Source organism: Moschus berezovskii, chromosome 16 (genome assembly GCF_049115385.1).
Source record: "Moschus berezovskii isolate FMDL1 chromosome 16, NW_MosBer_1.0, whole genome shotgun sequence".
NCBI lineage: Eukaryota > Metazoa > Chordata > Mammalia > Artiodactyla > Moschidae > Moschus > Moschus berezovskii.
The window spans coordinates 26,322,963-26,467,141 of NC_142475.1; the positions used below are offsets into that span (position 1 = coordinate 26,322,963).

Below are 144,179 nucleotides of genomic sequence, written 5' to 3' on the forward strand. Positions count from 1 at the left end.
TAGGGCTTCTCAGGGATCCGGGTTTGGCAATGTACCCTGGGTTTACCTTATGGAGGTTCTCACATTCCTCCCTTTGCTCGTATGCACTCTTCTTGCCACATTCCAGACAGCTTTATCATGTTTGGTTCTCTTAGTTAATGAAGTTTTCTTTATTATTGTACCAATAGGAGAACTATTTCTTCATTTTGTTTAAATTCCTCATATTCTGGAGGCCAAAATTCAAATCCCTTTACTCTGTCCTCCTTTAAACAACAAAAGCAATCAGTTACTACTGAGTTCTAATGACTCCCCTTCCATGGATTTTTATCACATCTTCCCCCTTCTTTTTTAAAAAAAAATTTTAATTAAAGTATAGGTGCTATACAATATTATATGTTACAGGTGTAAAATACAGTGTTTCACAATTGTTAAAGGTTATACTCCATTTATAGTCATAATAAAATATTGACTATATTCCTGGGTTGCACCGTATATCCTTGTAGCTTGTTTTATACCTAGTAGTTTGTACCTCTTACTCCCCTGCCTCTATCTGCCCCTCCCTCTTCCTCTCTCCCCACCAGACACCACTAGCTTGTACTTTATGTCTGTAAATCTGCTTCCTTTATGTTATATTCACTCTCTAGTTGGTTGTATTTTTTAGATTATATATATATGTATGTATGTATGTATATGAAATGCCACAATTCTAATAAGGCCAACAACAAAAACTATATTTTGTGAAAGCTCTACCATGGGTCAGGCACTTTGCCACATTATCTCTAAATCCTTGCTACTTCCCACCATGCAATGAAGGGCTTGTTACCTCCACTTGGTTTTTTTGTTTCACTTATTATGACGAAAAACATGCTTATTTAGTTAATTTATTTATATGTTTATTGGTTGCCTCAACAAACTTGAATGTAAGCTTCATGAGGACAGGTTTATTTGTCAGGCTCATTGCTGTATCACTAGTTCCCAGGACAGGTATCAAGTTGGCAAGGACCAAATATGTTGCCCATTGTTTTGATTTAGAACACTTCAGTTCAGTTCAGTTCAGTTCATCACTCAGTCGTATCCGACTCTCCTCGACCCCATGAATCACAGCACGCCAGGCCTCCCTGTCCATCACCAACTCCCGGAGTTCACTCAAACTCATGTCCACAGAGTCGGTGATGCCATCCAGCCATCTCATTCTCGGTCGTCCCCTTCTCCTCCCGCCCCCAACCTTTCCCAGCATCAGAGTCTTTTCCAGTGAGTCAACTCGTCACATGAGGTGGCCAAAGTATTGCAGTTTCAGTTTTAGCATCAGTCCTTCCAATGAACACCCAGGATTGATCTCCTTTAGAATGGACCGGTTGGATCTCCTTGCAGTCCAAGGGACTCTCAAGAGTCTTCTCCAACACCACAGTTCAAAAGCATCAATTCTTCGGCGATCAGCTTTCTTCACAGTCCAACTCTCACATCCATACATGACCATGGGAAAGACCATAGCCTTGACTAGACGGACCTTTGTTGGCAAAGTAATGTTTCTGCTTTTTAATATACTATCAAGGTTGGTCATAACTTTCCTTCCAAGGAGTAAGCGTCTTTTAATTTCATGGCTGCAATCAGCATCTGCAGTGATTTTGGAGCCCAAAAAAATACTTATGTGTCCTTGATAATATATTAAAAAGCAGAGACATTACTTTGCCAACAAAGGTCCGTCTAGTCAAGGCTATGGTCTTTCCCGTGGTCATGTATGGATGTGAGAGTTGGACTGTGAAGAAAGCTGATCGCCGAAGAATTGATGCTTTTGAACTGTGGTGCTGGAGAAGACTCTTGAGAGTCCCTTGGACTGCAAGGAGATCCAACCAGTCCATTCTAAGGGAGATCGATCCTGGGTGTTCATTGGAAGGACTGATGCTAAAACTGAAACTCCAATACTTTGGCCACCTCATGCGATGAGTTGACTCACTGGAAAAGACTCTGATGCTGGGAAAGGTTGGGGGCGGGAGGAGAAGGGGACGACCGAGAATGAGATGGCTGGATGGCATCACCGACTCTGTAGACATGAGTTTGAGTGAACTCAGGGAGTTGGTGATGGATAGGGAGGCCTGGCGTGCTGTGATTCATGGGGTCGCGGAGAGTCGGACATGACTGAGCAACTGAACTGAACTGAATAAATATTTGTTGAATTAATTAATGAAATCAAGAATGGCCTTCAGGACTCCTTTTCTACTTCTGTCTAGTTATATTCTATATTTCATATTTCATCCCTAATTAGTCCACCTTTCATGTATTTATTTATTCTTAAATTTCAGGCTATTTTGGAAATGTACTGATACTAATAATATTGATTTCACTGCATCAGCTGAGATTCAATCAGATAAACAGAACCACTAGAGGAACCCATAATATGAAGGGATTTGTCAGAGGGACTTGACCTTCTACATTTGTGAGAGCAAATTAAGTGGTCCCTGTAAGGTTTTTGTCTTTGCATCTGATATTAGAGCTTGAAGTCCACTCATTAGCCAATCAGGAAGGGAAGATGGAGATAAAGTGGGAGACCCCCCCAAAAAATTGGAATCTATAAATATAACCTGGAATCCACAAAGAAGAACTGAAACCTGTATCATTTCCTATTGCCTTTGACATTGATGGTGTGGGTATCTGCAAAAATCTAGGCCTTTCATCATGGAATCGAATACACAAGCCTGATCCAGGATTCAGAGACACTGAAAAAGGATCCAGAGGTAGGGGGAGTAGCTGTAGGCCCAGTGGCTGCCTCACAATAATGAAGCAAACTAGCAGGTATGTGACACATTGTATAAGTTACAGAAAAGCTATGGCTTCACTTCTGTCCTCCACATACCTACAAGTTCTTTCTTGAGGCCCACCCAGTCTACAAATGAACAGAATAGGGAATCTGAGAAATATAGCTTACCCTGGGCAAGCCGGCAAATTACAAATCTTCCTCTCATATCTTCCAATTAATTAGTCATGACAACTTTGAGTTGCATTCCTATTTTGTCAATTATTAACAATCCACCCTAATTCAGACTAGAAGCTTGAGGAACGATGTTTCCTTCTTTTATGAAGATAATGACAGTACTGCTGAATTCCTATTCTCGCTGTACCACACCACTTAAAATTTAATTAGATACTCACTTCTCTCTTGGTTAGAAATGCATTTGTCTGCAAATTTTAACCAAAGCAAGCAAACAAACAAAATCATGCCTTAAATAAAATAAAAATTTATTTCTTTCTCACAAAAAAAGCAAATGTCTAGAGCTGATCTGTCCATGGTCATCAGAAACCCAGGCTTTTTCTATCAATAAGTCTTAGCATCTTCCAAGTTACTTTATGACCCATGAAAGCTTCTAGATCTCCAAACATCACACTTACTTTTCAGGAAGAAATAAAACTCAAAGAGCTTGTCTCCCAGATCCCTTACAGCTTTCTTGAAACTTTCCTAGAAATTCTGAAAAGCCATTTCCACTTCTATCTCAGAGATTCAACAGAAATTGAGAATCATAGCCCAGAGCTAAGCATGATGTTCAAGGGAAAATGAATATTGGGAAGCGAATAGCATTGTCTGCCACAATTTCTAAGAAGAAATTCTCTTTATACAAAGCATACTAACCAAGATTAGATATAGCTTTCCTCCCTAGGGATGAGAATATTATCAAGTATAATGGTGGGCTTTACAACAACTAATTTTGTGGTAGGTGACTTCATTCAAAATTTTTGACAAAGACATTTGGAGCTCTACAGTTACAATATGGTTATTACAAAGAAAGTTCTCAAACTCTTATGCTGAAGCAGTGGAGATAATACAGAAATCCAAATATTTCCATCAAACTCATGGAATGTTAATTACTTGAAAGTTGTGCAAAGTGTTAGACTCAGTGGGAACACAGGTGCCTGGCACCATAGAAACTGGAGACTGATTCAAACAAGGCTGTGGATGGGTTGGCATATCGAGATCCACATGAAACCATCATATGAACAAGATTGTGGAGAGTTTTGTTGTTGTTGCTGTTTAGTCACTAAGTCATGTCTGATTCTTTGTGACCTCAAGGACTATAGCTTGCCAGGCTCCTCTGTCCATGGGATTTCCCAGGCAAGAATGCTGGAGTGGATTGCCATTTCCTTCTCCAGGGGATCTTCCCAACCCAGGGATCAAATCCACATTTCTTGCATCTCCTGCGTTAATAGATGGATTCTTTCCACAACTTTCCCACCATGGAAGTTTTGGAGAGTACAGGGGTTCATTAGTTTACCAGAGGGCATTTTTCTAGTTAATAGAAGGAAGGGGCTCTTAGAAGAAAAATTTGGTAAGAATTCTGAAGACCTGCAGAAATAGAGGAAGCTATGCAGCTTCACTTTGGTTACAGAATTAGTGTCTATTAATATCACAGCATGTGAGCTTGAACTACCCACCCACAAAAGGTAATTATTCATCCACCTGATCAAAAACACTTCATCAAACATTTTTTGTCTTCATTATTATGAAAGTTTTACCAGACAAAGCATAACCTTAATGAAACCAATATAATGTTCTATCTTTGCTTTTACTGCCATCCCCCTTAGGCATTTTAAAGAAAGAGAGAGAAAGTTGGTTTGTCAAAATTTGCTTGTCACTTAGTCCTGCTAATTGCCGTATATGAAGTGTGACTACAGTGTAGTAGACTAATGTCTCACAAATGTGGTGGCATTTATGCATCCCAGGGAATGCCATATCCCTTCAAAGTGCCTTGGGGTCAGAAGGCAGGCATAGTGACTGCTACAGTTCCAAACATTTACGGAGTTCATGTTTTAGAATTCAACAGAGACTGTACCACTTTTTTTTCAATCCCTGATTTTTGTGGCTTTTTTTCTTTTTCTTGCCACTTTCATGCATGCTTCTTTTTTTCCATCCTGCTTTGTTAAAGAAGGACCCAAAGAATGAGTCTGTTCTCTACATTAGGCCTTGGGAAGACCCAGATAAAATGGTTATGAGCCCAGGCTCAGAAGACAGAGCCCACAAGTTCAAATCCAAGCTCCGCTCCACATGCACTAGACAATCCTAGGTGAGTTTCTTACCATCCCCTTGTCTTAGTTTTCTCACCAGCAAAGGGAGGAACTAAATACAGCTCGACATCACAGGACCTAAGGCAGGACTGAAGCTTCAGTTGGGGTTTAAGTAATTTTAACTGTGGGAGTTAAATCCGTGGAAGCAACCAGAAGAGGAATATGGTAATGGTAAACAAATAAGCACAAACATTAAACTTCTGTTTTTACCGCACAAAATAGCCTTAAGCAATTCAGTTAAATCTGAACAACCAAGTACTTCCTGTTTTTATAAAAATGTAGCACCTTTGTAATTAGTGTCTTACATCTTTTAAAAATAAGTCTCAATAATGTAAAGAAAGAGCAAAACAAGACATTTTTAAATTAGCTTTCTTGTTTTAAAGACAAATCAAAAATTTGTTGCTATTGTTGTTTAGTTGCTAAATTGTGTCTGACTCTTTGAGACCCCACATACTGTAGCAACCGTGATTACTGAGAAATTTAAGGCAATCTCTAGTTTCTCATTAGCTTGCCTTCACGACTATGCAGTCTAAGCTCTATGCTCTGGAATGATTTTATTTCTTCCCTTCGATAATCCAATATGCATAAAGTTGAGTCAGCTTGACAGGTCAAATTTAGTTTGAGGGAACAAATTGAAAAAGTAGAATCAGTTATTGGATGGTTTTAAAGACTTTCAAATTATTTGATTACAGCCTTTACTGAATGTATTAAATCGTTTTATTCTCCATTAAGAACAGAATGGTTATCCCCAAACTACCATGTATAAACAAGACTGCCATCTGCTCTAGCCACAAAGCCCTAGTGTGGATGGGTCCCTTGGGCTCCAGGACTCACGAGAGCCCAGGACAGCAGACCAATCAAGCATGCTGGCCAGAAAACTGTCCATGTGCTCTCAAAATGTTCATTTGCATTTGGGGTTTTGCACGAGTATGTGAATTCAGACTTGTGGATAGCTATGGAAAAAATTAGTATTGATCAAAAATATTTTTCTTTATTTTCAGCTAGACCAAGATTTGAAGAGTTCAAGTGAGTTCTTGGTTGTCTGTTTAGGCACTTTGCAACACATGATCACAGGCTGGATGTGCTGGTGTGGCTGGCCTTGGCCATGGCTGTTCCCTTCACATTTCTTCAAAAGGATACATTTGCTTTCAGGAAGGACATTCCTGCATATGGCTCATGTATAACACTTCTTTCTGATTATGAACATTGTACAAGCAGGACCTGAAAGTCATTCACATCATGAGCTTGAATCAAACTGAAGGGAAATCTTTATTAATGCACAAAACAGAATTCTTTCAAATCCTAGATGAAAGACTAATTTTGGGTGTATTTTGCAATGGATTTCAACTGTTTCTTTTCCTGTATTCCTATTATTTGCTCTTTATCTCCTGTTTCAAAGTGTTGATCTGATGCACTGAGAAAATTTCCTTAAAATTTTTTTTGAGATGCTCAGTATGAACTCACTGTAGGGAGTTCAAGGGAAAATCTTTAGGAGTCCTGCAAGTTGCACAAGATGTGAAGAGTACTTTTGTGTCTGGCATGATATTATATTTTGACTTTCAGAACATGAATAGAAGCGTAAAATTACAAATATGATAATTCCTAATACTGTGAAACTTCAATAACTCAGTTGGTAAAGAATCCACCTGCAATGCAGGAGACCCCAGTTCAATTCCTAGGTGGGAAAGATCCACTGGAAAAGGAATAGGGTACTCACTCCAGCATTCTTGGGCTTCCCTTGTGGCTCAGCTGGTAAATAATCTGCCCGCAATGCGGGAGACCTGGTTTCGATCCCTGGGTTGGGAAGATCCCCTGGAGAAGGTAACGGCTACCCACTCTAGTATTCTGGCCTGGAGAATTCCATGGAAAGAGTCAGACACAACTGAGTGACTTTTCACTTAACGTCAACACTGTTAAACAGTTCCTTTGTGTCAGATCTTTATTTAGATGCTTCAGATATATTAACTCATTTCCTCTTCACACCAACAGTATAAGGTAATTACTTATTATCTCTGTGTTACAGATGAGATGTCTGAGACTCAGAGAAATACAGCAAATTGCCCAGGGTCACACAGATAGGTAAGTAAAGGGGGCTATAAAAAATTAATAAACAGAAACCTCTGTAAAATAGAGTTGAGAGGCCAGAAGAGGGAGCTCCCATACCCTGTGAGGATAGCAGAGCCCAAGAGGAAGAAAGACTCTTCTTCAATGGCAACAACTCAGTCAATGAACAGCCATGGATTCTATGTTTACTATAGCCCTCCCAACTTCTTTTTCCCCTCTATAAAAACATGCTCTTTCCCTTACCCTGTGGGTACTTGGCTTGTGTCTTGCCGTGCTTGCAGACCCTGAATTGCAATTCTCTGCTGATCTTGAATAAGCCCATCTTTGCTGGAAAAATATGTGACACTCTATTTCTTTCAGGTCAACAGGGCCAAGGTCTAAGCATAACAGGGACAAATGAACTCCCTAATGACTAATTAAAGAGTAAAAAGAGCTAACATTTCTTGAATTCTTATTTTGTGCTAGGCAACATTCTAAGAACTTGTTATGAATTATGACTTTCATTCTTTACAATTCTGTGAGATAGGCATGACTATTACCGCCCTCCCCCATTTTTTACAGAGAAGAAAGTTGAGCAAAGGGAGCATAAATAGCTCATTTACAGTCACAAAGTAGTAAATGATTAGAACCATTAGGGCCAGGATTAGAACTGACTCCAGAACCCAGGTTTTTATTATTTGAATGAATAATTTTTTTGAAACAGAACAAATTACAACACAACTCAGTAGACTCCTCTTAAGAAAATTTTCATATGAATTACACACATAAAAACATTAATCATAGAAAATGTCTGACACCATTTTTAAGAAACAATAAAATATGTTGTCAGTGGTCTCCATTATGAAATTCCCCAAACTGACACCTGGATTTTTCTAAGTTAGAATATTAAGGTACATCATTTCTTCTATGGCTTGTGTCTTTAAAATAAAGTTAATTCAGAAAGATTGAAGGCAAAAGGAGAAGAGGGTGGCAGAGGATGAGATGGTTGAATAGCATCACCAATTCAATAAATATGAACTTGGGCAAACTCCAGGAGATAGTGAAGGCCTGGTGTACTGCAGTCCATGAAGTTGCAAACAGGCAGACACGATTCAGTGACTGAAAAATTCACATTATGGTTTGGTCTCTGGGGAAAACTGACTTTCACAATTTGAAAACCATCATCAAAAAAAGAAAAATCATCAGAAGGATAACTTCTAGATATTAAAAAAAAAAATTCATCCCTCTCAAAACAAAATTTACTCAGCTCTGAGCTTGCCTAAAGGATCAGGAACCAGAAATAAACGGAAACAGTTAAATGAGGAGAGACATGGCAAACATCGTAAGAACAACTCTGTATTGTCATGGACAACTCTGGGAGGGCACTCTCTGCCGCCCAACAGCTGTGTGATGTTCAGCAAAACCTGCCTCTCTGGATTTATGAGGTGTAAAAAATGGCCATCATAATATCTGAAAATGATGAGACCAGTCCTGAAATGACCATGTCAACACTTAGAAAGCGCTGTGGAAGACAAATAAAAATGATTAAATTTTATGTGACAGAAGTGCCGGCATGCAAAGCACCAACAGCTGTTTCCACAGAGAAGCGTTTATCATAAATGGGCCATAGATGGTGGCCAGGCAGGTGAGTGAAAGGCAGTCTTCTTGCCTTGGTGACTGCAGAAGAGAAGAGGGATGATTGTACTCTCACTGGAAGTCATGCTGGCTCCTTCCATGGATATCAGATCTTACAACTGACTTCGTTCCTGTCCCACCAGGTTACAGCATCTCGCCCAGTTCCCCAGGGTCCCATGTGGATGCTAATTACTCCTATCAGTGAGCTCCTACTGTGTTAAGAAGAATTCTAATCATTTTCTGTCTATCCCCTATTTAAACCTTAAGAACTCCACGAGTAGGTACTATTACCAACTTCACTGTACACGTGAAGAAACAAAGACAGCGAGAAATTAATAACTTAAGGTAAAACAGGTAAAATGGAAGAGCCTAGAATGCAAAGACAATCTAACCCCAGATTCCACCCTCTTATTCCGTTCTAGGGGACGGCAAACAATAGCCTGCTGGCCAGATCAGCCCACAGCCTGTTATTTTAGTGGCCATAAGCTAAGAATAGTTTTTACATTTTTATATGTTTGGGAAAAAAATCAAAAGGAGTATAATGTTTTGTGACACATGAAATTCCAGTTTGATTGTTCATAAACAAAAGTTTGATTGGAACACAGCCACGCATATTCACTTATATATTGCCTATGACTCCTTTCATGCTATGACTGCACAAGTGAGCAATTACAACAGTGGTTGCATGGCCTACAAGCCAAAAACACCCATGTGATACAGAGCAAGGGGCTGGGGAGGAATTTCCAAATTCACCATACCCAAGTGACAACCTGCTGTCCAAGCAAACCTTCGTGCCACCTACTGCTGTCTGTTTCATTCTCCAGTCTTTGCTCCTGTGTGTGAAGTTGACACAGGACCACATTTCTGACCTCCTACCAATAGGTTCACTTATTCTGTCTTGAAATATATGGTTAGAAACAAGCATAGCACAATGAGCAAAGCTTGATGGGGGCATGTAACTAGAAACAAAATTGTTTCCAAAGCACAGTTACTGTGACTTTAAAACTGTTTGAACCAGTGTTTAAGTGGGCTATAGAGCTATAGAGCTCAGTTGGCAAAGAATTTGCCTACAGTGCAGGAGACCTGGGTTTTATTCCCTGGGTTGGGAAGATCCCCTGGAGAAGGAAATGGCAAATCGCTTCAGTATCCTTGCCAGGGAAATCCCATGGACAGAGGAGCCTCGTCAGCTGCAGTCCATGGGATTGCAAAGAGTCGGGCACAACTGAGAGACTAACTCAAGTGGGAAGGGAAAGAAGCATTTTTAAATATTCAAAATTAATTATATGGCCCCCATCACTAGTGCAAGAAGAAAAAAAGATGGTCCCTTCTGCCAATCCAGTCACTCAACTGACTTCACTGTGGCTCAGTGGTTCTCGCCTGAGAATATGAAAATGCAAGTGAGTCACTCGCTGCAAGCGCCTGTGTGCATGACCTAGCTAGCACAAGGAGGAAAAGGCAGAGGTAATTGGGAAAGTAGTGCTTCAGCCTCTGTGTTCACCGGATTCCAAATATTTTAATAAATAAATTAAAATCCATGTTTAATTTAAACATTAGTTTGATAAAAATTGCACCTGAATACTTCATGCCTGACTTTTATCTCTCATAGTCACTATAGCAACAGGACAGGAGCAGGATTTGGCATTTCCTTAACCACAGTCAAGGAGGTAACCTATAAAAGAGGTGAACTTTCAACAAAAGATCCCTAAAATATACATTAGATCAGCAGAGCTCTGGTTTCCTCTTGTATTAATATGCATGCCACAAGAAGAGAAAGCAAAGAAAGTAAATATAATGATTATCACCAAAGAGGGGATTTTACCCTATACCCCATAAGGGGATTCATCTGCATGTGTATAGTGGGTTTACAGGTCCCCAAGAGTTTGAATCTTTGACACCATGTGGGTTTTTCTGCTCTGTTCCCTTGTACAGCTCTTAGCCTCTACAGTCTCCGCAAGCAAATGGCCTTGTGTCTGATGCGCAAGATGCACTAGACATTTTCCACGCTGAGGTAGGCCAGATAGAGCAGCCTTGTAGGCTGCCAGTAAATGCAGTTTTACTGATGGGATAAAATACCAGGGCACAAGCAGAGGATCTCACTTCCCAGCCTGGGTCCGGAGGACAGCTTTATCCAACTGCAGAGAGAAAGGCCACTTTTCCCATTTTGGTTCCCTCCGGATATCAGAATAGGAGAGACACTGTAATAAGACTCTGGGCTACCTGAACCTTAAACATCATTTCTTTTGATTCTCAAGAAGAGTCTAAAATACCCTCAAAAGCAAACATTTAAAATCAGAACATGTCAACTATTCCCACACCTTCATTTTACAGATGAGGAAAACTGAGGCTCAGAGAATTGAAATAAATCGTCCAGGATCATCCAGCTGATTTATGGAACACTCCAGGCTTTCCTTTCCATTACGCACACGCCTTGCCTCTCTGCTCCTCTGAGCGTGAAACTAATTATTTTTTAAAATGACACTGGACCACTACATATTAAGCTGAAACTGGTTTGCCAGGAGCTAATGTTGCTTGTTGAAACAAGTTGTTAAAACCGTCTGTCTAGGATGAAGAGAAGATAACCCCAGGGCTTGTTCTGCCCTGGAGAGGAGGCGAACACTTGCCCTAATCTAGCTGAGACAAAACCAGGGAAAGTCGCTGCCTGTAGCATCTCCCACAGAAGGCAAAAGATCAATCAATTTGAGGTTTGATTTTGAGGTACATTAAGCCCTCAGGTAAGCCGATTCAGCCAGAATTTTTTAGGGATAGGCATAATATTGTAGAAATTTTCTTTTTCCAGATGCATTAGTATTCAATTACACATACACAGTACAGCCTAGGAGAATACAGCTATTTTGACAAGGTTCAGCATGTCTTCAATTGTTAGGATGTTGTAGGAAAGGAAAAATAGAATGCTGATTCCCAAAGACATTCTTATTACTAGGAAACGTCGTAGCGAGTAAGGTGGAACAGCCCATAGTTCTGTATGCATGCTCCACACTCCCACCCCTTCACTTTATTAAACACATTCTTGCCTCAGCTGAAATCCTCTCTCCGCTTCCTGCTCTCAAGTTTGGGGTCCAGGATTGACTCCTCCATGAACTTTCTTCATCTTCCAGGCCAAGCTGATGGCCACTCTTATGTACAACTGAGAAGCTCACTATGTTTCTTCACACTTCTGTTGAACTTACAAGGTCATATCGTAACTCATAATTTGTGTTTGCTTGTCTCACCCATTGGACTGTAAACCACTTGATAACATGGGATCCTGTTTTCTTTATCTTTGCTCCCCACAATGCTTAGAATAAGGAGCTGCACAGTAAAGATTTAATTTCTGTGTTTTGTGCATATGATACTGAATTTTTTGTAATCTGCACTTCTCATCTCATTTTCTCTCCCTAAAAGCTTGCCCTTGAAGACTGACATCTTACTCTTTTACATACACTGACCTTCCTCTTTCATTCTTAAATTGACTAAGTCATTTGGCCAAAACTCAGAAGTAACCTGAGCATTAACACTGGCTGTGATTGCCAAGAGGCTGGAAGGTCTACGAAGCTAGTGCCTTTGCCCAGGGATGCTAGGATGCTGGAGTTGCACATCTCCTCTTCATCAGAGTGGCTTTTAAACTCTTTGGCCCAGACTCACAATAAAATGTGAATTTTACATTATCACCATGTACCTTATACCTTCTAGAGTCAAGCACAGCATCTGTGTGTAATAGAATATTGTTCACCATGGGACAACCTCGGAGAGAAACGTGGCGCCTACTGCTGTCCACTGACAACTTTCCATGCTTGGTACCTTCACTGTATCCCAGCTTGCTGGTCAGGGGCTATTTATCCAACAGTCTATAGCTTTTCTTTTTCTCCTGGATCTGAATCCTGTTGAACTTCTCCTTGGTCTTATGAGTCTATGCCATACCAATTCACATAGAATTAGTCACTCCTAACACTGTCCACCTTTTAAAATGCATGCATAGCTCAATTATAGCAACTGACACACTGATGCTGGGAAAGATTGAAGGCAAAAAGAGAGCAGAGCAGCAGAGGATAAGATGGTTAGATGGCATCATCAACTCAATGGACATGAGTTTGAGCAAACTCCGGGAGATAGTGAAGGGCAGGGAAGCCTGGCATGCTACAGTCCATGGGGTCACAAAGAGTCACACACAACTTAGTGACTGAACAGCAACAACAAACGCACTGCATTATAATTTGCAGTTTGCATGAGTCACCCCTACCAGGCTGGGAGCTCCTCTGTGCTTTTCACATTCACATTTCAGTCTACAGTGTCTGGCAGAGAGCCTGTCAATTAACTGGCACTCAGTAAGGGAACATTTAACAAGTGTGAACAGATGAACAGGTGGATGGACAAATGCACCTCTTCAGTGAAGGCAAGAAATCCCTCTGTAATGTTGCCTTTTAATTTATTCACCACACTTCTTTCCTGCCATTCTTCTTTGAAAAGGATTTCCCAGAAGACTGGAAAGTTTAAGAAAAATTGTAATAAAATACTTCAGAAATGTCTCACCTTAGAGGAAATTGCTATGATGACTTCACAAACTGAAAATTTGTTCCACATCAATGCCTCTTTTTAAAAAAAAAAAAAATCAGTTCCAGTATTGAGGTGGCCTTTGATTCTCTAAGATTCTATACTTTTGATTTTTGGCAGATCTCACTTATCTCCTTCAAACAAACCCCTATTTCCTGTCTCCATCACTCCCAACAAGCCCCACCACTTCTCCAGAGGTTGGGGCCACCTGTGGAAATGTCAGGAAACATTTCCGCAGGGAGATGTGGTCCCTTCTGCACATCACTGCTCTCAGATGATTACATCAGCAACAACAAATAGCTAGCTGCCACTGCAACCTAGTAATTAAGCAACTAGACTATATTCTTAACTACTTACTGTCTTCCTTTCTTTAGAAAAAATTATTATATATACAGTTTCAGTATTCCATGCCCTCCTTTGCATCTTAGCATACCTATGTAAAGACAACAATTCCTGACAACTAAAACAAGTCATTTTTTGCAAGGTTCTTTATCACAGTAATTATAATTTCAAAAGCATCAGTAAGAATTTTGATTCTATAAATTCTCTCATTTGTTATAGACATAATTATGGTGATTGAGCAAACGCTTGCATTTTGTTAATTCATTAATAAAATTACAGAGGCATGAAAGCATTTAATATTGTATTTCACATTTACTCAGTTTTAGAAGAATAAAAGTTATATGGTACTAGGAGCCTCCGTGGAAATATATCTTAGTCACTAAAAAACCCCGTTGGATACAGTAATACATATTTTATAACTTAGAAATTTTAAAGGTGGTGTGTGGTTTTCTAGCAAATTTAATGATACCAGTTTTATTTTCTATGAGCACATTGCAATTTATAGAATAGCAAATATACTAGTATGTGCCAAGTGCTGGACTAAGTGCTTAATATATATTATGTCATTTATTCATCATATTTGTTCTAGGAATTATATTTTAAGTCAATCATTTGGGACAATTAATTCACTCATTTACATGCCAAATTTGTATTGTGCATGAACTTTCTTTTCTGTATAGTCTATGTATTTTCTCTGGTGCATACTGCGGGAAACAAATGCATAAAGCAGAGTTCACCCTAAATGTATACAGTTACTTTCTTGAAGCTTTGAATTTTTTACGGGTAGCCATTATGTAGGTTTGTATGAAAATAAAACATGCAAATTCACATGCAAACGATGCAATCATTTTGGAAGATATTTTGGTGATTTCTTAGAACTGTAAACATCTATTACATTTATATCCCAACAGTTTCACTCTTGGAATTTGGTAATTCTTATCCAAGAAAAATGACAAAATGTTTTCACAGACCTTGTATTGCATGCTATATATAAAAGTTTTGCTCATAATTATCAAGACTTGAAAACAGCTGAAATATCCACAGGTGATTGGACAAAATATGACATATTCATATAGCCATACAATGGAACACTATAGCAATAAAAGGGAACAAACTACTGATTCATGCAACAAAATTGGTAAGTATAAAGAACAGAACACTGATTTATGTGTATATAAGAGTACATACTGTATAATTCCATTTATATAAAACTCTTCGAAAGTTAAATATAGTCTAGAACTAGAAAACCGAGCAACATTTACCTGAACTCAGAATTATTCAGAGGATACAGAATTGAATGGGAAGGAACATAGGAAACATTTTGTGGTGATGATGTTTTCCGTATCTCAATTATGGCAGTTGCTACAAAGTTTTATGTATTTGCTATAATTCATAAAGATTTACAGCTGAAGTGAATTATTTTATGTAAATTGCATCTCAATAAAATTGATTTTTTTAATGGTATATACATAGCTGGGAAGCAGTGTTATATTTTTGTATCTGTTTGTCTGACATAATAAATAAAAGCAGAAGAGGAACTGAAAGTCAAATACAAAGTTGACAAACTTAGTTAGCAAAAAAAAAAGCATTTTATTGGTAAAGTCTTACACAACTATTTATGTAAGGATATAGACTTGGACTTGAAATTCCTAGCAGCCAGAGTAAGCCATATTCAGTTTACATAATGGAATTTTATAAAAAACTTAATTGCAATAACTTTTTTATATTATATGAACTTTTAAATTTATTTTTATTGAAGTATAGTTGATTTACAAGCTTAGAAGTGTTGATTAAAATTCTTACTCTTCAATCTTTTGTGTAGGCCATGATGCTTTGGGAAATTTTAGTAACCAATGTTAACTCTTCCTGAACACATTTCACTCAACCAGGTAACAAATTATAGACTTCAGAGGGTAAGAAGCTATGTGTATGTATGTGTTTCTACTTTTTGAAAAGAATATTTTTAGGTTGACTTCTACTGTACTTCATTTTTTAAATCTAAGATCTTATTTTCTCCATAAATGTGGACACTAGGGCATGGAAATGTAAGAGGATATATGGTTGGGAAATAGAAAGGCAGTGCACCTGTGCCTAAAACACACGTTGTTGTGATGGTGGTCTAGTCACTCAGTTGTGTCCAGTTCTTTTGTGACCCCATGGACTGTATCCCACCAGGCTTCTCTGTCCATGGGATTTCCCAGGCAAGAATACTGGAGCGGGTTGCTGTTTCCTTCTCCAGAGACTCTCCCCAACCCAGGGATCAAACCTACATCTCCTGCATTGCAGGAGGATTCTTCACCGCTGAGCCAACAAGGTTCAGCAAAAGAAAAAAATACACATTATTACTGTGCAATTTACTTTTACCTTTCAGGTTCTGTGCCTTTTTCAATGAGTACAAGCACAACTCATAATTCCATTTCATAAAGTATTTTTCTTTGTTGATCAAAAGTTAACAGTCTTCTCTAGGTACTATATAAATTTCAGCCAAAATAAATTTTGACATCTTCTCTATCAAGTTTGCCAAATGCCTTCTTCTACTCCAGGCTCTGTGATAAAACTTATTCCAAAATAGAGGAAATTTTGAAGGATACTTAGCTCAGTATCTAGGTGACTGAGCATCAAATCCTGAGTTGACCTTTTATGCTACTTCCTGAACCCAGATCTTCTACCCCAATCCCAGTGACCAGGTCTTTCTATGTCTGTCAGCTCGATAGCCTACACCTCACTCTGTTCTTCTAACCAAGAAACTTGCATGGTTATACAGTTTCTCTCAGGAACCAGAGTCTATGCCAGTGTTCTGTTGCCAGCATTTTCTGCTGGCGTCAACCTTTCCACGGCTTGGTGGGTTACCTGCATCTAGTTTATTTTACTTCCCTGGTGCTCCCAAGCTTGGACCCCCATGTACCTCTACCCCTGCCTCTCCAGAGATCGGTGGTTTTTTGGTGTAGCTCAGTGGTTCTTAATCATGACCATACATACCAAAGTTTAGGCTTCATTTCCTGCCTAATTAACTAATATCTGAGAAAGGGACCTGAGTATCTATACTTTTTAAAACTCTCCAGATGATTCTGAATTTCAACCAGGAATGAATAGACAGAAACAAGGGAGGGTACAAAGTTTCAGGGGGCTCCAAAAAAACAATAATCAGGATATAGATTTAATGCAATATTTTTTAAAACTCAAAATGAATGCAAAATAATCCAGAGTAAACAAAAGGTCAAAATTTAAGTAAAGAATCCATACTTGGAACATGATGTGAAAGGGTCAGTTCATAATAATAATGATGATTCTGTTTCTATTTAAAATGTTGATATTTTATTCATCATAGACTTTTTGTATAAACTTTAATTTTTAAAATATTACATTAAAATATTAATGGTATTAATTTGTGAGGTTGTTGGCAACCCCTTAAATTTTACCCTCCCCTCACCCTGGCCAGAGTCCTGCAAACCATGGGCCTAGCTGGATGCTCGGTAGTATCTCTGACCCCAGGGCCACTTGACCACAGTGAACACAGATATTCTCTTTCCCAACAATCCCCCATCTGCTGAACCGAGCTCCAGGTATGACGGTTGAGATGAGAGAGAATGAGAGATGCAGAGGAGTAGAACAAATCAGTTGCTTTTGTCCAGAACCCCAGTCTCTTTCTCAGACCCTCGTCCAATTTGAGGAAATATACCAAAACTCAAAACAATTAAGAGAGCTACGCTGACATGTGATTCAGAGTCATCATTGTTCCCACCTCCCACACGAGAATCACTGACCTAGATTGTGCTGTACAGTGTTACTCAAACTGTGGCACACAGACAAGCAGCATCACCATTACTTGGAGTTTATAGTCAATGCATGTGCTCAGACTCCACCCTCAAGCTACTGAAACAGCAACTTGGGGATGGTGTTACCCAGATTTTAACACACTGCCCTGGAGATCCAGATGCATGCTAACATTTAAGAAATGTTGATGGCATAACTAATCATCTTTCTACTAATGGGTTCATGACAACCAAAGAACAGCCACCTACTACCTAGACAGCTGAAATCACTGTCAGAGGCCAGCATAGGATTCTCCTAAATTCCTCTCGTGTAGAATTCTTGTAGAATTCCCCATGTGTAGAATGAAGCATGTGTGGAACCATGGCAGCCACTGTGTCCCAGGGACAGAGATTTGGCCAAGCAGGTGGTTTCCTGGGGAAGCCAGGAGAGGGAATGCCAGACCCTGAGAGCAAGCTGTCTGGTTGGGAATGCCAAGGGTGGGAAGCGGAAGTGCTAAATCTTTCCTCAAGCTCAAGGGTTAAGACTGTGTCCAAGTTAAAAAAAAAAAAAAGCCCAGCTTGGAGTCCAAGGACATTCTTACAAAGGAGCCTGTAATTGTGATGCTCATTTTTGCTGATGCTAGCCAAGTGAGTGAGAAGGCCTGCCTGGCTAAAGCTCAGAGGACACAGGGCAAGACTGAAAGTGGATGATGAGAAGTGTGTGCACCAATCTACATGCTGTAGCCACGACTTACCCTTGTTTCAAAACAGATGCCACTGGACAATTTTCAAAGCATGCATTTTCCTCTAGTCAGAATTACTCAAAAGATATGAAAGTCAGAGCTGGTTAGAATTTAAGCTAGTATAGGGAAAATCTCAACCCAACTGTGTAGTCTAGTTGTACACTATTTTGCACCATTCTTTACACATGGGAACACTTATTAGATATTATCTAACTGAGGTTTACAAATAAAAAACCTCCATTACAAAACCACGGATACTTTGAAAGTACAATTTTGCAAAGGGCATGAATTAGACTGAAAACAGACAGGACTGTAATGGACAGCAAGTCTGGGATGGGGAAACTGAAAGTGTGGCCTCTGCAGAGGAGAAAGAGCTAATTATGAGGGAGGGAAGGACGAGCTGAGAATGGTCCAAGTCAGAGGAGATGGGAGCCTCCTTAGTACAAAAGCTGCCTGTTGGTCATCAGTGGTTGTCTCATACCAGCTCATACACCTCACGGCCTAAGCAGAATTATGAACTTACTTTCCCACCCCCACCCCCACCCGCACACACAATCCTTGCCATCTTACACAGCTGGGCCTTATGTATTCTATCTCCTCCAGTCAGAATATCTTCACTCAGCCCACCTTTCGAAAAGAAGCTGTACTTCTCTTTCAGACTGTGCTCAGATGTTACTTGGCCTCAGAAGCCCACTCTGGCCCCTCAGCCCATTGTCCCCAGCACCTATGAATGCTTTTCCTTCACAACCTAAACCCTCTCGACAGATCTGTGCATATCTGTAACCATTCGTGAGTCAGCTTCTCCCAGTAGACCACAACATATCTGAAGGTAAAACAAAATGTTATATACTAGGTGCCTGGTGCATCAGTCAGTCAGTCAGTTCAGTCGTTCAGTCGTGTCCGACCCTATGACCCCATGGACTGCAGCACGCCAGGCCTCCCTGTTCATCACCAACTCCCGGAGCTCACTCAAACTCATGTCCAGTGAGTCGGTGATGCCATCCAGCCAACTCATCCTCTGTCATACCCCTGGTGGTAGTAAGTGCTTAACAATTAAGCTCTAAAAAAATGAACAGAGACAAAATGGAGACTCAGAATGGCGTCCTTGCCATTCTGAAGAATGTGATCAGATTTACCGGGAGATGGCGTTGCCAAGGCAGATAGCTTGTAGATGGACATCCTTGCCCTTTGTCTTTACTACCCACATGTAAGACTTGAAGTGAAGTTTCACACTTTTAAGGAGGCCTGAAAGCTGACTAAAATCTTGGGGACAGGGAGAGGGGAAGAAGTGCTTTACAAAGTGTGACTTTTCAAGAGGTCTTTCAGATTGGAGGTGGTGGGGTTGGGATGGGGTAGGGAGGCAGTGCTTTCACCTTAGAAAGCATTTTTTTATTCCAAAATGGAGAGGACTCCACCAGGAGCAAGGTGGTCAGAGTAATCTCTGTCCCCGAGGGCAGGGAGGGAAGTAAAGAGGGCACCCTTTTTCCAGTTTGCTAAATCAGCTGGTGGAACAAACTAGAATGTGGACAGAAATCCTATCCCGGGTAAAAGAAGACTACAGAGGCCAGGTGTATGTGATACTGAGTGAAGCTGGCATGTGGCAGGAAAGAGGGAGGAAATTAGGAAAGGATACATCCTGTGCCTCACAAACCACCACCCACAGCCACTACTCGTGGTTATCATTGCTAGCAGGAATATGGACTCTTGGTTGCCAGATAGTCCCATGTCTATGAGAGGTAGAAATCTAGATTTAGTATGCAATATCTCCATTTCTTTATAGTCCAACTCTCACATCCATACAGAAGAATTGATGCTTTTGAACTGTGGTATTGGAGAAGACTCGAGAGTCCCTTGGACTGCAAGGAGATCCAACCAGTCCATCCAGAAGGAGATCAGTCCCGGGTATTCATTGGAAGGACTGATGTTGAAGCTGAAACTCCAATACTTTGGCCACCTCATGCGAAGAGTTGACTCACTGGAAAAGACTCTGATGCTGGGAGGGATTGGGGGTGGGAGGAGAAGGGGACGACAGCGGATGAGATGGTTGGATGGCATCACTGACTCAATGGACATGGGTTTGGGTGGACTCTGGGAGTTGGTGATGGACAGGGAGGCCTGGCATGCTGCAGTTCATGGGGTCGCAAACAGTTGGACATGACTGAGTAACTGAACTGAACTGATCTCCACTTCAATACTGAGAAATTGTCTAAATAGTCTACCTTTGAGCCTATATTGTACAGGCCAAACCATACCTTTCTGAAACCTGAATCTGGGTCATGCGTCACTAATTTGTAACTCTGGATGATTTGGAAGGAGAAGTTAAATACTCAAGGAGCCCTCAGTGGTGGAATTCCCATTCAGAGTATGGAATTCATGCAGCATCATCCAAGCTTCACCTTCACCCCATTGTTACCTAGCCTTGAACATGGTTCTGGTACTTCCATGATCCTGTCTACTCCAAATCATTTCTTCCATTGACAGTTTCTAGAAAAAAGAATATCTACACTTCTCCAAATAGAGAATCAACCTGTTCACCATATGGGGAATTAAGTTAAGGGCTGCTTTTCGTTGTCAGTATGCAATAAAAGTGGACTGACATTAACATTTGGTGCTTTCAGTTGGTTCTGAGAGATGAAAGACATATTTTCTGAGATTCCATTAAAAAGTATAAAGATTTGCCCATGAGATACTTTCAGCTCAGTTCAGTTCAGCTGCTCAGTCGTGTCCGAGTCTTTGTGACCCCATGGACAACATCACACCAGGCCTCCCTGTCCATCACCAACTTCCAGAGTTTGCTCAAACTCATGCCCATTGAGTCGATGATATCATCCAACCATCTCATCCTCTGTTGTCCCCTTCTCTTCCCGCCTTCAATCTTTCCCAGCATCAGGGTCTTTTCAAATGAATAGAGTTCTTCTCATCAGGTGGCCAAAGTACTGGAGTTTCAACTTCAACATCAGTCCTTCCAATGAATATTCAGGGATGATTTCCTTTAGGATGGACGGGTTGGATCTCTTTGCACTCCAAGGGACTCTCAAGAGTCTTCTCCAACACCACAGTTCAAAAGCATCAATTCTTCAGTGCTCAGCTTTCTTTATGGTCCAACTCTCACATCTATACACGACTACTGGAAAAACCATATCTTTGACTAGACAGACTTTTGTTGGAAAATAATGTCTCTGCTTTTTAATATGCTGTCTAGGTTGATCATAACTTTTCTTCCAAGGAGCAAGCGTCTTTTAATTTCATGGCTGCAGTCACCATCTGCAGTGATTTTGGAGCCCCAAAAAATAGTCTGTCACTGTTTCCACTGTTTCCCAGGCTACTTTAGAGAAATAAAAATCAAGCTGAAGTGCACTTTTCTAAAAAAGATGGCTTATATAGTTCTGTTTCAGAGGTGTGTTATCAGAGTGGTCCCAGATCAGATTTCCACTGGGTATGCTTTCCACCTAGAAATAAATTGACACAGAACCTTGCTGGGTGGTACATGTGGTTGGTAGTCCAGAGGGTGGGTAGAGAGGGGAGATGTATCCAGAGCAGTTAGAGAGATTCCAGTAAGTGATGCAAAAACATAGTTGAAAAACAAAGTTCACAGATCATATGTAGGTTTAAATCAATGTTCTTATCTCAAATGGGTTAAAAAAAAATAACCTGTATAAGCCTCAGAAGATTGCAGCTGAAATGGTTTAAAATCAATTTTAACTCATTTTCCATTCATATACCATGAGAGAAGGGAGCCGACTTCAGAAATAGTCCTCAGGTTTCCATCATAGAGAAAAAAGTGTGCTCTCAGCCCAGACAGATATTTCAATCTTCAAGGGGTGTGTCTGGACTGAGATGGATTCACTCTCCCTAAGTCCTATCCCACAGGGGAGTGGGACTTTACCTAGTTGCCTGAGTTTCTCTAGAACTTAGACTATAAACAACCATAAGACCAGCTGCTTCAAACCCCCTGGCAGGCGCCGTCAGCCTGCCAGATTACAACTGTATCGTTAGCACATTTATAAGAAAATCCTCAGAGGGGAGATCATGAATCAGTGAGGACTGACTGGCATTTGTGAGTGTGAGTGTGGGGCGTGTGTGTTGGGGGGAGGGGGAAACAGAGAGCTGAGCATGTTCTCATTAGGGGACGATCTATGATTTGCCAGGCTCTCTGCTGCTGCTCCTGCTGCTGCTTCTGCTGCGGCTGTATGGTCTGTCATCAGTTGGAAAGGCTGTGAGGGTTTAGAGGAACCGCAGTTCTGAAGACGGAGCCCTGCTAAGTGGTCTCCCTGCCAAACAAAGTGGACGAGGCTTTCCCCAAGATTGGAAACTCGCACTTATTACCGTTCCATCTACCTGGAAGAAGGGGTAGCGCTACAGAGGAAAAGGTAAGAGAAGAAATTGTTCTCTGTTGGGTCTGCAGGGCAGGGGGCCTGGGGAGGCTTGCTATTTTGTAGCAGAGGGATCTCACCCTGTTGAGAGCCAAGGAGGCAGATGCTAATTTTTTGTCAAGCTTTTTGGCTCCCCGCCCCCTGCCCCCCAGCCTCCCACCCGGTATCTTTTTCTTCTTTATTTTACTTTCTCCAAGCATCTGAGAGATTTCTTTGTATTTATTTTTCAGGTAGCTGATATTGTTTCTTTTTTTCCCCCCTATTGAGGATTCTTTCAAAACAGGGAGCATTTTCTGTGTCTCTTTTCTTGAGCATTTTTGTCCATTAAGAAAAAAACAGTCCCTCTTATTGTAAGGTGGTGAAAACTGTTACTCCATCCTATACTAGATTGCAATAAACAGAGTTTTCAGGAGTACAAATGAGCCCTATTACTGGAGAAAAATGGGAGGTGAAATGAGAGAACATGAGAATTACCTGTAAGTGACTGTGACACTCTGAATGAATCTGGACTGTAACTCTTCACAGGAGGGGAGAACCAGTGTGGTAAAGACAGGGCACTGGAAGGAAGATGTGCTGAGAAGTGTTCCAGAGAAACCTCAAGCCACTAAGGATGGAAAACGAGACAGGAAGTGAACTGAACCAAACTCAGCTTCAGCCACGCGCAGTGGTGGCCCTCGAATACCAAGTGGTCACCATCTTACTTGTGCTCATTATTTGCGGTCTGGGCATCGTGGGCAACATCATGGTAGTTCTGGTGGTCATGAGGACCAAGCATATGCGGACCCCCACAAACTGCTACCTGGTGAGTCTAGCAGTCGCTGATCTGATGGTCCTGGTGGCCGCAGGCCTCCCCAACATAACGGACAGCATCTACGGCTCCTGGGTCTATGGCTACGTTGGGTGCCTCTGCATTACTTACCTCCAGTACTTGGGCATTAATGCATCCTCTTGCTCCATCACAGCCTTCACCATTGAGCGGTACATAGCGATCTGTCACCCCATCAAAGCCCAGTTTCTCTGCACATTTTCCAGAGCCAAAAAGATAATCATCTTTGTCTGGGCTTTCACATCCATTTACTGTATGCTCTGGTTCTTCCTGCTGGATCTCAATATTAGCACCTATAAAGATGCTACTGTGGTGTCCTGTGGCTACAAGATCTCCAGGAATTACTACTCACCTATTTACCTAATGGACTTTGGGGTCTTTTATGTTGTGCCAATGATCCTAGCCACTGTCCTCTACGGATTCATAGCTAGGATCCTCTTCTTAAATCCCATTCCTTCAGATCCTAAAGAAAACTCTAACACGTGGAAAAATGACTCGACCCATCAGAATAAGAATTTGAATTCAAAGACCTCTAATAGATATTTCAACAGCACAGTATCTTCAAGGAAGCAGGTAAGCAAATCTGAGCCTCCGAGTTCACAGAGGAAATGTGGGAGAGGGTTCCTTGTGAGATAGGATCAACTTTGCCCTACTTAGCTGACGGCCAAACTAAAACACAATCATACAAACATTTCACCGGTGTAAGCCTCTGCTTTACATATTAAACCCATCTCTAAAACAATTGAGAATCTAAAAATAGATGGGGAAATGTTGACAGCACACCAGCAGGTACCAGTTTGTGTGCTATTAAAATATAAGGAAATATAAACCGAAACCCTAGAATTCTACCTTTAAAATGGTGTGCCTCTCCGAGAAATGTTATCAATATATTTAGACCATTCCTGACTTCTACAGGTAGCAGCTAGATATTTTGAAGAACTCTATCGTCTGACAAATACTTGACAAGATAGTTTGAGAAAAGATGAGTCAAAACAATACTGAAACTGAGAGGGGTTCCTGGACTTTTTTTTTGCCTTCAGTCTTAGTGGAGAAAGAGTCTATCACTGTCCCCTTCAGCTCCCTACAAAATGTCCCAGCGTGTAGAGGCTCACAATGCACTCTGCTCAGAAAGTGTTCTGATAAAAAGGCTAATACCAAGCTTCATTTGTTACAAAGAATGATTGCATTTTTCACACTTCTTTTTCCTATTAAGCATAGCTATGTTTCAGATCACCTGAATGCTCAGGTGGTTACCATTGAATAGTGATTTTCTATGAGTGAAGTGTAACTGTGTCTCAGTAGATATAGTTTATGAGACAGTGCAGGAATACTTTTACATCATGTGCACCTTTACCTGTAGTTACACACCGAAGTTATCTAGGAACTGGGCTTTCAGATCCTTTTCATTCTTTGTTAAACAGAAAAAAAGAACAGGTGATCAGCAAGACTTGCTCATTCAAATAGGTTAATTTTCTTTTTTTTTTTTTTGATCCTGTAAAAATTTAGTTTTTCCTATGTACAAAAACAGAAACTGAGTGTACTTTTTAAAGTATGCAGGTGAATCATTCATACTATCACTTCCTAATCTCTGGATCTGCTGAAATATGAAGAATTGTATTGAATGTTGTACACATAGTGAAGTAAGTTACTAACAAATAGTGGTGTTTTAGGCATGTATGAAATGAATAATGAACTATCACTAAAAAAGAAATAGATACAACATTTTAAATGATATCATGACATTTGATTTATATAACATTTATTATGAAAGGTGCCTCGATGATAAAAGGGAAGACTTGAGAAACTATTCCCAGCTCTTAGATTTCTGTTGCTTTGGATCTAGCAGGGCTACCTAATGCAAGGCATATTTGGCCATCTATTACCCAAAACTTGATTAAGGGAAGCTAAGAGAGGTCTGTTGGCCATCTGCCAAGGCAAACATTAACAAATACAATAAGAGAGTAAAGAATATGTACATCTCAATTAGAGACTAAACATGGGTTAATGTCTGTAGCAAAGAAGGTCAGGAAGTAAATTCATTCATTAGACTCATTTATATTCTTGTTATAAATTCTAAAAAGTTGTTTGTCTGGTCTAATGTCTTCCCTTTCAATTACAGTCATTAGTACCTATCAGCATTAATAATGTGCTTTAAATTGCTAATTGTGTTACATGTTCACACTCATATTTCAAAGCTGTTACAGAGAGGCTGTCCTCATAGAGGCTGAGTGGTAAAACAAAAAGCCAAAGATTTGGCTCCAAAAAACCCTGGGCTTTAAAATTCTAGGGTTCTACTAAGCTTGGATGTATGACCCTGGGTAAGCAGAATTCCCTGAGCCTCAGTTTCCTCATCTTTAAGCATGAGGATAAATAGCAACCAGGATTGGTGTGAGGATTCAATGAAATACCTGATGAAGGACACCTAAAGTTGGTTCATCTGAGTGTTTAATTAGCTTCATTTTGAGTCTGTTAATATGTTGGCAACTATAAGGGAAATAGACTTATTCTTTAAACTATCCATGCACCATTGGTTGAACAGGTGTGTACAGGATTTTCAACTTCTTGAACTTTTAATAATTAGGGCATTTGGAATTGTGTTCAGAACATTTAGGGTTGTCATGAGGATATGGCTGGAAAGAGAATGGTATGGATTTGGAGAGGAGACCAGGATAGTGTACTATGGGGGAATTTTTATAGTATGTAGTGATTTGGTTCCCTGGTGGCTCAAATGGTAAAGAATCTGCCTACAATGCAGGAGGCCTGAGTTCAATCTCTGGGTGGGGAAGATCCCCTGGAGGAGGGCATGGCAATCTACTCTAGTATTCTTGCCTGGAGAATCCCCATGAACAAATGGGCCTGGCGGTTTACAGTCTGTAGGGTTGCAAAGAGTCAGACATGACTGAGCAACTAATCACACACAGCAGTGATTTGGCTGATTAAAATGAAGTCTTTGGAGGAACAGTAAAAAGTAAGACTGGATTGCTAGTGTGTATGTGTATGTGTGAGAGAGAGAAGAAGAATGGGAGAAAGGGTTGTAGAGGATCCCAACTACCAGGCAAAGGAAGACGTTTGGACTTGGTGCAGAAGCAACAAGAGTGTGTGAGTGGTGAGCAGGAGGTAGCAGTGAGGACAGTGGTGCTTGGGGACAACAAATCCGGCAGCTGTGGATGAGGCAGCTTTGGAGGCTGAGAGGCTGGTAGCAGAAGGACCACTTTTGAAGCTGTTGGTAGTAATTTAGGCATGAAGTATTGTAGCAAGATTCTCTATCAGGAGAAGTTAGAGTAAGGTGTGAACCAGAGGGGGTTTCAAAGAAAGAGGAAGTGAGATGTGGACATGTCGGATACAAAGGCTGAAGTCAGGACAGTTCGCTGGTTCTGGAAGAACAGAGGTGTCTCCTGATGAAAGGAACAAGAGCCATGAAGGGGAGTCAGTTTTGTCCAAAATCAGTGACCCTTTGGTCTGGCTTTTTCCTTTTCTGAAATGGTTCTTTTCTTTCTTTTTTTAAATTTTATTTTATTTTTAATTTATTTATTTTATTTGGAGGCTAATTACATTATTGTATTGGTTTTGCCATATACATTGACATGAATCTGCCCCGGGTATACATGTGTTCCCCATCTTGAACCCCCCTCCCAATCTTGAAAAGATTTAACCTCCACCTAACCTCCACCTCCTCTAGCCCCAGGATTTGATTCTACTATCTTCTCTGCATGTTTTTTCTTCGGGGCAAGTTTAATTTACATTTTAGTAAATATTCTGTCTGGACCAAGTCTTTCTAACCAAGTTATTAAAGTCAAATGTGCAGAGCTTAGAAGAACTACATGTTAGAGGAAATATAAAGAATGTAAGGGACATGTGTGAGGTTTGTGTTTGCTGATTTGTTTACTTTTAACTTATATTTCCAATGCAGAAAACTCGGGCTAGAATCTTCTTTCTTTCTGTTATTCAGATTCAACTAAATATTTGGTCAAGTCGATAAAACAAATTACTCTAAATAATAGCTTGGGATTGTGTAGACAAAAGAATTATCTGATTGACTAAATCTTTTGGTTTACAATTGGTTGTTTTGATGCTGGAGCCATAGTTTAAATGATCACGTTTGTCACATTTCAGCTTCATCTACACAATACCAAAAGATCTCTCTCTGTTCAGTCAATTCAAGTGTTCAACATTGTATAGATAAAATGTCTTTATCATTGCCTGAGGAATTGATTGGATCTTTTGGCATTTTGGAGGCACAGGAATATCTTGCTAAAGGACAGCACTGTGAATAAACACATTCAATTCAAATATTCACTTTCCATAGGACACAGGGATATGCAAACTATTTTATAGATCAGGCTACCAGTTTCATTTTCAGTTGAGTCACTCTAATGTACTTTTTTTTTTTTTTAACAGTATAGCTAGTGGGGAACTGTGTAACATAATCTGAATAGAAACTCCAAGAGTTTGTGGCAAATTTTTCATTATGGGTTTTGTTTGACTGAACAAGTTTTTAAAAGGCCAAACGGTCTTTGGTTCTATTAATTTCTTAAAAGCCTTCTACCTTCCCAAGTGGAATGTTGGTAACCCAAGAGACAAAAGCAGTTTTCCTTTTAAAGAAATACATGCCCTTTATTTGTGGCTGTTGTTGCTATTATTGCTGTTGATGATAGAAAAACAATTGTGTATTATGGAAAACACAGAACACAAGGCATAACAAAAAAACATCCTGTGTCCTACCTCTCAAAACCATAATATATTAGCATTTAGCAATATTTTTCTCATGTTTTTACTTGATTTTCTTTTATATCATTATAGTCTATATATATATATATATATATATTGCTGATGTATAGATAAATAGATGGAGTCTGATGATTCCCTGATACCTCAGTTGGTAAAGAATCTGCCTGCAATGCAGGAGGCCCGGGTTCAATTCCTGGGCAGGGAAGACCCCCTGGAGAAGGGATAGGCTACCCATTCCAGTATTCTTGGGCTACCCTTGTGGTTCAGCTGGTAAAGAATCCGCCTGCAATGCGGGAGACCCAGGTACAATCCCTGGATTGGGAAGAGCCCCTGGAGAAGAAAATGGCAACCCACGTCAGTATTCTTGCCTGGAAAATCCCACGGATAGAGGAGTCTGGCAGGCTACAGTCCATGAGGTCGCAAAAAGTTGGACACAACTGAGCAACTTCACTTCGCTTCCCTTTGTAGTTAAATAATCTTACATGCTGCTTTTACACAAAATGTTGAAATTAATATTCCCAAGAATAGCACAGAGTAAAAGAAAATGGATAAGATTGTGAGTCAGTTTTTCTCAGCCTCAGTTTTCTCATTAATAAAATGAAACTAACAATTCCTCATAGAGTGACGTTAATCAAATGAGAGGCATCGGACCAAATCCATGGTTTTGTCTCTCCTCACCTGTACCGTCAGCTACCCTTCCCTCAGCCCTGTCCTTCTCAGTGACCTCCGCCCCCTCTGCAGCCTCCTGACTCCAACTCTGACTGAGCAATCTGAGTGGGATGTGCTTGCGGGAAATGATGAACTTGGATAGAAAAGGGGCTTAAATGTGTCTCTTCTCCCCTGCCTCCCTCCAGCTCTTACCTTTTTAAAGAAGAAACCCTGAACAAGGAAACCAGAAAGCAAAGGAAAAGAGGCATAATAGTGGCAATAGGGCTGACATTTGCAAACATGAACTCCCTTAAGTTGTGTGGGCAGCCTAATCCATGATTAACCTCCAAAGGCAAATTAATAGTACCACACTCCAGCATTAGGCCTAAATCAGAGGTTTCTCAAGTTTACTGGGACTGTTTTCATATTATTCTCACAGGTCCATGTTTCATTTTTAATTGTCTTATTTGCTCTATTTGTCTGGGCCCAATTATATTCTTAATAATATAAAGATCTCTAAGATGGGAGGGGGAGTGCAATTTTTGCCACTTAGCACACAAATATCTAAGTGTGCCATCTTATTTTTTTATTATTAAGAAAAGTGTTCCATTTTCTAATTCACATCCTGTATAAGGAAAAACTCCATCTGCCATAAATTGCCTCAGTGAAAGTGCCCTGCAGTTTCATGTTTTGTGCCCTTTGGTTAGATGAACACACATTGTTTATTCCCTATTTTATACTTGCGGCTTTGAGTTATAGTTTCACTGGTAGAGAAAAATAAATTTTTCTATATGCCTACAAAAAAGAAAAACCTGTACTCCTACAGAATTCTCAATTTGACCACATACCAAAAAGCCCCTTAAAATCAGCTAACCTTGAAAATAAAAAATTATATTTCTTTATTCATTCTCTTGTGAATTCTTTAAATTGCAGATAGGCCAAGTTCCAGACAGATGAAGGCTGGGCTGTAACCATGTGCTTAGTCTCCTTTACTTTTGTTATGAGTTAGGGGACGGTAAAAGGTGTAAAGTTAAAGCTAGGGCAACATTAAGCAGAATTTTATGGTAGATCATTTTATATTCAAAGAAAAGTTAAAACAGTGAAAGCGTTAGTCACTCAATCATGTCCGACTCTGAAACCCCATGGACTATAGCCCACCAGGCTCCTCTGTCCATAGAATTTTCCAGGCAAGAATACTGGAATGGGTTGCCATTCCCTTCTCCAGGGGATCTTCCCCACCCAGGGATTGAACCTGCGTCTCCTGAATTTCAAGCAGATTCTTTACCATCTGAGCCACCAAGGAAGTCCAATAATGGGGAGGATTCAATATCCTCCCCAGTTTAATGAAACCTTCATTCATAACCCCAAAAGCATCTAACACTCCTAGATATAGAGGCCCCCAGGACATTTAAAAGCAAACTCTTCCCCTTCGAGGGGCTCACTATTGGCCGTGTGCACAAATAATCCTGAGTAGACTATTATGCTTTACAATAGAGGACACAGCATCCATGAGGAGAAAAGCTGGGAAAGAGTGGAGGAAGGCTCAGTGGAGTACTTGGCATTGATCTGGGCCTGTGAAGACGGGTGGAATGTCTAAAAGCAGCAATAAGGAGAACAGAGAGGAAAGGAAGAAAGTTCAATTGAGAGAGGAGTAAATAGGGGAAGACTGGGCATGTTCAGGGAGAGAATAGTCTAGTATCACTGAAGTGGGGCAATGGAAGTGCATTGTCTATGGAAGGAAACCTGAACCGGACTATGGTTGCTCTTTCCCAGCCCTGACCTTTGTCACTCCGCCTACTTATATCCACACCCAGGGTTACAACTCCCACTTATGAGAACCCAAGACACAGCTCTTGCAAAGACATCTGACCCATACACCTAACTGGTTTTTGGACATCATGTAAGTACATCAAATCCAATATGACTAAATCTAAATCCATTTATTTCCTTCATAAATCCATATCACTTTTCTTCTTTCCTATTTTAGATTCCCAAACCACAAATCTGGGAGGCCTTATAATACTTTTCTGTCCTATCTACCCAACCCAAGTGATGGCCAGATGCTAGTGATTTTAGCTCCTCAACTCTCATGTTTGACCTACTCCATCACACGACCATTGCCCTAGTTCACCATTTCTCATCTACTCCATTGAGGACGTACCTCACCAAGCCTCTCCCATTCCACCATCTCCTAGGTCATCCTGCATACTGCTCACCAGGAGGTTTCTCTAATACACAAATATGTTATCAAAATGCTTTTTGCAGTTCCCTGAAGCCTAGAGTATAAACCTCTTAGCATAACAAATATGATCCTGACTCTTCATATGTTTTAACTTCATCACTTATGGCTCTCTTAACGTATACTTTATGCTCCAGCAATACTGAATTATTTTTAGTTCTCTGAACTTGCTACATTCTCTCAGCTGGAAAACATTTCATCTGGCAAGCTCCTAATTATCTTCCAAGTCTCAGATCAAATGGTGCCCCCCATGCACCCTTTCCCTGCATTTCTCAGGCAGATCTATATAACCGAATGCCTAGCTATAATCCTTATGTTAGGTATTCTACCTGTTTCCACAGTACTTTGTATTTACTTCTGGTTTAGTAATTCTTATGTAGCATAATTGTTACCTGTTGGTCTTCCCATTGCCACTAACATATGTAAGGGTAGGGCCCTTATTCCCAGTGCCTTCAGCACTGAACTTGGTATGCAGCAGCTCCGCCAAGAATATATGGCAGGTCATGTGTTGCAGCCAGGGAATACAGGCTTTGCAAGAGTGGGTGGCTAGCATTTCTTTGCAAATCTACGTTCAGTGACTTCACACCGGTTGCTTAAAATTCGTCATGACTGGAGTGCTAATATTGTAGAAATCAGCAAATATGACATTTCAGGGCCCCTCCCTTTCTTGTGGAGAGCCAGTTGTTAAATATTGATCAGTACACTTCTGTGTATGTGTGTGCATGTGTATCAGACAGAATAAATAAATTGTAAGAGTGCACACATGCACAGTTGGGACTAAGGCAAGTCCAGCACTCTATTTTGCTCCTGAAAAAGTATTGCTTGCCATTCCATATCCTTCTCTGGTTTTAATTAAAATTTATATTCTTTTATTAACTGTCTTTTGAATTATAAAATAACAAAACTAGCAACCAGCTAGTATAATAGTGACTTTGTTGCTAGATAAGAATTTTGAGGAAGATTTCCCCACTTTCAGACAGAACAGGCTGACTTAGAAACATGGCGTACTCAAATCATAATTTACTTTTTATACAAAATCCTGTTGCCTTTCCAACGAGCCTTTCAAATATCCTTCCCAATAAGAGAACTACACTGGACAGAATATGCAGAGATGCAGAGGGATGGCAACTCAGGGAAGGAAACAATGTGAGCAGAAGTACTAAGATGAGAATAAATCTATCTGAGTGCTCCTCTGTGACTAATTTTCCAAAAACAATTTGCACACATCATCTTATTTCAAAGAGAAATATCCCCAGATTCCCCTGACTGGCTTTCAAAGCCCTCTAAAATCTGACCTTTTCATCTTTTTTCTTGCTTTATTCAGCCATTATTTCTTTAATTCAATGAACAATTACTGAGCACCAATCTCATGCCAGGCATAACTCTGGAGAACAAATGATAGTCGCTGTCTTGTGGAACTTTCTGTACCACAATTCAAAAGCAGTTTGAGTGGTATTTTTTATTTTTCAGGTATATAACCAGGAGTGGATCATATAATAACTCTGTTTTTAGTTTATTGAGAAACCTCTGTACTGTTTTCCACTGTGGCTGTGCCAACATACAGTCCCACCAATAGTGCCCGAGGGTTTCCTTTTCTTTCCATCCTTGCCAACATTTGTTGTTTGAGGTCTTTTTGATGATAGCCATTCTGACAGGTGTGAAAAAATAAAAACACTAATTTGAAAAGATGCATGTACCCTCATGTTCACAGAAGCATTATTTACAATTGCTAATATGTGGAAGCCACCTAAACATCTATCAACGGTTGAATAGATAAAGAGGATATGGTACATCTCTACAATGGACTACTGCTCGGCCATGAAAGAGAAAGAAATTTTGCAGTTTGCAACAACATGGATAGACTTAGAGAGTATTATATTAAGTAAAATAAGTCAGAGAAAGACAGATACTGGATGATACCACTTACATGTGGAATCTAAAAAATAAAACAAACTAGTGAATATAACAAAAAAAGAAACACACACAGATACAGAGAACAAACTAGCAGTTACCAGTGGTGGGAGGAAAGGAAGGGGGCTAGTTAGGCTTAGGGGATTAAGAGGCACAAACTACTGTGTATAAAATAATCTACAAAGATATTGTACAGCACAGAAATACAGATGATACTTGAGAGTAACCGTTGGTGTTGTTCAGTCGCTTAGTTGTGTCCAACTCTATGTGACCTCATGGACTGCAGTACACCAGGCCTCCCTGTCCTTCACCATCTCCCAGAGTTTGCTCAAACTCATGTCCACTGAGTTGATGATTCCAACCAACCATCTCATCCTCTGTCGCCCCCTTCTCTTCTTGCCTTCAATCTTTCCCAGTGTCAGGGTATTTTCCAGTGGGTCAGCTCTTCACGTCAGATGGCCAAAGTACTGGAGCTTCAGCATCAGTCCTTCCACTGAACATTCAGGGTTGATTTCCTTTAGGATGGACTGGTTTGATCTCTAAGCTGTCCAAGGGACTCAAGAGTCTTCTCCAGCACCACAGTTCAAAAGCATCAATTCTTCAGTGCTCAGCCTTCTTTATGGTCCAACTCTCACACCTATACAAGACTACTGGAAAAACCATAGCTTTGATTTGCAGACCTTTGTTGGCAAAGTGATGTCTCTGCTACCTTTAAAATTGTGAATTACTATATGGTATACCTGTAGCTTAAATTGTACATCAACTATAACTTTTTTAAAAGTTGAATGAAACAGTAGGAAAATACAAAGTTAGGCTGTACAATGTGCAGAAGAGACACAAGGAATGGTGAACACCGCATATGATGCTGGAGAGCAGCACCCCCCAGCAGAGAAAGTCACTGCACTTTTGAAAAACAAGTAGGCATTCATCAGGCTGACATGAAACCAGCAGGATTAGTCATTTATGTAGCCAAATGGAGCCCAGGGTAAGACTTTGGAAGGCCCTGTGTGTCACTGAAAATATCTAAATTTGGTTCTAAGGCACCAGGGAACCACTGAAGGACTCTAACATGGACCGTGGCAAATTGGATTTGACTTTTGGAAACTTTACTCATGAAATTTTACAATGAATCCAGCCCATACCTGGGAAACAGAAATGACACTTTTGTAATCCAAGCAAGAAAGCAAAGACTTGCATTAAGATGTAAATAGTAGAGAAGATGGATGGACAAGAGCAAAATCATTGGGATTTAACTACTAATTTGTCAAATGACAAGGAGAGAAGTTCCTAAATCAAGTCCCAGATTTTCAGCTGGAACGAGTGGACAGGCAGTGGTGTTAGGAGGCATGGCACAGAATACAAGAGGAAGAATGTCTTTACCTATATGTATTCCTTCATAGATGCAGGTGTGTCTACTAGATTCTCCCATGTATACCAAGCTTAATTAACTTTGCAACCTTGCTGGTGTAATTTTTCCCACCTATAAAGCCCTCCCCACTCTCGATACCTCCCACCTCTCTGAAGAGCTCAAGGTCCCAGTTCAGGCTGCAGTTAGAGCAAGGAATCCCATAGGTTGAACGTCTACCCAAAGGCAGAGTCCAGCATGACCTCTGGAGTCAGAGAAATGTAAGTTCAGTTCTACTTCCTGTGTCTCTAACTTTGGATAAGTTATTGTACTTCATAATACTTGTTATCCCATGTTACTAATGGGATACTAATGATACCTACTCATAGGGTTGCTGTGAGGAAATACCTAGTACATAATAAGCATTCCTTAATTCTTATTTACTATACTTAAATTATATGACTCATTGGAAAAGACCCTGGTGCTGGGAGGGATTGAGGGCAGGAGGAGAAGGGGACGACAGAAGATGAGATGGCTGGATGGCATCACCGACTCGATGGACATGAGTTTAGGTAAACTCCGGGAGTTGGTGATGGACAGGGAGGCCTGGCGTGCTGTGATTCCTCGCAAAGAGTCGGACACAACCGAGCAACTGAACTGATACTTAAATTACATGTCATAATTAGAATATTGTTTATCCCCACCTTATTCATGAAATAGCAAAAAGTTTAGACTAGTAATTCATTCCTGAAGAAGACAAAGTTTAGAGGTTATAGTAGATGGATTTTCCAGGCTCACCTAACAGCATATTCATAAGATCAAATTAATAAGTATTTCTCCATCTTTTGCTCTCTGTCCAGAGAGAAGTACAGTAAGCACATTAAGTTTATATGAACTAATTCAGTATATCGTCACCAGAATCCTGGGTAGAAACCACCTGTAAACGAGGATTTGGAGGCACAGGAATACGAAGTGATGTGCCAGTTGTGTCAAAGCCCAGATTTTAACCCAGCTCATCTGCTCCGTTTAACCATAGAGTAAAAGAAAAATCAAAGGAGAGATCAGTAAGGGTTTCCTGGAGCTGGAGGTTTGGGCCACATTAGAGAGACTGAGCGGAAAGAGTCATTCCAGATAAAGGAGGGAGATGGGAAGGATCTGATGGTACTATCAATGGGAGAGGAAGCCCAGAATTTTATTATGAAGCATGCTCTCTCTGAGGAGTAGTAATGCAATTAGCTAGATGTGAGCCAAAAGTTTATGGGAAATAAATGTGGAGGACCTGCAGGCTGGGGCTGGATCAGTGAGGCCAGAAAGCCAAGCACAGGGTCCCCACCGCCATCTGCCTTCCCAAGTCCCCCATCAGGCTGGTGAACCAAGGAAGTCACATTTCACAGGGTGCGGCTTCGGAGTTTCCCTTCCAATGGGCCCTCGTTAACCTCTACCTATCCATGTCCCTGATAGCTCAGTTGGTAAAGAATCTGCCTGCAATGCAGGAGACCTGGGTTCGATCCCTGGGTTGGGAAGATCCCCTGGAGAGGGGAAAGGCTACCCACTCTGGTATTCCTTGACTTCCCTGATAGCTCAGCTGGTAAAGAATCCGCCTGCAATGCAGGAGACCTGGGTTCGATCCCTGGGTTGGGAAGATCCCCTGGAGAAAGGAAAGGCTACCCACTCCAGTATTCTAGCCTGGAGAATTCCATGAACAGTATAGTCCATTGGGTCACAAAGAGTTGGACACGACTGAGCAACTTTCACTTTCATCCATGTACAGGGCCATCACCAGTTCCCTTCTTCTGGGACGTAAATGCCCTCCTCCTGCGTAAATTTCCGCAAGTCTGCTCTCCTCAAATCGTCACACCTGGAATTTTTTTCTTCTGAAATCCCCCCAGCACCCACCCTCTTCTCTCTAATGCTATTTCCCTAATTCCAGCCTCATCATGTCCTCTCTGCACTGGAGACCAGGAGGCCAGTCTCTCTGCCTGGCCAAACCATTGCATAAGCTTCCTTCCTAACCACTCCCCTGTCTCTTGGTTGCCCTCTTCCAATTCGGCCCCCAGGGTGCTGCTGCTGCTGCTGCTGCTAAGTCACTTCAGTCGTGTCCGACTCTGTGTGACCCCATAGACAGAAGCCCACCAAGCTCCCCCTTCCCTGGGATTCTCCAGGCAAGAACACTGGAGTGGGTTGCCATTTCCTTCTCCAGAGTGTGAAAGTGGAAAGTGAAAAGTGAAAGTGAAGTCGCTCAGTCGTGTCCGACCCTTAGCGACCCCACGGACTGCAGCCTACCAGGCTCCTCCGTCCATGGGATTTTCTAGGCAAGAGTACTGGAGTGGCTTGCCATTGCTTTCTCCGCAGGGTGCTGCTAGAATGAGCTAAAACACACACTAGATAGCATAGCCATGCTGCCCGAGCCTTCCAATGCCCTCATTTCCTATAGATTTGCATCCAAAGTGTTATCACAGCACCCTGGGACGGTTAAGTTCTGCCCCCTGCTTACTTCCTCCAGCTCATCTCCTTTCTGTCCCCAGCATACCCTTTCACAAGCAGTGTCCTTTATCTGGCCACACTCTCACCAGCCCTCAAGCCAGTGTGCATACTCTCCCTGGAGCAAGCATTCCAAACAGGTGCAAGAATAGAGTGCTACAGACAGAAGGGAGAAGCACCAATCCCTGTCCCTGGAGGGAAGGAAAGCTGATCTGAAAGCTGATCTGTGAGAGGGTGGATTGGCAGTAGCATGTCTGATGAGGACCTGCATGCACCACATTGCTGGAGTCATTTGTTCATATGTCTCTCCCACCAGACTGTGTGCTTTGTTGAAAGAAATCTTAAAGGACAGATGTTAAAAAACATTGTCAGAAATCTTTAGCTCACAAGAAGGATATGGAAATTTTAGACTGTAAGTATTTAGGATTTGGAAAAAGTTAGACTCTAAGTGAGTAGTCAGGAACAGATATGTGCATTTACAAACCAGTAGAATAATTGAAAGAAAGTATGACTAGGATTGAATTTATTTGTATATTTGCCTGGTGGCTCAGACAGTAAAGCGTCTGCCTACAATGCAGGAGACCCAGGTTCAATCCCTGGGCCAGGAAGATCTCCTGGAGAAGGAAATGGCAACCCACTCCAGTATTCTTGCCTCAGAAATCCCATGGATGGAGGAACCTGGTAGGCTACAGTCCATGGGGTCGCAAAGAGTCAGACACGACTGAGTGACTTCACTTTCTTTCTATTTTTTTTATTGAACTACAGTTAACATTATATTCATTTCAGGTGTACCACATAAGTGATTCAACATTTATATACATTATGAATTGATCACCACTACAAGTCTAGTAACCTTCTGTCACTGTACAAAGTTATTATTGTAATTATCTCCATGACATTTATTTTTATAACTAGAAATTTATACTTCTTAATCCTCTTTGCTTATTTCACCCAACACCCCATCACCCTATCCCTTGCTAACCACCAGTTTGTTTTCTGTTATCTATGAGTTTGTTTTTATTTTATTGTTTGGTTTTTTAGATTTCACAAACAAACACAGTTCATTTTATCGCCCTTCATAGGTACTGCAATTTTTGCAAATTGAAATTTTGTGGCAACCCTGTATTGTTGGATGATAGCATTTTTTAGCAATAAAGAATTAATTAAGGTATGTATATTGTTTGCTTTTAGACAAAATGCTTGTATGCACTTAATAGACCACAGTATAGTGTAAACATATGTTTTATATGCCCTGGGAAAAAAATACATGAAAGTCGCTTTATTGTGATATTCCCTTTATTGCATGGTCTAGAACCAAGCTCACAATTACTCTGAGGTGTGCCTGTGTAGGTGAAGTCATACGGTATCTATCTCTGTCCCACTTACTTCACTTAGCATATATTTACCGCCTGGTCCGTCCACATATTACAGATGGCAAGGTATCTGAGTAATAGGTGTCGGGGGGCAAGAGCCCCTTTGGAGGACCAGATGGGACAGGTGGGTCGAGTGAGATGGGTCCCAGGGAACACCAGGATAGGGTACGCGGTTTTAGCTTGGTTGATGGAGTGGGACAGACAAGACCCGTGACAGACCTGAGCCAGCTGGGTGAAAGAGAGTGAGAGAAAATGGGGCCCACCAGTGCTTTCGTCCCCAGAGAAAGTGCCACCAGAATCCCGTGCCTCTGGCACCTGTCTTTATGTCAGTGATCTCCTCCGTGTATGGCCCAGGGTCTTTTCAAGCTGCTACCTCTGTGCTGGGACTCAGAGGGAATAGGTTTTATGAGCAAGCCCTGCAAGAGTGAAATCTCAGTTTCCCCACAGCCCTCCAGCTTTCCTGGACATAAGCCCCTCTGGGTTTCAAAGCTAGATGTTATGAGGGGAATCATCTTCCCAGTGCAGGACCCCTGGGGCTGGGGAGCCCAGGGAAAAGCTCAGACCCCTCACTCCTCAGGGTTGATATCCCTCCCTTTGTGGATAGCTGTCCCAAGGGTGGGGGTTCTCACTAGACCACATCTCGGCCCCTCCTACCCATCTCAGCGTGGCCCTTTCTTTATGTCCTGAGTTGTAGAGAAGCTTTTCTGCTCGTCTTCAGGTTGTCTTCAGAGACGGTTGCTGTGTGTGTAGTTGTGGAGCGTCCCTGGGAAGGGGTGAGCTCAGAATCTTCCTACTCCACCCTCTTGATTCCGGCTCTGACTAGAGGTGCATTATTTAAAAGGGAAGGACAGGTGGACAAAATCCGAGTTCTGGAGCAATGACTGAATTTAAGAGGGTTGGGTTCTTTGCTAGAGAGTAAAAAAACACACAATTCCCCCGCTCTTGGAACAGCCGGAGGGCCAAAAGCATATTTGTCGTGGGTGATTCCAGTTACAAGGGAAAGTAAAGAAAGATGAATGAGCCAAGAAGAGTGAGAAGTTTCAGTTAAATAAATCAGTGGATTTATCTAAAACTGGAAAGTCATGGCCTTGACGCTAGAGTCAGACACAGCTCTCTAGAGCTGCATGGGAGGCACCTAAAAAAAACTTGAATAAACTAAAAATTAAATTAGCTCTGAAGATTAAACAAAGCTAAATACATGTGCTCATGGAATATAAAGCACCTGACATCCATATTTAGTTGCAATAAAAATAGATAATATTAATTTGGAAAAGAAAATAGTGCAACCTTTTATAAACAACACAGGTGACTTTTAGCCAAAATCTATACTCCTTGGATAGATTGCCTGAGCAGAATTATAAATGAGCTGCAAGTAAGTAAAGCATCCTATGCCTTTCCATTCTGTGCCTTTGTTGTTTGAGTTTTATGGGGATTTATGACTATGGGACTCCCAGGACTGATGCTAAAGCTGAAACTGCAAAACTTTGGCCACCTCATGCGACGAGTTGACTCACTGGAAAAGACTCTGATGCTAGGAAAGGTTGGGGGCAGGAGGAGAAGGGGACGACCGAGAATGAGATGGCTGGATGGCATCACCGACTCTGTGGACATGAGTTTGAGTGAACTCCGGGAGTTGGTGATGGACAGAGAGGCCTGGCGTGCTGTGGTTCATGGGGTCGCAGAGAGTCGGACACGACTGAGCGACTGAACTGAACTGATGACTAGGGGAGAATTCAGCATCCTTTCTGCAGGCAGAAGCTCTTAGCTGGGAAGATAAGGAGCGTGGTGGCGCCACTGGGAGAGTGAGAAAGGAACGAGGCAGAGTAAATGCAGAGCACCCCATGGACTTGTAAAGAGCATTTGCAGAGTCCAGTGACTGAAGCCCCAAGTGCAGGACTGACATCCTGCCACATTTCCTCTGATGAGAGTTCAGCTCTGTGACTGATTCTGCCTGACAAACATTTGAAATACTATGTATGTAGAAAAATCTGAGGGAAGAGTAAGGGAAGAACGCACTGAGACAGTTTTGTTCTACGGGGAAAGGATAGAAAGGGACTCGGACTCAGGGTGAATTTACAGGAGAAGTATTTAACTAGATATTATAAAGTGCTCGAAGGGACCACCAGGGCTTTCTTTACAAATCCAGTAGGCATGTGTCTGAAGAAGTTAAGAGCAATCAAGTCAATACTTTTGTATAAACCAACTGCAGTACACAGCGGAGGTATTATCCTGGAATAAAGGGTGGCTTTGTTCAATTTTTATAAGCCCTTCAGGTTCATTATTATATGGAATGGGAAGATAGTGGGATTAAGGTCCAGTCCCTGGGTCAGGAAGATCCCCTGGAGAAGGAAATGGCAATCCACTCCAGTATTCTTGCCTGGAAAATCCCACAGACAGAGGAGCCTGGTGGACTACAGTCCATGGGGTCACAAGGAGTCAGACATGACTAAGTGACTAACACAAGCACAGATTTGCATCTACTCATTTATGATTCAGTTGAAAACCTACTGTACGTCAGACACTGAGCTAGGCACTAGGCTGTAAAAATGAACAGGAGTTCCTACCCACAAAAATATCACGGTCTAATAGGAAAAACATGAAAGTAAACTGATCACTAACACCAGAAAGGAACAAGTGTTATCATGTCGGAAAGCACAGATTAGTGTTGCCTGATCCAGATAGTTTTGGGGGAAAGTGAGCATCAAAAAGGCTTTCTGGAAAAGAAAATTCCTAAACTGAATGGATGATGGAAATTAATGAAACCTGTCTAGGTGAAGAAGGGAAAGAAGGTGACTTATGCAAAGGTAACCACAGAGGTGAAGGCCAGGAGTCCAGAAAGAACAGGATCAGTCCAAAGAACTGAACTAGCTCATTAAGGCCAACAAAAGGGGAGACTACCAGGAATGAAGTCTTAGTCTAGGATACTGAGAAGACTTCCCTGGTGGCTCAGATTGTAAAGAATCTGCCTGCAATGCAGAAGACCCAGGTTCTATCTCTGGGTCAGGAAGATCCCCTGGAGAAGGGAATGGCAACCCACTCCATTATTCTTGCCTGGAGAATTTCATGGATAGAGGAGCCTGGCAGGCTGCAGTCAATGGGGTCGCAAAGAGCCAGACACAAGATTGAGCAGCTAACACTTTCACAGGATACGGAGAATTTGGACAATATTCTAAAGGCTATGAAAAGTCTTTGGAAGACTGCAAGGCAAGGTGTATTATAGTTAGATTTATGCTTGAGGATGATCACTTTTTTCAGTTGGCAAAAGATTAGACTAAAGTCAAAGACATTAGCTAGGAGAGTGCTGAACGATATGAGTGAGATAATCTGAGTAATTCTGCAAAGGCCTAATGCATTGAGGGAAATAGAAGTGAAAATAGAGATATATTTGAAATAGAATCCATAGATTTGATAGATCTAGGCATGTAGAAAGGGGGAGAGAAACGACTCCAACACTTGAATCACTGAGATAAAAGTGGTGTGAGAGTTGAGAGTCTGCATTCTGGATCTCATGCCCACGTGAGTGCCTGAACCGTGAAAATAATAAGTGTTATTATTAATTGAGTAGTGTAATCTGTCTAAATGAAGACAACTCGTGGAGGAACATATTTCAAGGACGGTGAGCATGTTAAATTCAGTTCTGCCTTCATTGTGTTTGAAGTGACAATAAATACACAGGCACAGTCAGAGACACAGAATTAGAGCTAGAATAAACACCTGACCTGAAGATACAGAGTTGAAAACAAATCAGGTTTTTGAAGACTCTGGAGTAAGTGTAATTATAGGAGGAAATTTTGTGGAATTGAAAGGAAACTCTGGAGTAGCTTGAATTATAGGGAGACTAGGATGAACAGCTTATGAAATTAACAGAAGAAATTTCCAAAGAGGAATAAGGACGAATAGGAGAAGTAGAGTCACAGAAGCCAAAGGAGAATAACTTTCAATAGTGAATCAATAAAAGGGGCAAAGATAAGAACTGAATAAACACAATCCTGGGTGTTCATTGGAAGAACTTATGCTAAAGCTGAAACTCCAATACTTTGGCCACCTCATGCGACGTGTTGACTCACTGGAAAAGAGTCTGATACTGGGAGGGATTGGGGGTGGGAGGAGACGGGGACAACAGAGAATGAGATGGCTGGATGGCATCACCGACTCGATGGACATGGGTTTGAGTGAACTCCGGGAGTTGGTGATGGACAGGGAGGCCTGGCGTGCTGTGGTTCATGGGGTCACAAAGAGTCGGACACGACTGAGTGACTGAACTGAACTGAACTGAACTGAACACCTAAAATGGGTATTGGTAATCTTTGTGAGTAGCATTTCCACAAAAGTGTAGGGAAGAAGAATAAATCAGATCTCATGCAGTTGGTGAATGAATTGATGAGATGAAGAAAGCTGGAAAGAGAAAATAAACAGCTATCTTAAGCTTGACTGTGACAGACCACGATAGTGACAGTGGGAGACAAGACAGGGTATTTTTATAATCGTTTTCCTTGTATTTTATTTCTTAAGATGAAGAACCCTGAGCCTGTTTAAATCATAATGGGAAAGAAGTAGTTGAATGGGAGGATTTATTTGTAGATACACAAGCCAGACCAAGTATTTGTAGAGCCCAGTTTCTTAGGATGCAAGAAAGGAAACTATAAAGAGTGTAGGCAAAGCTCTCAGACTTGGAGAGGAAAGGGGGCATCCTTGTTTTCCTTGTCAGCAGGGTTTGGGTCTAATTCACTGACCCATTTACAGCACCTAGCACTATGTGTGGCACATAAAAGTATTCAATAGGTGTTCATTAAATAAACAAATGGATAAATGAATGAGTGAAAGAAAGAATTAATAAGATACCAAAAAAAAGAGATGAGGATGACCATGTTGCATTCGTTTTAAGTACTGGGACAGGAGTTCTCACAAGCTGGTCTCTATTTTCTCAGTAGTGGGATGGACAGTATCAACTGAGAATGAAGAGGCAATGGCAGAGACAGGGAACATGGGAAAGTTCCCACAAAGTTCATTGTGGAAAATAGGGAAGGTCAGTGACAGGGAGGACGGGAACAGGATTCAGTCCCATTCTAGTTTAGAAAAGGTGAACCAGAGCACTAGTGAATTGTTCCTGCCGTTTAGTCACTAAGTTGTGTCTGACTCTTTTGAGACTCCATGGACTGTAGCCCACCAGGCTCCTCTGTCCATGGGATTTCCCAGCTAAGAATACTGGAGTGGGTTGCCATTTCCTTCTCTAAGGGATCTACCTGACCCAGGGACTGAACCCGTGTCTGCTGCATTGGCAGGAGGATTCTTTACCACTGAGCCACAGGGAAGCCCGATAGTAAATTACAGGCGGTCTGATTTCTTCATGACATCTGAACACTTGCAGTGGAGCTCTTCTAAGACTTATTCCCAATAAACATCTTCAGCAAATTAGGAAAACCCATCCCTTTGTTTGGACAATCAGAGGTCTTTACTCACAGTGCCCTGTTGAGAGAAGCCACCTCACTGTCCTCGAGGTTTGCTTCCTCTTCAGTTGCAGCAAGTGACACACCCACAACCGGTGCATTTTCACCTTTGGCACTTCAGTCCCTTTCACTGAGGCAAAGACTTTAAGACAAAGGTCAGATCAGACCAAATGTGATGCATTGCCACAGGGCAGGGACTTTCACATTTACCAAATCTGCCATGGGAAGCTCTGCCTCCAAATCGATAGGAGCCAGGTACCTCGATAAACCCCTTCATCAAAAACGTTGTGGACAGGATGGGTTCATGGGCAGTAACTCCTTTCTCACCTCTCCTTTATCAGCATCCTCAGCTGACATGCCTAGTGTTCAGTCTGTTCTTCTCTCCCCTTAAACATCTTGGCTCCTTCCACTTTATATACTTCTGAGTTTTTACTGAAGTACAGTTGATTTACAACATTGTGTTAGTGTCAGGTGTACAAAAAAGTGAATCAGTTATACACATACACATGCCCACCCGTTTCCTTAGATTCTTTTCTCATATAAATCATTAAAGAGTATCAAGTAGAGTTCCCTGTGCCACACAACATTCTTATTAGTTATCTATTTTATATATAGTAATGTGTATGGACTTCCCAGGTGGTGCTAGTGGTCAAGAATCTGCCTGCCAGAGCAGGAAACATAAGAGATGCAGGTTTGATCCCTGGGTCCGGAAGATCCCCTGGAGAAGGGAATGGCAACCCACTCCAGTCTTCTTTCCTGGGAAATCCCATGGACAGAGGAGCCTGGCAGGCTACAGTCCATGGGGTCACAGAGTATAATATGACTGAGTCCTTAATGTGTATATGTCAATCACAATCTCCCAAATTCTCACTGGCCCCTATACCCTGGTAACCATAAGTTTGTTTTCAACAAGTGTGACTTCTGTTTTGTAAATAAGTTCATTTGTACTTTTTTTTTTTTAGATCCCATATATAAGCAATATCACATGGCATTTGTCCACTTTATCTTTGGAGGATTTTGAAAACACACTTAAAGGTGATTAGCCTTGGGACAAAACCAACACACTCCATTTTGCACACAGTTCTTGACTTTAACTTTGCTATTGACTTTATCTCAAAGAAAGAGGGTATAATGAAGTACAGACACCCTTAATAAACAGGGATCCACATGATCAAGGGTGCTTGACCCTTCTGGTTCAAATGCAAGTATACCGGGTTCTTGTGCATCAGTGAGACCCTTGAGATGCTAAAGGCAAAACCAGAGAGGCTTCACATGATGACACGTTTTCTATCGGTGCTACACTTCACACTTTAGCATCGCGCAGGAAGTTTGTTTATTTCTCAGAGGAGCTCTCCCATCTCAAGAAGCCTGTGCCAGCCACTCAAAATCCAATGCAGACCCAAATTCAGACAGGTGGGAACTGCTGTTATTCACCATGGCTTTTAAGCTAATGAATAAAAGCTTCTGTTGCTGGCTCCTCCCCAACTCCACCCAAATCCTCAGAAAAATTAATTAAAAGAGGTTGTTAAATCACATCAGACTTATGGTCCCCTTCTAAACATGCTTTAAAATAGATAATTATCCATGCATAAACCACAAATAGAAAAAGCACTCTGGAAATGTTTTTTTAAAATCATGAAGACTAAGGCATACACAAAGGAAAAACCTCACAATCCTACTAAACTCATTCAAAAGAGAGACATTTCTATGCTGAGATGGTATGAATTATCTTATCAGATAATTCTTAATGGCCATTAAGAAACTCTTGGTCACCCTTTAAGTTTTGCAAACGTAGACCCACAGTCAGATTCTGCTGCGATCTTTTTATGAAGAGTTACAGAGTAAAGCTATTAGGATTCTATTCAATAAGGCCACCTTCCTGCCTCGGCTCAAATGACCCAATGCAATCCCATTATTAAGGGTAGTTGTTATCAGTTCAGTTCAGTTCAGTTCAGTTGCTCAGTCGTGTCCGACTCTTTGCAACCCCATGATCACAGCACGCCAGGCCTTCCTGTCCATCACCAACTCTGAGAGTCTACCCAAACTCATGTGCATCGAGTCGGTGATGCCATCCAGCCATCTCATCCTCTGTCATCCCCTTCTCCTCCTGCCCCCAATCCCTCCCAGCATCAGGGTCTTTTCCAATGAGTCAACTCTTCGCAAGAGGTGGCCAAAGTATAGGAGTTTCAGCCTCAGCATCAGTCCTTCCAATGAACACCCAGGACTAATCTCCCTTAGTACGGACTGGTTGGATCTCCTTGCAGTCCAAGGGACTCACAAGAGTCTTCTCCAACACCACAGTTCAAAAGCATAAATTCTCCTGCACTCAGCTTTCTTCACAGTCCAACTCTCACATCCATACATGACCACGGGAAAAACCATAGCCTTGACAAAACGGACCTTTGTTGGCAAAGTAATATCTCTGCTTTTTAATATGCTATCTAGGTTGGTCATAACTTTCCTTCCAAGGAGTGTCTTAATTTCATGGCTGCAATCACTATCTGCAGTGATTTTTGGAGCCCAGAAAAATAAAGTCTGACACTGTTTCCACTGTCTCCCCACCTATTTCCCATGAAGTGATGGGACCATATGCCATGATCTTAGATTTTTGAATATTGAGCTTTAAGCCAACTTTTTCACTCTCCTCTTTCACTTTCATCAAGAGGCTTTTTAGTTCCTCTTCACTTTCTGCCTTAAGGGTGGTGTCATCTGCATGTCAGAGGTTATTGATATTTCTCCTGGCAATCTTGATTCCATCTTGTGCTTCTTCCAGCCCAGCATTTCTCATGATGTACTCTGCATACCAGTTAAATATGCAAGGTGACAATATACAGCCTTGATGTACTCCTTTTCCTATTTGGAACCAGTCTGTTGTTCCATGTCCAGTTCTAATTGTTGCTTCCTGACCTGCACACAGGTTTCTCAAGAGGCAGGTCAGGTGTCTGGTATTCCCATCTCTTTCAGAATGTTCCACAGTTTATTGTGATCCACACAGTCAAAGGCTTTGGCATAGTCAATGAAGCAGAAATAGATGTTTTTCTGGAACTCTCTTGCTTTTTCCATGGTGCAACAGATGTTGGCAATTTGATCTCAGGTTCCTCTGCCTTTTCTAAAACCAGCTTGAACATCTGGAAATTCACGGTTCACGTATTGCTGAAGCCTGGCTTGGAGAATTTTGAGCATTACTTTACTAGCATGTGAGATGAGTGCAATTGTGTGGTAGTTTGAGCGTTCTTTGGCATTGTTTTTCTTTGGGATTGGAATGAAAACTGACCTTTTCCAGTCCTGTGGCCACTGCTGAATTTTCCAGATTTGCTGGCATATTGAGTGCAGCACTTTCACATCATCTTTCAGGATTTGAAATAGTTCAATTGGAATTCCATCACCTCCACTAGCTTTGTTCATAGTGATGCTTTCTAAGGCCCACTTGACTTCACATTTCAGGATGTCTGGCTCTAGGTGTGATCACACCATCATGATTATCTGAGTCATGAAGATCTTTTTGTACAGTTCTTCTGTGTATTCTTGCCACCTCTTCTAAATATCTTCTGCTTCTGTTAGGTCCATACCATTTCTCTCCTTTATCAAGCCCATCTTTTCATGAAATGCTCCCTAGGTATCTCTAATTTTCTTGAAGAGATTTCTAATCTTTCCCATTCTGTTGTTTTCCTCTTTTGTTTGCACTGATCGCTGAGGAAGGCTTTCTTATCTTTCCTTGCTATTCTTTGGAACTCTGCATTCAGATGCTTGTATCTTTCCTTTTCTCCTTTTGTTTTCGCTTCTTTTCTTTTCACAGCTATTTGTAAGGCCCCCTCAGACAGCCATTTTGCTTTTTTGAATTTCTTTTCCATGGGGATGGTCTTGATCCCTGTCTCCTGTACAATGTCACGAACCTCCGTCCATAGTTCATCAGGCACTCTGTCTATTAGATCTAGTCCCTTAAATCTATGTCTCACTTCCACTGTATAATCATAAGGGATTTGATTTAGGTCATACCTGAATGGTCTAGTGGTTTTCCCTACTTTCTTCAATTTAAGTCTTTGTTATTTAGTCTCTAAATCATATCTGACTGTTTTGCAACCCCCTGGATTGTGTACCCTGGCGGGCTTCTCTGTCCATAGGATTTCCCAGGCAAGAATACTGGAGTGGGTTGCCATTTCCTTCTCCAGGGGACCTTCCTGACCCAGGGATTGAGCCTGTGTCTCCTGCTTTGGCAGGTGGATTCTTTACAGCTGAGACACCAGGGAAACCCCAAATATTAGGGATAGAGTAAAGTTATTTAGTAACATGGAGGAATATAAAGTATTCTTTCAAAAACACCAGTAATTTTATCATGAAAATGAATCATAGTGATTAGCAAGGCTAAAATTCACAAAACCACTTTCCCTAAAGAGAAATAGAAGTTGCTGCTTTCAGAAGTAAAACGTCTTGGCAAAGAGTTGTGTAGTAGTGCCAGGGGAAGTAGTGTGCACATAAGCCTCTGTAATAAGGAGTGATTACCCTATGTACTAACTAGCCTATATTTTATATATGTTCCATGTTTAACTTCATCATAAAGATTTGAACATATTATATCTTAATGCGTGTGCTCATTCACTTCAGTTGTGTCCAACTCTTTGCAACCCAGTGGACTGTAGCCCGTCAGGCTCCTCTGTCCATGGGATTTTCCAGGTAAGAATACTGGAATGGGTTGCTATGCCCTCCTCCAGGGGATCTTCCCAACCCAGGGATCGAACCCACGTCTCCTATGTCTCCTGCAATGCCAGGCAGATTTTTTTACCATTGAGCCACCAGGGAAGCCAGGATGTCTTAATAATGTATTGTAAATTTAGCAACCTTTTTCCCACTCCAAGTCTGTAGCCAAAATTCAGCCTGTACCAATTTGAGTTTCAGAGACAGACTTTTGGGTGAGGTAGTGCTAATGGTAAAGAACCTGCCTGCTAATGCAGGATGTAAGGGAAGCAGGTTTACTCCCTGGGTTGGGAAGATCCCCTAGAGAAGGGAATGGCAACCCACTCCAGTATTCTTGCTTGGAGAATCCCATGGACAGAGGAGCCTGGTGGGCTGTGGTCTATAGAATTGCAAAGAGTCGGATACAACTGAAGCAACTTCACACACAGAAAAAAATAGCTTAATTTTTTTGGGGTTCCAACTAGTCTGGGGTCTGTGTGCTCATGGGCAGCACACAGTTAACTTCTTTCACCTGGTAGGAGTTTGAATATCTGCAAAACAGATCAAAGATATTGTTCTGTGTATCCCTTGAGGGGGAACCAAGACCTGCCCCAAGGCTGCACAGCTGTTTCTGTGCGCTCCTGTCTCTGTGTTTCCTTCCTTCCCTGATTAGCACCTGTTTGAACCTGCCTGTAGGAACTCAAGGAAGATCACGGAGGCTAGATGAAGCCCTTTTCCAGAAAACGAGAAATGGGGCCCCAGAAAGACTTTTGTGCCCAGGAGCCTCATAGCATCCTGCTGGGTTTCAAAACCCCTAAAAAGTAGGATATTTTCCCTTCAATAGCAGAAGCACATCCCAACACAAATTCTAAAGGGAAAGCAACTTTACCAGCTCTCCAGTAGCCTGGAGGGTTCTAAAAATTCCAAGAGATTCTTACAACGCTCCTCAAAGCCTCCCCACTTGAGGTCCAGAGTCGCTGTGTGCATAATGCTGCCTTCAGTTCAGTTCACTCAGTCGTGTCCGACACTTTGCAACCCCGTGAATCGCAGCGCGCCAGGCCTCCCTGTCCATCACCAACTGCCAGAGTTTATCCAAACTCACGTCCATCGAGTCGGTGATGCCATCCAGCCAGCTCATCCTCTGTCGTCTCCTCCCGCCTTCAGTGCTACCTTAGATTCTTCGATTAGTATCATGCCCCCAGGCCACTGTCGTATCTTCCTCCCACCAATGTAACCAGGCAAGTGGTCTGTCCCACTTGCCTAGGGAGTGGTTTATTAACCTTTCTGAGAAGTAATATTATTGATAGGTAAAATTTGTTGAATATCTGATTGAGTGTTCTAACACTGTTTCAGTTCAGTTCAGTTCAGTCGCTCAGTCGTGTCCGACTCTTTGCGACCCCATGAATCACAGCACGCCAGACCTCCCTGTCCATCACCAACCCCGGGAGTTCACTCAAACTCATCTCCATCGAGTCTGTGATGCCATCCAGCCATCTCATTCTCTGTCGTCTTTTAGACCTTCAGAATCAAGGTGGAAAACCTTGAGAAAGGTGATGAGTAAATAAGACAACTAATTTACTAAGGTCAAAGACTTCTCCTTTACAGCAGACCCATAGACCTTACATCTAAGGAATGGGGTTAGAATCAGGGAATAAGTACACATAGTATATAAATAGGGCTTCCCTAGTGGCTCAGATGGTAAAATGTCTGCCTGCAATTCGGGAGACCCAGGTTCAATCCCTGGGTTGGGAAGATCCCCTAGAGAAGGAAATGGCAACCCACTCCAGTACTCTTGTCTGGAAAATTCCATGGATGGAGGAGCTTGGTAGGTGATAGTCCATGGGATTGCAAAGAGTTGGACACGACTGAGTGACTTCACTTACTTACTTAGTATATGAATAAATGCACATAGTATATCAGATTGTGATATATCAGAATGTAAAGGAAAATTAAGCAGATAAGAAGAATATGAAATGCTGAAATAGGAGGGGTATGATTTTAAATAGGACAATCGGAGGAATCAAATAAACAGACCATTTTTAGAGTGCAGTGTTATTTTGATTCTATACGCAGGCATTAGTCAATGTCATTTGTAAATCAATGCCTGAAACAACAGGGTTTTTCCCCAGTGATGAAATGTTAAAACAGGCTGGCCTACATTAGTCATTTGGCTTTTATGCACAGGAAGTATAGCATTAGTGATACTATTTAATTGTATTTCATAAACTTGTATAACACTTATTCCAAAAGGAAATGTATTCTATGTTCTAATTCAGAATTGAAATATTTCTCAATGGTGGAAATAAAGACCTCTAGGTAGGTCACTGATTGAGGGAGGTTTGTGATAAACATTTCTGTATCCAAATAGTGTTAGGCATCTTCTTTTTTTAAAAGAAAGTATGACAGTCTCTACTTGTCCTTCTCAATTGAGGAACAAGAAACAGTTGCCTTTTTTTAGGGACAGAATAAGAGACTTCCATTTTTTTGGTGGCAGCCAGGGTGGTTAAAAGGAAGATTGGGACAAACTGCCTGGATCAAATCCCAGTTTTCCACTGGTAAGTGGTATATGAGAGAAAGAAAATGTTAGTCGCTCAGTCATGTCTGACTCTTTGTGATCCCATGGTCTGTAGCCACCAGGCTCCTCTGTCCATGGGAATCTCCAGGCAAGAATACTGAAGTGGGGTGCCATGTCCTTCCCATGGGATCGTCCTGATATAGGGACCAAACCCAGGTCTCACACATTGTAGGCAGATTCTTTATCTTCTCAGCCACAAGGGAGATGAGAGTACCTTCCTCATAATACTAATGTCAAAATCAAAAGAGCTAATATGTAAATGAAGCACTTAGAACAGGACTTGATGCATAGTAAGGAATGTTTTCTGTATTAGTTTTAAGAACAGCTTTTGCTTTTCTAGCATTGCTATGTCCCAATCACTAGCATTAGCTCTTGATATACATTGTCTCATGTATTCACACAAAAACCCTGGGAGTTAGGTAAAAATTTCTTTCATCATTTCACTGAAGAGAAAACTGAGACTCATAAATAGTGTCCACAGGGCTCAAAGTCTAACAGTTGGTAAGTGAAGGGACCCAGACACCAACACAGAGAAACTGCTGTAAAAGAGGAGTCTTTGGCGTTAGTAAATTAGGAGTTTTGTAGAAAAACCAAAGGACTGGCTTGCTCAGGGACAGGAGGGCCAACTACTAATCAATGTGTAAATGCACCTCCTCTGACTGGCTCCTGTGATGGTTTCTATGCCACTCCTGCCTTAATCACCCATGACAGTGCATATCTTCTGGAAAAGTAACTCCCAGGATTATTAAAAGTACACTGTTGTCTTTTGGAGAGGTGGGGGGAGTTAATGCTTATTTTTATTTATTTATTTGGCTGCACCAGGTCTTAGCTGCACAAGTAGGATCTTCTAACTTCCTTAAGGCATGTGGGATCTAGTTCCCTAACCAGGGAACAAACCCGGAACCCCTGTATTGGGAGCGTGGAGTCTTAGCCACTGGACTAACAGGGAAGTCCCAAAAATACAGTGTTAACATTACGTTTTCTAGGTGATATTTTTTAGAGAGGTAATGCTAACCATGATTCTGTTTTTGTTGTCCTTTTGCTAAGTCATGTATTACTCTTTAAGACTCCATCAATGGTAGCACACCATGCTTCCCTGTCCTTCACCATCTCCTCAAGTTAGCTCAGACTCATGTCCATTGAATCATTGATGCCATCCAAGCATCTCATCTTCTGTCACCCCCTTCTCCTCCTGCCCTCCGTGTTTCCCAGCATCAGCCTCTTTTCTAAGGAGTTAGCTCTTCACACAGGTGGCTAAAGTATTGGAGCTTTAGCTTCAGCATCTGTATTTCCAATGAATATTAAGGGTTGATTTCCTCCAGGATTGACTGGTTGGAGCTCCTTACAGTCCAAGGGACTCTCAAGAGTCTTGTCCAACACCACAATTCAAAAATATCAATTCTTTGGCACTCAACCTTCTTTATGGTCCAACTCTCACATCCATACATGACTATTGGAAAAATCATAGCTTTGACTATATGGACCTTTGTCATAAGAGACATCAAATTTTAAATTAAATCTTTGGTTCATGAACTGAGAGCCAGCACTATTTGGTTAATATTTCTCATAAGCTGATCAATAATTAGATGAAGAACTTTAAAATAATTAGTGATAAATTACAACAATAATTTGAAATAGGCCATATGCCATTTGTTGTTTTATTTCAAGTGTTCAACTCTTCAGTTGCTAGGCAAACTACAGTCAAGTGCCAAATCTAGTTCTGCTGCTTGCTTTTCTAAATAAAGTTTTAATGAAACACAGCAGGGCTAGTCATTTAAGTGCTGTTTATGGCTGCTTTTGTGTTATAGTAGTAAGGTTAAGCAGCTGAGACAGAGACTATATGGCCCCAAAAGGCTAAAACACTTACTCTCTTGCCCTTTACAGTAAAAGATTGCTGACCCCTAAGCTATTCCTATTTAAAAGTTTATCTTTAAAACTATAATATACTTACTAAGCATGCTAAGTCATGTCAGTCATGTCTCTTTGCAAACCTATGGACTGTAGCCCTCCAGGCTCTTCTGTCTATGGGATTCTCCAGGCAAGAATACTGGAGTGGGTTGCCATGCCCTACTCCAGGGGATCTTCCCAACCTAGGAATCAAACCTGTGTCTCACACATCTCCTGCATTGCAGGCGGATTCTTTTCCACTAAGCCACTGGGAAAGCCCCAATATACCTAGTATAGGCACTGGTAAATGGCAGATGTTGAAAAATAAGTGATAGATACTTAGTAAATAAGTATGTTTGAATTCCACAAAATTACTCAAAGTGGAAAAGTTCAAGCTTATCACAGACAGGCTAAGTTAGCAGTTAGCATATTTCCTCCTTCATCTTGACTCTGTAGCCCCTTAAAGAACATACTGAGCCTGTTCCCTGGGAGAATCCTTGATTTCAATAGGCTCTAAACATGCAAAGTTAAGATGCAGAATGACATCTAAAGAAACAGTTTTCTACAGTTTCATAAGTGACAGAGAAACCACAGATGACTAACTTTGACAGCAGGAGATAAGACAGAGCAAGAATGGCTGTCAAAATGAGATTTATATCTTTTGGAGGCAACCTTCACCTTACTTTGGTGAACATTAGCAGAGTATCAATCAACATCCAGTAATGGGAAATGAACTCAGCATGAATCATACTGAGTTGGCATCTCTTTAGCTCTTTACATTTCCTAAGTTCTTCATAACCACATATCCCACATTTCTTTAATTCTACAGACTATTCCCCAGAAATTTTTCTGCAGCATAATTCCAGTCTGATCTATCATCTATCTCTTGGATACTGAATCTTTACACACTGATTTTAGTTTTTAATTTCAAGTGTTTTGTTTTTTTTTTTATGCCAAACCTTGTCTGAGGAGCTAGAGATAAAAATATGTACTCACATTATTCCCACCTTCAAGACCTTGTGGACCAGGAAAGAAAAAAGATCCAAAATAAGAATGACATTTGCGATTAGGGCTAGAAGTGTCAAACAACCACGTGGAACTCCATGAATTCCATGTGGAATAGCATTAGTGAATTTTTTCTTTATTTATATAATCATTTCTTTCCTGAACATGTATTGTACCTACCAGGTGGAGACCTTCGTGTTGTTCCTTGCATGTAAGATAGAACAGCAATGTTCAAGGAGCCATCATTATTCTAAGGTTTGTTATTTGTTTAGTTTATAATAAGCAACCAAATGAAGAAACAGAATCCTTTCAGAATGTGATTATTAGTACAGAGGAAATAGACAAGGAGAAATGGAAGTGACTTAGGGAAGGGTTAGTACTAACCACTCTCTCTAAAAATATTAACTTTTCTGGATCTCTGTCTCTTCATCTATAAAGGGAATACCTACCTTATAAATACTATAAAATAACTCAATAAAGCCCCCTGCATTATGCTTGAGACATGGGAAATCTCACCACTCTAATTGTAAAATTAGCTGTTGTTTATTGAGGACTGCTGGTCCTTTATGTAAATTATTTCATTCATTCTTTATACTTACTTCCATTTCACAGTTGAGCAAACTGAGGCTTAGAAGCCTGGGATGTCTTGCTCAGTGCCCCACAGTTAGAAAGAGGCAGAACTAGAATCAGAACCAGCTACATCTGGCTTCATAACCTGTTCTCTTAACCACTATACCAGCACTTCCTGGGCAATATCATTGAAAAAGGACTCTAAAGAGGTAATAATCTGTGGCAAAAGCATGGGCCTCATGGCACAGGGCCAGTATGCCATGGTTTGCATCATACACTTTGTAGATTCATTTGGGTTTCTAGTCAAATAGACAAAAAGCAGATAAATGTAAAGTGGCTCCATTCAGTTAGGTTAACTGCTGTTATTGTTAAGTTGCTAAGTCATGTCCAACTCTTTGTGACCCCATGGACTATAGCCTGGCAGTCCAATCTCCTCTGTCCATGAGATTCTTTAAGCAAGAATACTGCAGTGGGTTGCCATTTCCTCCTCCAGAGGATCTTCCCGACCCAGGGATCAAACCTGTGTCTCCTCCTTGGCAGGCAAGTTCTTTACCACTTGGACACCTGGAAAGGTCAAGTTAAGTTAACACCTAGTGATAAAACTAGCAACCTTTACCTAGGATGCAGATTTCAAGTTAGGATAAGGAATACAACATCCCCTTATGTTAGGAAGGTATAGTATATGTTACAACATGTTTCCATGACTTCCTTGCAATTAATCTTCAAACATACATTTTCCTATATTACATGCAGACACCAAGGCTCAGAAAGCTTTGAATGGTAATGACTAGTGAAACTAAAATTTCAAACCATATCTTCTGATTCTCACTGTAAGTCCCATGTTTAACATATCAGAAAGTTAGAGTCTATGAAAATGCTGAATTTATGGCTATACCTCCCCCATTTTGGCTGTCACTGTGGGCTCTTCTGGGATGGCTAGGTAAGTAACTCTGTAACTCTGAAGGGGCCCAAGCCTGGTGCAGGCTGCCTCTCCAGGGAGAAAAACAGGTAGAGAAGGAGTCGGCTGCCTTTCAGGTGCTGTCCACCCCGGAATCAGGGACTTTGTCCAAGACCTTCAGAACAAGACAACGAAATGCCCACTCAAAGTTTGGCAGCCCTAAGAGCTTTATTGCTGTTTCGAGACCACCTCTCTTCCCCTCCATCATTCACACTTTACATTTTAAGACATTCTCATTGATTTCCCATCCCTGCCGGGTGAGCAGCTGAGGAATCACTTGTCTGTATTACAGTCTACAGTGTCACCTGTATAGGGCCAGAGAAGCATGAGGGAAATAAGATTGGGAATCTCTTCTTCAGAAAGGATCGATATCTTCATAGAAGTGAGATAACCCATAACTGGATTCCCAGCTCAGACCCAGCCAAGATGCCTCATGCAGAATTTCTAAGGTTTCATAAACACACCCTTGGCACAAAGGTAAGGAAACCAAAGATTATTAAGATAAGCTTTTACACATGCTTAGCCATTCACCGGAGAAGGCAATGGCAAGCCACTCCAGTACTATTGCCTAGAAAATCCCATGGATGGAGGAGCCTGGTAGGCTGCAGTCCATGGGGTCGCTAAGGGTCGGACACGACTGAGCGACTTCACTTTCACTTTTCACTTTCCACTTTAACACATTGGAGAAGGAAATGGCAACCCACTCCAGTGTTCTTGCCTGGAGAATCCCAGGGACGGGGGAGCCTGGTGGGCTTCCGTCTATGGGGTCACACAGAGTCGGACACGACTGAAGTGACTTAGCAGCAGTAGCAGCAGCAACCATTCACCAGTAATTTACCTGGAAGAGAAAACACTCAGAAAAGACCAAATAGGACACTCAACCCATGGCAGATGAACTGGTGCATTGTTCAAGCATGGCTCATAAAAGAATTCACTGACATTTTATTTTCTAAATTGAGATGTCATTATCATTTGAATCCCAATTGTGCCAGCTGAGTTTTTCGCTTCCCAGCATGTTTCCAAATACCCACCTCCTGTGAGCAAGAAAACATCCAAGCAATAGGAGGGAAGCCTGCTTTTCCTCATGTATGGTTATCAATACCCAAACCTCGCCCCACAACAGTTGCTAGTACTGAGGCAAGCTTTGCAGCTAATCCTCAGGTCTAGCTGCAGAGGTTACCTAGCACACAGCTGCTTTCTACTCTTAGCAGAAGAGCCTGAAATCAGAAACATTCAAAAAGTATGTTCCATCAGGACTTGGTATCACAGTGTGAATAGGAATATCTTTGTTAAGTGCTGATAAACCCTGGATAGCACTAAGAAATAGTTTTGGGGTTTTGGGGGTTTTTAACCATCCCATTCTAAAGGAGATCAGTCCTGGGTGTTCATTGGAAGGACTGATGCTAAAGCTGAAACTGCAATACTTTGGCCACCTCATGCGACGAGTTGACTCACTTGAAAAGACTCTGATGCTGGGAAAGGTTGGCGGCGGGAGGAGAAGGGGACGACAGAGAATGAGATGACTGGATGGCATCACCGACTCTGTGGACATGAGTTTGAGTGAACTCCGGGAGTTGGTGATGGACAGGGAGGCCTGGCGTGCTGTGATTCATGGGGTCGCGGAGAGTCAGACACGACTGAGCAACTTAACTGAACTGAACTGAACCTTATCTGGGATCTTTTTTTATTTTTTTTAAGCAGTTTTTTTTTAATTTTTAATTAATTTATTTTTTATTGGAGGCTAATTATTTTACAATATTATATTGGTTGGTTTTGCCATACATTGACATGAATCCGCCCCGGGTGTACATGAGTTCCCCCTCCTGAACCGCCCTCCCACCTCCCTCCTCCCTTTATCCTCTCTCTGGGTCATCCCCGCACACCAGCCCCGAGCATCCTGTAAAATGCATCGACCCTGAACTGGTGATTTGTTTCACATATGACAACATACATGTTTCAATGCCATTCTCCCGAATCATCCCACCCTCACCCTCTCCCACAGAGTCCCAAAGACTGATCTATACATTTTTGTCTCTTTTGCTGTCTCGTATACAGGGTTCTCATTTGCATCTTTCTCAATTCCATATATATGCCTTAGTATACTGTATTGGTGTTTTTCTTTCTGGCTTACTTCACTCTGTATAATAGGCTCCAGTTTCATCCACCTCATTAGAACTGATTCAAGCATATTCTTTTTAATGGCTGAATAATACTCCATTGTGTATATGTACCAAAGCTTTCTTATCCATTCGTCTGCAGATGGACATCTAGGTTGCTTCCATGTCCTGGCTATTATAAACAGTGCTGCAATGAACATTGGAGTACATGTGTCTCTTTCAATTCTGGTTTCCTCTGTGTGTATGCCCAGGAGTGCGATTGCTGGGTCATATGGCAGTTCTATTTCCAGTTTTTTGAGGAATCTCCACACTGATCTTCATAGTGGCTGTACTAGTTTGCATTCCTACCAACAGTGTAAGAGGGTTCCCTTCTCTCCACACCCTCTCCAGCATTTATTGCATGTAGACTTTTGGATAGCAGCCATTCTGACTGGTGTGAAATGGTATCTCATTGTGGTTTTGATTTGCATTTCTCTGATTATGAGGGATGTTGAGCATTTTTTCATGTGTTTGTTAGCCATCTATATGTCTTCTTTGGAGAAATGTCTGTTTAGTTCTTTGGCCCATTTTTTGATTGGGTCATTTATTTTTCTGGAATTGAGCTGCAGGAGCTGCTTGTATATTTTGGAGATTAATCCTTTATCAGTTGCTTCATTTGCTATTATTTTCTCCCATTCTGAAGGCTATCTTTTCACCTTGTTTATAGTTTCCTTTGCTGTGCAGAAGCTTTTGATTTTAATTAGGTCCCATTTGTTTATTTTTGCTTTTATTTCCAATATTCTGGGAGGTGGGTCTTGGAGGATCCTGCTCTAATTTATGTCGGAGAGTGTTTTGCCTACGTTCTCCTCTAGGAGTCTTATAGTATCTGGTCTTACATTTAGCTCTCTAATCCATTCTGAGTTTATTTTGGTGTGTGGTGTTAGGAAGTGTTCTAGTTTCATTCTTTTGCAAGTGGTTGACCAGTTTTCCAAGCACCACTTGTTAAAGAGACTGTCTTTTCTCCATTGTATATTCTTGCCTCCTTTGTCAAAGATAAGGTGTCCATAGGTGTGTGGATTTATCTCTGGGCTTTCTATTTTGTTCCATTGATCTATATTCTGTCTTTATGCCAGTACCATACTGTCTTGATGACTGTGGTTTTGTAGTAGAGCCTGAAGTCCATCAGGTTAATTCCCACAGTTCCATGTTTCTTGCTCAAGATTGCTTTGGCTATTCGAGGTTTTTTGTATTTCCATACAAATTGTGAGATTATTTGTTCTAGTTCTGTGAAAAATATCATTGGTAGCTTGATAGGGATTGCATTGAATGTATAAATTACTTTGGGCAGTATACTCATTTTTATAATATTTATTCTTCCAATCCATGAACGCGGTATATTTCTCCATCTATTAGTGTCCTCTTTGATTGCTTTCAGTAGTGTTTTATAGTTTTCTAGGTACAAGTCTTTTGTTTCCTTAGGTAGATATATTCCTTTTTTTTTTTTTTTTTTTATTTCTAAAAAAGAATTTTATTAAAAAGGCACAAATGCAAAGATATGAACAGAGGAAAATTTATGCGTCGAACCTGGACTGGTCACTTATGATAATATACATGCTACAATTATAATATACATTTATAATAATATACAATTATACATGTATAATTACATGTATAATATACATGTATAATATACATGTATAATAATACATGCTACAATTATAATATACATTTATAATGTACATTTATAATATACATTTATAATATATTTATATATTATGTATATTTATAATATACATTTATAATATATAATAATATATATATAATATATAATATAATATACATGCTACAATTATAATATACATTTATAATAATATACAATTATACATGTATAATTACATGTATAATATACATGTATAATATACATGTATAATAATACATGCTACAATTATAATATACATTTATAATGTACATTTATAATATACATTTATAATATACATTTATAATATACATGCTACAATTATAATATACATTTATAATAATATACAATTATACATGTATAATTACATGTATAATATACATGTATAATATACATGTATAATAATATACAATTATAATATACATGCTACAATAATATACATGCTACAATTCCATTCTCTCCAATCATTCCTAAGTATTTAATTCTTTTCGTTGCAACAGTGAATGGAGTAGTTTCCTTAATTTCTCTTTATATTTTCTCATTATTAGTGTATAGGAATGCAAGGGATTTCTGTGTGTTGATTTTATATCCTGCAACGTTACTTTAATCATTGATTAGCTCTAGTAGTTTTCTGGTAGAGTCTTTAGGGTTTTCTGTGTAGAGGATCATGTCATCAGCGAACAGTGAAAGTTTTACTTCTTCTTTTCCAATTTGTATTCCTTTTATGTCTTTTTCTGCTCTGATTGCTGTAGCCAAAACTTCCAGAACTATGTTGAATAGTAGTGGTGAGAGTGGGCACCCTTGTCTTGTTACTGACTTTAGGGAAAATGCTTTCAGTTTTTCACCGTTGAGGATAATGTTTGCTGTGGGTTTGTCATATATAGCTTTTATTATGTTGAGGTATGTCCCTTCTATTCCCACTTACTGGAGGGTTTTTATCATAAATGGATGTTGAATTTTGTCAAAGGCTTTCTCTGCATCTATTGAGATAATCATATAATTTTTATTTTTCATTTTGTTAATGTGGTGTATTACACTGATTGATTTGCAGATACTGAAGAATCCTTGCATTCCTGGGATAAAGCCCACTTGGTCATGATGTATGATCTTCTTAATGTGTTATTGGATTCTGATTGCTATAATTTTGTTAAGGATTTTTTCATCTATGTTCATCAGTGATATTGGCCTGTAGTTTTCTTTTTTTGTGGGGTCTTTACCAGGTTTTGGGATTAGGGTGATTGTGGCCTCATAGAATGAGTTTGGAAGTTTCCCTTCCTCAGCAATTTTCTGGAAGAGTTTGAGTAGAATAGGTGTTAGCTCTTCTCTAAATTTTTGGTAGAATTCAGCTGTGAAGCCGTCAGGACCTGGGCTTTTGTTTGCTGGAAGATTTCTGATTACAGCCTCTAGTTCCGTGCTTGTGATGGGTCTATTCAGATTTTCTATTTCTTCCTGGTTCAGTTTTGGAAAGTTGTACTTTTCTAGGAATTTGTCCATTTCTTCCAGGTATTCATTTTATTGCCATATAATTGTTGATAGTATTCTCTAATAATCCTTTGTATTTCTGTGTTGTTGGTTGTGATCTCTCCATTTTCATTTCTAATTTTATTGATTTGGTTCTTCTCCCTTTGTTTCTTGATAAGTCTGGCTAGTGGTTTGTCAATTTTATTTACCTTCTCAAAGAACCAGCTTTTGTCTTTGTTGATTTTTGCTATGGTCTCTTTTGTTTCTTTTGCATTTATCTCTGCCCTAATTTTTACGATTTCTTTCCTTCTACTAACCCTGGGGTTCTTCATTTCTTCCTTTTCTAGTTTCTTTAGATGTAGAGTTAGGTTATTTAGTTGACTTTTTTCTTGTTTCTTGAGGTGTGCCTGTATTGCTATGAACTTCCCCCTTAGCACTGCTTTTACAGTGTCCCAGAGGTTTTGGGTTGTTGTGTTTTCATTTTCATTCATTTCTATGCATATTTTGATTTCTCTTTTGATTTCTTCTATGATTTGTTCATTATTCAGCAGCTTGTTGTTCAGTCTCCATATGTTGGCATTTTTAATAGTTTTTCTCCTGTAATTGAGATCTAATCTTACTGCATTGTGGTCAGAAAAGATGCTTGGAATGATTTCAATTTTTTTGAATTTACCAAGGCTAGATTTATGGCCCAGGATGTGATCTATCCTGGAAAAGGTTCCGTGTGCGCTTGAGAAAAAGGTGAAATTCATTGTTTGGGGGTGAAATGTCCTATAGAGATCTATTAGGTCTAACTGGTCTATTGTGTCATTTAAAGTTTGTGTTTCCTTGTTAATTTTCTGTTTAGTTGATCTATCCATAGATGTAAGTAGAGTATTAAAATCTCCCACTATTATTGCATTGTTGTTAATTTCCCCTTTCATACTTCTTAGTAATTGTCTTACATATTGTGGTGCTTCTATGTTGGGTGCATAAATATTTATAATTGTTATATCTTCATCTTGGATTGATCCTTTGATCGTTATGTAGTTTCTTTCTTTGTCTCTTTTCACAGCCTTTGTTTTAAAGTCTCTTTTATCTGATATGAGTATTGCTACTCCTGCTTTCTTTTGGTCTCTATTTGCGTGGAATATCTTTTTCCAGCCTTCACTTTCGGTCTGTATGTGTCCCTCGTTTTGAGGTGGGTCTCTTGCAGACAACATATATGGGGGTCTTGTTTTTGTATCCATTCAGCCAGCCTTTGTTTTTTGGTTGGGGCATTCAACCCATTTACGTTTAAGGTAATTATTGGTAAGTACGAACCCGTAGCCATTTTCTTTATTGCTTTGGGTTCGAGTTTATACACCCTTTCTGTGTTTCCTATCTAGAGAAGATCCTTTAGCATTTGTTGGAGAGCTGGCTTGGTGATGCTGAATTCTCTCAGCTTTTGCTTGTCTGTAAAGCTTTTGATTTCTCCTTCATATTTGAATAAGATCCTTGCTGGGTACAGTAATCTGGGCTGTAGGTTATTTTCTTCCATCACTTTAAGTATGTCTTGCTATTCCCTCCTGGCCTGAAGAGTTTCTTTGAAAGATCAGATGTTATCCTTATGGGAATCCCCTTGTGTGTTGTTGCTTTTCCCTTGCTGCTTTTAATATTAGTTCTTTGTGTTTGATCTTTGTTAATTTGATTAATATGTGTCTTGGAGTATTTCGTCTTGGGTTTATCCTGTTTGGGATTCTCTGGGTTTCTTGGACTTGGGTGATTATTTCTTTCCACATTTTAGGGAAGTTTTCGACTATTATCTCCTCAAGTATTCTCTCATGGTCTTTCTTTTTGTCTTCTTCTTCTGGGACTCCTATGTTTCGAATATTGGAGCATTTAACATTGTCCCAGAGGTCTCTAATATTGTTCTCATTTCTTTTAATTCGTTTTTCTTTTTTCCTCTCTGTTTCATTTATTTCTACAATTCTATCTTCTAGCTCACTTATCCTGTCTTCTGCCTCTATTGTTCTACTGTTTGTTCCCTCCAGAGTGTTTCTGATCTCATCTATTGCATTATTCATTGTATATCGACTCTTTTTTATTTCCTCTAAGTCCTTATTAAACCTTTCTTCCATCTTCTCAATCCTTTTCTCCAGGTTATTTATCTGTAACTCCATTTTGCTTTCAAGATTTTGAATCATTTTCACCACCAAAATTCGAAATTCTTTATCAGGTAGATTCCCTATATCTTCCTCTCTCGTTTGTGTTGGTGGCCATTTATCTTGTTCCTTTACTTGCTGGGTATTTCTCTGCTTCTTCATCTTGCTTACATTGCTTTGCTTGGGGTGGCTTTTCCCTCTTCTGGCAGTTTGTGGAGTTCTCTTTATTATGTAGTTTCCTCGCTGTGTTTGGGGTTGGACAGGTGACTTGTCAAGGTTCCCCGGTTAGGGAAGGTTGTGTCGGTTTTCTGGTGGGTGGAGCTGGATTTCTTCTCTCTGGAGTGCAATGAAGTGTCCAGTAATGAGTTATGAGATGTCAGTGGGTTTGGAGTGACTTTGGGCAGCCTATATATTGAAGCTCAGGGCTATTTTCCTGTGTTGCTGGAGAATTTGCGTGGTATGTCTTGCCCTAGAACTTGTTGACCCTTGGGTGGTGCTTGGTTTTAGTGTAGGTATGGAGACGTTTGATGAGCTCCTATCGATTAATGTTCCCTGGAGTCAGGAGTTCTCAGGTGTTCTCAGGATTTGGGCTTAAGCCTCTTGCCTCTGGTTTTTGGTCTTATTCTTGGAGTAGTCTCTAGACTACTCTGTCATTTCCAAGGTGGTTCCCTCTGTTTTAGCTTCTGTTTGCTGGTCTTTTCAGTGTCTAATTTCCGCCATGATATTAGGGGGTGGGTGGACACTTTTTAAGGCTCAGTTTTTCAGTCCTGTTCTGGGAAGGGAGGAACACTGCAGACAAATATCTCTGGCGTCTGTGGAGAGTGCTCGCAGCGTCTTGGTCACACTGGGTTTTCCCCGACTCACGGCGCATGTGCTGTCCCAGTCTACACTGGACAGGCTCTAGGTTGCTCTGCTGGGAACTGTCCGAGGCCGGTGCCGGGTTGTATGCAGTTCCCAGGTCTGAGCGGCTCAAGTTCAGGTTCTCGGGTACTCCACAAAGGCACAGACTTAGTTGGGCCTGCGTTTTGTGCCTTCCCCAGTCCGAGCAGCTTAGGGGACCAGGTGTTTGGTGAGCGTGGTCTCTGCGACTTATCACCTCCCCAGTCCCTGCCACTCGGTTTTCTGGGTGTACAACTGGCGCACCTACTCAGGTGGATATCGACTGGCCCGTGGGCTCTTTTTTTAAATTGAAGTATAGATGATTTACATCTTGTATTAGTTTCTGATGTACAGCAAAGTGATTCTGATATATAAAGAATATATATTGAAGAACATATATATTCTTTTTCATATTCTATTTCACTATGGCTCATTATCAGATAAAGAATATAGTTCTCTGTGCTGTACAGTAGGATCTTGCTGTTTATCTGTTTTATATATAATAGTTTATATCTGCTAATCCCAAACTACTAATTTATTCCTCCCCAACGCTTTGGTAACTGTAAATTTGTTCTTTATGTCTGTGAATCTATTTCTGTTTCATAAATAAGTTCATTTGTATCATATTTTAGATTCTACATAATATAGAAGTGATATAATATGGTGTTTGTCTTTCTCTATTTGGCTTACTTCACTTAGTATGATAATCCCTAAGTCCATCCATGTTGCTGCAAATGGCATTATTTCATTCTTTTTCATGGCTGGGTCATATTCCATTGTGTATTATATACCACATTTTCTTTATCCATTCACCTGTTATTGGACATTTAGTTTGCTTCCATGTTTTGGCTATTGTAAATAGTGCAGCTATGAAGAGTGGACTGCATGTATCTTTTGGAAATAGAGTTTTCATCTTTTCTGGATATATACCCCCAAATTGCTGGGATTGCTGGATCTTATGGTAACTATTTTTAGTTTTTTGAGGAACTGCCATTCTGTTTTCCACAGTGGCTACACCAGTTTGCAATCCTACCAACACTGAAGGAGGGTTCCCTTAAGAATTAGGTTTTCATTCTCCCTACTCTTCTGCACATAAAGCCTTCATCAGTTCAAACCTTTAAGCACATGTTCTGGGTTTTTTGTTTGTTTTTTTAATTTGGCTTCCCTTATAGCTGAGTTGGTAAAGAATCCGCCTTCAATGCAAGAGATCCTGGCTCAATTCCTGGATTGGGCAGATCCGCTGGAGAAGGGATAGGCTACCCACTCCAGTATTTTTGGGCTTCCCTTGTGGCTCAGCTGGTAAAGAAGCCACCTGTAATGTGGGAGACCTAGGTTCAATCCCTGGGTTGGGAAGATCCCCTGGAGAAGGGAAAGCCTACCCACTCCCATTTTCTGGCCTGGAGAGCTCCATGGACTGTATAGTCCATGGGGTCTCAAAGAGTCGGACATGACTGAGCAACTTTCATTCATTCATTCATTTGGATTTTTTTTTTTTTTGCAAACTTTAGGGAAAAAAATATTTCTTCTCCAAATTCTAGGCATTATATTAAAGAGGATAAGGAGATTTTCAAGTCAAACATACATCTCCTTAAAGTGTGGCTTTATTCTTTAGTGTATGACTTTTCTCAGCATCAGTCTTATCCTTTGTAAAATGCAGGTAAAGTAAGGCAGTTGTGAAGAAAGTGCCAAGCACATTGCCTGCTACACAGTAGGCACTTCATACATCTTCATTTTCTTCCTCTCTTTCATCTGCCAATTCCTTTTTCTAGATTGGTATACCTCTCATTTTCATCTAGTTTTCTTCATTCCAGATTGAAACATGTGAAGAAATACTGCATAGTCCCCTCCTCACACAGCCTCTCAGAGATTCTCAGAAAGTGAGGCTTACAACCATTCAGGTCTCTCTCACCCTGAGAGGCATTGGTATCGTTTTGCCCTGAGCCCTGGCTCTACTAACTGGAACAGCTCAACCTTCCACCTCTTTTTCCTACTCTTCATGTGTCCGTGCCTCTCCCTATCTTTGTTCTTGAGAGAAAGTACAAGCTTTGAAGGTTCATCCCACATCAAAGCTGGGTACAGAGTGTTGAGCATTCTCCACAAGAGGTGACTCACACTTGGGATTTGGTGATGCTCAGTGATTATTCTGGAGAACTGGAGGAGTCACAGCAGAAAGGCCACATCGTGTTATACACAGAGGTGTGCCACCCTGTGACACCAACCGTCACCACTGCTCTTGAATCTCCCCCACAGAGGGCCAACTCGAGGCTCTGCTGGCACATGCAGCACCCTGGGATGTAGAGTCTGGTTTTCTGTCCCCATAATCATCTCACTCAGGAAACAGCTCTGCTTAAAAGAGCTGAGGAAGTCCTCAACCCCCATAGAACACTGAAGAAAAAATCTTTTCTTCAATTTCACTGGAATTACCTTTATGGCAGAAAGTGAAGAGGAACTCAAAAGCCTCTTGATAAAAGTGAAAGAGGAGAGTGAAAAGGTTGGCTTGAAGCTCAACATTCAGAAAACAAAGATCACGGCATCTGGTCCCATCACTCATGGGAAATAGATGGAAAAACAGCGGAAACAGTGTCAGACTTTATTTTTTGGGGCTCCAAAATCAATGCAGATGCTGATTGCAGCCATGAAATTAAAAGACACTTACTCCTTGAAAGGAAAGTTATGACCAACCTTGATAGTATATTAAAAAGCAGAGACATTACTTTGCCAACAAAGGTCTGTCTAGTCAAGGCTATGGTTTTTCCCATGGTCATGTATGGATGCGAGCATTGGACTGTGAAGAAAGCTGATCGCCAAAGAATTGATGCTTTTGAACTGTGGTGTTGGAGAAGACTCTTGAGAGTCCCTTGTACTGCAAGGAGATCCAACCAGTCCATTCTAAGGAAGATCGATCCTGGGTGTTCATTGGAAGGACTGATGCTAAAGCTGAAACTCCAATACTTTGGCCACCTCATGTGATGAGTTGACTCATTGGGAAAGACCCTGATGCTGGGAAAGGTTGGGGGCGGGAGGAGAAGGGGATGACAGAGAATGAGATGGCTGGATGGCATCACTGACTCTGTGGACATGAGTTTGAGTGAACTCTGGGAGTTGGTGATGGACAGGGAGGCCTGGCGTGCTGTGATTCATGGGGTCGCGGAGAGTCGGACACGACTGAGCGACTGAACTGAACTGAACTGAACTGACCACACTTACAGATTTACAACACTTGAAAAGTCTTGTATCACCATTTTTTTCACTTAACTTTTCCTTCTCCACCTTCAGCCATCACCAAAGACAACCACCATGTCTCTACTGGGAACCTCTGCTAATACTTTCATGGACCTTTAAAATCAGAATAGAGCCCCAAAACACTTCAAAATTCTTACCAGAATGGCTATTCTGAGTGGAACATTTAGATACAGTACTTGACAGGTGGAGTCAAGAAGCCTATGCCTTAGCATTCCTGTATGGCTTCTTGTCAAGAAATCTGCAAGTAATCCACAACACAGGTTATGGCCGTTCACAACCTTGAATCACCACTCAGACTTTATTCACTTTTATTATACTTTTGCTGACTTTGAGTTGATTCCAACCCCTTCTCCGGCCCCATCATTCAATTTTTAAATACCATCAATGATCTCACTCCAAGATATGAAACATCCACATTGAGAATAACTGTCTTTTTTAAACTGTCTGTGAAGACAGTAAGTCAAAGCAAAGCAGAACAGGCCTAAACTGGAAAATTCCAGGGGCCCCCTATCAGTGTTGAGGCTTGGCTAAATTCAGATTTGCATAGTTGTCAAGTTTTTCCTTCCATTGTGCCAATTAATGTCACAAAATGCAAAGGGTCATCAATCACATTGATCACAGGTCATCTGGGAGGAAAAATATTCCCAGTAACAGAACATTTTGTTAATATGCAGCGATACAAGAGAATGTGGATAAGTTCCAAACACAGAACGTATTGTTACCCTTCAAAGAATGGCATTAGAAGATTAAAGGCTAACTTTTATATCCATTAACCAACAAATGTGTCCAGAGGAAGTACACTTCTGAAAATAAGAGTATTTCAGCCAGAAGTGCAAGAACTAGAGCATTTTGCTAATTTAAAGAGCCCTACCCCTACATAGACCTCCACAATTATATTTTAACATTTGCAAAAAATATTTACTCAGTAATAATTCAGCTGTGCATGAACACATCACATCACAGGCATGTGTACGAAGGACTTCTCCCAACCTGTTGTACAATCCTATGGAAGTTAGTTGTTGATTTACTGTGTTCATGAAGCCTAAAACAGAACTTTAGCATTATAGAATGTGAAATCCAACCTGATAAAGAGCCTATTTAAAAGTCAAAGTTACCTGTTTTGACGCTCTTGAAAATCATTCATTATAAAAGAAAAGTGGTAAATATTCTTCAAATACATTTGCTGATGTGGTTGTCATCTGTTATATGACTTTGCCTTTTCAGTTCTAAGAAAGATTTTTCAAATTGCCCTGCAATTTAGATATTCTGCCACTAAATGACAGCTAAGTGTTTAAGTGGGCCTTTTATTAAGTAATTTTTGTCTAACCATTCTTTTTAAAACTTCTACAGATTCAGTTTTTAACTTGACAGTACTCCTGAAAAAGGATTCGATTATTTGCTTTCTTCTCCAAGTGACACCTGTATATCTTTCTATAGTGCCACGTCTTCAACAATATTTCAGTTATAATGAACTTTCGAAGAGAAACAACCGTAGGTCTAGAAGCCAGAGTCCTGAGTCTAGAGAAGCACTGTGTTCTTAGTTAGCTACAGGATGTTAAAATAAATTCTAGTCATTTCTTCAGCACTTCCAGAAACTGCATCACCTCTCTGAATGCAGCAATTAAAATGATTATCAACAATCACTGTGGTTAGGAACTGAACGGAGGGATACATATGCCCCAGGGGCTGTTTCCCTTTGCCTGGCCGCATAACCCCCAATAACAAAACCCAGTCATGTGAAAATGATCACAAACATGTCTGAATATTGTCTCATCGTTAGTAGCATATAAGTTAGATTTGTATGGAATGTTCAAATTGGAGAGATTTAGAGAGAAAGCCAGATTGCCTATTTACTGGCTCAGAATATGAGGTTCAAACATGTCACGTGACCTGTTCAGTCTCAGAGCTCAGAGGTGAACTGTGAAACCAAGATGCCAGATGCCCACTATACTTTGTCCCTCACTCACATGCAGAAGGACCATGTCACAGCCTTTATCTCTCAGGAAGGAATGTCTGGATAATAGCAAGACCCATGACCAAGCACAGGATTTTTTTCTGAACCATACACAGAATCAAAACCCAGAAAAAAAATTTTCTTTATCAGTACAAGAGTTTCAACTAAATCTCCCAGAGTACTCTGAGATATTGATAAATTCCCAATGACTTCCTAGATGGACAAATAAACTAATTTTTGATTAATCAAAATTTCCTCATATTTTACATAACCAGATCCTCATAAGTGATATAGTATTAATTGGGCTATAACCCCAAAAGACAGAATTTTCCATTTTTTTTTATGTAATTTTATTACTTTTGCATTTTAAATTTTCTTGTTTGTTTTTCCCTAGGATATACATTGGTATGAAGGATTCTTGTCTGCCTTGTTATGACAATTTTTCCCTAATCAATACTTCCTAAATGTAACACTCCCATTTGGGGCAAAAATCATATGTAATTCCAGGGCTGTCACTGATTCCTGCTGACATTCTTGTTCAGGAGATGAGTTGTATCCAACTCTTTGTGACCGCATGGACTGCAGCATGCCAGGCTTCCCTGTCCTTCACAATATTATCCTTTCAAATACTTCATAAACATTATTTACAGCAATTAGAAGGCTTCAGCTTACCATATATGTTGATTTTTGTAATTATCTGAAAGAAAGTGAGACTTAGAGTCAACAGACCTTAGTTTAATAACTAGCTTTGCCTTTATAGGTGAGCTGTATGACATTACTTTGCTTCTCTGAGCTTATTTACCATTCATCAATGAAATAGGAATAATAACACCTGTTCCACAGATCTCACTGGGACATGAACAGAAAATGGTTTAAGGGCAATGAAAGTATTTTGTTAATTTCAAGAAATTAAGCAATTAACTGCTATCAGGACTCCACTCAGGATTCAGGGTGTTGACAAGAAAGTGGCATTTTTTCCCCTGGATTATCTTGATCATTTAGATCAAGCACAGCTAAGAAGAACAACAACAACAAAAACAGGTATTGAAAAAGTAATTTTGTGTCTACACTTGAGAAGAGGCCAAACACACCACTTCTGCACTGGACTCTGTTGTCTATTCAAGAACATAGCTCTTCCAATTGTCTTCTTTCTCCATCTGGATCATAAAATTTCCCCTCTCCATGAGGATTGTTCCCAAAGCAAACAAAGATGCTGTAATGTCTCTCATCTTTAAAAAAAATATTGATTCTTCATCCCCCTCTGATAGCTCTTCTGCTTTTCTATTCCTTTTCCCAGAAAAACTCTCAAAAGGTATGCTTATAACCCCTATCCATTTTTTCCATCTTTTCTTGAACCTACTCCAAACAGGCTTGCCTAATAAATGAAAGGTTTTATTTGCATAAATAAATAATGCTTTCCTCCAAAAATACTTATTTCCTCTTACTCATGCTTTTCTGTCTTGTAGTTGGTCTCCAAGTTTACAAAAATAGTCTAAGAGGGTTGTTTTAACTGTTTATATTTTGTCTTTGCTCTTTTACTTTCTTGAGTCCTGATCTGTAAAATCAGGTAGGACTTTTTACTAGGCATTATAGTAATAGCTATCAGAAGTGGATAAATAAAATGTGGTATATACACAGGATGGAATATTATTCAGCAATAAAAGAAATGAAGTACTGATACATGCCACAACATGGATGAACCTTAAAAAACATTATGCTAAGTGGAAGACACCAGCCAGACACAAAAGACTACATGATCCCAATTACATGAGATGTTCAAATAGGCAAGTCTATGAAAATATAAGAGCTTCCCTGGTGGCTCAGATGGTAAAGCGTCTGCCTCCAATGCAGGAGACCTGGGTTCGATCCCTGGGTTGGGAAGATCTCCTGGAGAAGGAAATGGCAACCCACTCCAGTACTCTTGCCTGGAGAATCCCACGGACGGAGGAGCCTGGTAGGCTACAGTCCATGCCTGGGAAGGATGGGGGAAGGTAGAGAATGACTGTTAATAGGTATAGAGTTTCTTTTTGGGATGATAAAAATGTCCTAAAATTAGATTGTGATAATGGCTGCAAAACCTTTGAATTGTATACTTTAAGTGGGTGAACTTAATTATATGTAAATTATATCTCTATAAAGCAATGTACAATTTAATGTCATCAGTCACAAGTCCAGTTGGTAACCTGTTCCTCTGATATGTTGTGTCGGGAATGGCAGTTAACCTCTGTGGCCTTCCTCTAATAATTCCATAACTTCACTTTAACTATGAGGAAAACATCATCCAAACTCAAGCTGAAGGATATTCTATAAAATGCCTCACCAATAATACTCCTCAAAACTATCAAGAACATCAAACGAAGGAAAGTTAAAGAATTGGTCACAGCCCAGAGGAACCTGAGGAGACGTAATGACTATAATATTATATCCTGCATGGAATCCTGGAACAGAAAAAAGGGCATGAAATCTGTATAAGGTATGGAGTTAGCTAATTCTGTGTAAGAACTGTCAGTCATTGTGACAAAGAAGTAAATGCACCATACTAGTGTAAGGTCTTAGTGGAACTTTGATGTCAAGTATTTGGACACTCGGTGACTTTTCTATAAATCTAACACTGTTTTCTTAAAGGCAAGATACAAATGTTAGCTAATAGCTTTAGAATTTGTAGTAAGAGTCATAGTACTAGTACTAGAGATGGTAGTTAGGAAAACAAGTTTCTTCAGCAGCCTAGAATAGAGAACATAGTTAGCCTCTGGCTTTTCACAGGCAGCACACATATGCAAAGTTAAGCTTGAATCCATTCAAGGAGCTGTACTCTCAACCTTAACAATAAGATAGACACCTATCCAGTTCACATCTTTGTTTAAAATAATTTTAAAGTAAGAAAAGAAATACCTGAATAAAGTTTTTATCTAGAGATTTTATAAAGATAACAAAATGAGGTTTTGAGGATTGAGTTAAAACTTCCTTGTGAGAACTATATGCCACTTATTCAGTATAATTAAATGTTGAAAGAGTAAAATATCTATTGGGTTAATGGGGGAGGTTTCATGCATATGTGCTTAGTCGTTCAGTCATGTCTGACTCTTTGTGACCCCATGGACTGTAGCCCGCCAGGTTCCTCTATCCATAGGATTCTCCAGGCAAGAATACTAGACTGGGCAGTCTTTCCCTTCTCCAGGGGATGTTCCTGACCCAGGGATCAAACCCCTGTCTCTGGCATTGTCAGACAGATTCTTTACCATCTGAGCCACCAGAGAAGCCCAAAAGAGCCAGGGCTTGATTTTAAACTTTCAAGCTGGTCCACATGAAAAAGACAGCCCTTCACCATGGTGGCCAAGGACAGAGGCCTGCCCAGCTTAGACCCTCCTGATCCCACCCTCTTCTCCTTAACCATCTCTGTAGGCAGCTTCTCAAGCTGAACACTGTGTTTTACTTAACTGATTCTTATGACCTCTTCTCCTGGTCCTCAATATACTCTGCAAAAATGACTGCCTGTTTCTTCATTGACTTCTTAGCTCCATGAAGCTGATGCTTTTAGAACTCAACACTCTGCATCTCCTTTGGCAGCTATCCTAACAGAGGGAATACCAAGTACCCCACAGAAAACGATGGCTTTTGTAATGGTTTCCATGCTTCCTAGAGAAGGAGGTCACTGCACTTCCTTCCATGGTCTCCAGTTGAAATTGCACACTAAGTTACTTCTGGTCCTCACACCATGCCTCACTATCTCATGCTGCCAGCTTCTCACACACACCCAATCTCTGCAGTAACGCTTGTCCTGTCTCTCTTTACCTTCAGATTTGGCTTAACTATCACTGACACCAAACCCTCACTCACCAATCCTCAACCCCAAATCCTGATCAGGGGCTCTCGTAGAACCAAAACTTACCTCTCTCTTAGCATTGATCGCATTGTATCAGATTGTAAAATACATGAAGCCACTGGCAATGTGTCTCTGGGTCACTGTCAAATCTTTAAGAGCCAGAAGATTAACTGGTACCCAGTAGGAATGCAAAATGAATATCCTGAAATAAATGGATAAATAAATTCCTTCCCAATCAAAACTATATGATAAGATCATTTCCCCCTGAAAACTGTTTCGTGCTATTTCTCAAAGACCAGTAGGTCCTGGGGAAGAGGCTTCTGTAAAGAAGTAACCTTTCAACTCATTGTATATCCCATGCACTTCCTCAGCAAAATGTCAGTGCTTAAAAACAATGGTCCACTACAATATTGTAAAGTAATTAGCCTCCAATTAAAATAAATTAATTAAAAAATAAAATAACACACACAAGAAAAAAAACAATGGTACAAAGATATTTTCAAATTTGCATTTTTGTCACTTGCTTAGAATCACAATAGAAGTAAAACTTCAACAACTAACAGCAAAATTAATTGGGTTTGAAAGACAGTCTCCAGAACATTTCCTTTCTAGGTGTTTGCTCTTATATTAAGAAACTGTTAAAATCCAAGCTATGGCTACACTAAACACTTGTGAACATTTTAGAAAGTGATTAAATGCAACTAGAGCGACTTAGCAGCAGCAGCAGCAGAGATATTCAGAATTGACTAAAACAGTTCCGAGTGAAATTAAATGTATTCTCTATCAGCCCACTGGGGACATTTTTTCCTCTGGGTCAGTCATAGAAACATCGTTGTATTTGTTTCATTCCACAAGCCTTAAAATTTTTAGAAATATATTTCAAACAAAAAGCTGAAATGTATTAAGGATTCATTTTACTAATTAATCTCTATTTAAAAGGGATTTTTTAATGTTAAAAATAATTAAATGTTTACAAAAATTCTCTACCAATACTTTGGAGTGTTAAAACACAGAAAAGGATCATGTTTACATATTTTGAAATGATTATTTCTCTATCTGAATTTGTTCAGCATTTATTGAGAGCTATCTTATGTCATGTGTGTGTGTGTGTGTGTGTGTGTGTGTGCGCGCGCTCAGTTGTGTCTGACTATTTGCGATCTCACGGACTGTAGCCCACCAGGCTCTTCTGTCCTTGGGATTTCCCAGACAAGAATACTGGAGTGGGTTGTCATCTCCTTCTCCAGTGGATCTTCCTGACCCAGGGATTGAACCCAAATCTGCTGGCATCTTCTGCATTGCAGGCGGATTCTTTACCTACTGAGCCACCTAAGAAGCCCTCTCTTATGTCACATACTGAATTAAATCCCCAAGGAAAGAGAAATGAACAAACTTACTCATGTCCTGAAGAAAGTTCACCATCTATTGGACAGGTGGACAAATATAACTCATTGAAATAAGAAGTGTGGGGAGTGATGCCAAAGTATACATGGGGAGCAAGTGGCAGAGGTGCTAACCTAAAAACTGACTGCTTTCCTCTAAGACAATGAAAGTTGCTCCCTCACTCACATTAAGTAAAAACATGTAGGTAGATATTAAATGCAGATTTAGTGTTTTACCTGAAATTTTTGTCAGTCAGTTCAGTCGCTCAGTCATGTCCGACTCTTTGTGACCCCATGAATCACAGCACACCAGGCCTCCCTGTCCATCACCAACTCCCAGAGTTCACTCAAACTCATGTCCATCGAGTCGGTGATGCCATCCAGCCATCTCATTCTCCGTCGTCCCCGTCTCCTCCCACCCCCAATCCCTCCTAGCATCAGTCTTTTCCAGTGAGTCAACTCATCACATGAGTAGGGAAAAAATAGATAAAATTCAATCTTAAAGTTCAAAAATTTAGCAGCAATAAGTAAGTTGCAATTATACTTAGAAGAAGTTGAATGTTTTTGGCACCATATGGGGATAACATAGTAGAAATCTCATTAATGAAAACGAGTCTCACAGTGAGAGCAAACTATAAAGAAGAGAGAATGGGCTTTGGCTTAAGCAGACTTAGCTTGAATCATGGCTGTCCTTTACTAGCTACATGTCTTTAGACAATCACATAGACTCTCTAAACCTCAATTTATTCATATGCAAAATACTAGCTTACACATTAATAAGCATTAAATAAGATCATGTTTACATATCTTTATGACAGACCATTAAAAAGACTCAATAGCAAAAGAGACACAGATGTATAGAACAGTCTCTGGGACTCTGTGGGAGAGGGTGAGGGTGGGATGATTTGGGAGAATGGCATTGAAACATGTATGTTGTCATATGTGAAACGAATCGCCAGTTCAGGGTCGTTGCATGTTACAGGATGCTTGGGGCTGGTGTGCGGGGATGACCCAGAGGGAGGATAAAGGGAGGAGAGAGGTGGGAAGGGGGTTCAGGAAGGGGAACTCATGTACACCCAGGGCGGATTCATGTCAATGTATGGCAAAACCAAGCAATATAATATTGTAAAATAATTAGCCTCCAATAAAAATTTTTAAAAAAAAGAGTTCTAAAAAAAAAAAAGACCCAAATGTAATGCTGGCATTCTAGCTGTAAATTAATCCAGGGGCTCAAATATAGGATGCTCAGTCCTTGGCAAGGATTCGGAGGATGTTGGCAAGTGTGAAGCAGTGGATTGATGTCAGAGAACCTGAAGTACCAGGCAGTTGACAAAACAGAGATGTGAGTGATGACAATGATGACAAAGATGATAATTACTATGGCTCCTTCCAAAGCTCAGAATACTTATCACTGAATTAAGCTTTTAATTTCCTAGGATCAATTAAAGTATTTACTCCTAATCTTCAATGTCAGCTTAAGAAAAAGCAGGCTTCCATTAACCTCTTGTCTGAATAGATCCTCCTTATCTCTGAAAGAAGGCAGGATCTCTGGAATGTTTTACTTGGTATTATATTAGTCAATGGAAATATCACTTTCTACTGAACAACTTCTGTGCCCCAGTAAGCCAAATATAAAATGTAATTATCCTACCTGCACCGAGTCAGTAGAACAGTGAACAGTGATCACCCAGGACATAAGGTAGAGCAGGAGGGCTTGGGGGACATTCTACAAGGGCAGGGAGAGCTTCAAGAAAGTGATCAAATGGCCCCAGAAGCCATGGAAACACAGTAAGTTGAGACTGGGTGGATAGATAGTACTTAGGTACCATTGCGGAGAAGTTGTAGGAGCTATTAAAATTAAAGATATTAGTGGTTCAAAAAGCTATAACGGCTATGCGTGTCCATAAGTGGGCTTCCCTGGTGGTTCAGAATCTGCCTGCAATGCTGGAAACCCGGATTTGATCCCTGGGTTGGGAAGATCCCTTGGAGAAGGGAAGGGCTACCCACTCTAGTACACTGGCCTGGAGAAGTCCATGGACAGAGGAGCCTGACAGGCTGCAGTCAATGGGGTCACACAGAGTCAGATAAAAATTAGAAGTTTTACAGCAAATCATATTTGGGAAGCTCAGAAAGGAGACAACTGCTATAGAATAACAGCAAGAGGACAGCATTACCCCCACAATGCAGGATTTGTAGGAGTGCCTGGGATGGACAAGATATGGTTAAAGGGTAAGACAGAGTCCCAGAATCAGAAGGAGTACTAGTCAGGAAAGGAAAGTATTCTAACAAAGAAGAGTAAGATGGATTCTGTCATCAGGATTAAGTACAAGGAGCCAAATTTATAGTGGATACTAATGACAGAGTAGATGTCTAGCTGTGGAATCCTTATTTCTACACAGTGGGATCTCTCTTGATGCCAAAACAAGCTAGAGGCTGGCAGTGGGGATTTCAGAAAAGCAGCTGGGAGGTTAAAGGAGGAAGCATCAGTCCCTCCTATTTTAAGTACTTTCAAGTTCAGAACATCTAGAAAGTCTGGGCTGAGGAAGCTGAACTTTTTCAAACACTGCAAGGGACTAAAGATAACTGAAAACTGATTTTAAAATATGTAAAGTGCTCCTCTTGAAGAAAAGGTGAGTAAACATGGGATTGGATCCAAGGTCTCCTAATGCTTACCGCAGACACTTCTCACAACTTGGGTCACATTCTCAGACTGGGATTTCAGCTGTGACTTCATGGCTATCATGGGTGGTCCCTGCTCCAGAGAACATTGCACTGAATTCACTGTCCTCTTCTCCACCTCAAGGTTCTCTCTGAAGCCCCCAGAAGTTTCCAGGCTGGAAAATCCTGGAGGTACAGGGCAATTTAAACAAGGCACCTCTCAACAAAGGGCAGTTGGTGAATAAATGCCTCCCAAGCTGGACAAATGATCCAACTATAACACTTGACCCAAAGTTTTCCACGGTGGGAGCTGTCAAAAATACACCTTATTTTGGCTTTTCCTCCTCTGTCACTCTGTCCTCTGTGCCTTTAACCCTGCTCCCCGGGTTCATCTCCCAAATAAACTGCCCTCACCCAAGTCCTTGCCTTGGGACTAAAGTTTGGAAGAGGGCAGAGGGGGAGTCGTCTTATTTTCATACTTTTGTCCTGTTTTGTTTTAATTTGTGTTTGCACTGCATTTCTGTTTCTCCATAGGTCACCAAGATGCTGGCAGTGGTTGTCATCCTGTTTGCCCTTTTATGGATGCCCTACAGAACCCTTGTGGTTGTCAACTCATTTCTCTCCAGCCCTTTCCAAGAAAATTGGTTCTTGCTCTTTTGCAGAATTTGCATTTATCTCAACAGTGCCATCAACCCAGTGATTTACAATCTCATGTCCCAGAAATTTCGTGCAGCCTTCAGAAAGCTCTGCAACTGTAAGCAGAAGCCAGTAGAGAAACCGGCTAACTACAGCGTGACCCTAAATTACAGCGTCATCAAGGAGTCCGACCATTTCAGCACAGAGTTGGATGATATCACCGTCAGCGACACTTACTTGTCTGCCACAAAGGTGTCTTTTGATGACACCTGCTTGGCTTCTGAAATAACCTTCAGCCAAAGTTGATTGATGGAGTAGAGAAAATGGATGATAAAGAAAATGAGAATCTGTGCAGTTATCAACCCAAGAGAGGAAACAGCCAATACTCGTATGTGACAGCAGAGCAGACAAATTCTTTGCCGATGCTCTAATAAATCCTGGCCCAAGGTACTCTATCCCATGAGAATGATTCTGTTTCATTCTCATACCAAAAAATATACATCATAAAAAAAATTGAGCAGATCTGTGAAAGATCCAGATGGTGGAAACTTTCCATTTAATTTGAGACGTTTCACTATATATTCTGGGGCTGTGAATTTTAGATAAAATCAAGGCATCAATTTACCATATTCAACATAACTTTATCAAATGTATTTTTTCACCCCCTCCAGATTATTTATACATTTGAGAATTTGGCAACATGAAAAATTTTAGTGTTTTCATTTAACATTTCATTTTAATAATGTACAGTGCTGTCTTCATGAATATCTGAAACTACAGTGAAGTATAGAAAAAAAAATTTTATTTGTTGAGTAAAAATGAGATTTCAGACAAATATATTCACTGTTTGAAAAATGTTATAATGCCTATAAAATTCTAAGTTGACTTTTTTATATTTTACAAAGTAGATGATCATCATTCAGCTTTAGTGTAAATAACCAAAACCTCAACATAACCAAAATCACTAATTGAGAAGATGTGTAGATTTGATGTTTAAATAAGTCCAGTTCTATACTCTTCAAGCCTTCAAAATGATGGGTAAGACAGGAGAAACAACTAGATTAAATAACTGTGAAGACACAAACACATGATTAATATTGAAAAGCATAACCAAGACTAGAGAAAGGTTTTACTTTTTCCTCTGAAAATTTTAAGGAAGAAAATCCTATTTTTGAGCATTCCCATGTATAAACAACTGAGCCATGTCAAGCAAATCCTTCTAGTTGAATCTAGCTGAAAGGTCTGAAACATTCTCAAAAGCTTAGTTGATATTCTAAGTGACCAAAGACTGACTATCACACTTCCAGATGAAGACCCCAATGAGCATTGTAGTCACTGGATTTTAACTTGTCTGCAAATGTCTTTCCTGCCTGCCTGCTTGTCTTTTGTAGGTTCTTCTTTTCTTTTTTTCAAATGTTTGTGATTGTGATATTTTGTTTACAGATTCTAAATCAAAGCAATGAAAAATTTTGTCACCTTTATGTTCAATAGAGCTAAAATTGATTTCATCTCACTGTTAATATATCTTCACAGTTACAACAGGCCTGCTCTTCTATTCCAGTGATTATTAGAGAGATGTAAATGTGAATCTCTCAGGTCCTGCTTTAATCCCTTTCAGTTGATTCATCTACTAAGATCTGGCTAATTGGTATCTCCCAGTGTCAAAAGGGCCCTAGGTGTTGATTCAGTAATAGCTGAATTTTAATGATTGGGTTGAAAAGTACTGGGTACTTTTAAGTGCCCTCAAAGACTGGCATTTTCCCTCTCCAGGGTATATCCCTACCTTGTGACTTTTTTCTGAAACCTATTGCTAATGATCATTACCCACACAAACACCTTGTTTATGAGGAATATGTTACTCAGTTTTGGAAACTTCAGCTTTTAAATGCCTCTTCATGGAGACTCTGCCATCTAAAACCTCAATCTCAAATATGCTTTGGTGAAAATTGGCCTCATTTACTCCATGAAAACATTCTTATCCTGTTCCTGTGGCAGTAAAAAGATGCAAGCACACATTTATAGGAAATGCCCTAAAGGCTATGTGCATGACACGAAGAAATCTATTTTAACTGACTTTTCATCCTGGATTAAAGACTGAATTTGGAATCATATAGATAGAGCACTAGAATGACCCAACCCCAAATCACACATGCATGTGTGCGGGTGCATACGAACACATGCTTGTAGTTCCATAAGTTACTTAACAAGGGGGATTGTAATATGCTAGATTTTTTTTGATAACAGGAAGAACTGATGTCTCTGAACATCTACTATGTCTCAGGCATGCTAGTAGATATGCAATCAACATTGTTCATCACAGTCTCACTACAGCTGTAATTTTCTTATGATAAGACCAGGGATCAGGGATTAATTCCCTAAACTGTGTAGATGTTAGGGAGAGAAAATGAAGAAATGTCTTTCTTTTTTCTTTTCCTTTTTTTCAAGCTAGCATGCTGATTAACATTCTTGTGACCTGATGGCATAAGTAATAAAAATATATATATACTTTGCAGAATGATAATAATTAGATGTTGAAAAATATTATGATTAGTTTTATATGTTAGTCTTAGAATATAATATACTCTTCGTATCTTTGAAAGCTTAATTTATGGGCTCAATTTTTGTTTTAATGCTTAAAAAGTTATTTGCTGATAATCTGTTAGTTTTAGACCACATGGGAAATTCAAAAGAACACAGTTCATAGTGTTTCAACTCTAAAACAAATGACTTTATGAAGTTAAATGTTCCCATGCAATATCCACTAGATATTTGGGTTTCAGTTCAGTTCAGCCACTCAGTTGTGTCCGACTCTTTGCGACCCCATGAATCACAGCATGCCAAGCCTCCCTGTCCACAGCACCAATTTATTCAGTTCAGTTCAGTTCAGTTCAGTCGCTCAGTCATGCCCGACTCTCCGCGACCCCATGAATCACTATACTAAATCAAAAATATTGTCTTAAATAACCAAAAGTTAACAAACAATCAAATGAAAAATAAAAAACTAGATTAAAAATTGCTGAAGGAGTGAAGTAATGTTATTAAGGCCTCACCTAATAAAATTCTTTGAGTTGTTTTATTACTTCCAATTTCATTAATTGCTGAGTGTCTTTGGTTAGATCTTGCACCTAAGGTAATTAGGTAAAGGGCATAGATAATTAATAAAAAAGCAGACATAAATTTCCACTTCAGACTTCTCCATCAGTATTATGAGTACATTTCTAGAACTTCTCTCCAACATAAATTTTCTAAATGATGAAGAGAAATGAGAAAAGTGTAAACTCTACAATTATTCTTAAACAACCCAAATGCATAAAACAATGTAACTTGACAATAAACCAAAACAAATGGCTGCTTTGAGCTAAACAATTAGTTAAATCAAAGGAAACTACAGTCATAAAACTTAAGTGTAACTAAATACTAAATGGATACTTGAATTGTTTCATTTTTATAATGAAATAACAGTGAAGACATATCTTAGTAATGCTGAACCCACATGGTTTTGAACTACTCGAAGAATCAGAGTTACATCACTGTTGTTCAGTGTCTGTCATGTCTGGCTCTTTGTGACTCCATGGACTGTAGCAAAGCAGGCTCCTCTATCCACTATCTCCCGGAGTTTGCTCAAATGCATGTCCACTGAGTCAGTAATTCTATCTAATTGTCTCATCCTCTGCTGCCCCCTTCTCCTCCTGCCTTCAATCTTTCCCAGCATCAGGGGCTTTTCCAATGAGTCCATTCTTTGCATCAGGTGGCCAAAGTATTGGAGCTTCAGCTTTAGCATCAGTCCTTCCAATGAACACCCAGGATTGATCTCCCTTAGAATGGACTGGTTGGATCTCCTTGCAGTCCAAAGGACTCTCAAGAGTCTTCTCCAACACCACAGTTCAAAAGAATCAGTTCTTCAGCACTCAGCCTTCTTTATGGTCCAACTCTCACATCCATACATGACTACTGGAAAAACCATAGCTTTGACTATATGGACCTTCGTCAGCAAAGTAATGTCTCTGCTTTTTGATATGCTGTCTGGGTTTGTCATAGCTTTTTTTCCAAGGAGCAAGTGTCTTTTAATTTCATAGCTGCAGTCACTATTCATGGTAATTTTGGAGACCAAGAAAACAAAATCTGTCACTGCTTCCACTTTTTCTCCTTCTATTTGCCATGAGGTGATGGGACCAGATGCCATGATCTTAGGTTTTTTGATTTTGAGTTTCAAACCAACTTTTTCACTCTCCTCTTTCACTCTCATCAAGAAGCTCTTTAGTTTCTCTTCACTTTCGGCCATTAGAGTGGTATCATCTGCATATATGAGATTGTTGATATTTCTCCCAGCAATCTTGATTCCAGCCTGGGATTCATCCAGCCCGGCATTTCAAATGATGTACTCTGCATAGAATTTAAATAGAAGGGTGACAATATACAGCCTTGATGTACTCCTTTCACAATTTTGAACCAGTCCATTGCCCGGTTCTAACTGACATACATACAGGTTTCTCAAGAGGCAGATAAGGTGCTCTGATATTCCCATCTCTTGAAGAATTTTCCACAGTTTTTTGTGATCCACATAGAGGGTGGGAGGAGATGGGGATGACAGAGAATGAGATGGCTGGATGGTATCACCAACTCAATGGACATGAGTTTGAGTGAACTCTGGGAGTTGGTGATGGACAGGAAGGCCTGGCATGCTGTGATTCATGGGGTCGCAAAGAGTCGGACACGACTTAGCCACTGAACTGAAGTCAAAGGCTTTAGCATAGACAGTGAAGCAGAACTAATTGTTTCTGTAGAACGCCCTTGCTTTCTCCATGATCCAACAAGTGTTGAGAGTTTGATCTCTGGTTCCTATGCCTTTTCAAAACCCAGCTTGTATATCTGGAAGTTCTCAGTTCACACATTTCTGAAGCCTAGCGTGAAGGATTTTGAAGATAACCTTGCTAGCAGGTAAAATGAGCACAATTATGCGATATTTTAAACATTCATTGGCATTACCCTTCTTTAGGATTGGAATGAAAGCTGAGCTTTTCCAGTCCTGTGGCCACTGCTGAGTCTTCCAAATTTGCTGACATATCAACTGTAGCACTCCAACAGCATCAACTTTTAGGATTTTAACTAGATCTGCTGGAACTCTGTCACTTCCACTAGTTTTGCTCATAGTAATGCTTCCTAATGCCCACTTGACCTCACTCTCCAGGATGTCTGTCTCTAGGTGAATAACCACACCATCGTGGTTATCCAGGTGATTAAGACCTTTTTTGTGTACTTCTTTTATTCTTGTCACTTCTTCTTAATGTCTTCTACTTCTGTTAGGTTCTTACCATTTCTGTCCTTTATTGTGTCCATCCTTAAATGAAATGTTCCCATGATATCTCCAATATTCTTGAAGAGATCTCTAGTCTTTCTCATTCTATTTTTCCTCTATTTCTCTACATTGATCATTTAAGAAGACCTTCTTATCTCTCCTTGCTATTCTCTAGAACTCTGCACTCAGTTGGGTATATCTTTCCCTTTCTTCCTTGCCTTTCACTTTTCTTCTTTCCCCAGCCATTTATAAAGTCTCTTCAGACAGCCACATTTCCTTCTTGAATTTCTTTTTCTCTGGAATGGTTTTGGTTACTGCCTCCTGCACAGTGTTATTAAGCTCTTGTCCCTAGTTCTCCAGACACTCTGTCTACCAGATCTAATCCTTTGAATCTATGCTCACCTCCACTGTATAATCATAAGAAGTTTGATTTAGGTCATACCTGAATGGCCTAGTAGTTTTTCTTACTTTCTTCAACTTAAGCCTGAATTTTGCAGTATGGCCTCATGATTTGAGCCATAGTCAGCTCCTGGTCTTGTTTTTGCTGACTGTATAAAGCTTCTCCATCTGTGGCTACAAAGAACATAATCAGTCTGATTTCAGTATTGACCATCTGGTGATGTCCATATGTAGAGTCATCCCTTGGGTTGTTGGAAGAGAGTGTTTGCTATGACCAGTGTGTTCTCGACAAAACTCTGTTTGCCTTTGCTCTGCTTCATTTTGCACTCCAAATCCAAATTTGCCTGTTTTTAGGATTATATCTTGACTTCCTACTTTTGTATTCCAATCCCCTAAGATGAAAAGGACATCTTTTTTTGTTGTTCATCCTAGAAGGGGTTGTAGGTCTTCATGGAACCATTCAACTTCAGCTTCTTTGCATCAGTGGTTGGGGCATAGACTTGGATTACTGTGATGTTGAATGGTTTGCCTTGTAAATGAACTGAAATAACTCTGTCATTTTTGAGATTGCACCCAAGCACTGCATTTCAGACTCTTTTGTTGACTATGAGGGCTACTCCCTTTCTTCTAAGGGATTCTTACCCACAGTTGTAGCTATAATGGTCATCTGAAGCAAATTTGTCCACTCCTGTCCATTTTAGTTCACTGACTCCTAAGCTGTCAGGGTTCAGTCTTAGACCATTTCCTGCCTGACCACACCCAGTTGACCTTGATTCATGGACCTAACATTCCAGGTTCCTATGCAATACTGTTCTTTACAGCATTGGACTTTACTTTTACCACCAGACCCATCCACAACTGAGCATCATTTTCTCTTTGACCCAGCCATTTCATTCTTTCTGGAGCTATTTGTATTAGTAATTGGCCTCTGCTCATTCCAAGTAGCATATTGGACACCTTCTGATCTTGTGGCAGGAGGTGGGGACTCATTGTCAAGTATCATATCTTTTTGTCTTTTCATAGTGTCATGTGGTTCTCATGGCAAGAACACTGGAATGACTTGCCATTTCCTCCTCCAGTGGATCATGTTTTGTCAGAGTTCTTCACTATGATTCGTCCATCTTGGGTGGCCCTGCATGGCATGGCTCATAGTTTCATTGAGCTACACATGGCCCTTCACCACAACAAGGCTGTGGTCCATGAAGAGATGCATCACGTTCAGTTCAGTTCAGTTCAGTTCAGTCGCTCAGTCGTGTCCGACTCTCCGCGACCCCATGAATCACAGCACGCCAGGCCTCCCTGTCCATCACCAACTCCCGGAGTACACTCAAACTCATGTCCACAGAGTCGGAACCTATGTTAAATATATAGACATGAAAAAAGAGGGAAAATATTAATTTTTGAAGAAAATAAGAAATTTTAAATAGTTTGCCAATATCTCTATGAATTCTGTAAATAATATATTCAACATTATTTACATCTCTCAACTGCCACTCCAAAGGAGTTGGAATGTTTTTTCATGGACTAATCGCCGAAGAATCGATGCTTTTGAACTGTGGTGCTGGAGAAGACTCTTGAGAGTCCCTTATACTGCAAGGAGATCCAACCAGTCCATTCTAAAGGAGATCAATCCTGGGTGTTCATTGGAGGGACTGATGCTAAAGCTGAAACTGCAATACTTTGGCCACCTCATGCGATGGGTTGACTCACTGGAAAAGACTCTGATGCTGGGAAAGGTTGGGGGCGGGAGGAGAAGGGGACGACGGAGAATGAGATGGCTGGATGGCATCACCGACTCTGTGGACATGAGTTTGAGTGTACTCCGGGAGTTGGTGATGGACAGGGAGGCCTGACGTGCTGTGATTCATGGGGTCGCGGAGAGTCGGACACGACTGAGCAACTGAACTGAACTGAACTGAACTGAACTGAAGAGAACTGGGTGTAAGTTATGGAGTCACCACAGACAACCAGTCCACCCAGGTTCCAAGAACATTTATTTCTAGCATTTGAATCACTTGTTCTCCTTGGAAGAAGCAGAGGATGAACATTTTTAGCAATCTGTTTTCTGTTTATCTGAAGTTGTCCATAGTAAAAAACCATCAGAACCAAGATTTGGCCAAGTGAGTATGTTTTTAGAGTAATACACATGAAGAAGTCTTACTGTACTCTGTGATAATAAATATATTCTTCTCTCCTTCTCCACCTCCCATATCAAACTCCTCTCTTTCCACAAATATTGGTTTTCCTCAGAGCAGTCAGTTATATCTGACTTCATTGAAGCCTAAACCTGGATATGAACTGTCTTAAGTAAAAGTGTATCAAAGATATATATTCAAATCTTTCAAATATGTATATGTATATATATATATCTTATTGCTCTGAACACTTCTATGTTTCATAAAGTCATGTTCAAACTTTGGAAAAACTGATGCTTCTAAAGTTTCTGTTTAAGTTATCTCCTCATTTTCATGGTGGGGAATCATGTGCAGAGTTGAGCTGTTTGATATAGATTTTTCCCTCACAGATTAAAGGAGAGGTCAGGCATTTCAGAGCTTCATTGAGAAACCAATAAAAGAATACTCCATATGTGATGAACTGCCACAGAAATTTAAGAAAATAAAAGGCTTTTCCCATTTCTAAGAATTTCACAACCCAATGAGGAAACTATATTGACTTCCATAACAAATCAATATGATATCATCTCAAAATACAACAGTTTGGCAATATTTATAATGTGAATTAGAGACATCAGAAGTGTTTTAAAGAAGCAATTAGGATCATTTAGGTTGTGACTCTATTTTATGAATTATAACTGGAAGTATTGATTATTATAATTCTTAACTTCATTGATCACAAGGGAGGAAAGGTTAGATATGGCCCTGTAATATTTTTGTTTTTATGTTTGGTCTATAATCTCAAATTATTCAGCAGAAAAGTTCATTTACAAGAGTGCCCATTGGGGAATAGTTTTGTTATGGAGATGATTAGAACCAAATGGACTATTCTAATATAAACTAAATCATATGGTTCTGATTTTAATATTCAAGTAATCTCTTTGAAAAGAGTTGACAAGAATGTCTGTAGACAATGTTTTCAGACCGTTTACATTCTTCTACACCGAGCACATTTATGGCAAATCCAATACGAGCTGATTGATTTATATTTTAGAAATTATGTCTGGAAAAATTTAAAATCTGGATGAAAGGGTTCACCTGGGACAACACATTCTGAGAGCTGTCAAATCTGGATCCTGCAAGAAAACAAAAAACAGTTTTATGGCCAATAAACAGAAAATCCACAGTAAAATCACCTCTATATCCCTGTGGAGGAGCATCTGTGTCAAGTCCATACTACACGTTCTCAACTGATATAATGGAAATAGAAGCACTTCGAAAATTATACAAGTTAAATGAATGGGATAAACAATTCAATTGGCTAAAGCTCCTGCAACTTACTCGAGCCCCGAAGCAACACCCATAAGTGATTATTTCATTCCTCACAGAACAATGGCCTTAGTTTTTGTCCATGTGACTATTCTCTGACTTGCAAAAAAGAGGATGAACTTTCTCAAGAATGTTATGGACCGATACTGATAAAGATGGAGACTTTCCAGAAAAGAAAAACAAATACAGCACGGCAGTAGAATGAGGTTTCATTTAACCACAGTTCTTAATTCAGAAGCCAGTAAGAACATCTGTACTCCTGAGATGGCACAAAATGCCCTAATAAGCAGGCTAAATGTTTATCCCTTAGCCAAGAATAAGAAACCACTCTCACTTTAATATACATAAGAATTATCTGAAAGTTTATCTTAAAATGTGCTTTATTTGACCTTGCCCCCAAATTCTTATTTATTAGGTAATTTTGAAGGCTGTGGTCCTCTGACCTCACCTGAAAAAATTAAAAATAATAATAACAAAATACATTTTAGAAAAAGAAAGCCATTGAGTCATGTCCCCAGTGGAGATCTTTGAGGCGCTTATTTATCATAATTCTTAAAAAGCAAACTGTATGAAAAACTCCTTGAGAATACATCTATCATTGTTGTATTCCACGAATCATCTAAACTTGGATAATGTCCCTAAGTGTTAAATGTAGGAAAGAACCAATGAATGAACCAATGGACCAATGAATTCCAAGCTATGCAATACATTTTAAATTTTTCTGCTGATGTCCAATTTGCCTCTAGATTTGTTTACACAATAAGAGAACTATTTCTATCTGGTTTTTATTTTTTAAACAGCTCTTGGGGCTTCCCAGGTGGTGCCAGTGGTAAAGAATCTGCCTGCAATGCAGGAGATACAGGAGAGATGGTTTCGATCCCTGGGTCAGGAAGATTCCCTGGAGTAGGAAATGGCAAACCACTCCAGTATTCTGGCCTGGAAAATCCTATGGACAGAGAAGCCTGGTGGTCCATGGGGTCACAAAGAGTTGGACATGACTGAGCACCCAGGCCATCCATCCATCACCCAGCTCAGTGAAAGGTACTACATTAAGTGTGCTAGATGAAAGTCGAACAATTTCTTACATATGCATAGTGCTTGGCAATTTCTTTAGCACTTCCACATCCTAATTTAATAATTCAAGACTGACACATTGCCTCTGCCCTCAAGAAGATTACAGTCTAGTGATAACATACTAACATGGAAATGTAAGAAATACAGAATACATATTTGGAAGCCAAATTGTGTGATTTCAGATTACAAACAATTGAACTCTTCAGAGGAAAAGTGGCATCTTTGGCACTTGGGGTCATTAAGGAAGACTGTGCAGAGAACACAGGACTTCTTTCAAGGATATGTTTGATTTAGGCAGTTAAAGGAAAGACAGTTCATGGGAGAGAAATAAGATAAATGAGCCCAGGAAGATACAAATAACTCTTAGAGCAACATTCTGGATGTTAAGGATATGCATCCAAAGTCCATTTCATGGGAGATTAAAGCAGCATCCTGTCCTTTAATATTTGCCACACCAATAAAGCTCCAAAGAAAAGAAAAGTAAAGGTAGTCAAGGACCTACATGTGCTTATATTTGAGGAAATATTCACCTATACACTAGAATATAGAGTTAAAACACATATAGGTCAGCTTTGTTTATTATGTATAGAAGCTATATTACACTATTTGTCTTGTAAGCATTATAATTCTAAAAGTATTCTTATGTCTTAATTTTTGAAGTGAAAAATATGTGTATATATGTATATACATATATATCTTTGTTTCTAATCTATATCATATCATCACCATACATTTTAAAATATTTATACCAGTGTATATTATTCAGAGGTCCTTAACAACTCTGGATTTATCCAATTATGCGAACCATAGACATCAGAGCTAGCTCAGGGACCTAGACCCTTCATGAACTTAAGCTTCAAGATTAAATCTGTATTGACAAGCATGTAGTGATTAGCTTCAGATTACTTGTGACAACATCGTGGACTTGCATGTTGCTTTTGATATGCTCCTGAATGTGTTGGCCTCCTTTTATCAGTTTTAGAATGTTGTATGCTGACTCATTTCATCACCCAGGAATTAATTTCTGTGTCCTTGTGGAACAAAGACTCTTCTTTAAGAAAGTACAGCATTATGTGCTCTGCTGTGAGAAACTGTATGTCTGTTCCAATCTGTGTATCGTGAGCAATAAAGCATCAAACTGAAAGAACTGGCTCTTTAGTTTTCTTGGTCTTCCAAATATTTCATTTTGGTGCAATTTGACTCTTAATCACGTGCTCAGAAAAACATTAGTGGCACCCAACATGTACCAGTGTGGATTTATGAGATGATCGTAAGTAACACAGAGATAGATGTTTTCCACTTCAATAGTAAGCTTAATGTGTATTGGACAAAATGTGACTAGCTCATCAAATTCACAATGTCAATGATGTCAGTGTATTGACTTGATGTCAATACTGTGCTTAGTCATGCAGTTGTGTCCTACCATTTGTGACCTCATGGACTGTAGCCCACCAGGCTCCTCTGTCCATGAGGATTCTCCAGGTAAGAATACTGGAGTGGGTTGCCATGCCCTCCTCCAGGGGATCTTCCCAACCCAAGGTTGATATTCCTTTCAGTTCAGTTCAGTCGCTCAGTCGTGTCCGACTCTTTGCGACCCCATGAATCACAGCACGCCAGGCCTCCCTGTCCATCACCAACTCCCGGAGTTCACTCAAACTCATGTCCATCAAGTCGGTGATGCCATCCAGCCATCTCATTCTCTGACGTCCCCTTCTCCTCCCGCACCCAATCCTTCCCAGACAGACAAAAAACCCAGTGGTTTAAACAAGCGGCTAAGATGTGGACAACACTGAACTCATTGATTCAGGTGTCTGTCCCCTTTTGAACAATAGCAAAATAAACTCAGATACTTAATTGCATAAGCAAATTAAATTGTACATAATTGCAAAGCAAATTGCTCCATTACCTTTGTTGGTCCAAGTGATGGCCAACTTTACCTGGAAGAGGCAGAGCAAAAATACACAGACTGTAAAGTTCAACTCTTGTAGAAGTGGGTTTGGATCATTCCTGGGGACCACTGCTCTAGCAAACAGGCTCCATTTGATAAAGTTTATCTTGCCATGTACAAGAAAATGCTTGCTTAAGTAAATCTCAACCTTTGCTTTAATGACCTCAATCTTTCACACTTGGAGAATATGAGAAAAATGAAAAATACCACTTGAAGAACTGAACATTGAGTGAACAAGAGTAGGTTCTTTGAATCATCTTTATTCAAGAGTAAAACAACCTTGCCACCACTACCCCATCTACCTTCCAAAACATTTGTTCTTATATTATGAGCTGCAGCACCTTCAGCAATGTAAATTTTCCTCAATCCCCCCAGGTAAATAGTTTAGTGGGATTTTACCAAATAGCATAGTCCTCTTTCCCAAATCTCCTAAAAATGCTGTGAAAATCAATGAAGACACATTTTTGCTCACCATGATCGAGTAAAGTGCAGTGACTAGCACAGTAACTGGCACAAAATGGACCTTCCAAAAGTACCTGTTAATGGAGGTGAATAAATATATTTATTGAATAATTAAATTTAATGGACAGAAAGCATTTTATACAGCAGAGAATAACCTCTAAGAGTATAGATCTCATGTTGACTCTAAGTCTTAGACCTCTTCAGTCTATCACCCTTAGGGGGATACCACCTTCTAAAATCTCCTATTTTGACACAACATAAAACAAGTAGAAAAGTCCTTCTCATCAGATTTTAGAAAAAGACATTGAGTGCAAATATGCTGAAACAATGGAAATAAAGCAAAAAAGAATGATCTTCTCTGCCAGTAATATGACATTAACTCAAAGAGCCCTAAAACGAGAGTACAACATCTCAGTTTCCAAACAAATTGAATCTGGTGTCCCAAATAGGCATTTGTGTCTAAAATAGAAGCAAATGTATGCTGGATTTTCCTGGGCTTCACCAGTCAAAGGATACAAATGAAGTCACGGTAACATTAGTACATAATTTCCCTGGCCGGTCAACTGTCCTAACACCAACGCTTCAGTCTCCCCTTCAGTTATTTCTTACAGACCTGGGAGTGTGTCACTTTGCTCAGGACCTGTCTTATTTGTCTTCCACTTCAGACTCTTTAATGATGCAAAACAATGAGATAGCATCTCCTAGCTGATGTGGCTGCCAGTTCACATCATGACTATGTAGATGTCCCCAAGGAAACATCTCTTCTGACATCAAAAGACATAAAGATTTAGAAAGTTGCCAAAAAAACCAAACAAAAAACCTCCACTTTGTTCCTGATCTATATAAATTCACCATCTTTCTCCTAATTTACACCATGTTTTGAAATAATCCTGGTTCTGCATACTCCTGCTTATGTTCTGTGGTTAGCAATGATTCCAATAAAAATAAGCTCTCAGCTTCCACCTGTGAGCATCCTCTCACAGGAAGATCAAATTCAGCCTGGAAATAAGGCCAAAAAGAATCACCATAATCCTTTGCCTCTCCCCACCGCTCCCCTCAGACACTCATCACAAAGCTTTCCACCTCCAATGTCTTCTTGTCCTTTAATACGAATCCACTCATAAATGTAAATAATGAAAGGCATTGACCCACAAGAGTGGAGACTAAATCTGTTTGTTGTTTAGTTGTTCAGTCATGTCTGACTCTTTCGCAATTCCATGGACTGTAGCCCACCAGGCTCCTCTGTCCATGGGATTCTCCAGGCCAGAAGACTGGAGTGGGTTGCCATTCCCTTCTCCAGGGGAGGGATCGAACTCATGTCTCCTGAATTTCAGGCAGATTCTTTACCACTGAGTCCCCAGGGAAGCCAAATCCCAGTTTAGGGTCCATAATAATTACAGCCATATTAAAAACAGATTAGATTTGAGGAATAAAGTAGATATGCTACTTTACTTCTTCTTTCTAGAACTTTTATGAACAAATGCTGAAGAAGAAAAACTCAAGGATCCTTAGCTTACTTCAGATCTCAGTTCAATCCTACCCAAACAAGGAACACTAATAGCAGCTTCAGACATGATCAGTCTTGGCTTCATGATCATATCTCAACAGTAGCCTCAAGCATTCATGGGGCATGAGTGGGGGGCAGAGCCAAAATGAAATGTATTTGTCATTAGACCATACATGACTAGAAAGAAAAAAAATCTGCTTAGTTTGACTAACTGACATCCAATACAAGTGGAATTTTTTGAAGTCAAACAGGAGGATCTAGTTCTTAAGATGCTAAAAGCAAGTGTATTAGATGATATTTATTCTACTTCCCAGCTGTTGTTTTGAAAACCTACAGACTCTGCACGGACATCATAAAGCATTCTACTCAACAAATCTAGATTGGCTGGATTTGTTCAGTGCATTTGGAGAGAGGCCACAGGGTACACTCTATTTCCCCACAATCTGTAAACATTAACTGATAGATTCACAAAATTCAGTTTTATGGTGAAAGCCTACAGCCTTTCTCTTTCCATGTTTTCGAGACCATCCAATTATTCATCCCCTTCTTTTGCAGTGATCTCCAGAGAGGGTGAAGTCTAAATCTTCACCTGCAGGTAAATACAAAATGGAACTTTCATTAGCAGATGAAGAATGTAAACCAGAAGCTTAATTTTGGTTTGCACATTCAAATCACAAAGCAGCAGCTCAGCCAGGCCCCCTGAACCCAGTAAGACCAGAGTCAAAAAAGCACCCTTTAGATGCAATCCTGGAAGTCAATTTCCCTCTTTGCATATTGCTTCTCTCGGAGAAAGTTCCCCAGCGATTAAAGGTCTTGAATTCATGCAGAGTGTCTGTTACACAGATGAAACCACACACAGAAAATTGGGAGACACATCGCAGCATCAAGCACTGTAATTAAGCAAATTGCCTTCATGCTTTTCTATGAATATGAATGAATGACTAAATGACTGAGCAGCATGGGCCTCTTAATAACTGCAAGAGCAGAAGCAGAAGCAGAGGAAGCACCTGCATGTCCAGGAGCTCCACAGAGGGCTAGAAGGACTACAAGAATCAGAAGTCAATGCATCTCAAAACATAGGAGCCCAGATGCTTGCAAACAGAAGATAAAAATACAAGCAACTTGCAGTTCAGGTGCAGTCGCTGAAACATTAGCCTGCTCAGAAAGAACATAAAGTAGAAAATCCAGTGTCAGGGCTAAAATGTCCCTAGGGAAAGGGGGGGCTCTGTGTTCTGAAAGTGAGCATGTAGTCAGGCCACTCAAGATGGCTGCTCTCTTGCTCTCTGTCCATCCCCTGACTGACCAGTGCCTGCTTCAACTATACCCTAACCCCTCTCCCCAACTGACCTTCTGAATATTTGCCCCAGGCCCCAGCTGGTGATCGTTCTCATCAAAGGGGTGGGGAGGTGCTCGCCTTCTGTCGCACACACTGGTGTGTTGCTCCAGGACCTGGCTTCAGACAAGTAAGTGCACCCCCCAACACCCCCCCATTAAGCCACTGATGTCTCTAACTGACTCTGGACTCTTGTTTAAAGTGGGGCAAGTACAGCCCTTGCAGGCTTTCAGGGCACAGCCCAAGGGTGGGTTTCCCCTGGGTTTTCCACTCCCTGGCCTCAGCAGTGCTCTTCATTCTTCCCCTAGCTCCTGCCCTACTTGTAACGATTTAAAACCCTCCTGTGGGCACCTCCTCCTGCTTCACGGACAGCAGAGCTGGTATAAGCAGTCAGTTCTAAGAAAGGTGAGGAATAAAGCAGAGAAGCATGCGACTGGACTCCCTGGAGCACCCAGTGCCCAGCTGGCAGAAACAGAAGGAGGTCTCGGTCAAGGGTCTCCTGGGGAAAAGCAAAGGGGAGATATTAAAAGTGAAGAAGTCAATGTGGGAGGCAAATGGGGCCCAACACCAGGAGGCAAAGAAACAGTCAAGGAAGAGGGACTAGGGTCCATTCCATGGGTGGTGTTTACCCTGAAAAAGGAACACTTGAAATAAATTTGCCCTGCCAAAAAGGGTAGCTATTTCGGCTTTTGACCAAGCCTTAACACCAGAACCTAAGAGTTTGTGTGGAGGGGCTGATGTTGATACCATAGTTCAGAAGTTCCTCTGGAACGGGCTCCTTTGGGTATAGTGGTTGCGTTGGGTAAAACTGATTTCACTAAGAGAACAGTAATCTTGGGGAATCCAAGTGTGGAATTTGGGTGAAGCAGAGTAGGGAAGACGTGTGCTCAATCTGCCCTTTCATTTCATTATAGGCTGCATTCAGCAAGAGCACTGAGGGGACCAGTTAGTGACTCCATGTCTACTGAGCTCAATGACTGCAGGGCTCCAACTGTATACAGAGCATCTGGGACACTGCTTGGCCTCCAGTAAGTACTCAATAAGCAACAGCCCCTTTCCAGCTGGGAGCTGATTATTGATCACAAATGTATATGTAGCTCCTTTTCTTAGAAGTGAGCAGGATAGAAGATTTCCATCCACAGTTCCGAACAAGGTAAGTTTTCTATGCTCCATGTCCCATTCTCTGGCCATCTCCCTGGCAAAATAGGCATTTGTGCACATTGTTTATAATTTACATTTAATTATGGAGTGTGACAATTATGTAAATCATTAAATGAGTCAGGTTAACTTTGTTTTGTTTGAGTACACCACAAAATTATGAACTCACAATTTTGTAATTAGCTGTTTGTGTAATATATCTGTTGGTATGGATTCAACTGCCGTAAGAGAAGCCATGACTCATCTGGACTTAAACAATAAGGAACTGTATTATTTCTCAAAGCACAGAGTACAGCAGTCGACTGCATGGTGATTTGATTCATGGACTCAAGCTACAATGCCAGAGACCAGATTGTTCTATCTTTGTGCTGTGCTCTAGAGTATTTGCTCTATCCTAAAGGTTCTTCCTGTTTTGGTCCTAAGATGACTGGCAGCAGCAACTGTAGCCATGTAGTCTCTTGTTCGCATCTAGAAGGAGGGAGAGAGAGAAACCACTGCCCAAGGAAGGAGTCTAAGTCTTTCACTTTAGGCTGGTGGAGCCAACTGAAGTCAGAAGTCCACTCCTGCATTAGTAACTGTTGCCAAGAGAATTCCGTGTGATGGTTCTTTGAGACTAATTATTATCCACCTTGGTACCAGGGGTTGTGTCAGTCTCCTGTTAATTGTGTACACTGTGTGATTCAGGGATAAATACCCCAGCAAAATCAGGATTTGAGCTGGAAGGAGGAAGGGGTGATGGATGGCAGGCAGCCAGCAGTCCTGGGCTTAGGAGGAATGTGGGAGATTATTTTTCTGAAGAAGTGATTGTAGGAAAGAGAGGAGCTAGGGACCAAGAACTGCTTGGGTGTAGCTTACACATTTAGGAAATTATACGGAAATCTCTATATTTTGAGCAACTTGGAAAAGCATCTCTCTAAAAGTCTATGGTAATTTCTGTCATCAGATGTTAGTAGCCCAAAAAAGGAAAATGGTTGTGGTCTGAGTTCTCAGATAACTTAATTGATATCACGAGGGTTGGGCCAGAAGTCACACTACTCCCCAATTCAAAATGCCCCATTGTTCTCACACCAAGATTTCATTCCTTAACTTTTCCTTCTTTGTGGGTGAGCTCTTCACAATGAGGCTTTTCTAGATCACCTCCAGAAAGAGCAATTGACAGCTCTTCCCTGTCAGCCAGTCAGATGCAGCTGGACTTACCCTGTCCTGAAACCTTGCAGGTGCGCGGTGTAGCTTTCTAGCTGGGACTTCACCGTGTGAGCAGCCTCCAGCATCAAAAACAGATTGAAACGTGAATGACCAAATAGCCTGCATACATCTAAGTCTAAGCTGTCCTCTTTGGATGATTGAAGAAATGATTGTTCAGGCTAAAATCCATTTCACTGAATGAAAGAAAGAATGTGATCTGATTAAAGCAGAGCCTGTTGAACTCCAAACGCCAGTTTTTTTAAAATCAAACTTTGTGATCTAAGGCAATGATTGGTGTTTATAAATCCTTCAGGTGTCAGCTGTCTGTGTGCAAGCATGATCTCCCGAGAGATGGCACATTCTCCAAGTAATCGACCCATGTCAATTGCAGTCGGTGAATTATACACATGATGAAAGCTCATATAGTAAGTAATAACTTGTTACTGAGTATTGACAGTGAGCTTCCAGATGTTCAAGCTGGTTTTAGAAAAGGCAGAGGAACCAGAGATCAAATTGCCAACATCCGCTGGATCATGGAAAAAGCAAGAGAGTTCCAGAAAAACATCTATTTCTGCTTCATTGACTATGCCAAAGCCTTTGACTGTGTGGATCACAACAAACTGTGGAAAATTCTGAAAGAGATGGGAATACCAGACCACCTGACCTGCCTCTTGAGAAACCTGTATGCAGGTCAGGAAGCAACAGTTAGAACTGGACATGGAACAACAGACTGGTGCCAAATAGGAAAAGGTGTACTTCAAGGTTGTGTATTGTCACCTTGCTTATTTAACTTATATGCAGAGCACATCATGAGGAATGCTGGGCTGGATGAAGCGCAAGCTGGAATCAAGATTGCAGGAGAAATATCAATAACCTCAGATACGCAGATGACACCACCGGCAGAAAGTGAAGAGGAACTGAAGAGCCTCTTGATGAAAGTGAAAGAGGAGAGTGAAAAGGTTGGTTTGAAGCTCAACATTCAGAAAACTAAGATCATGGCATCTGGTCCCATCACTTCATGGGAAATAGATGGGGAAACAGTGGAAACAGAGTCAGACTTTATTTTTCTGGGCTCCAAAATCACTGCGGATGCTGATTGCAGCCATGAAATTAAAAAACGCTTACTCCTTGGAAGGAAAGTTATGACCAACCTAGATAGTATATTAAAAAGCAGAGACATTACTTTGCAAACAAAGGTCCATCTAGTCAAGGCTATGGTTTTTCCAGTGGTCATGTATGGATGTGAGAGTTGGACTGTGAAGAAAGCTGATTGCCGAAGAATTGATGCTTTTGAACTGTGGTGCTGGAGAAGACTCTTGAGAGTCCCTTGGACTGCAAGAAGATCCAACCAGTCCATTCTAAAGGAGATCAGTCCTGAGTGTTCATTGGAAGGACTGATGCTAAAGCTGAAACTCCAATACATTTGCCACCTCATGCGAAGAGTTGACTCACTGGAAAAGACTCTGATGCTGGGAGGGATTGGGGGCAGGAGGAGAAGGGGACAACAGAGAATGAGATGGCTGGATGGCATCACCGACTCGATGGACATGAGTTTGAGTGAACTCTGGGGGTTGGTGATGGACAGGGAGGCCTGGTGTGCTGTGATTCATGGGGTCGCAAAGCGTCAGACACGACTGAGCAACTGAACTGAACTGAACTGACAGTGTGCCCTGTGAAAGGTCAAGGTAACCCCCATTCTCAACTGAGTTGACATATGCACAGCTACAACGAGAAACTTTTTAACCTAGAGATCTGCAAACTATTCTGGAATCACACAGAATAAGTGGTAAATTCTTTCTTTCTTAAAAATATAAATTTATTTATTTTAATTAGAGGCTTATAACTTTACAATATTGTATTGGTTATGCCATACATTGACATGAATCTGCCCTGGGTGGACATGTGCTCCCCATCTTGAACCCCCCTCCTACCTCCCTCCCCATCCCATCCCTCTGGGTCATCCCAGTCCACCAGCCCCAAGCACCCTGTCTCATGCGTCGAACCTGGACTGGTGATGCGTTTCACATATGATAATATACATGTTTCAATGCTATTCTCCAAAATCATCCCACCCTCACCCTCTCCCACAGAGTCCAAAAGACCGTTCTATACATCTGTGTCTCTTCTGCTGTCTCACATACAGGGTTATCGTTACCATCTTTCTAAATTCCATATATATGCACTAATACACTTTATTGGTGTCTTTCTTTCTGGCTTACTTCACTCTGTATAATAGGTTCCAGTTTCATCCACCTCATTAGAACTGATTCAAATGTATTCTTTTTAATAGATGAGTAATATTCCATTGTGTATATGTACCACAGCTTTCTTATCCATTCGTCTGCTGATGGACATCTAGTTTGCTTCCACGTCCTCGCTATTATTAACAGTGCTGCGATGAACATTGGGGTACACGTGTCTCTTTCAATTCTGGTTTCCTCAGTGTGTATGCCCAGGAGTGTGATTGCTGGATCATATGGCAGTTCTATTTCCAGTTTTTTGAGGAATCTCCACACTGATCTCCATAGTGGCTGTACTAGTTTTCATTCCCACCAACAGTGTAAGAGGGTTCCCTTCTCTCCACACCCTCTCCAGCATTTGTTGCTTGCAGACTTTTGGATAGCAGCCATTCTGACTGGTGTGAAATTGTACCTCACTGTGGTTTTGATTTGCATTTCTCTGATAATGAGTGATGTTGAGCATCTTTTCATGTGTTTGTTAGCCATCTGTATGTCTTCTTTGGAGAAACGTCTGTTTAGTTCTTTGGCCCATTTTTTTATTAGGTCATTTATTTTTCTGGAATTGAGCTACAGGAGTTGCTTGTACATTTTTGAGATTAATTCTTTGTCAGTTGCTTCATTTGCTATTATTTTCTCCCACTCTGAAGGCTGTCTTTTCACCTTGCTTATAGTTTCCTTTTTTGTGCAAAAGCTTTTAAGTTCAGTTAGGTCCCATTTTTTTTATTTTTGCCTTTATTTCCAATATTCTTGGAGGTGAGTCATAGAGGATCCTGCTGTGATTTATGTAAGAGTGTTTTGCCTATGTTCTCCTCTAGGAGTTTTATAGTTTCTGGCCTTACATTTAGATATTTAATCCATTTTGAGTTTATTTTTCTGTATGGTGTTAGAAAGTGTTCTAGTTTCATTCTTTTGCAAGTGGTTGACCAGTTTTCCTAGCACTACTTGTTAAAGAGATTGTCTTTTCTCCATCATATATTCTTGCCTCCTTTGTCGAAGATAAGGTTCCAAAGGTGCATGGATTTGTCTCTGGACTCTCTATTTTGTTCCATTGATCTATATTTCTGTCTTTATGCCAGTACCATACTGTCTTGATGACTGTGGCTTTGTAGTACAGCCTGAAGTCAGGCAGTTGATTCCTCCAGTTCCATTCTTCTTTCTCAAGATTGCTTTGGCTATTCAAGGTTTTTTGTATTTCTATAAATTGTGAAATTATTTGTTCCAGTTGTCTGAAAAATACCATTGGTAGCTTGATAGGGATTTCATTGAATCTGTAGATTTATTTGATTAGAATACTCATTTTCACTATATTGATTCTTCTGATCTATGAACATGGTATATTTCTCCATCTATTTGTGTCCTCTTTGATTTCTCTCACTAGTGTTTTATAGTTTTCTATATATAGGTCTTTTGTGTCTTTAGGTAGATATATCCCTAAGTGTTTTATTCTTTTCATTGCAATGGTGAATGGAATTGTTTCCTTAATTTCTCTTTCTGTTTTCTCATTGTTAGTGTATAGGAAATTTTTTCTAAAGATATCAGGATGGCTGTTACAAAGGAGGAAGCATTTAAGAAAGGTCCTTAAAATAGGTAAAATCTTGAGATAGAGAAAATAACTGAAAAATGCTTTTATTTTTTAGGAAAAGGGAATTTTATGAGCAAAGCACAAAATATGAACAAACATGAAAATATCAAAGAATAGTAATGGACCAAAAAATTACCAAGATGATTTCAGCTGAGAATGGATAAGTGATGTAGGAATCCATACAGGACAGGACTGAGATTGTAAGACACAGGTTTGAACCTGCTATTTTGCCACTTAACCTTTAATCATCTGTAGATTATGATTATTTATCTACCTTAACTGCTTCACCAGATGATCCCTGATCATGCTGTAGCAGGGAGACCCTCTGCTCTAGATCCACCAGACAGACCTCAAATCAAAATAAACTGTTACTTTGCAAAGGAGTTTAAAGTATCACACTATCCAATGAACCATTATTTCATTTGCGAAATCCACTTGGAGACAATGACAATATAAGTTACTCCAAGAGAATTCTTCAGAAAGGATGGGAGAAGAAGTCTCTTTGGGCAGGAAGATCTTTGGTTTCCCACTCGTCATAGCATGTTGATAGCTGCCCACCCCAGCACTACCAATGTTAACCATGCCTCCCATGAAAAATTGACTGACTTCTTGATACAACCTGATTCTTACTAGGTGAATTGTTATTCCATTAATTTGAACTGAATGTTTTTCAGACAAGCGAAAGCACTCTTTTTCAACCCATTGCACTCCTTCCCTTGATTCCTGCTTTTTGGCACCAGTAAGAAACCATAAACTAATATGTTACTTGATGGGATAAGCAACTCAGTTCATTAATGCACTAAAGTCCTCTAAATTTTAGTTTCAGCCATAAAATGAGATATTAATTCCTGCCCTCCAAGTTTAGAATTTATATATATATTGTGTTAAATTGAAGAAAGTAGGGAAAAACCACTAGACCATTCAGGTATGACTTAAATCAAATCCCTTACGATTATACAGCAGAAGTGATAAATACTTTCAATGGATTAGATCTGATAGAGTGCATGAAGAACTATGGATGGAGGTTCATGACATTGTACAGGAGGCAGGGTTCAGGACCATCCCCAAGGAAAAGAAATACAAAGAGGCCAAATAGTTGTCCGAGGAGGCCTTACAAATAGCTGTGAAAAGAAGAGAAATGAAAGGCAAAGGAGAAAAGGAAAGATATACCCATTTGCTTTGGCTCCATCCCTTTATTCCTTCTGGAGTTATTTCTCCACTGATCACCAGTAGCATACTGTGCACCTACCTACCTAGAGAATTCCTCATTCAGTATCCTATTATTTTGTCTTTTGATACTGTTCATGCATGGCTGGATGGCATCACCGACTTGATGGACATGAGTTTGAGTGAACTCCGGGATTTGGTGATGGACAGGGAGGCCTGGCGTGCTGTGATTCATGGGGTCACAAAGAGTCGGACACGACTGAGCGACTGAACTGAACTGAATACCCATTTGAATGCAGAGTTCCAAAGAATAGCAAGGAAAGGAAAGAAAGCCTTCTTCAGTGATCAGTGCAAAGAAATAGAGGAAAACAATAGAATGGGAAAGACTGGAGATCTCTTCAAGAAAATTAGAGATTCCAAGGGAACATTTCATGCAAAGATGGGCACAATAAAGGACAGAAATGGTATGGACCTAACAGAAGCAGAACATATTAAGAAGAGGTGGCAAGAATACATAGAAGAACTATAAAAAAAGATCTTTACAACCCAGAAAATCATGATGGTGTGATCACTCACCTAGAGTCAGACATCCTGGAATGTGAAGTTAAGTGGACCTTATAAAGCATCACTATAAACAAAGCTAGTGGAGATGATGGAATTCCAGTAGAGCTATTTCAAACCCTGAAATATGATGCTGTGAAAGTGCTGCACTCAATATGCCAGCAAATCTGGAAAACTCAGCAGTGGCCATAGGACTGGAAAAGGTGTTTTTATTCCAATCCCAAAGAAAGGCAATGCCAAAGAATGTTTAGACTACCGCACAATTGCACTCATCTCACATGCTAGCAAAGTAATGCTTAAAACTCTCCAAGCCAGGCTTTAGCAACATGTAAACTGTGAAATTCCAAATGTTCAAGCTGGATTTAGAAAAGGCAGAGGAACCAGAGATCAAATTGCCAACATCCATTGGATTATTGAAAAAGCCAGAGTTCCAGAAAAACATCTACTTCTGCTTTATTGACTATGCCAAAGCCTTTGATTGTGTGGATCACAACAAATTATGAAAAATTCTTAAAGAGATGATAATACCAGACCTCCTGACCTGCCTCTTGAGAAATCTGTATGCAGGTCAGGAAGCAACAGTTAGAATTGGACATGGAACAACAGACTGGTTCCAAATAGGAAAAGGAGTACGTCAAGGTTGTATATTGTCACCCTGCTTATTTAACTTATATGCAGAGTATATTATGAGAAATGTTGGACTTGGTGAAGCACAAGATGGAATCAAGATTCCTGGGATAAATATCAATAACCTCAGATATGCAGATGATGCCACCCTTATGGCAGAAAGTGAAGAGGAACTAAAGAGCCTCTTGATGAAAGTGAAAGAGGAGAATGAAAAAGTTGGCTTAAAATTCAGCATTCAGAAAACTAAGATCATGGCATCCAGTCCCATCACTTCATGACAAATAGATGGAAAAATAATGGAAACAGTGAGAGACTTTACTTTCTTTTTTACTTTATTTTTTTGGTCTCCAAAATCACTGCAGATCGTGACTGCAGCCATGAAGTTAAAAAACACTTGTTCCTTGGAAGAAAAGTTATGATCAACCTAGACAGCACATTGAAAAGCAGAGACAGACAAAAGTCCGTCTAGTCAAAGCTATGGTTTTTCCAGTAGTCATGTATGGATGTGAGAGTTAGACCATAAGGAAAGCTGAGCGCCGAAGAATTGATGCTTTTGAACTGTGGTGTTGGAGAAGACTCTTGAGAGTCCCTTGGACTGCAAGGAGATCCAATCGGTCCATCCTAAAGGAAATCAGTCCTGAATATTCGTTGGAAGGACTGATGCTGAAGCTGAAACTCCAATACTTTGGCCACCTGATGAGAAGAGCTGACTCATTCAAAAAGACCCTGATGCTGGGAAAGATTGAAGGCAGGAGGAGAAGGGGACGACAGAGGATGAGATGGTTGGATGGCATCACTGACTCAATGGACATGAGTTTGAGTAAACTCCGGGAGTTGGTGATGGACAGGGAGGCCTGGTGTGCTGCAGTCCATGGGGTTGCAAAGAGTCAGACACGACTGAGAAACTGAACTGAACCTAATTCGCTACCTCTGTCTTGCCCTTCCCTCTTTCTTTCTTCCCACTGTTAACTACTAGTTTGTTCTCAACATATATGAATCAGTTTCTGTTTTTTTATATTTACTAGTTTGTTGGTTTTTTTTAAATTCTACCTTTAAGCGATATCTTACAGTATTTGTCTTCCTCTGACTTATTTAACTTAGCATCAGTTCAGTTCAGTCACTCAGTCGTGTCCGACTCTTTGCAACCCCATGAATCACAGCACGCCAGGCCTCCCTGTCCATCACCAACTCCTGGAGTTCACTTAAGCTCATATCCATCGAGTTGGTGATTCCATCCAGCCATCTTATTCTCTGTCATCCCCTTCTCCTCCCAACCCCAATCCCTCCCAGTATCAGAGTCTTTTCCAGTGAGTCAACTCATCGCATGAGGTGGCCAAAGTATTGGAGTTTCAGCTTTAGCATCAGTCCTTCCAATGAACACCCAGGATTGATCTCCTTTAGAATGGACTGGTTGGATCTCCTTGCAGTCCAAGGGACTCTCAAGAGTCTTCTCCAGCACCACAGTACCCTCCAACTCCATCCTTGTTGTCACAAATGGGAAATTTGCAATCTTTTTTTATGACTAAGTAGTATTCCATTATATGAATATGTGTGTATGTGTGTGTATATATATATATATATAATATCTTCTTTATTCTCTCATCTGTCGATGGACACTTAGGTTGCTTCTGTGTCTTGGCAATTGTAAATAATGCTTCTGTGAACATTAGCATGCATGATTCTTTTCCAAATAGTGTTTTCTCTTTTTTCAAATATATACCCAGGTGTGAAATGTTTATATTAGAACACAAGGTAGACTTATATGGAGTAACCCTTCTTGTCTTCTCTTTTGATTTGTTCCTGGTCCTTCAACTGTAGTGGATTTTGAGGTGCCTTGACTCATACTATTAAACTTTCTCATGGAGCACTTTTCTTATGTGACAAAATGAATGCTAAACGTTTTCTGTCCACAGCAGGACAGGGGATAAGGCAGATTAGTGCCTGAATATTTTATGTAGAGTGACAAATAACACTTCAAAAAGCTAGCAAGTAGTGTTTGACTTTTCTCATAAATGTAATGCTTTGACTACTTGGTTTCAGAGATCACTAATGAAAAATTCATTTTACATTGATATATTTGGATTAAGTATGGCTTGGTCTGCTTCTTAAATCTCATAACTCCCTTCCCAGGGTAAACTTTTAGAGATTAAAGCAAATCCTAGAATAATAGGGTTTTCTTCATTTTCTGTACTTTAAAAAAAAAACACACACAATCTGATTGAAATATAAGCAAAATACAGCAGAATCATGTAGAGTTTTTCAAAATATTACTGAATGTTTCTTCATCTTGATTCAAATCCTAAAAATAACCAATATTAACAGTTTGGCATGCATTTTTCATCTTTTTATGCATTCAGAGAGAGAGCAAATATAATATATTTAAAGTCTTACTTGTAAAGTATTCCTCATGCTACCTTGGGAATTAATTTTTAAAAATCCCTTTAGGAAAAATCCATATATGATTCAAGTTGGAGAACACTGATGAGCTGCATATGATTCCTCTATATATCTGTACCATGATTTAATTACATCAGTCTATCAGTAACATCTCAGTTGTTCCTAACATTTTTCTGTCACAAACAACACTTCAAAGAGCACCATCATGAAGATGTTTTTACACATAGCTTCCAGAAGTATTCTAGGACACATGCCTTAAAAAGTAATCATTGACTCAAAGAGCGTATAAATCATTGAAATATATTCCTAAACTGACCTTCAAAAAGACTTAACCTAGTTACACTCCAATCAACAATACAGGAGAGTAATCAGTCCTCTACACTTTCACCCACATTAAATGCATAAAAAAATTTTAAAACTTTGGCTACATGACATGTCAGGGACTAGAGATTGAACTCACACACCCCCACCCCCTCATTAGAATCTGAGAGTTCTAACCACTGGACATCCAGGGAAGTCCCCCAAAACTCACACTATTTTAAATTCCAATTTTCTTATTACTAATAAAGTTGAACATTCTCTTTCTGTGTCTATTTCTATTATTCTATAACTTGCTTTCCCATAATCTCTGTCATTTTTTAAAATTTATTGACTTATTACTGCTTTATAAGAGTTCTTTGTATATTTTGAATAGTCTTTGTAACAAATATTTTCTCCCTTTTGGTCATTTGTGTTTTATGGTATCTTCTATTGTACAATATATTTTATCTCACCTGTTGGAAATCTTGTTAATCTTTTCCCTTATAATTTCTGTGTTTTCTGCTTTGCTTAGGAAGGTCTTGTACATGTGAAGGCAGTAAAAATACCTCTCTGTGTGTTTCTCTAGTGCTACTTTCAGAAAATCAGACAACGCCTCTCCCAGAACATTTTGAGGGAGAATTCATTTGAATTGACACTCTAATATCGAAAACATTCCTTAATATACAGGATGGGCTCTGGATTTGCCATCCTCATTCCTCTCTTTCTTGCCCTAACACCACTTGACCTTAATTACCTTACTTAGGTTTATGGCTTATTTTGAAATTTGTAACTACTTTTTCCTCTTGTTTTTATTTTACCAAATTTTCTAAACATATTCTCCTATAGGAATACTTTAGGATCTGGATCTCAAATTCCATGAAATTTTTTATTGTGACTTGAATTGAAAAGGAATAAAATCATGAATTTGTGAATTTTTCCAGTGCTAAATCTCCCGTAGTACTCCCCATGGTATTCTTTTACATTCATACAAGTCTCCCTTTTTTGCCTTTCATTGGGCTCCAGAATCACTGTGGATGCTGATTACAGCCATGAAATTAAAAGACGCTTACTCCTTGGAAGGAAAGTTATGACCAACCTAGATAGTATATTCGGAAAGCAGAGACATTACTTTGCCAACAAAGGTCCGTCTAGTCAAGGCTATGGTTTTTCCCGTGGTCATGTATGGATGTGAGAGTTGGACTGTGAAGAAAGCTGAGTGCAGGAGAATTTATGCTTTTGAACTGTGGTGTTGGAGAAGATTCTTGAGAGTCCCTTGGACTGCAAGGAGATCCAACCAGTCCATTCTAAAGGAGATCAATCCTGGGTGTTCATTGGAAGGTCTGATGCTAAAGCTGAAACTCCAATACTTTGGCCACCTCATGTGATGAGTTGACTCACTGGAAAAGACTCTGATGCTGGGAGGGATTGGGGGCAGGAGGAGAAGGGGACGACAGAGAATGAGATGGCTGGATGGCATCACCGACTCGATGGGCATGAGTTTGAGTGAACTCCGGGAGTTGGTGATGGACAGGGAGGCCTGGTGTGCTGTGATTCATGGGGTCGCAAACTGAACTGAACTGAAAGTAGTGTAGCTTAGTTCAGATAGGGTTTGAATCAGTTCAGTTGAGTCACTCTCGTGTTTGACTCTTTGCGACCCCAAGGACTGCAGGCCTCCCTGTCCATCACCAACTCCCGGAGTTCACTCAAACTCATGCCCATTGAGTCGGTGATGCCATCCAGCCATCTCATCCTTTGTTGTCCCCTTCTCCTCCCACCTTCAATTTTTCCCAGCATCAAGGTCTTTTCCAATGTCAGTTCTTCACATCAGGTAGCCAAAGTATTGGAGCTTCAGCTTTAGCATCAGTCTTTCCAATGAACACCCAGGACTGATCTACTTTAGAATGGACTGGTTGGATCTCCAAGGGACTCTCAAGAGTCTTCTCCAACACCACAGTTCAAAAGCATCAATTCTAGCACTCAATTTTCCTTATGGTCCAACTTTCACATCCATACATGACTACTGGAAAAACCATGGCCTTGAGCTTTGTTGTCAAAGTAATGTCTCTGCTTGTTAATATGCAGTCCAGGTTGGTCTTAACTTTCCTTCCAAGGAGTAAGCATCTTTTAATTTCATGGCTGTAGTTACCATCTGCAGTGATTTTGAATCCCGAAAAAATAAAGTCTGACACTGTTTCCACTATTTCCCCATCTATTTGCCATGAAGTGATGGCACCAGATGCTATGATCTTAGTGTTCTGAATGTTGAGCTTTAAGCCAGATTTTACATAATGTTAATTTTTTTGAGTGAACTCCGGGAGTTGGTGGCGTGGAGTTGTAGGCCTGGCATGCTGTGATTCATGGGGTCGCAAAGAGTCAGACACGACTGAGCGACTGAACTGAACTGAACTGAATTTTTTTTCTAAGAACTTTAAGATTTTTGTTACTCTGAATGAGATTCTTTTCTATTGACTTCTTAAATTGCCTATTCTGGATGTATAGAAAATGATACCAATTTTTTATGTTGACATTGAATCTAGACAACTAACAGTTTTGTTGTTTTTTGACTTTTCCAATACTATCATCTTTAAATACAGAGATGCATTTTCTCTGTTAGGGTCTAGCACTCTGTGGTATGTATATGTATATGCCTATGTGCTGTATGGCCTTGATACGACAGTTATATATAAATTATGTTTTCATTTGTCTTTGCTTTTAATATAAATTTTAATTTCACTTTTAATTTCCTTTTCAAGCCAAAATTTATTCAGAAAAGATTGTTTCTAAGTGATTAGCTTTCCTATAAATTTCTGTTATTTAATTTGATTATATTATGATTAAATACTCCTTATTTCACTAATTTTAATATTTTTTATATTTAGTTAGTGGACTAGTATAATGGGCTGGTATTTCCTTAGACTCATTAGTGGACTAGTTAGTGAATTAGTAGCCTGGCAGGCTGCAGTCCATAGGGTCAAACAGAGTCAGACACAACTGAAGCAACTTAGCACACAAGCATGCATACTAATACTAAAATAGTGGGCTAGCAATTCCTTAGCGAGACTTTCCACATCTGCCGGGAGCCAGCGAGGGAAATCCTACCCGTGGCAAAGGTCAACTGGGGAAGAGGCCTGATGGGCAAAGGCTAATCAGGACTCGAGGAACCCCCTGGACTTACCTGAGCATCTACCCCAAAGAAAACCGGAGTCTTACTGCCTTACTATCTTATGCCTCTTACCAAGTCCTCTAATACTTATGGGGGCTTCCCCGCAACCACCTTTCTCTGAAAACATTAATTCAGAGCTGTAGTTAAAAAGTTCTCCTCTCCTCGGCTTAATAGGAGTGTTTCAATCCAAGCCCCTCTGATAGCTTTCTAACTTGCATGACAAGTTTGTCCGGGCTCTTACAACTACGAGTGTGACTATTTACAGCCTCCCAGCCATGCAAGGACAGAAAGCCTAATATTCTAAAATACAGGAATCTGTTGAAGTTAAAATCATTAGAATAGTACTAAAAAAGATTTCATTGTTGAATCAATGCTTGCTGCAAAGTTTCCTCTATCTATTGTATCCTTGGAAATATATTAATCACATATAGAGAATATAAGTAGTAGCCTTTGATTTAACCACATCAGATCTTAAGTTAATAAATTCCTTTCTTGTACCTCACTACACCTGTGCCTTATAGGAATGTAACCTGTCATGTGTATAGCACCTGACTTTAGGAAAATCATCTTAAAAGAATATAAGACTTTTTCTAGCTAACTAACCTTTGTTAGGAGAGAGGGCCATAAACTGTTAGCAGGCCACCTGGCCAGAAGATGATGTAAACCACCCAAAACTTTTGTATATCACGAGACATACAAAAATGAGCTCTGATCCTGATAAGGGTCAAGACTGCTGACCCCGTGCGATTTTGGCATGACTCTATACCTCTCTTTCTCTATTTTTTATGTGCACAACTTAGGGTATAAAAACAGCACTGGAAAATAAAGTTTTGGGCCTTGCTCACTGAAGCTTGGTCTTCCCGTGTCGTTCTTTCTCTTTTTCCGTCCTTTTCTCTATTCTCCTTTTTCTGGTTGAGATCCTTAGAGTGCTGGGCCCTCTGAGTTTACTTATCTGCCTGGGCTTCTAAGACCCACTCGAGGGGGTGCCCTGGTGGGGTGCCTCCAGTGATTCGAGAGGGCGCCTGCGGCCTACGTAAACAGAGCAAACCCCGTGCTGGGGTTTTATTGGTTTCCAGCGTAAACCAAGGAATCATCAGCCCCTGTCTCTCTCTCTCTCTTTCTCTCTCTCTCTCTGACGCCGACGCCGTTCATCCCAAGGATACCCTGGGCCATATCGAGGCTGGACCCCGATACACATCCATATATTATTTTTTTAAATGACTATATATTTTCAGTTCCTGGCTATAAAAGTTCTCTGTATGCTTATTAGATATGTTTGTAATTATATTATTTAATCTGGTTTATCCTTTGTTTACCACTTAATTTCTGAGAAATATGTGTTAATTTTTCACAATTGTAGATATGCATCATTCTTCTTGTGTTTCTAATATTTTGCCTTATATATTTTATAGCTATGCACTTGGATGTATATAAGCCATATCTACTTGTCTACTATAAAATCTCTTTTACCTTTAAAATATGCAGTATCTCTTTGTCTCATCTAATACTCTTATCCCAGAAAGACGCAGTATAGTAATTCATAGAAATATAGTTTTTCTGCATTAGTCCTGCCATACTTTCTTTTACTTTGTTATTATTTTCCTAGTATTTTTTGTCATCTTGTTATTTTCAGTTTTTCTGTGTCCTGCTTTTCTTTCCTTCGGGTGAGTCCCTTGTAAACAAGAAATGGCTGGATTGTGTTGTGGTGTTTGTTTTAGCTCTTGTTTTATCCACATGTGCTTTAGTATTATTTGCTAATCCAAACCTTGAGGTATGACTTATAACATGTATGTGGTATCTGATATGGTAGCAGAAGAGAAGAGATTGAGGAGTGTTTCTGAAATATGGGGCATTATTGTATATGTGTCATGGCATTTGAGGATTTTACTCTTAATAACATATATGACTGCCATCATTTTTAGGATAAGTTGATGCTATGAATTAAAGCATTATCTTCATGAGGACCCATCCTTTAGAATATTCTTTAATATTCACTTTGAGGTAAATACTTTTATAGCACACGTATTCTTTAGGGTATCATTTTAGGAGATCTCTAACCAAATGCAAATGAAGAAGCTTTGGAAACAGTAAGCCAACTAAATCACCTTAAGCAAAAATTCTCATGAAAAAGGGCAAGAGAAAATTCCTTTAACTAGTAATTTAATTTCTTCGAGTTTTTATTTTAAAGTTGCCTTAATTATGTATCATTATAAAAGGTTGTTAGTTTTCTTTGTTCTAATATGTATATATATATATATATATATATATATATATATGCATCCATGGGAATCCATTTTTCATTTGGATTTCAGATATAAGAAAATTAATTAATAATCTGCTTGCACAGAAAGAAAGGCAGTAAAGAGCTGCCCATCAATTTACTGGACAGCATTTCTTTCATTTAGAGTGTATATAACTAAAATTGAAGGAGTTTTTACTCCTGACCTAGACCAGACATACTTTAACCATGGGTAAGATGTGGAAGAAATATGGTCCAAAATCAGAGATGCATGTCCATGGTTTATAAGTGACCGTGGAATACCCAGTACTAGTAACAGGTAAAACTGGGAAGGAAGCCATATTGGTCGTAGCATCATTTTCTGACTAGACGTCTGCAGTTCTTCGATATATTTCTATATGTGTATACTTGTACATGCATGTGTAATATTTAAATGAGTGACATGACCAAAGGAAGGAGAGGAAAAGGTGGGGAAGGGGTGAAGGAGAAAGGAAGGAATGCAGGGAGAAATATAATTTAGATGTGTAAGTTTGGGTTACTTAGGCTATCAGGGTGAAATCAAATTTTTAAAGTAATAAAAAGTATAATTATTAGAAATGAACATAGAAAGGAGCAAAGGAAAGCAAATTCTTAAACTGTAATATGAATATACTGAGCATAGTGTATAAAGTAATACTGTACCTTCAACCACTAACACATTTCAAAAATGCTATTTTTTGGGGAAGGGGACAGAGTGATGAAGTGAAAATGCCCAGTTTTTAGACTCAAACACTGAATTTGCCACTTTCAGTGAGTACAACTCTGCATCTCAGGGCTTCCTCTGTTAATTAGGGGTGATCAAAATGCAAACTAAGTCCAGTTGTTTTAAGGTTTAAATGAAATATTGTATAAGAAGTGCGAGTCATAGAAGTCAGTCAATAAGCAACTGGCATATTAGTGCTTGATTATCATTTGGTTTTCTATGAACCATTAAATGTCAAAGTGAAAGTGAAAGTCACTCAGTCATGTCCAACTCTTTGCAACCCCATGGACTCCATGAAATTCTCCTGGCCAGAATACAGGAGTGGGTAGCCTTTGCCTTCTCCAGAGGATCTTCCCAACCCAGGGATGGAACCCACGTCTCCCGCGTTGCAGGCAGATTCTTTACCAGCTGAGCCACAGGGGAAGCCCATCAAATGTCAAACAAAGGGTTAATTAGTCATCAAGTACACTTGATCTCTTCTGATACACCTTTCATCAGAAAACAGAATTCGACAGTGCCTCCCTTGGAGTCCAAGGACTAATTAAAGTTCCCTTTCCATCAATAATATGGTTTGTCCCTGTACAGCATTTTAGAATATTTATAAGGAGGCTGTATAAGAGTTGACCCACAGTTTGGGAAGCTAGAAGGGAAAACATTTCCCATTACTCTGTAATGAGCACATCAAATACTTATATATTCTTTACAACAAATATACAGGGAAGATATTATGTTCTGCATGTAACATATGAGGCAATTCCTTTCAGTTGAAGGGAACTAACTCGATTCCCACACCTCATCAGTGGCTGAACTAGGATTCAAATTAGACCTGACTACAAAGCCTACTATATTTTCATCACATAATAATGCCCCTGAGAATCAATCTCGGACAGGTTGGTCTTCTAATTTTCAATGTAACTACAGTTTAGAAGAACAAATACATGAGTACACCAAGTTTAGAGAACAGTTATGGATGACACATAATCAAATGAGAATGACATTCAGAATTGCACTCTGTCTCAGATTTTTAAAGATCAGCACTCATAATAGAACAAAAACAATAAAATTGGCATGATGCAACAGAATATTGGATTGGTAGCCATGAGAGTCGAATCTAATTCTCTTTTTTATTTTTAGTCTTGGAAACTATTTGTTAAATTGCTTACAACATAGGTTCCAATTCTGTTTTCTAGTGAATGGGTTTGGTCCCAATTGTCCATTTCTAGATGCAACAGATGTCTTTTTTCTAAATGACTTATTACTGGAAACTTAGAGAAAACATTTTGGTAGGTCTGCTTCTTTGCTCTCTCCTGTTAAGATTCAGAAAATTTCACACCTATTTTATGCGGAGAATTTTGGTGTGTTTTTTTTCCCCTAGTTTTCTCAACAGGCTAAAAGTTCAGGATGGCATGTTGCGTCCTGTCACTCACACACATGCATCCCCTGGTCAGTCCTGAATACTTGTCTTTTGAGGGAGTGTTCATAAAATATCTACCTGATCCTCTTGCCCCCAAACAAGTCTACATCTATGGCTTTTGTTAAAATAGCTGAAACTCCCACCATAATGTCCCCAGTATTAAAATTTTAAATACTATTTCCATTAGAGATATCTCCATAGTAGTAGTGAGGAGGGTAGATTGCACTGCAGAGTGAAAACCACTCTCTGTGCTCCGTTGGGTAATGTGGACAGCTAGTGTGGCTGCCTATCAGGGAGGCTCAGGTCTAACTGAGGTGTGCCAGGGGAACTCCAGATGCCTGAATTAAGTGTTGCTGCTAAGTCACTTCAGTCATGTCCGACTCTGTGTGACCCCATAGACGGAAGCCCACCAGGCTCCCCCATCCCTGGGATTCTCCAGGCAAGAACACTGGAGTGGGTTACCATTTCCTTCTCCAATGTGTGAAAGTGGAAAGTGAAGTCGCTCAGTCGTGTCTGACCCCTAGCAACCCCATGGACTGCAGCCTACCAGGCTCCTCCATCCATGGGATTCTCCAGGCAATAGTACTGGAGTGGCTTGCCATTGCCTTCTCCGGAATTAAGTGTAGAAAACCTAAAAGTGAGAGACAACTAAAGAAAAAAAAGCCACACTGTGTTTTGCACTGATTTTATTCTGCTGCCATGATGCCCTCAGGGCCAGAGAAGTAGCAGCACTAAAGTTGCTTTTAGCATGAAAAAGTCCTTATTCCTACTTTGGTGAAGGTATGTTTGCGTGTGCTTTTCTTTTTAAATGAAACATCAACATTATTGTTTACTTATAGGTACAGTCCAACCAGAATCAAATAGGGTGGTGGTGTTTTGTTTCGTTTTTTTAACTGCTTTTGTACCTTCTCAACCTTAAAGCCCTTGAGGGTTCTATAAGGATCCCTCACATTTCTACTGGGGCTCCATGTTCTTAACTCTGCTACGTAGTAGAATCACCAGAGGAGATTTTTTAAAATTGATGCTCCATCAAGAGAAGGAGAAGACAAACCACAGACTGGGAGACAATATTTGCAAATGACATATCTGATAAAGGACTATTATACAAAATATATAAAGAACTCTTAGAACTCAGCAGTAAGAAAATGAACAACCTGCCTATTTAAAAATAGGCAAAATACCCAAACAGGCTACTGACCCAGTGGTAAAGAATCTGCCTGCAATGCAGGAAACCTGGGTTCTATCTCTGGGTCAGAAAGATTCCCCTGGAGAAGAGAATGGCAACCCTCTCCAGCATTCTTGCCTGGAGAATCCCATGAACAGAGGAGCCTGGTGGGCAGCAGTCCATAGGATCACAAACAGTTGGACAAAAAGATATACAGATAGCAAATAAGCATCTAAAAAGATGCTTCACACTGGATTTCATCAGGAAATACAAATTAAAACAATAATAAGATATCCGGGAGTTGGTGATGGACAGGGAGGCCTGGCGTGCTGTGATTCATGGGGTCGCAGAGAGTCGGACACGACTGAGCGACTGAACTGAACTGAACTGACTGAAGATAACGTGACACACCTGTTAGAATGGCTAAAATCCAGAACACTGACAACACCAAGTGGTGGTAAGAATGTGGAGCAACAGGAACTTTCATTTATTGCTGGTGGGAATGCAAAATGGTACAACCACTTTTCAAGACAGTCAGACAGTTTCAAAACTCAACACACTCATCACACAATCTGGCAATCTGCACCTTGATATTTGCCCAAATGAGTTGAAACTTTACATCCATACGAAAACCCATACACAGATGTCCACAGTTGCTTTCTTTATAATTGCCAAAACTTGGAACAGTTAAGATGCCCTTCAGTAGGTGAAAAGATAAGTACCCTGTAGTACATCTGGACAATGAATATAGTATACAGTGCTAAAAAGAGTTATCCAGCTCTGAAAATACATAGAGGAAGCTTAAATGCATATTGCTTAGTGAAAGAAACCAATCTGAAAAGGCAACTTATAATATGCTTCCAACTATATGACATTTGGAAAAGGCAAAACTATGGAGAAAGTAAGCAGATCAGTGATTGCCAGGGGTTAGAGGGTGAGAAGGAGAAGGCAATAGCAACCCACTCCTGTACTCTTGCCTGGAAAATCCCATGGATGGAGGAGCCTGGTAGGCTGCCGTGTATGGGATCGCATAGAGTTGGACACGACTGACGTGACTTAGCAACAGAGGGTGAGAAAGGGGTTACTAATCAGAGCAGTGACTACACTTAAGACAATGATACATGATTCTGCAGTGTTGGCTGCATGGCATTAGACATCTGTCCACACCATAGAATGTTCAACACTGAGAGTGAGCTGTCAGGTAAACTGTGGACCTCGAGTGAAGATAATGTGTCAGTATAGGCTCATCAATTAAAACAAATGTCTGTACTACAGTGGTACTGGATGTTGGTAGTAGGGTGGCTATAGCAGGGCAGGGGGTGGCTGGGAACTCCATACTTTCTATTCAGTTTTGCTGTGAACTTGAAACTGCTTTGGTGGCTCAGATGGTGAAGAATCTGCCTGCAATGTGGGAGACCCAAGTTCAGTCCCTGGGTTGAGAAGATCCCCTGGAGGAGGGAATGGCAACCCATTCCAGTATTCTTCCCTGGAGAACCCTATGGACAGAGGATCCTGGTGAGCCACAGTCCATGGGGTTGCAAAGAGTTGGACATGGCTAAGCGACTAACACATGCACCTAAAAAAAAAACAAACATTGTCTACTTAAAAGGCAAAAAAAATGATGCCCAGACCCCATCCCCAATGATTCAAATTTAACTGGTCAAAAAACGGGGCCAGAGTTTTGGGGTGATTTCACTGAGGCTCACCAAGCGATCCTGAAGTACTGCCAGGTTGAGAACCACAAGGCCAGGTAAGCATGTCAGCCAGGTGTCAGGCAGATAAATAATTTCTGGCTTTTGGCTTTCATGCTGAATTCTAATTAAATTAGTATTTACACAGTTCTTTGCAATTCTCTACCAAAAGGCAATCATAATTTTTCCCTCTGTGATACTAGCAACATGCCAAGTAATCCCTCACAAGGAGGAAAATAGGAAATTAAAATTGCAAACTGCAAAATTAAGGCTGGAAGCACATGGTTTGTTTATGCCTTCAAACATCATCTCTATTTCATTTTGTCCTCATTCCCCTCTAAGGCTTAAAACCTATCCATCTGCATCATAGTATACTTGGGGCTCTAAATATGTATTGCAGCAACATTCTCTCATCTTAGTACCAAAAATGAAGGCTATCAGAATAAACAGAAAATAATGATCAGTAATCAACAAACAAATATAAGTTCATTGATGATGGAAAGATTTTTGTTGGCTGGGGTGGTGACTAAGAGCATACGAGTGACAGATAGCATGATTTGTTGTGCTCAGGCCATGTGGGCTGTGGATGTTTTTTTCTCTTCCAATTAGGCATGCCTTCTTTAAGGTGCAGAGGTCTGAGATATTAGGTCAGATGGTGCTTTGGAAAACTCTTCAGTAATTTGACAGCTTGGCAAGACGAGTAAATTATTCACAACTTGCCTTTATATGCTATGATGTGGCTTGCCTCAAGCCTCTGTACTTCCTCAGACTAAATGCTTTGTACACTCTAAAGAATAACTAACCATAGACTTGGAAACAAGTACCTTAGGGATGTTCTCATGACAGGAGTCTTTCAGGTCATCAAAGTTTCCTGTTAATGATCAAGCCAAAACAACCTGTAGGCATTTTAACATGAAGAATAGCTCACATATATTGAATGCCTATTTTGTGTCAGGCTTTCTGGTAGGAACTTAATATGAACTATCTCATTTAATTCTCATAGCAATTGTGTGATGTAGGTGTTATTTTTTTTAACTTTATTTATTTGGCTGTACCGGGTCTTCATTTGTGGCATAAGAGATCTTTAGTTGCACCTGAAGAATAGGAATTCTTAGATGCAGCATGTGAGATCTAGTTCCCTGAAGAAAGTGAAAGTGTTAGTCTCTCAGTTGTGTCTAGTTCTGTGTGATCCCAACTGCTCCTCTGTCCATGTTATTCTCCAGACAAGAATACTGGAGTGGGTAGCCATTCCCTTCTCCAGGGGATCTTTCTGACTCAGGGATCAAACCCAGGTCCAGGGATCAAACCTGGGAGCAGGTTTGCATTGGGAGCATAGAGTCTTAGCCACTGGACCACCAGAGAAGTCCTGATATAAATGTTATTTTAGGCCCACTTAACAGATTAAAGAGAATACGTTTCCTGTGGTCTGACTTCAGGGCCAGTCATCACTCAGCGATATGAATGGGTGTGTACAGTGTGATATAGATATGATTCAAAGATAAGGAATATATGTGAATTCTCTTGAATTAGAAATTTATACCTAAAACAAGTTTCCCCGGTATGGTGACATATGCCATGGAGACAAAAACTGCCTTGGACTGCCAGCAATCAGCTAGAAAATCAAGGCACTATTTCCTCAACTTTGCTATGTAGAAGACTCCTCTGTGAAACTTAAAAAGATGAGAAGAATCTTCTGATTCCAGCTTCTGAGATTCTGATTTAATTGATGTAGGGTGGAGCTCAGGCACTGAGATTTTTAAACACTGCCCAGTGAGGACCAGCTATGTAATTTGCAGGGCCTGTTTTCAAATTAAAATACAGGACTCATTTAAATTTGAGAGTGTTAAGATAACAACAACGGAGCATTACTCCAAGTTGGGGAGCCTCCTCTTTGGACACAGCCTTATACAGGGACACATCCATGAAGCCTGCCCTACATGATGCTAATATGCTAAAAACTTTGACACCCATTGGACCAAGGGGTTCCCCTGGTCAGACCCCACTCCTGTAACATGGGTGGGTTTTCATTATCATTACTGTCATCACATGCATTAAGCCATTAGCAAGTATCACGTCATCCTCACAATAATACTATGAAGAGGGAAAAAAAATTGCATTTACGTCCCAATTGTTCAGATGAGCAAACTAAGGCTTTCCTGAGTTAAATATTGTACCTGGCATCCCTGAAGTAGTCAGTGGCCCTGCCTGGGTTGAGACCAGGCCCTATAGATTCTGGGCCCCACGCTCTTAATCATCACCCTGTACTGCCGCTCTTTGAGAGAGTAGTTATTTCTTTTACTATTGCCCACATGCCCCCAGTCCTAAAGAGAAAGGAAAATCCTGAGACTAAAAACAGATTTGTGCCCCAGAAGTCATATCACCTAATTATTTCCTTGATACACCTGAATGTGTCTTTGTTTATTTTGTTTTGCCCTCTTACATTTTCATTTTGCCTTTGTGTTATGTATACACTGTCCAGAACATACAGAGACGTGAATATACACAAACAGGAGTATAACTTGTATAAAATTTCACTGATAACGCTCAAAAAGGGAGTCAGAAGCCCTCAAGCCTTCACTGACTTGATGCGCCCAACTCTGAAAATGAAAGGAAGATCTCAGCCATATGCTCATCCCAGGGATCAATACGTTCAACTTAGTCCTCAGGGAGACTCCTCAGCATGGCTCTTTTTCATCATTCTATAGCACACACTTAAATGGATTTGTTGAGAGGGAGCTCGGTTCATACCACTCTCTCAGATGAAAACATATGTTCCCCCTCACTCTTCAGCACAGGCTGTGTGTGTCACCACTATATCTTATTTATACCCTTTATTTCACAGCCCTGCAATCGTTTGTTACATGAAGGCCACACCGTAGACTGTGAATTACGGAAGAGCAGCACTGGGTTCTATTTATTTTTGTATCTCCAGCTTTGACAGGGTATCTGGCACATACTTCCTTGGTGGCTCAGTTGGTAAAGAATCCGCCTGCAATGCAGGCGACCTGGGTTTGATCCCTGGGTTGGGAAGATCCCCTGGAGAAGGGAACAGCTCCCACTCCAGTATTCTTGCCTGAAGAATCCCATGGACAGAGAAGACTCGCAAAGAGTAGGACATGACTGAAGCGACTTAGCATGCAATGGGATAACAACAGAAGAGGAGTAAATGCATAAACGATGAAGACTAAAATAAATTATAAGTGCTATCTGGATAGAGAGTAGAAGTAGTTTGAATGGAGAAATGTGCTAGAGCAAAAGGATGAGAACCGGTGAACTGTTCCACAACACAAGAAAGAATACACAGGCCAAATTCAAAAGAACTTCTTAACAGTCAGTACAGTAGTCCCTTCACAAGTGCTGCCTTAGCTTTAGGAAAATATCAGTTTTATCATAAACTGAATTACACTAGAGAGAGGTATTTGAATTCAGGTAAATGCATGAATATATCCCTTTTCATTGAGTTGCTTTGACATAGCTTAGAAGCAGCCAGAACCCATAATCTTTTCAGTCTTAGCATAACCTTACCAGTCAACCAGAGGTCATCCTTTGTGAAACACAGTTAGATCAAAACCACTAACCCTACAAAGGAGACACTTATATTTCCATCTTAAATTCAAATACAAGGGAAACTTAATTTTTTAAATTCTCTGAGGTGACAAAAGTTAAGGAAAGGGGATGGATTTTCAAGAAAGACAAAAAGGAAATATGAATTACAAACAGATTAGGATGGAAATAGAAAAATGGAGAAGAAATTTCAAATTGACAAAAAGAAGACAATAAAACAGAAATTCAGCAGAAATGTATCTGGAAATAAATAATACATCTCTGGAAAGGTCAGAGCTGTATTATGCCTTATATTCAATGAAAATATGAAATCTAATTATTATGACAAGTTTTGTACAAGAAACCCATGAATCTTTCTTCCTGCTATGTCAGAATCATTCATCAGAGTTAACTATATATAAACTTTATTCAAACAAGCTTAAAAACCAAGTGTCAAATTGAGTAAACAAAAACTTTATTTTAAAAGAGCAGATACATTTAAACAATTTAACAATCTGTAAACGTTGGTGAGACCCTACTATATCCGAGCAATGGTGCCAGGTATCAGACATACAACAGTAAATAAAATATGTATAATTCCCATTTTAATGGAGTTCACGGTATTGAGGGGGTTGCAGGCATTGCATCAGAAATCACTTAGATGGGAGAAACACAAGAAACTATGAAAGCATTGATACACTTATCTAGATGGAGAGGGTCGGAAATGTTTACATGAGGAAGTTGGAAAGGAGAGGACTAGCCCCAAGTCTGAAATCTATGTTCCTTCTCAAGATGCTTAGCAACAGTTAACACTATCAAATCCCTTTGTAAACAGGCGACCTCGTGGTATTTTCCAAGGGGGAGTAAAGGAGTCATTTCTAAGAGATGGTCTATCTAGTCTCCTTATTGTCACTAATCTTGGAATTTGTAAGTCACTAGAAAATGTCATGTAAGCTGGATATTAATGGGGTGTATAAAGGAGCTGTTTCAGAACTGAAATGGCTCTTTTGTGCATATCCAGCAAGCACCATTGAGAATTTTGCTCTAATATACATCAGAATTGGGAAGAACAGTCTTGGGTAGTTTTGTTGATGGGCTCAGACTCTCCCATATTTCATTTGAGTATTTTGTGCTCTGAATGTGACAATTCAACCTTCAGTGTTGTCTTAGAAATGGTAGGTTGGGACTTCAGAAATAAGTGAGAGTTGGCCAGGTGAAATCACGATGAGGGGTGGAAAGGGAGATGGACAAGGGAATGCTTGAAACAGAGGAAACAGCTCATGAAAGAGCTCAGTTAGGAAAGGTGAACAGGTTTGGCAAGAGCAGAGCTAAAGATGCAGGAAGCAGAATCACATGATAGGAGATCCTACAGGCCATGTGAAGAGCCTGTAATCTATCCCCAGAGCAATAGCTCACGAGTGAAGTGGTTTAAAAATCTGAATGACAGGAGCTAGTGGATTTTTAGACAGAATACAGAATAGGGAAGGCATTAGAGGAAGACAAGATAAGAAGCTGCTAAAATAATCATGTGGCTAGACTAAACACTCCAATTAAAAGGTAGACTGCTACTTCAAAGGATTTATGCAACAGACGTGCAGACCGCGTGCCACCTGAAATTTACAAGCGTGATTTGAGAAGTGTTTTCAATAGCCGAAAAACTGGAACAACCTGAATCTCCAACAGTCATAGAATGGTTAAACATAACATGGGATATGTTAGCAATGAAAGGAAGCAAAGGGCTGCTCTTCAGAGCAGTAGAAATGATTCTCACAAATGTAAATCTGAACTGAACAAGTCAGACACAAGTTACACATCCTCCATGATTTCATTTCTATAAAATTTGAAAACACACAAAATTAGTCTACAGTATTAGAAGTTGGATCAATTGTGACCTTTGAAGGTTATGAATAGAATAGTCTCCCAGAGAGGGTGAGTTCCCAGGGTGCTGGCAGTTCTTGGTATCTGGATGTAGGTGGTGGTATCAACAGTTAATCACTTTGTAGTAAACCAATAAGCTGTAGCTATTTTGGTTTTTTGTTTTTTTTTTCTTTTTGCACTCTTCTCTGTTTGTTTCAAAATTACTTGAAACAGAAAACACAGACCATAAAGCTGAGGTTTATTGTCCTAGAAGAAAGAAGATAAAGGAATCAAATGAAAAATAAAGTGTCAATTATGGAGCAAAAATTTCCAAATTAGTTTTGAAAGTGATGATTTCCATCACAAGAGCCAGAAAATTGAAAGAGAAAATAGTTGTGGCTTTGTTTTCCTATGGGAAGTTGCTGGTAGATTTGGGGGAATTTTAAAAGCATGTTTTTGTTGATTAGAAGCAAAACCTAGGAAAGTCAAAATATGGAACAGGAAAGAATATGCAACAAAAAAGAGCAGATTTCCTAACACCCAGACAGGAGCCTAGAACCTGTTATGGGCTATGGTGGAAGGGGAATTTGTTAAGAACTCAAAAAGGAGAGCAAGCCCTAGCCTCTGCCACACCCCACCTCATTCCAGTCTCAGATGGCAGACAGGTTAGACGAACTCTGGAGTAGAGGGGGGTACAGCCTTTCTGCCCAGGGCTTAGCCCTAAGAGACTGCCCACTTCTGAGAGAAGCCCTGGATCCAAACGATACCAGGCAGTAGAGGAGAAATGGATGTAGGATGAGTTGAGAGAGAAAGGGGGCCTGATACATCCCCCCGAGGGTCTTCCAGATCTAAAGCCACAAGGCAAAGCATCGAACAAGCCCTAGGTCCCAGGAAGAATAAAAATTAATAGTAAACTGAAGAAAGCTCATGACTGACATAGGCTAACCAGATGGTGGTACCCAGATAACTGAGGCCTGTGGAGGAAATGGTGCCTCAGCCGATGCAGCAGGAACGGGTGTTGACCCCATGGGTTCTGCTGGGTCCAGAAACCCATCAGGACGGACAAGAAAGGTCAGAAGATGACCATGAAATCCCCACATCACCCTGCTCCGTGGCATTACATAGGCCCTAATCTAAGATAGGAAAGGAGGAGACAGCAGAGGCTGAGCATTAAGTGGGAATGACTGAATCTCTTTAGCCTGGAAAAGGATGCTTTTCACCACCAAGCAGAAGTGAGGAATGCAGTTTCATTTCCTGCACCCCTTACTCTGTGACTATAAACTACTTAACTACTGCACATAAAAAGATGCCCAGTTTCAGGGCCCAGTTATTATTTCCTTTGCGTGCAAAAAGATGGTCCTTCCAAGGTGTGGGAAAGAAAGGAGGGGAAGGAAGCATCTGTTTCTCTAAAGCAGAAGTAATTATCCCAATTCATCGCATTATTGGAAGAATTAAGGGACATCATGAAAGCGGCTGTCACCAAGCAAGAATCAATAAATATTAATCCCTTCTCTGGTGGAATGAAAGGGTTGGAAGAGACCTCCAGGGACCTTCTGGTCCAACCACGTGTCTTTATGAAGGAAAATTCACAATACTTATGGCAAATCATTGTCTGACCTAGTTTTATAGATTTCAGTCATGGAAAGTCTATAATTCATACTAGTACATCTCATAGATAAATCAACAGCACCTCCTAGCCCCTTCCTAGCAATTTAAGTCACTTCTTCTCATTAAAATCCTTACAAAAGGAGAGAATAATTAGCTATGTCTTTTTCTGTAACTTTTCTTTCACTGGAAAATTGTCATCAAATCATCACTGAATCTTTTTTGTGTAAGCTAAATGATTTCAGTTCATTTAACCTTTCCTCACTGGTCCTGTCTAAGGTCTCATTGTTTTTTATTCTCAGCACTAAAAACTTCTCTTAAAACGTGAAGATCAAAACAGAACATGAAGCTTTAGTAAGTAGGAAGATTACTTCTCAGTTTTTATGGCATAACCAATGATGTTATTTTCTGAAACAACAAACACTGCTAATTTACAGAAATTTAATATTTTTGGGAGATACCTATGAATTGGATCCTGCTGTGAATATCACATCTTTAACAAGAGAGGAAGCAAGAGAGGAAGTTAAGAGGCAGGAAATGTCGTGACTTATTAACGTCCAGACTGCCCTGTCATGCCTGTTAGTGTCAGAGCTGGAATTCCAACTCCATCTTCTCTTTCACCTGTTCCCACATTTAGGCTAAAACAGGTCATCCCTCACCTGGACATCTTCACTGTTCTACCCCACATACACTCTTTTAAAAAAAAAAAAACTGAAGGATACTTGATTTTCAACATCATACCAATCTTTGTAGTCCAGGAAAGTGACTCAGTTATACACATAGAGACATTCTTTTATATATGTATTCCATTCCATTATGGTTTATTATAAGGTATTGGATCTAGTTTCTTGTGCTATACAGTGGGACCTTCTTGTTTATCCAGTCTAAAATAGTTTACATCCTCACTATATGTCTTCTTGCCCTCCTTTAATTCACACTCCATACTTCAGCCCGTGGCCACTGCTGAGTTTCCCAAATTTGCTGGCATATTGAGTGCAGCATTTTTACAGCATCATCTTTAGGATTTGAAATAGCTCAACTGGAATTCCATCACCTTCACTAGCTTTGTTCGTAGTGATGCTTCCTAAGGCCCACTTGATTTAGCATTTCAGGATGTCTGGCTCTAGGTGAGTGATCACACCATTGTGATTATGTGTGTCTTGAAGATCTTTATTGTACAGTTCTTCTGTGTATTCTTGCCACCTCTTAAATTCTTAAAGAGATGGGAATATCAGACCACCTGACCTGCCTCTTGAGAAATCAGTATGCAGGTCAGGAAGCAACAGTTAGAACTGGACATGGAACAACAGACTGGTTCCAAACAGGGAAAGGAGTACATCAAGGCTGTATATTGTCACCCTGCTTATTTAACTTATATGCTGAGTACATCATGAGAAACGCTGGGCTGGATGAAGCACAAGTTGGAATCAAGACTGCGGGGAGAAATATCAACAACCTCAGATATGCACCACCCTTATGGCAGAAAGTGAAGAAGAACTAAAGAGCCCCTTGATGAAAGTGAAAGAGGACAGTGAAAAAGTTGGCTTAAAACTCAACATTGAATAAACTAAGATCAAGGCATCTGGCCCCATCACTTCATGGCAAATAGATGGGGAAACAATGGAAACAGTGAGAGAATTTATTTTGTGGGGCCTCCAAAATCACTGAAGATGGTGACTGCAACCATGAAATTGAAAGACGCTTACTCTTTGGAAGAAAAGTTATGACCAATCTAGATCGCATATTAAAAAGCAGAGACATTACTTTGCCAACAAAGTTCCATCTAGTCAAGGCTATGGTTTTTCCAGTAGTAGTGTCTGGGCGTGAGAGTTGAGTGCCAAAAGAATTGATGCTTTTGAACTGTGGTGTTGGAGAAGACTCTTGAGAGTCCCTTGGACTGCAAGGAGATCAGTCCATCTAATCCACCAGTCCATCCTAAAGGAAATCAGTCCTGAATATTCACTGGAAGGAGTGATGCTGAAGCTGAAACTCCAATACTCTGGCCACCTGATGTGAAGAACTGACTCATTGGGAAAGACCCTGATGCTGGGAAAGATTGAAGGCAGGAGAAGGGGTTGACAGATAATGAGATGGCTGGATGGCATTACTGACGCAAGGGGCATGAGTTTGAGTAAACTCTGGGGGTCGGCAATGGACAGGGAAACCTGGCATGCTGCAACCTATGGGGTCACAAAGAGTCAGACACGACTGAGAGACTGAACTGAACTGATACTTCAGCCAGGGATATTTTCAAAAAGTGGATGTCATTGTCTTGGTTACAAACTTTCAGTGATTTTCCAATGTGTATTTGGGGGAAAGACAGGAGTTCTTCGAATTTCCTTATTTCTGACACTACAAGAAATTTCAGGCTTATTATGTATATTTCCTGCCCTGGTTCAAGAGCCAGCCATTTCTTAAGGCGTCCTTTCCTTTTTATTGGAAATTTGTATTAGAAACCCAAGACTTGGATGCTAGTTGTTCTTATGATATTGGGTTATCATTGCTTCTAGGCCCCCTCAGTTGAAAGAATAAAAGAATACAAGTCAGTATACTTGCATATCTACTAGCCTATGACACATACATGCACACACACATATACATATATGCAACTAAACATGAGTTCACAGTGATGTTTCGAATCCATTACCACATGGATCATTCTAGTCTGTTCTGCTTGCTTATCTATAAACTCCACTCCAACAGTGAGGAACCTGGATCCCACCATCTGACATCCATTTACCTAAGTGTTCAATTCCAATAGGCATGTATAGTGGTATCAAAATTATTAATTCATGCCCCTGTGGGAAGCAACTTTATCAGCTAGAGTACAGTGCTTATGTTCAGTTGTTTTTGCCTTCAGTCTTTCAGATTGCACTCATTTTCCATGCTATTTAGAGCAGCGTTTTCCCCCATCCTTTCAGTGAACTTGTTTCATATATTACAAATTAGAGTTTGCATTCCATGCTGGGATCCTAAATGATTTCTTTAGATTTTCATGCATTTTAATGTATTGTCAAATTCACCATTATAAACATTCACACCAGTTAACTTCTGCTTCAGCAAGTAAATTTCAGCAATGACTCTCCAAATTCACCTCTCTCTCCATATTTCAGCATGACACCTAGCCCTGTGGCTTCACTTCTCTAATGGATTCAAGAAACGTTATTCATGTTCAGTTTGTTCCGCTTTTTATTGTTGTAGTGATTGGAATGAAGACTGTCCAGTTCTTTTGTGTCAGAGCTAAAGATATATTTACTTTTTAAAAATGGTTTATTTATTTGACTGTGCCAGGTCTTAGCTGTGACTTGCAGGATCTTCTATCTTTGTTACATCATGCAGATCTTTAGTTGTGGTATGTGGGATCTAGTTCCCTAACCAGGGATCAAACCCAGGCCCCCTGCATTGGGAGCAAGGAGTCGTAGCCTCGGGGTCACCAGGGAAGTCCTTATATTTGCTTTTTAATGTCCGCTTTCTGCATGCCTGAGAAAAAAAGATTCTGTCAGTGTTGTTCACCATTGTATTTAAGCACCACTTTCAACTTCTGGTCCAAATGTGTGTTGTGTGTTAGTCACTCAGTCATGTTCAACTCTTTGCAACCCCATGGACTGCAGCCAACCAGGTTGCTCTGTCTGTGAAATTCTCCAGGCAAGAGTACTGGAGTGGGTTGCTGTTCTTTTCTTCCAAGGGATCTCAACCCAGGGATCAAACCTGGATCTCCTGCATTGCAAGCAGATTCTTTACCATTTGAGCCACCAGGGATGCCCAAATACTCAACAAATATTTGTTAAACGGATGGAAAACAATGAATAAAATATCTCAAGTTCAAATAGAAGTCCAATTATCTTCTTCTACACCATGTATACCTCCCAGATCTTGCTCTGTCATTAGTCTTTTTACCAGTTCATACTGATTGTTTCACAGTGCCCTTTTCACATACTTATAATATTGGAAGAAATAAACTGTATTAATAGCAGTTCAAATCATCATTCAGTGCCTTTTTAGGAAAAGGAATTTTCACAATCTCTCTCAGTAGTCTATATATTATCAACTTTGATAGGAATTGTTTTCAGGCAATAATAACTTATTGGATTCACTGGGAACCTTGGTGCTTTGACCTCATAATGATTTTAAACAAAGAATACAAACCAAGTTTTCCTCTGAAATGTGTAAAGAGTTTGTCTTTATAAATCTGCTTTGCTACTTTCTGACATTCAATTTAGTTGGTAGACTTTTTTCAAATAAGAAAATAAGCCAGACTTCAGGACTCAGCAGCTTGAGTAGCTAATCAAAGCCTCACACAATCTAGATGCTGAGAACAAAACATGCCTTCATATCTGGTGGAATAATTATCTTGCCTGGTTTGCCATAAATCAGTAGATATCTAAAGCTCTGTTTATAAAGCCTGTGAATACAGGAACCATGAAAAAACTACTAAGCAAGGCAGAAAAACCATAGGTCTCTATAATTTTCCATCTAGAGGAAGATTATTTACATGTACATGAATCAATATGTAATTTACACACTCTCTTAACTCTAACACAGACTCTTTACCAAACTTTGGTGTGTTAGCATTCCTACATGCTTCAAGTGAAGCATGCAGTCTTGTAAGGAGACTCATATGTTGCTTGTAGGAGTGTATATTGATATAACCTTTCTGGAGGTTATGTATAAAAGACTTAAATATTGACCCAGAACTGTCTCTTCTAGGAGTAATTTCCAAGAAAGTAACTAACAAAGTAGGAGAATACTAAGCTACAAAGATGTTCATCACATACTGTTTGGAATTGGGAAAAATTAGAAACAACTTGATTATCCAGCTATACTATATTGACTGATTAAATTGTGATTCAGTTGGACATTCTGCAGCCATTAAAGATTATGTTGTACCAGTGAATTTATTAATGTGGAAAGGTGTTCTTAATGAGATGGAGAGTTAAGTCTTACATCCAAACATTTTGTATTACATAATTTCAAAGATTTATTTATTTGTTTCAATATATAGATAGGGATGTTGTTGTTTAGTTGCTAAGTCATGGCTTGTTTGTGACCCCACAGACTGTAACCCGCCAGGTTCCTCCATCCATGGGATTCTCCAGGAAAGCCTACTGGAGTGGGTTGCCATTTCCTTCTCCAGGGGATTTTCTTGACCCAGGGATTATACCTGCATCTCCTGTATTTGTAGGTGGGTTCTTTACCACTGAGCTACCAGGGAAACCCAAACATTCAAAATATTCAGTTATTGCTGGGTAGTAATGGCAACCCACTCCAGTGTTCTTGCCTGGAGAATCCCAGGGACGGAGCAGCCTGGTGGGCTTCCGTCTATGGGGTCACACAGAGTCGGACACGACTGAAGTGACTTAGCAGCAGCAGCAGCAGCATGTATCCCTTCTTTTCATATTTTCTGATTTTGCTAATATGTGTGTGTATTTTATGATTTTTTTTAAAAGAAGAAGTACTCAATCTGTAGCCATTGTCATGGTACTCTGATTTGGTCCTATTGCAATTTCCAGTTGCTACTATGGTGCTCTTGAGGGGCCAGTGTGTTGCACAACTAGAAAGAATAGCAATGTTTGCTAACGACCTTGAATATGAGGTACTAGACATTATCTGTGGAGGAAGAATATGACTATAAGCTAGGTCTCTTCTTCCTTGTTTTTCAAAGATGACGCTAAAATATCTAGAGCAGGATATGGGGGCAAGTTTGGAATATCATACCAAGAAGACAAAGTCAAGATAACAAAATTTCAGTGGGACAGACAAAGGTGGGGTTGCATTTGTAACCCAGAGGAGAGACGTAAGATGTAGTCTTCAACTGGGGTATGATTTTGAGGTAATCCATTTTCAAATCATCAATTTTCAGGGGCAATTTTTCCTGTCATCAGGTGGACTCCCTTCCCCAACTTCCCTTTTTATAATAGCCCTTCTTTCTCCCATGTTACATAAGAAAGACATCCCCATGACTCATCCTGAATCTATGTCATTGTCTAGGGTGTAAAAACATCTGGGGTACCTGCCAAAGACAACTGAAATAGTGTAGAGAATGTCCTTTGTTGATTAATCAAGACCCTATCTTCCTGTCTTCCTTTGAATGACACACATCTCTTAAGACTAAAGTATATGGCATTAGAAATAGAGTGCTATGTTGGCCCTTCTAGGAATGTTCCTCAATTCCATGTATAATAAGAGTAGACAGTCGTCACGACTTCCCTTTTGTAGACTCTTTTCAAAGCATGCATTGCTCCCTAAGACAGAGCTGAAAGCAAAGTAAAGAGAGCATTGTTAAGAAACACTAAAAGCTAAAAATTGCTTTTATATTTTCAGATACCATAATATTTATAGAAGAAAAACACCTTCTTGTCAAAGTAGTATAGCTCAGTGATGCTGTTTTTAAGAGTAACTGGAATACTTTCTAAGACTATTCAATCTTTTCTAGTTATAATGGAAAGTACATCCACAAATAAAGGTTTTGTAATTTCTTTTAATGTGCAATATTCAATAAGATACATTAAAGTACAGATTATCAAACCAGATCATAAAATATTTATTCTAATTATACATTAGTTAATCTTATAAAGCAGTTAACATCTTTCTATCCCCTATTATATAATAAGAAATTATATATCAATGCCAGGTAAATTTAGCAATAAAAATATTCTTCTTCCATAAGATACCTAGAAAAATGCTACCATCATATCCAAAAATTAAGAATTCTGAATAGTTATATACAAATCTTTATTTAACACTGTCTTGAAACTTACACAATATAGGCTTAAAAACCCATTTAATTTAAAAACATATTATGTTTGATTCATTATACTCCTCTTGACTACTCATCTTAGCTATCCATCACATTGCTTGCATGTTCAGTCTCTCAGTCCTATCTGACTCTGCGACCCCATGGACTGTAGCCCGCCAGACTCCCATGGGGACTCTCCAGGCAAGAATCCTGGAGTGGATTGCCATTCCCTCCTCCAGGGGATCTTCCCAACCCAGGGACTGAACCTAAAATCTCTTGCGCTGCTGAATTGGTAGGCGGATTTTTTTACCACTGTGCCACATTGCATTAATAGAAATTAAATAATAAAAAAGTAACACACGGCTTCCAGTTTCTAGTTCTGCATGCAAGGAACTTAGAAATCACCACTCCTTTGTAACAAGTAAAAAATTGAACAAACTGAAAAATCAACGACTCTCCTTAGATCTGTAAAAAAGTGAGATCACAGGACAAACTGCTGCCTCCAAAATCATTGAAGCCAACAGGCAAACACAGAGAATCACAATTTACCAGAGCAGAAACACAGGAGCTGTTTCACCTTCATGGGATCCAGCGCCAGGGCAGGAAAACCAGAACCGTGGGAGTGGAAAGGTCTGAGAGTTAAAATCTCCAGGGCGACACAGTCAGGTACTTTGCCCATTTTTAAATTGGGTTGTTTTAGTGCCTTTTGCTTGTTGTTTTGTTTTTGTTGAATTATAATAGCTTCTGAATTTTTTTTTTAATATTAATCTCATGTTTTCTCCCATTCCATTCATTGCCTTTTTACTCTGTTGATCATTTCCTTTACTATGCTTTTTGGTTTGATATAATCCTACTTGTCTATTTTCAGTTTTATTGTCTGTATTTTTGGTGTCATATTGAATAAATTATTGCCAAGACCTGGAGGTGGTTTAATTTTAGAAATAAGGTGAACTTGCCTAAAATTGGAAGTCAATAGTGAGAACCATGTCATTTGTTTTTCTGTCGGCTATGTTAGAAAAGGTTCCACTGTTCAGTCATTACCTTCATCTGTGGTACATACTGGGCCTCCATTTCCCAGGTACAGTTTTTAAGAAGTGGCAATGGGGACTTCTCTGGTGGTCCAGTGGTTAGGACTCCATGCTTCTACTGAAGAGGGCTTGGGTTCTATCCCTGGTCAGGGAACTAAGATTCCACATGCTGTATGATATGGCCAAAAAAAAATGAAGGATGTTGGTGGTGTTCTACTTTTGGCAGCAGTAGCCAACACCTTCCTGATTGTAGGCTATCCTGACTGCAGAAATGGTGGCTGGACTGAAACCAACAGCTTACTAATCACAGGTAAGTCAGCTGCATTTTTAAAAGCCCAGTTTTGCATGTGACTTTGGGATTCATTCCTGAAAGCCCAACATAGAATGTGTTGCTTCATCCCTCGCAACAGTTGTGTAAGCCATTTGATACCCTAGAATAAACACTCTTTTATATAATCTTTTAGCCAGGTTAGATTCTAGATATATATCTGGGATAGAAATTTTTTTCCACCCACTGAATTGGGGGAAAAAACTGGTGCTAGTGGTAAAGACGGAGAAGGCAATGGCAAGCCACTCCAATACTCTTGCCTGGAAAATCCCATGGATGGAGGAGCCTGGTAGGCTGCAGTCCATGGGGTCGCTAAGGGTCGGACACGACTGAACGACTTCACTTTCCCTTTTCACTTTCATGCATTGGAGAAGGAAATGGCAATCCACTCGTGTTCTTGCCTGGAGAATCCCACGGATGGGGGAGCCTGGTGGGCTTCCGTCTATGGGGTCACACGGAGTCGGACACGACTGAAGTGACTTAGCAGCAGCATCAACATCAGTGGTAAAGAACCCACCTGCCAATAGAGGAGACAGAAGAGACCAGGGTTTGATCCCTTGGTCGGGAAGATCCCCTGGAGGAGGAAATGGCAACCCACTCCAGTATTCTTTCCTGGAGAATCCCGTAGACAGAGCCTGGTGGGCTACAGTCCGTCGGGTCGCAAAGAGTCAGACACACTGAAGTGACTTAGCACAGCACACGAATGAATGTCAAACAAAACAGCCATTTACATTGTTACCTGGGTTGTAAATATCTTTTTGCTTTTTTTTTTCCCTCCAGTGGAACAAAAGAGTAGGGGTAGGAAGAAAAGGATTCCTCTCTGGTCCATAGGAGCTTGAGTTGTATGTGACCTTCACGCCTCCACTAGTCTTGCATGACTCTTTTCATTCCCACATATATGAATATTACCTTCCTCAGGATGCCCCAGGGAGACAGCTGGTAGCGTGGCCTCATGGAGATTAATCTACACTGAATAGCCGAGAAGTTATGGAGCAGATATGCTGACTGTATTTAGACCTCATAAAGCACAGCAGGCGCGTTTAAATTAAAGCTATGAAACCAAAATTGAAAGGCTCTTAGTTCTAACTTAGTCATTTCATCCAGATGTACCACCTGCACACATGCAAGAGGTGCTTGTTATGTGAGGTTTACATTGTGATGGGTGCGGATGTAGACCAGCAGTGTGAGTGGAGTCATGGGGAGGAGAAGGGACCTGTTATCTGGTGTTCCTGTTCCTCCAGCTTCTCAGGTTTTTTCACTCTTGGCCTCATCTCTTCATCCCGGTTTCCCTTTTCCCTTCTCGCTCTTCTCCCCTCTGTGCCCATCTTCACTAGATTATACCTCAAGCCCACTGCTCCTTTGTCCCTCTCCACGCCTATTTTTCTCTCTTTGTTTTCTTCTCAGTATAAAGAAAAAAGCAAAATAACAAAGCCAAGATGTCCTGCCAAGGATAAAAGAAGCTTCTACTCCTCCATCTAATACCTGACTCTCTTCTCTCCTGTTACATTTAATCATTTTTTATCTTACAAAATGACACAGATGAAAGTAAAGAAAAAGGAGAAAGCATCAGTGAGAATAAGAGAAAGTGGTATTCGAATGGTCTCTATTACTTGCCTCCATAACTCGAAAAGAGTGCTTGTGTGTTGTTAGTCAGCGCAGTATCATTTGACAGCACTTATTCCCTTCCTACTGTGTCCACTCTGACAGTGGGGTAGCAAGTGGATAGAAAATGATAAATAAGACCCAGTCTCTGCCCTCATCAGCTAGTAAGACAAGCATACTAATACAATTATGATGAATTGTGATAAATCAATAGTACTTGAGTTGGAGCCAGAAATCTTAGTCATCTTTAATTCTTCTTCAACTTTTGAAATGTGAGACCCTTGAATCTTCCCTTTTCCATATAAATAATGCCTTCTTTATAGTTTCTTGAACCTTCCGAGTAGAGACCACGAGGCTATGATGTTAATTCATATCATCTCCTTGTTTTTACTCTTAGCCCCTTCAATCATTCTTCACACAGTAACCCAGGTGCCCATTCTTAAAATAAATGCAATCACATTACCTCCCTCTTAAACCCTACCCCAATGGTTTCCCATCACACTTTAGAAAAACATCCTCACCATGGTCCCCAAGCCACACTAATCTTGCCCTCCCCACCCTTTCTCATTCCTCTGACCCAGGGACTCTATTTTTGCCTCCTCAAACTTGATGGTTTCATTCCTCACCTTGAGGCCTTTGAGGCCACTTCCTCCTTATGGAATTTTTTTTCTCATAATCTTCACATGACTGATTCCTTCTTATCTTTCAGATCTCCTCATCAGTGTCATCTCCACAGTGAGGTCTTCCCAGGACACCTGATGTAAAATAACCTCTCAATAACTTTCCTTCCAAGGAGTAAGCGTCTTTTAATTTCATGGCTGCAATCAGCATTGCAGTGATTTTGGAGCCCCAAAAAATAAAGTCTGACACTGTTTCCAGTGTCATGAAGTGATGGGACCAGATGCCATGATCTTTGTTTTCTGAATGTTGAGCTTCAAGCCAACCTTTTCACTCTCCTCTTTCACTTTCATCAAGAGGTTCTTTAGTTCTTCTTCACTTTCTGCCATATAGTGTCATCTGCATATCTGAGGTTATTGATATTTCTCCCAGCAATCTTGACTCCAGCTTGTGCTTCTTCCAGCCCAGCGTTCCTCATGATGTACTCTGCATATCAGTTAAATAAGCAGGGTGACAATATACAGCCTTGATGTACTCCTTTTCCTATTTGGAACCAGTCTGTTGTTAAGATGCTTACTCCTTGGAAGGAAAGTTATGACCAACCTAGACAATATATTAAAAAGCAGAGACATTACTTTGCCAACCAAGGTCCATCTAGTCAAAGCTATGGTTTTTCCAGTGGTCATGTATGGAAGTGAGAGTTGGACTATAAAGAAAGCTGAGCACTGAAGAACTGATGCTTTTGAACTATGGTGCTGGAGAAGACTCTTGAGAGTCCCTTGGACTGCAAGGAGACCCAACCAGTCCATTCTAAAGGAAATCAATCCTGGATGTTCATTGGAAGGACTGATGCTAAAGCTGAAACTCCAATACTTTGGCCACCTCATGCGACGAGTTGACTCACTGGAAAAGACTCTGATGCTGGGAAGGATTGGGAGCGGGAAGAGAAGGGGACGACAGAGAATGAGATGGCTGGATGGCATCACCGACTCAATGGACACGAGTTTGAGTGAACTCCGGGAACTGGTGATGGACAGGGAGGCCTGGCGTGCTGTGATTCATGGGGTCACAAAGAGTCAGACACGACTGAGCGACTGAACTGAACTGAAACCTATTTCAGTCTCTGTATACAATTATCACTTTTTTATATTTCTTTTGCTTATTTATTTGTTTATTGGCCCCACCCTTCAACCCACTAAAATGTAAAGTGCATCCAGAGACCTAGAAAAATAGATTTATTGGATTCGATTTCAAAGGCACTTAGTGGCTCAGAGAATTGATAGAAAGCTAGAGGAGCAGACTGGGGAGTTAGGTTGGATCCCAGAGGCTGTGAACACTAAGCATCAGGAATAAGGATCCAGGCCATCACCAACAGACATAGCCACACACCAGGGCTGCCCCGGACACCATCCTAGAACCTGACCATTGCTGCCACACCTGCTGCAACTGGACAGTGATGCTGAGTTCCTCAGCTTCCACCCACATCACTTAGGTCTCTTACCCTTCGTCTGAGAACACAAAGGCATCTTCATGCAGATACAATCCTGTACGATATGGTGGATAAAAGCCTGGCTTTTGGACTCTGACACTTACAACTCTGGCTGAGGATGTAACCCAGACAGGTCAGCCTCTTAGGATATAGAACAGGGATCATAAAGGTGTAGATCTGCAAAAACAAAACTGGTGCTGTCCATCAAAGTGCTGGGTGCTGGGCATCCAAAGCTGCTCTTCAGCTTCTACTTTTGACATTCAGCTAGTTGAAAAGTTTGTATCTTCAGCCTAGATGAGTAAACATTCATCGTAAGTTGATATCAATTCAATTTTCCTACTACCTGAAATCTAAAACCCTAGTTTTCATATAAGATAGTAGAATGAAAAAGAGATCATAAAATTATTAACAAACATCAGACAGCTGCTTCGGTCCCCGTTCCTAGAGTTGGTCAAGAGGCCTACATTGCCTTCAGCCACCTCACAGTCCATGTTTCTCTTACTCCTGAAAGCACTTCAACAGCAAAGGGATTTTTATGTGGAAGGATAACCTTCAGGATCTGAGTACTTGGTGGTTTTGTCACTTGGGGTTACTGCTATTTTCCACTGAGCAGAACTACTCACAGAAGAATGCTAATGGGCATTGCCAGGGAATTGTCAGGGTTCTAAACACAGTCCTTCTCATCTTGCAGATCAGAAATCATGGTAAGATCCTGGGAAAGAACACACCAGAAAGAGAAAGAAGCCCTTCCAAGTGATCCATATACAGAGATTTCCTTCTCTTCAATTTTCCAATTGGGTCTCCCAGTGCCTGATCCCCTGGCCCGCCCATTGGCTCCTGCCCATACATCAGTTTGGATCTATGATGTAGAATCTCTTTCCAGACAAAGTGAGCAACCAGCCTCACCTACAGTTACGCCTATTGGTTTGATATCAATACACTTTCACCACTGTCTCTTGGAGCCTCCCCTCATTAAGTGCAGCTGTAGTGCAGGAATACCCAACCCTGCCTGGTGCTAATATCCCAAGTAGATACATCAGTGACTCAGGCCTACATTTTTTCCTCCTTCGTGAATGAGTCCTGGGAATTCTCTGTGAGGCCAAAGATAGGAGCTGAAAGAGAGGCAGCAAACAATAGAAGCAGACAAGTCTGACCTACCTGCTTGTGACCCCAGACCTCCTCAGATCCAATATCTATTAGCAGTTCCTATTCTGCAATAGAATCTCACTGATCCCCTTCCATTTTATGATTCAGCAACTCACATAACACTAGTTAATAATGTAATAATGCGCAGTACTGGGCAACAGAGTCACATCATGTTCCATGGTCAGACTTCGGCTTCTACCTGAGCGCAGTGACAAGCCTGTGAAGTAGGAAGTACTGTCAGCATTTGCATAGGTGTTCAGTTCAGTTCAGTTCAGTTCAGTCGCTCAGTCGTGTCCGACTCTCCGCGACCCCATGAATCACAGCACGCCAGGCCTCCCTGTCCATCACCAACTCCCGGAGTTCACTCAAACTCATGTCCACAGAGTCGGTGATGCCATCCAGCCATCTCATTCTCCGTCGTCCCCTTCTCCTCCCGCCCCCAACCTTTCCCAACATCAGAGTCTTTTCCAGTGAGTCAACTCGTCGCATGAGGTGGCCAAAGTATTGCAGTTTCAGCTTTAGCATCAGTCCCTCCAATGAACATCCAGGACTGATCTCCTTTAGAATGGACTGGTTGGATCTCCTTGCAGTATAAGGGACTCTCAAGAGTCTTCTCCAACACCACAGTTCAAAAGCATCGATTCTTCAGTGATCAGCTTTCTTCACAGTCCAACTCTCACATCCATACATGACCACGGGAAAAACCATTGCCTTGACTAGACGGACCTTGGTTGGCAAAGTAATGTCTCTGCTTTTTAATATACTATCTAGGTTGGTCATAACTTTCCTTCCAAGGAGCAAGCGTCTTTTAATTTCATGGCTGCAATCAGCGTCTGCAGTGATTTTGGAGCCCCAAAAAAATAAAGTCTGACACTGTTTCCACTGTTTTTCCATCTATTTCCCATGAAGTGATGGGACCAGATGCCATGATCTTTGTTTTCTGAATGTTGAGCTTCAAGCCAACCTTTTCACTCTCCTCTTTCACTTTCATCAAGAGGCTTTTGAGTTCCTCTTCACTTTCTGCCATAAGGGTGGTGTCATCTGCATATCTGAGGTTATTGATATTTCTCCCAGCAATCTTGATTCCAGCTTGTGCTTCTTCCAGCCCAGCGTTCCTCATGATGTACTCTGCATATAAGTTAAATAAGCAAGGTAAAGAAATTCGCAAAACTTATGTGTCTAGTTTAAGTGGCAGAGCTAGGATGCAAATCTGGAGTCTACTGTCTTAATCAACACAGTATATGATGCAGTAGTATTTTGATTTGGACTTTGAAAGGTAGGTGAAGATTGGGCATTAGTATCAGTTTAACATTTATTATTTACATAATCACTAAGACCCAGGAAAAATACTAAATGCTTTTCATTTATTGTTTCATTTATTGCATACAAACCCCCCTATGAAGTAGCTCCTCTTATCATTACAGTTAACCCTTGAACAAAACAAGGATTCCCTTAGTGGAAAATCTACATATGACCTTATTGTCAGCCTTCAATTTCCACAGTTCTGTGTCTGGGAATTCAGCCAATCTCAGATTGTGTAGTATTGTAGTATGTATTTAGTGGGGGGGAAAAATCCACATATAAGTGGACCAATACAGTTCAAACAACGTCGACCCAGGGTCAATGAGGAAATTACATTTCTTACACAAGAAGAAATTGCAACTTAGGCTAAGTGATTTTGTCATAGCACACAGCAGATTCTTTACCAACTGAGCTATCAGGGAAGCCCACCACACAGCTAGATAATGGTAAAACAAAAATTTCAACCATGCAGTCTGACTCCAGATCACCATGATAAGCTTTAACAGACAGAGTAGGGGAGTGTTTAGACAGAAAGACTAAGCGATAGCAGGATGGAGCTAGATGTTTAGGTTGGAGTCAGAGCTACTGTAAAGTGTCAGTTAGGAATTACCATGTGTAGGGTGATCTCCAGGTAAAACTAGTAAATTTAATCTGTTTAAGATCAGAGTCCATGCCTAATTCTCTCACTCCTCTTCGGTTATGGTTATCAGCAGTAGGTCCAGGGTATCCAGCAGCAGCTGGGAGAAGTGAACAGGGCTGAGAAAAACATCTTCTGCTATGGGATGACAGCCCTATGTGTATGTGAGTCATGCTCTAGATAAGAGAGGACAGTACCAAGATCTTTAGCAAATAGTTCCAGCCATAAGGGAGCTGGCCATCTATAAGGGATACAGCAGCTATTCTTCCTGGTCACCTGTATCATATTTTACTTTGAGACTCAAAATCTTCCTTTTCTTGACTTAACTGTACTTGACCACCTGATTCTTTCTCAGAAGACTCTTTTGGGCTTCAAATTCTTTCCTGTTTCACCTGTAAAACCCACAGGGCTTCCGTGGTAGCTAAGCTGGTAAAGAATCGACTACAATGCAGGAGATCCCAGTTCAATTCCTGGTTTGGGCAGATCCCCTGGAGAAGGGATAGGCTACCCACTCCAGTATTCTTAGGCTTCCCTGGTGGCTCAGATGGTAAAGAATCCACCTACAGCACAGGTTGTGAAGATCCCCCAAAGAGGGCATGGCAATCCACTCTAGTATTCTTGCCTAGAGAATCCCCGTGGAAAGAGTCTATAGGGTCGCAGAGAGTTGGACACAGCTAAGCGACTAAGCACAGCAGAGCATAAAACCCACTGATCTTTCTACCCAGACTATGCCTCTTTGAACTTGATCTCTTACTGGCTATCTGCAACATTGAATCTTCCAGATCCTTTCTGATCCTGATTTATCCTGATTGATCTCAAACTGCCTACATTCCACCACTTCCCCAGCTCCCTGCCCTGCGCCCGATTATTTTAGAATGTTAATTATGGTGGAAGTAATACCATAGGCTGGAAGAGGAAAACACATACTACAGGAGGTCAGATGGGGAATCATTGTCGCTATTCACATGCAAGGTAAGAGCTGAAGCTAGAATGAAGGCAGCATGAACAGGAAGCAAACACTTTTTAAAGAAGCAACAGTCAGCTGGCTAATGGATAGAGGTGAGAAGAAATAGGAAGAATTCAGGGGTGAATTTGCAGTTTTGTGTCAAGGTAAGCTGAAGAATCGTACCACTCAAAGAGTAGGTTGGAAGTTTGGGGAGTCAACTGTAAACATCTGAGCTTTAATGTGGTCATTGTTTAATATGGCCAGAGTTTCACTGATCAGTTGGGAATAGAGATCTTTGACCCAGGAGAGAAATCAGAACTAGCTGTTGATTAGAAATTATTTACATAGTGAAGGTTAGAGAAGCAAGGAGAAAGAAAGAGCTCTACAAGGGAAAAAAAATATTTTATTTTGTATATTCCCTTTGTGTGTCCAGTAGATAAAATGCCAGAGCACAGTAGGCTTCATCCTTTTTCTCAACTGGCTTCTTTCACTTTTGAGGCTCAGACAAATGTATGCGAAAATAAATTGTTGACAGGGGTAATAAGTACAAGAAAAAGAATAATGCTTCCCCTAAAAATTTTCTCGAAAACCCTTCAATTTTAGATCTTATTAAAGCACATTTCCACTTTCTGTTATAATGATAGCTTGAGAAACCTCTCATTTTTGATCCTTTTATTTTTATAGTGAACTTGGTTATATATTATGGTAACAAAATGGAATGATCTGGTTCTTCAACTCTTCATTCTGGAATGATTATGTACTACATACATGGATTAATAATTTTTAAAGAACTATAAAATCTCAAACTCCTTACATCTGAGAGAGCATAAGGCATATCATTTAATTTTCCTTTGCTAATTCAAAAGACACATAGAGAATTTGAATTCATCAGGGTCATCACTGTGGCCATAAATTTTCATTGGTCTAGGAATGTGTCAAAGCATAGAATTCATTGGATTTACTGAAATTAAAAATTCTAGACCATCATTGATTCTCTACCTGATCAAAGGAGACAGATGAGTCTGGCCATAAGAATTTCCTGAGTAGCAACAACAATAAATCCTCTAGAAATGAAATGCATTTATAATGAAGTTAGCTTTTGCTATATCAAGGATCTGTTTACTATGATCATTAGAACTGCTATTCCAGCTTCATCTTCTGGTACCCCACTAAACACAAAAACCGTTAGCAAAAGTCTATGGTTAATTTGTTTGACTGACTGATTGTGTACTATCTTTTAAAGCATCTTTTAAGTATGACTTTAAATTTTTTTTAATATTTAAAAAAATGTATTGGAGTATAGTTGCTTTCCAATGTTGTGTTAGTTTCTACTGTACAGCAAAGTGAATCAGTTATATGTGTATATATCCCCTTGTTTTTGGATTTCCTTTCCATTTAGGTCACCACAGAGCATCGAGTAGAGTTCCCTAAACTGTACGGTATACGTTCTCATTAGTTATCTATTTTATACACAGTATCAATGGTATATACATGTCAATCCCAATCTGCCAATTCATCCCATACCCTTCCCTTCCCCCTTGGTATCCATACTTTATTCTCTACATCTGTGTTTCTATTTCTGCTTAATAAATAAAATTGTCTGTGTGAATTTTTTCAGATTCCATATACATGTGTTAATATACAACATTTGTTTTTCCCTTTCCATCTTACTTCACTCTGTAGATACTCTTTAGATCCATCCATGTCTCTACAAATGACCCGATTTCGTTCCTTTTTATTGCTGTGTGATATTCTTTTGCATATATGTACCACATCTTCTTTATCCATTCCTTTACTGATGGACATTTAGTTTGTTTCCATGTCCTGGCTATTGTAAATAGTGCTGCAGTGACCATTGAGGTGCATGAGTCTTTCTGAATTATGGTTTTCTCTGGGTACATGCCATATAGGATTGCTGAGTTATTTGGTAGTTCTATACTTAGTTTTTTAAGGAACCTCCATACTGTTCTCCATCAAGGTTTTATTAATTACATTCCCACCAACAAGAGGGCCCCCTTTTCTCCACACACTCTCTAGCATTTGTTGTTTGTACATTTTTTGATGACAGCCATCGTAACCAATATAAGGTAATATCTCATTGTAATTTTGATGTGTATTTCTCTAATATTTCATGACGTTGAGCATATCTTCATGTGTTTGTTGGCCATCTGAATACCATCTTTGGATAAACGTCTATTTAGAAGCAGGCACTGTATGTTAGAGAAATCAAAGAAGAACAGAGAAGAAGCAGATCTGCCATGCATTTTTTAAAATTTTTATTTCTTTTTTTAAATTTTTTATTGGAGGCTAATTAATTTACAATATTATATTGGTTGGTTTTACCATACATTGACATGAATCCGCCCCGGATGTACATGAGTTCCCCCTTCTGAACCCCCCTCCCACCTCCCTCCTCCCCATATCCCCACTCTGGGTCATCCCCGTGCACCAGCCCCGAGCATCCTGTATCATGCTTTGAACCTGGACTGGTGATTCGTTTCACATATGATAATATACATGTTTCAATGCCATTCTCCCAAATCATCCCACCCTCACCCTCTCCCACAGAGTCCCAAAGACTGTTCTATACATCTGTGTCTTTTTTGCTGTCTCATATACAGGGTTATCGTTACCCTCTTTCTAAATTCCATATATATGCATTAGTATGCTGTATTGGTGTTTTTCTTTCCGGCTTACTTCACTCTGTGTAATTGTCTCCAGTTTCATTCACCTCATTAGAACTGATTCAAATGTATTCTTTTGTTTGTTTGTTTGTTTTTTTAATTTATTTTATTGGCGGCAAATTACCTTACATTAATATATTGGTTGGTTTTTCCATACATTGACACGAATCCACCCCGGGTGTACATGTGTTCCCTTTCTTGAACCCCCCTCCCACCTCCCTCTTCCCCCTATCCTCCCTCCAGGTCATCCCTGTGCACCAGCCCCAAGCATTCTGTATAATGTGTCAAACTTGGACTGGTGATTCATTTCACATATGATAATATACATGCTACAATGCCGTTCTCCCCAATCATCCCACCTTCGTCCTCTCCCACAGAGTCCCAAAGACTGTTCTATATACCTATGTCTCTTTTGCAGTCTCGTATACAGGGTTAAGGTTACCATCTTTCTAAATTCCATATATATGCATTAGTGTACTGTATTGATGGTTTTTTCTGGCTTACTTTACTCTGTATCAGTTCAGTTCAGTTCAGTCATTCAGTCGTGTCTGACTTTCCGCGACCCCATGAATCACAGCTCGCCAAACCTCCCTGTCCATCACCAACTCCCGGAGTTCACTCAAACTCATGTCCACAGAGTCGGTGATGCCATCCAGCCATCTCATTCTCGGTCGTCCCCTTCTCCTCCCCCGCCCCAATCCCTCCCAGCATCAGAGTCTTTTCCAGTGAGTCAACTCGTCACATGAGGTGGCCAAAGTATTGCAGTTTCAGCTTTAGCATCTGTCCTTCCAATCAACATCCAGGATTGATCTCCTTTAGAATGGACTGGTTGGATCTCCTTGCAGTCCAAGGGACTCTCAAGAGTCTTCTCCAACCCCACAGTTCAAAAGCATCAATTCTTCGGCAATCAGCTTTCTTCATAGTCCAACTTTCACATCCATTCACTCTGTATAATAGGCTACAATTTCATCCACCTCATTAAAACTGATTCAAATGCATTCTTTTTGATGGCTGAAAAATACTCCATTGTGTATATGTACCAAAGCTTTCTTATCCATTCATCTGCAGATGGACATCTAGGTTGCTTCCATGTCCTGGCTGTTATAAACAGTGCTGCAATGAACACTGAAGTACATGTGTCTCTTTCAATTCTGGTTTCTTCTGTGTGTATGCCCAGGAGTGAGATTGCTGGATCATATGGCAGTTCTATTTCCAGTTTTTTAAGGAATCTCCACACTGTTCTCCATAGTGGCTGTACTAGTTTGCATTCCCACCAACAGTGTAAGAGGGTTCCCTTTTCTCCACACCCTCTCCAGCATTTATTGCATGTAGACTTTTGGATCAGAGAAGGCAATGGAAAGCCACTCCAGTACTCTTGCCTAGAAAATCCCATGGATCGAGGAGCCTTGTAGGCTGCAGTCCGTGGAGTCGCTAAGGGTCAGACACGACTGAGCGACTTTACTTTCACTTTTCACTTTCACACACTGGAGAAGGAAATGGCATCCCACTGCAGTGTTCTTGCCTGGAGAATCCCAGGGAAGGGGGAGCCTGGTGGGCTTCCGTTTATGGGGTCACACAGAGTCGGACACGACTGAAGTGACATAGAAGCAACAGCAGCAGCAGACTTTTGGATAGCAGTCATTCTGACTGGTGTGAAATGGTATCTCATTGTGGTTTTGATTTGCATTTCTCTGATTATGAGGGATGTTGAGCATTTTTCCATGTGTTTGTTAGCCATTTTTATGTCTTCTTTGGAGAAATGTCTGTTTAGTTCTTTGGCCCATTTTTTGATTGGGTCACTTATTTTTCTGGAATTGAGCTGCAGGAGCTGCTTGTATATTTTGGAGATTAATCCTTTATCAGTTGCTTCATTTGCTATTATTTTCTCCCATTCTGAAGGCTGCCTTTTCACCTTGCTTATAGTTTCCTTTGCTGTGCAGAAGCTTTTGATTTTAATTAGGTCCCATTTGTTTATTTTTGCTTTTATTTCCAATATTCTGGGAGGTGGGTCATGGAGGATCCTGCTGTGATTTATGTTGGAGAGTGTTTTGCCTATGTTCTCCTCTAGGAGTTTTATAGAATCTGGTCTTACATTTAGCTCTCTAATCCATTTTGAGTTTATTTTTGTGTATGGTGTTAGGAAGTGTTCTAGTTTCATTCTTTTACAAGTGGCTGACCAGTTTTCCCAGCACCACTTGTTAAAGAGACTGTCTTTTCTCCATTTTATATTCTTGCCTCCTTTGTCGAAGATAAGGTGTCCATAGGTGTGTGGATTTATCTCTGGGCTTTCTATTTTGTTCCATTGATCTATATTTCTGTCTTTATGACAGTACCATACTGTCTTGATGACTGTGGCTTTGTAGTAGAGCCTGAAGTCTGGCAAGTTGATTCCCCAAGTTCCATTCTTCTTCTTCAAGATTGCTTTGGCTATTTGAGGTTTTTTGTATTTCCATACAAATTGTGAGATTATTTTTTCTAGTTCTGTGAAAAATATCATTGGTAGCTTGATAAGGATTGCATTGAATGTATAAATTACTTTGGGTAGTATACTCATTTTCATAATATTTATTCTTCCAATCCACGAACACGGTATATTTCTCCATCTATAAGTGTCCTCTTTGATTACTTTCACTAGTATTTTATAGTTTTCTATGTACAGGTCTTTTGTTTCCTTAGGTAGATATATTCCTAAGTATTTAATTCTTTTCGTTGCAACAGTGAATGGAATAGTTTCCTTAATTTCTCTTTCTATTTTCTCATTATTAGTGTATAGGAATGCAAGGGATTTCTGTGTGTTGATTTTATATCCTGCAACGTTACTGTATTCATTGATTAGCTCTAGTAGTTTTCTGGTAGAGTCTTTAGGGTTTTCAGTGTAGAGGATCATGTCATCAGCGAACAGTGAAAGTTTTACTTCTTCTTTTCCAATTTGTATTCATTGTATGTCTTTTTCTGCTCTGATTGATGTAGCCAAAATTTCCAGAACTATGTTGAATAGTAGTGGTGAGAGTGGGCACCCTTTTCTTGTTCCTGACTTTAGGGGAAATGCTTTCAGTTTTTCACCATTGAGGATAATGTTTGCTGTGGGTTTGTCATATATAGCTTTTATTATGTTGAGATATGTCCCTTCCATTCCCACTTTCTGGAGGGTTTTTATCATAAATGGATGTTGAATTTTGTCAAAGGCTTTCTCTGCATCTATTGAGATAATCATATGACTTTTATTTTTCAGTTTGTTAATGTGGTATATTACGTTGATTGATTTGCGGATATTGAAGAATCCTTGCATTCCTGGGATAAAGCCCACTTGGTCATGATGTATGATCTTCTTAATGTGTTGTTGGATTCTGATTGCTATAATTTTGTTAAGGATTTTTGCATCTATGTTCATCAGTGATATTGGCCTGTAGTTTTCTTTTTTTGTGGGATCTTTACCAGGTTTTGGGATTAGGGTGATGGTGACCTCATAGAATGAGTTTGGAAGTTTTCCTTCCTCAGCAATTTTCTGGATGAGTTTGAGTAGAATAGGTGTTAGCTCTTCTCTAAATTTTTGGTAGAATTCAGCTGTGAAGCCGTCTGGACCTGGGCTTTTGTTTGCTGGAAGATTTCTTATTACTTCCTCTAGTTCCGTGCTTGTATTGGGTCTGTTCAGATTTTCTATTTCTTCCTGGTTCAGTTTTCGCAAGGTGTACTTTTCTAGGAATTTGTCCATTTCTTCCAGGTTATTCATTTTATTGCCATATAATTGCTGATAGTATTCTCTAATAATCCTTTGTATTTCTGTGTTGTCGGTTGTGATCTCTCCATTTTCATTTCTAATTTTATTGATTTGGTTCTTCTCCCTTTGTTTTTTGATGAGTCTGGCTAGTGGTTTGTCAATTTTATTTACCTTCTCAAAGAACCAGCTTTTGGCTTTGTTGATTTTTGCTATGGTCTCTTTTGTTTCTTTTGCATTTATCTCTGCTCTAATTTTTATGATTTCTTTCCTTCTACTAACCCTAGGGTTCTTCATTTCTTCCTTTTCTAGTTGCTTTAGATGTAGAGTTAGGTTATTTAGTTGACTTTTTTCTTGTTTCTTGAGGTGTGCCTGTATTGCTATGAACTTCCACCTTAGCACTGCTTTTACAGTGTCCCAGAGGTTTTGTGTTGTTGTGTTTTCATTTTCATTCATTTTTATTTCTCTTTTGATTTCTTCTATGATTTGTTCATTATTCAGCAGCGTGTTGTTCAGCCTCCAAATGTTGACATTTTTAATAGTTATTCTCCTGTTCAGTTCAGTTCAGTTCAGTCGCTCAGTCGTGTCCGACTCTCCGCGACCCCATGAATCACAGCACGCCAGGCCTCCCTGTCCATCACCAACTCCCGGAGTACACTCAAACTCATGTCCACAGAGTCGGTGATGCCATCCAGCCATCTCATTCTCCGTCGTCCCCTTCTCCTCCCGCCCCCAACCTTTCCCAGCATCAGAGTCTTTTCCAGTGAGTCA

The 144,179-nt window shown here is 40.2% G+C and overlaps 1 protein-coding gene across 1 annotated transcript; it reads left to right on the forward strand.

Moving 5' to 3' along the window:
* The first annotated feature begins 23,077 nt into the window (after positions 1 to 23,077).
* On the forward strand, positions 23,078 to 77,385 carry TRHR (thyrotropin releasing hormone receptor). The gene is made up of 2 exons (XM_055432644.2): positions 23,078 to 23,866; positions 76,978 to 77,385. The coding sequence occupies exons 1-2, from the start codon at positions 23,078 to 23,080 to the stop codon at positions 77,383 to 77,385; spliced, it is 1,197 nt and encodes a 398-aa protein (XP_055288619.1).
* The last annotated feature ends 66,794 nt before the right edge of the window (positions 77,386 to 144,179 follow it).

Excerpts from the sequence above, each read along its gene's own strand:
- TRHR (XM_055432644.2), top strand. The coding sequence starts at position 23,078 with ATGGAAAACGAGACAGGAAGTGAACTGAACCAAACTCAGCTTCAGCCA. Across the intron at positions 23,867-76,977 it reads CAGTATCTTCAAGGAAGCAG|GTCACCAAGATGCTGGCAGT; the intron begins GTAAGCAAATCT and ends GTTTCTCCATAG.